This window comes from Oncorhynchus mykiss, chromosome 28, assembly GCF_013265735.2.
Source record: "Oncorhynchus mykiss isolate Arlee chromosome 28, USDA_OmykA_1.1, whole genome shotgun sequence".
NCBI lineage: Eukaryota > Metazoa > Chordata > Actinopteri > Salmoniformes > Salmonidae > Oncorhynchus > Oncorhynchus mykiss.
The window spans coordinates 6,464,471-6,590,000 of NC_048592.1; the positions used below are offsets into that span (position 1 = coordinate 6,464,471).

A 125,530-nucleotide genomic window follows, 5' to 3' on the forward strand; every position below is an offset into this window, starting at 1 on the left:
AAGTGATGGCGGGACCCCCCCGGGACTCTGCCTTTGGCCAGGCACTTCAGGATGGCACCCTGGAAAGTCCACCACCTGTATCACTCCATGGGCTGAAGACCTGGGACCCATTCCCAACGTCTTTGTCGGCGACGAGGTCTTCCCTTTGAAACCCAACCACATGAGGCTGCCATTGGCAAGGTCTGTAAGGATCTTCAACAAACTACTGTCTAGGGCAAGGTTAGTTGTTTAATGTGCCTTTGGAATTCTGGCAGCCCGGTGGAAAATGTATCGGAGAGTGCTTAGTCTCAGCCCCTCAAATGTCGATGTCTGTGTGAAGGTCACGTGTTCTCCACAACTACCTGCAGAGGGCATCTCATAGTCTCTCTTCAATTGGAAGTTATATTAAGTGAAATTTTGGAGTAAAGACCACACCTTAACACCTTCCTTCTCCCATTAACATCCACATTATACACACCTGGCATGGTACATCAGGTGAGCAAGAGCTCTAATTAAGGTTATATGACATACAGTTAGTATGATAACAATGGGAAAAGGTAACCTAGCGTTCATACAAATAGTACAAAATGCAGGTGGAAAAAAAAGAATTAGAACAAGAATGGGTTTTTACTTTCATCTTGTCTTAGATCTGCAATTGTGTAGGGAGGAAATAAGGAGATTAAGTCTAAATGAGACACTAATAAACAAATGAAACAACTGACTATGAAACATTTAATAAGTACTCAAGTACAGGAAAGAACATGACAGGTACTGTATGTGTGTTATAAAAATGTTTTAAAAAATTAAACAAGTATTCAAGAGGTATGTGTGCATGTCCAGTGGGGCAAAAAAGTATTTAGTCAGCCACCAATTGTGCAAGTTCTCCCACTTAAAAAGATGAGAGAGGCCTGTAATTTATCATCATAGGTACTTCAACTATGACAGACAAAATGAGCAAAAAAATCCAGAACATCACATTGTAGGATTTTTAATGAATATATTTGCAAATTATGGTGGAAAATAAGTATTTGGTCACCTACAAACAAGCAAGATTTCTGGCTCTCACAGACCTGTAACTTATTTTTTTAAGAGGCTCCTCTGTCCTCCACTCGTTACCTGTATTAATGGCACCTGTTTGAACTTGTTATCAGTATAAAAGACCCCTGTCCACAACCTCAAACAGTCACACTCAACTCCACTATGGCCAAGACCAAAGAGCTGTTAAAGGACACCAGAAACAAAATTGTAGACCTGCACCAGGCTGGGAAGACTGAATCTGCAATAGGTAAGCAGCTTGGTTTGAAGAAATCAACTGTGGGAGCAATTATTAGGAAATGGAAGGCATACAAGACCACTGATAATTTCCCTCGATCTGGGGCTCCACGCAAGATCTCACCCCGTGGGGTGAAAATGATCACAAGTGAGCAAAAATCCCAGAACCACATGGGGGGACCTAGTGAATGACCTACAGAGAGCTGGGACCAAAGTAACAAAGCCTACCATCAGTAACACACTACGCCGCCAGGGACTCAAATCCTGCAGTGCCAGACGTGTCTCCCTGCTTAAGCCAGTACATGCCCAGGCCCGTCTGAAATTTGCTAGAGAGCATTTGGAAGATCCAGAAGAAGATTGGGAGAATGTCATATGGTCAGATGAAACCAAAATATAACTTTTTGGTAAAAACTCAACTCGTCGTGTTTGGGGGACAAAGAATGCTGAGTTGCATCCAAAGAACATCATGCTTTGGGGCTGTTTTTCTGCAAAGGGACCAGGACAACTGATCCGTGTAAAGGAAAGAATGAATGGGGCCATGTATCATGAGATTTTGAGTGAAAACCTCCTTCCATCTGCAATGGCATTGAAGATGAAACGTGGCTGGGTCTTTCAGCATGACAATGATCCCAAACACACCGCCCGGGTAACGAAGGAGTGGCTTCGTAAGAAGCATTTCAAGGTCCTGGAGTGGCCTAGCCAGTCTCCAGATCTCAACCCCATAGAAAATCTTTTGAGGGAGTTGACAGTCCGTGTTGCCCAGCAACAGCCCCAAAACATCACTGCTCTAGAGGAGATCTGCATGGAGGAATGGGCCAAAATACCAGCAACAGTGTGTGAAAACCTTGTGAAGACTTACAGAAAACGTTTTACCTCTGTCATTGCCAACAAAGGGTATATAACAAAGTATTGATATAAACTTTTGTTGTTGACCAAATACTTATTTTCCACCATAATTTGCAAATAATAATAATAATTCATTAAATTCATACAATGTGATTTTCTGGATTTGTTTTCTTCTCATTTTGTCTGTCATTGTTGAAGTGTACCTATGATGAAAATTACAGGCCTCTCTCATATTTTTAAGTGGGAGAACTTGCACAATTGGTGGCTGACTAAATACTTTTTTGACCCACTGTATGTGCGTGTTAAAAAATGAAAAATATTTGTGTAGCTAAACACACAATTCCACTGTAATCTGTAAGAGAACAACAAGAGCATGTATTTTTGCACAACTGCAGACACATGCAGGGACTCTACTCATAAAGCCTAGACTCAGTAGGAGGACTTCAGCCATGGCCATAAAGAGAGAGAGGGCAGGGCACTGGAGATCTGAGGTGCAGAGAGGAGTGGAGGAGAGGTGTGTGTGTGTGTGTGTGTGTGTGTGTGTGTGCGTGTGATGGTAGAAAAATTACAAGATAATTTTTTCATAGTGTTTATGCATGGAACAAGGTTTCTTAGTACTGTCTCATCTGTGTTTGTGGGACTGAGGGCAATTGATTTACGATGTCTTTGTGATAAAACCTATAGATTGCATTCCATTCCATGATTTGTGCCTGTCTGCTGGTGCCAAGCAGACCCTCCCTCCAGTTTATTTCTCCCAAATGGCAGATGAATACTGGACTCCATCATTTGAGGGAAGGACCTAGTGTCCTATGTTATATTAGTATTTCTGGATAAACAAGCAGTAACTGACCTAGAGACAGAAACCTGGCGCAATGTAAATCTTGCTGTCTGTTCCTTGATATCACAATGTACCTTTGTATAATTCTGCAAATCTGTTGTTTGTCATGAACATCCAAGAGAATGGACTTTGCCATAAAATGCTGTGCTTTAGTTCTGCTCGTGGAGCTCTCGGCAACACACTTCAGAATGTGAGGTTGACCAGCTTCATTTTTGCAAAAATGTATCGATATTAAATAAAGATGATTGTTTGAAGAAATGACAAAGTCTCTCTTACTTGATTAGAATTTCCACCACATTGTGTGTCTGAAAAAACTGACAGTAAATGTGTAGCCACAGGTAAACACAAATTTCAACTTTAGTCTTGTAAAAGAACAGCAAGGGCATCTGAAATCTCCGGTGTGTGAGTTTCAATTCAGTCAATTTTCATGCAATCTATGTACAACTAATAATGAATTATATCCTAAGTAACTATTTACTTTATGAATTCCATACTAACAAGGACATAGTAAGCGGAATAAGGTGTCACACCTTGATCTGTTTCACCTGCTGTCTATATACCACCGCAGACCGATGCTGGCACTAATACCTCACTCAATGAGCTGTATATGCAGGTAAACTCAAATCAGTTTTACTTAATTTCTATCAGCATGTTAAATGTGCAACCAGAGGGGAAAAACTCTAGACAACCTTTACTCCACGTACAAAGCTCTCCCTCGCCATCCATTTGGAAAATCTGATCATAATTCTAACCTGATTCTGGCTTACAAGCAAAAACTAAAGCAGGAAGCACCAGTGACTCTGTCATTAAGAAAGTGATCAGATGCTAAGCTACAGTACTGTTTTGCTAGCACAGACTGGAATATGTTCCGGGATTCTTCCGATGGCATTGAGGAGTACACCACATCAGTCACTGGCTAATTAAGTGCATCGATGACGTCGTCCCCACAGTGACTGTGCGTACATACCACAAGCCATGGATTACAGGCAATATCCACACTGAGTTAAAGGGTAGAGATGCCGCTTTCAAGGAGTAGGACTCTAACCCGGAAGCTTATAAGAAATCCCACTATGCCTTCCACCGAACCATCAAAGAGACCAAGCGTCAATACAGGACTAAGATTGAATCGTACTACAATGACTCCGACGCTCGTCAGTTGTGGCAGGGCTTGCAAATTTTTACAGACTACAAAGGGAAGCACAGCCACGAGCTGCCCAGTGACACGAGCCCACGAGGCCCTACACATTTTCAAAGACTCAAGCCACCCTAGTCATGGACTGTTCTCTCTGCTACCACACGGCAAGAGGTACTGGAGCACCAAATCTAGGTCCAAGAGGCTTCTAAACAGCTTCTACCCCCAAGCCATAAGAGTCCTGACTCCAGAACATCTAATCAACATCTACCCAGACTATTTGCATTGCCCCCCCCCCCCCCCCTTCTACGCTGCTGCTACTCTGTTGTTATCTATGCATAGTCACTTTAATAACTCTACCTACATGTACATAATTACCTCAATTACCTCGACACCGGTGCTCCCACACATTGACTCTGTACCGGTACCCCCTGTATATAGCCCCGCTATTGTTATTTACTGCCGCTCTTAAATTATTTCTTATTCTTATCCCTTACTTTTGGGGGGGTATTTTCTTAAAACTGCATTAAGGGCTTGTAAGTAAGCATTTCACTGTAAGGTGTTGTATCCTGTTGTATTCGGCACGTGACAAATACAATTTTATTTGATTCAATTTGACCAGGATCTCTATTTAATTAAGTGAGTAGATTAGGGCTTTCAGGAGGAATGGAAAATCTACATTTCAAAAATACTGGTAGACTTGGGGATTTTGGTCACGGACAGTGCTATTGGCAAACACTATCATCAGATGCCTGTGTTACGGCAAATGCGAAATCCCAGGTAAATTAACAGGTACAGTAGGCTAGCATACTACAAGTAGGCCTAATAATGCTAAAAATAATGCTTACATAAACCAACTGCTGGTCTTTACTGTATGTTGCACATTTTTACATTGTATTCCATTTCCAGCAAGACTATTCAAGGGATCAACTCACTGACGAATGAAGATGATGAGCGCTCCGCAAAGGCCACCTGTAATCTGCTGGCATCACATCTCAACATCGTTGTAATCACAGTCAAAGGACAGAAGACAGGTGAAGAAACTTGCGTTGATTTACGAGAATGCTCAGTAAGACATTTAATATGTATATATTATTATTTTCAGAACATTAAATTCTCTGGGGTAGGGGGCAGCATTTAGCATTTTGGATGAAAAGCATGCCCAAATTAAACAGCTTTCTACTCAGTCCCAGAAGATAGGATATGCATAGAAAACACTAAGGTTTCAAAAACTGTTAAAATAATGTCTGTGAGTATAACAGAACTGATTTGGCAGACGAAAACGTGAGAAAAATCCATTCATTTTTTTTCTTTTTTTCCGATTCAATGCCATTACAGTATCCGTTGATTTAGGACTCAAATTGCAGTTCCTATGCCTTCCATTAGATGTCAACAGTCTTTAGAATTTGTTTCAGGCTTGTATTCCTATAAATAAGGGAGTAAGAGCAGTCTGAATGAATGGACCCTGCCGTGTCACAGATCTTTTTAATGCACGCCACCAGAGAGAGTGCATTTCTTGTTTACCTTTTATATTGACGACGTTATTGTCCGTTTGAAATATTATAGATTATTTAGGCAAAAAACAACCTGAGGATTGAATACAAACATCGTTTGACATGTTTCTATGAACTTTACAGATACAATTTTTTTTTTTTGTCTGCCTGTTTTGACTGCATTTGTGCCTGTGGATTACTGAAGAAAACGCGCAAACAAAATTGATGTTTTTGGATATAAAGAGAGACTATCGAACAAAAGGAATATTTATTGAATAAATTAATGTCTTCTGAGTGCAACCATATGAAGATCATCAAAGGTAAGGGATTAATTTTCTCTCTATTTCTGACTTGTATAACTTCTACTTGGCTGGTTGCTGTTTGTAATGATTTGTCTGCTGGGCTATGTTCTCAAATAATCGTAAGGTATGCTTTCGCCGTAAAGCTTTCTTGAACTCTGACACAGTGGTTGGATTCACAAGAAGTTCATCTTTAAACCAATGTAAAATAGTTGTATCTTTTCTGAAATTTTATAATGAGTATTTCTGTTTTTGAATTTAGAGCTCTGTAATGTTGTAACCTAGAGAGAGGTTAACCTTGTTTTCCCTTGTTTTGTACTGTTCTGTAGTTTCAACCCAATGATTCAAATGTCAAACAAAGACCTTTGCGTCCTGCAGGCCCGGGCATGGATCAAAGCTGGTGAGACATTAACTTCTTACGGACGTGGTTCCTGCGCAGGAACACATCAGCGGAAATTTCAGAGCGCCACCTATAGTACTATAGTATTGTACTCGATAAATCTCAAACTTTCATTAAAAACACACACGCAAGATACTAAATTAAAGCTACACTCGTTGTGAATCTAGCCAACATGTCAGATTTGTAAAATGCTTTTCGGCGAAAGCATGAGAAGCTATTATCTGAAAGCATGCACCCCCCCAAAATACCTGAACGAGACCTAAACAAAAGATTTTGCGGTAGCCGGCGCTACACAAAACGCAGAAATAAAATATAAAACATTCATTACCTTTGACGAGCTTCTTTGTTGGCACTCCTATATGTCCCATAAATATCACAATTGGGTCTTTTTCCCGATTAAATCCGTCAAAGTATGCCAAAAATGTCCATTTATAAAGGCCGTCTGATCCCAGGTAAAATGCACCTTTACACGACGCAACGTCACTTTTTAAAATTAACAAAGTTGCCTATAGACTTTTACAAATCACTTCAAACTACTTTTGTAAACCAACTTTAGGTATTAATAAATGTTAATAATCGATAAAATTGATCACGGGGCGATCTGTATTCGATAGCAGCAAGTCTTGAAATCATCGTCCATTTTTTTCACTTTCATAATTTCCTGGGTGCACCCCAAGACAGGAAGTGCCTATATGTCATCCCACCAAGGATAAATGTGCAAAGAAATGCCAGCATTGGCGACATCGTGTGGAAGCTGTAGGCGTAAACGGAACCGGATCTATTTCCTATCGCCTTAGACAATTCAAAGACTGGCGGATGAATTTGTTTTGTGTGTTTTCGGTGAACAGTTTTCCCTGGGATTTTTACTCCTAAACACGCTCTGTTATAACCACAGACACGATTTTACCAGTTTTAGAGACTTCAGAGTGTTTTCTATACACACATACTTCATATGCATATACTATATTCCTGGCATGAGTAGCAGGACTTTGAAATGTTGCGCGATTTTTAACAAAAAGCTGCGAAAATTCGCAGCATCCTTAACAGGTTTTAATTGACGTCATCTTCACAGACGAATCAACCATGGCCCTTGAGCAATTTGCTCAAAATTGCTACAGAAAAAAGGAAGAAGATCATGTAAGCCGAGTCCCAAGCATCCCCTCAAAGTCCATGTGTGGGGGGTAATCTGGTCCCCAGTGACCATATTTGATTTTTAATGGTAAGTTTACAAAGGTAGCCTACACCTATGCTATGTGTTCCACAATAATTCACTGTTGCCTCCTTTTTCAGGTATCATGGCTCGATATTTCATTGAGGAAGAAATCATCAAGAGATATGCTGGACCCTATGACAGAGAGGTGTTTCTGGGACCGTTTTTTACAAGGTAGGATTATATCAATATTTTGTTATGTTGAGGCTTATTTACATGTCTATTTCTAGTATTTTTGGCTGTTAGACTTAATGTCTTATTTTCTTCTTCAAATGCAGACAAAGACCCAAAACACACAGCCGCCCGGGTTTGCATTGCAGATGAGGGCATAAACTGGTTTAAGACGCCAGCAGAGTAAGTAGACCTTTATGTAGTAAAAGCAATATCAATAAAAAAAAAGACCTACAACACCTACAGTAGGCCTACAGTGTATCTAAAAATATTTTTTACATCTCTACATGTATATGTCTCCTGATTTAAACACGATTGAACTTGTTTGACATCAACTGAAAACATTCATCCGTAACTCTGCCAAGCCTACAAGCAAAGCTGAACTGGTTAAAAACTTCTTGCGACTACCAAACCCGTATCCAGGAGCGTAATCATAGCCTCAAGCGCATTACCATAACGCAACGTTTCCAATTCATGAAAATCGCAAATGAAATGAAATAAATATATTCAAACACAAGCTTAGCCTTTTGTTAACAACACTGTCATCTCAGATTTTCAAAATATGCTTTTCAACCAAAGCTACACAAGCATTTGTGCAAGAGTATTGATATCCTAGCATAGCATTAAGCCTAGCATTCAGCAGGCAACATTTTCAAGAAAAGCATTCAAATAAAATCATTTACCTTTGAAGAACTTCGGATGTTTTCAATGACGAGACTCTCAGTTAGATAGCAAATGTTCATTTTTTCCAAAAAGATTATTTGTGTAGGAGAAATAGCTCCGTTTTGTTCATCACGTTTGGCTAAGAAAAAGACTGGAAAATGCAGTCACTACAACGGCAAACTTTTTTCCAAATTAGCTCCATAATATAGACAGAAACATGGCAAACGTTGTTTAGAATCAATCCTCAAGGTGTTTTTCACATATCTATTCGATAATATATCAGTCGTGACAGTTGGTTTCTCATCAGAAGCGAACGGAAAAATACTGCAGCTTGAGATTACGCAATAATTGCAACGGAGGACACCAAGCGACCACCTGGTAGATGTAGTCTCTTATGGTCAATCTTCCAATGATATGCCTACAAATACGTCACAATGCTGGCGACACCTTGGGGAAGCGACAGAAAGCCTAAGCTCATTCGTGGCCCATTCACAGCCATATAAGGAGTCATTGGCATGAGGCTGTTTGAATTTTTATCTGGGTTTCGCCTGTAACATCAGTTTTGTGGCACTCACAGACAATATCTTTGCAGTTTTGGAAACGTCAGTGTTTTCTTTCCAAAGCTGTCAATTATATGCATAGTCGAGCATCTTTTCGTGACAAAATATCTTGTTTAAAAGGGGAACGTTTTTCATCCAAAAATTAAAATAGCGCCCCCTATATCGAAGAGGTTGACAACTTCTTAGGGCTGCAATCCCATTAACGGGATGATATAACAACATCCAGTGAAAGTGCAGGGCGCCAACTTCAAAACAACAGAAATCTCATAATTAAAATTCCTCAAACATACATGTATCTTATACCGTTTTAAAGGTAATCTTTTTGTTAATCCCACCTTTTTGTTAATCAGCCTCCAGTATTTATGCTGCAGTAGTTTATGTGTCGGGGGGCTAGGGTCAGTTTGTTATATCTGGAGTACTTCTGTCCTTGTCGGTGTCCTGTGTGAATTTAAGTGTGCTCTCTCTAATTATCTCTCTCTCTCTCTCTCAGAGGACCTGAGCCCTAGGACCATGCCTCAGGACTACCTGACATGATGACTCCTTGCTGTCCCCAGTCCACCTGGCCGTGCTGCTGCTCCAGTTTCAACTGTTCTGCCTTATTATCATTCGACCATGCTGGTCATTTATGAACATTTGAACATCTTGGCCATGTTCTGTTATAATCTCCACCCGGCACAGCCAGAAGAGGACTGGCCCCCCCACATAGCCTGGTTCCTTTCTAGGGAGTTTTTCCTAGCCACCGTGCTTCTACACCTGCATTGCTTGCTGTTTGGGGTTTTAGGCTGGGTTTCTGTACAGCACTTTGAGATATCAGCTGATGTACGAAGGGCTATATAAAGACATTTGATTTGATTTGACCACAGTGTTCGATTTCAAATAGGCTTTACAGCGAAAGCACCACAAATTATTATGTTAGGTCACCACCAAGCCAAAGAAAAACTCAGCCATTTTTCCAGCCAAAGAGAGGAGTCACAAAGAGATAAAATGAATCACTAACCTCACCAGTTGACACTCATAGGACTTCATGTTACACAATACATATATGGTTTGTTTGATAAAGTTCATATTTATATAAAAAAAAACGTTCACTAGTTCCAAAAACATCCAGTGATTTTGCATAGCCACATCGATTCAACAGAAATACTCATCATACATGTAGATGATAATACAATTTATACACATGTAATTATAGATATAACTCTCCTTAATGCAACTGCTGTGTCAGATTTCAAGAAACCTTTACGGAAAAAGCAATCCATGCAATAATCTGAGACGGCGCTCAGAAAATAAATAACATTTTCCACCATGTTGGAGTCAACAGAAACCAGAAATCACATTATAAATATTCCCTTACCTTTGATGATCTTCATCAGAATGCAATCCCAGGACTCCTAGTTACACAATAAATGCTTGATTTGTTCGATAATGTCCATTATTTAAGTAGCTACTTTTGTTACCGCGTTAGGCACACATATCCAAACGCTCGTGCAGGTCCCGCATAATTTTAGACCAAAACTTCAAAAAGTTATATTACAGGTCGAAGAAACAGTTCAAACTAAGTATAGAATCAATCTTTAGGGTGTTGTTATCATAAATCTTAAATACATTTCCAACCGGAGAATTCCTTTGTGTCTAGAGAAGCAATGGAAGCACAGGTCGATATCATGTGGAATGAGCATGACCAGGAAATGGCTCTTTGCCAGTAACCTGACTCATTCAGCTCTTATTCAGGCCCACAACACAGTAGAAGCCTCATTCAAGTTTCTAAAGACGGTTGACATCTGGAAGCCCTAGGAAGTGTGACTTCATCCATATCCCACTGTGAATTCAATAGGGCCTGGGTTGAAAATAGACCAACCTCAGATTTCTCACTTCCTGTTTGGATTTCTTCTCAGGTTTTTGCCTGCCATATGAGTTCTAATATACTCACAGACATCATTCAAACAGTTTTAGAAACTTCAGAGTGTTTTCTAAACAAGACTAATAATAATAGGCATATATTAGCAACTAAGACTGAGGAGCAGACCGTTTAGTCTGGGCACCTTTCATCCAAGCTACTCAATACTGCCCCTGTAGCCATAAGAAGGGAGTAATCAGGGTTTAGAATCTGGAAATACACTTTCAAAATTATTGGAAGAGTCAAGTAAGTGGAAAGGGGGGGGGGGGGGGGGACAGCATTCAGTGGTCAAGACAAGCATGGGGACTGTTCTTGTTTTTCCCCCCACCCACCTTTATTTAAACCAGGTAGGCAAGTTGAGAACAAGTTCTCATTTACAATTGCAACCTGGCCAAGATAGAGCAAAGCAGTTCGACAGGAACAACAACACAGAGTTACACATGGAGTAAAACAAACATACAGTCAATAATACAGTAGAAAACAAGTATATATACACAATATGAGCAAATGAGGTGAGATAAGGGAGGTAAAGGCAAAAAAGGCCATGGATGGTGGCGAAGAAAATACAATATAGCAAGTAAAAAAATAAAATAATAAATAATTTTAAAAAAACACTGGAATGGTAGATTTGCAGTGGAAGAATGTGCAGAGTAAAGAGAAATAATGGGGGTGCAAAGGAGCAAAATAAATAAATAAATAAATACAGTAGGGGGAGAGGTAGTTGTTTGGGCTAAATTATAGATGGGCTATGTACAGGTGCAGTAATCTGTGAGCTGCTCTGACAGCTGATGCTTAAAGCTAGTGAGGAGGATAAGTGTTTCCAGTTTCATAGATTTTTGCAGTTCGTTCAAGTCATTGGCAGCAGAGAACTGGACGGAGAGGCGGCGAAATTAAGAATTGGTTTTGGGGGTGACCAGAGAGATATACATGTTGGAGTGTGTGCTACAGGTGGGTGTGCTACAGGTGGGTGCTGCTATGGTGACCAGCGAGGTGAGATAAGGGGGGACTTTACCTAGCAGGGTCTTGTAGATGACCTGGAGCCAGTGGGTTTGGCGACAAGTATGAAGCGAGGGCCAGCCAACGAGAGCGTAAAGGTCGCAGTGGTGGGTAGTATATGGGGCTTTGGTGACAAAACGGATGGCACTGTGATAGACTGCATCCAATTTATTGAGTAGGGTATTGGAGGCTATTTTGTATATATTTTGCTATATTTTGACGTCGCCGAAGTCGAGGATCGGTAGGATGGTCAGTTTTACAAGGGTATGTTTGGCAGCATGAGTGAAGGAGGCTTTGTTGCAAAATAGGAAGCCAATTCTAGATTTAACTTTGGATTGAAGATGTTTGATGTGAGTCTGGAAGGAGAGTTTACAGTCTAACCAGACATCTCGGTATTTGTAGATGTCCACATATTCTAAGTCAGAACCGTCCAGAGTAGTGTTGGACGGTCGGGCAGGTGCAGGCAGCGATCGGTTGAAGAGCATGCATTTAGTTTTACTTGTATTTAAGAGCAATTGGAGGCCATGCAAGGAGAGTTGTATGGCATTGAAGCTCGACTGGAGGGTTGTTAACACAGAGTCCAAAGAGGGCCAGAAGTATACAGAATGGTGTCATCTGCGTAGAGGTGGATCAGAGACTCACCAGCAGCAAGAGCGACATCATTGATGTATAGAGAGAAGAGAGTCGGTCCAATAATTGAACCCTGTGGTACCCCCATAGAAACTGCCAGAGGCCTGGACAACAGGCCCTCCGATTTGACACACTGAACTCTATCAGAAAAATAGTTGGTGAACCAGGCGAGGCAATCATTTGAGAAACCAAGGCTATCGAGTCTGCCGATGAGGATGTGGTGATTGACAGAGTCGAAAGCCTTGGCCAGGTCAATGAATATGGCTGTACAGTATTGTTTCTTAACGATGGCGGTTAACATATCGTTTAGGACCTTGAGCGTGGCTGAGGTGCACCCATGACCAGCTCTGAACCCAGATTGCATAGCGGAGAAGGTGTGGGATTCGAAATGGTTGGTAATCTGTTTGTTGACTTGGCTTTTGAAGACTTTAGAAAGGCAGGGTAGGATAGATATAGGTTTGTAGCAGTTTGGGTCAAGAGTGTCCCCCCCTTTGAAGAGGGGGATGACCGCAGCTGCTTTCCAATCTTTGGGAATCTCAGATGACACGAAAGAGAGGTTGAACTTGCTAGTAATAGGGGTTGCAACAATTTGGGCAGATAATTTTTAGAAAGAAAGGGTCCAGATTGTCTAGCCCGGATGATTTGTAGGGGTCCATATTTTGCAGCTCTTTCAGAATATCAGCTGACTGGATTTGGGAGAAGGAGACATGGGGAAGGCTTGGGCGAGTTGCTGTGGGGGGTGCAGTGCTGTTGAACGAGGTAGTAGTAGCCAGGTGGAAAGCATGGCCAGCCGTAGAAAAATGCTTATTGAAATTCTCAATTATAGTGGATTTATTGGTGGTGACAGTGTTTCCTATCCTCAGTGCAGTGGGCAGCTGGGAGGAGGTGTTCTTATTCTCCGTGGACTTTACAGTGTCCCAGAACTTTTTTGAGTTTGTGTTGCAGGAAGCAAATTTCTGTTTGAAAAAGCTAGCCTTGGCTTTTCTAACTGCCTGTGTGTATTAGTTTCTAGCTTCCCTGAAAAGTTGCATATCACGGGGGCTGTTCGATGCAAATGCAGAACCCCATAGGTTGTTTTTGTGTTGGTTAAGGGCAGTGAGGTCTGGAGAGAACCAGGGGCTATATCTGTTCCTGGTTCTACATTTCTTGAAAGGGGCATGCTTATTTAAGATGGTGAGGAAGGCATTTAAAAAAAATAACCAGGCATCCTCTACTGACGGGATGAGGTCAATGGCCTTCCAGGATACCCCGGGCCAGGTCGATTAGAAAGGCCTGCTCGCTGAAGTGTTTCAGGGAGCGTTTGACAGTTATGAGTGGAGGTTGTTTGACTGCTGACCCATTACGGATGCAGGCAATGAGGCAGTGATCGCTGAGATCTTGGTTGAAAACAGCAGAGGTGTATTTAGAGGGCAAGTTGCTTAGGATGATATCTATGAGGGTGCCCGTGTTTACAGCTTTGGGGTGGTACCTGGTAGGTTCATTGATCATTTGTGTGAGATTGAGGGCATCAAGCTTAGATTGTAGGATGGCTGGGGTGTTAAGCATGTTCCAGTTTAGGTTGCCTAGCAGCACCAGCTCTGAAGATAGATGGGGGGCAATCAGTTCACATATGGTGTCCAGAGCACAGCTGGGGGCGGAGGGTGGTCTATAGCAGGTGGCAACAGTGAGACACTTGTTTTTAGAGAGGATGATTTTTAAAAGTAGAAGTTCAAATTGTTTGGGTACAGACCTGGATAATAGGACAGAACTTTCAGATTGCAACACCGCCCCCTTTGGCCGTTCTATCTTGTCTGAAAATATTGTAGTTCGGGATGGAGATTTCAGAATTTTTGGTGGTCTTCCTAAGCCAGGATTCAGACACGGCTAGAACATCCGGGTTTGCAGAGTGTGCTAAAGCAGTGAATAAAACGAGCTTAAGGAGGAGGCTTCTAATGTTAACATGCATGAAACCAAGGCTATTACGGTTATTACGGTCATCAAAAGAGAGCGCCTCGGGAATAGGAGTGGAGCTAGGCACTGCAGGGCCTGTATTCACCTCTATATCACCAGAGGAACAGAGAAGGAGTAGGATAAGGGTACGGCTAAAAGCTATGAGAATTGGTCGTTTAGAACGTCCGGAACAGAGAGTAAAAGGAGGTTTCTGGGAGCGATAAAATAGCTTCAAGGTATAATGTACAGACAAAGGTATGGTAGGATGTGAATACAGTGGAGGTAAACCTTGGTATTGAGTGATGATGAGAGAGATATCGTCTCTAGAAACATCATTGAAACCTGGTGATGTCATCGCATGTGTGGGTGGTGGAACTGAAAGGTTGGATAAGGTATAATGAGCAGGGCTAGAGGCTCGACAGTGAAATAAGCCAATAAACACTAACCAGAACAGCAATGGACAAGGCATATTGACATTGAGAAGAGGCATGCTTAGTCGAGTGATCATAAGGGTCCAGTGAGTAGTGAGGTTGGTTGGGGTAACGGAGATTCAGACAGCTAGCCGGGCCATCGGTAGCAAGCTAGCGTAGGACAATGTTCTGTTTTTAGCCACTTCGTGCGTTTCCGTTAGTAGGTTAGTGGGGTTCCATGTGGTAGAGGGGATGAATCCAATTGGCAAAATAGATATAGTTATAGTGACCCAAGAAAAATTGTCAGAAAATGTTCAGATAGCAGCCGATAAGACAGCTAACGATTAGCGGGCCGCAGATGGCCGTTCAGGTAACGTCGCGATGGAGGAGCCAGTTGGATAACTCCCTCGTGCAGATAACGTCGGTAGTACAGTCGTGAAGGCCCGGTGGGGCTCCGCATCGGCAGTAAAACGGGTCCGGATATGTGATTGTAGCCCAGGAGTGGTTGATGGAACTCTTCAGCTTGCTAGCTCCTGAATAATTGAAGTATGCTCCGGGACGAACGTAAGCCAATAGTCACATGGATAGCAACTAGCTAGCTGCGAGATCCAGGTGTAAATGTTCAGAGCTTTCGGTTGAAATACGGGGATATGGAGAGAAAAATAGATCCGGTATATTCTGGTCTGAGTCGCGTTGTTCAAAACTGGCGATAGCTTTTCGAGCTAAAGGATAGCTGATGACCATCAACTGTGGTTAACTGAATATTAACGTTAGCCAGTAAACTGGCTAGGTTCTGGCTAGCTCCTAGTTAGCTTCTGGCTAGCTTCTATTGTGGATTTCAGATTTGAGGTAAATAATACTTTTTTTTCCCAATTGGTGAGGCGGGTTGCAGGAGAGTGTTTTGAAGTTGAGTTTTTGGGAAAAAATATATATAAAAGATATGCGAAGAAAGATGTAAATATATATATATACACCGGACACGACAAGACGAGGACAAAGGACGTCTGACTGCTATGCCATCTTGGACAAAATCAACAAGATGTTCATTTTCACTTAATCTCCGTTTGGGTACTGGTTAGACTACAAATAGGGTATGGAAATGTTAGGACCATTTTGCTCTTACTGTAGTACTGTAGCCTTCTCCCGACCGGTGACATTATGGGCTATTAGCAGGAGAATAGATTCTTGCCAAGAAGGAGGGTTGAAGGAAAATTGTACCGTCAAATGTATTTCTTAGTTAGGTCGGCTGTATCACAACCGGCCGTGATTGGAAGTCCCATAGGTTGGCGCACAATTGGCCCCGCATTGTCCAGGTTTGGCCGGTGTAGGCATCATTGTAAATAAGAATTTGTTCTTAACTGACATCCCATGTTAAATAAAGGTCACATTGTACAACACCATATTTTCCTAACGGAAACCCTGAGGTTTTTTGTTTTTTTCTTGGAATAGAAACACCATAATATTAATCAAATTAATCAAGCTACATTTCTTAAAATCAATCCTATATACTATGTTCTTACAAAAAAGGTTTTAAATTCTCTAGTACAGCCAACAACTTTTGGTTATTTGAAAATGAAGTAATCTCCAAAATATTGTTAATGTTTTCAAACAGTTGTTTGAAGGGCTATTAGGAAGACAAATAACACGATATGGTCCCAAAAACACCTCTCTGTATTTTGATACTTTGTGCAAGGCAATTGATCAGCATAAAACATTTTGTGGAAGAGGCCTCCCGAGTGGCGCAGTGGTCTAAGACACTGCATTGCAGTACAAACTGCGTCGCTACAGACGCTGGTTCGATAACCGTGCCAGCCACTACTTGGAGACCCATGAGGCGACATACAATTGGCCCAGCGTCGTCTGGGTTAGGGGAGAGTTTGGCCGGTCAGGATGTCATTGTCCAAAAAATAGGCATGGTGGGGTTTTGGTTTCTCTCTCTAAAAACAGAAATAAAGAAATCTAAATAACAAACTGGCAAAAATGTCTCACCCCATGTTCAAGAATGGCCTTTTTCCTTTCATTCAAATTACAATCGCTCACTTTCAGTTATTTGAAAATTAAATAATCTCCAAAATACTGTTCTTTTTTTAAGCAAAACGATTATCATCATTATCAACCCTGCATTATAATTATATAAAATCCCCTTAGATGTTCTCACAGATCAGATTTTCCCTAACGAAAAATGCCCGTCACGCTCTGACCTTAGCAAGCTGTTTTATTTCTCTATTTGGTGATGTCAGGGTGTGATGTGGGGTGGGCATTCTATGTTTTGTATTTCTTTGGTTTTGGCTGAGTGTGGTTCCCAATCAGAGGCAGCTGTCTATCGTTGCCTCTGATTGGGAATCATACTTAGGTATCCTGTTTTCCCACCTATATGTTGTGGGATCTTGTTTTTTGTTAGCTCCGTGAAGCAGGCAGAACTTGACGTTTGTTTTTCCTTTTGTTGTTTGGTGTTCTGAGTATTAAAGATCATGAACACTTACCACGCTGCACCTTGGTCTACTTCTTCAGGCGATCGTCACAGCCCCTTAGATATCAATTTAGAATCCTCCAATCCTCTAAATGTAATTATTGGAGGAGAGGCACATAGATTGCAAAATAGTTGGGAAGAGATTTGATGGCACATTATTTATGATGTGACACTCAATTTACATTGTTGCATTGTTGTATCGCCAAAACGTCTTGATGGCCTTAAAACCTCTTGGAAACACCCATCCCGGATCCGGGAGAATTGTCATCAACTACACTAATTAGCAGAGCGCAACGGTCCAAAAATATTACTAGAAAATATTCATATTCATGAAATCACAAGTGAATTATAGTGTTACACAGCTTAGCCTTTTGTTAATTACCCTGTCATCTCAGATTTTGAAATGATGCTTTACAGCTAAACTAAGACAAGCGTTTGTGTAAGTTTATCGATAGCCTAGCATAGCATTATGTCCAGCTAGCAGCAGGACGCTTGGTCACGAAAATCAGAAAAGCAATCAGTATAACTGTTTACCTTTGATGATCTTCGGATGTTGTATTTCATCCAACGATCTGTGCTACAAAGTGATGGCTACGGTATATGCAATTTCTTCCACTTTTTGAGTGACACAAAGATGCTTATCTAAATGATGAACATGCAACATCTGTTAATCAGACTCTGACTTTATATAGTGCACCAAGAGACCATACCAGCCTGAGTGAGCACTTCCTGTTTGGAAAGTGAGACAGGTGTTGGTAATTAAGTCGTGAGTGTTTGCTTGAGAGTGTTTGCTTGAGAGCTTTTTTGGTTATTTTCAAAGTTTTTTGAAGTATAATTTAGATTTTTGTTTGGTTCGTTTTTTTCCCCCTTTGCAGTTTTGCTGCTCGGGGGAGAGTTTTTGGTCTCATTTTTGTTTACTATGACGGACAACATGGCAATGACTAACGGAATGGACAAAGAAAAATGCTCAACGGAAGAAACATGGAGATGAAGGAGGACTGAAAAATGGCAAAGAATTGACGGTGGCAGTGGAGTTGATGGGAGAAGATAAAGTTACAACGATGGAGATATTACGTTCGATTAAAGAGGTGTGTGGGGAGATGGTGGGATGAAAGGAGAAAAAGTACGATATTACAATGCGATATTGAAAAGGAAACGATCGGTTAATGGATGGTTTAATGATTAAAGATACAAGGATCATTGCGAGAGATATGATTGCAAATGAGCTAGTTGTATCTTTCATGAATCTTCCGGTGTACATCGAAGACAAAGTTATACTGGATAAGCTGAGTAGCTGGGGTGTAACTGCTGTCTCAGAAATAAGGAGGAGAGTTGGCCAGGTACGGAGATCGTGGACGGACGAGATTCTGTAAAGTAAAATTCACTGAAACAGTACAATCGTTGCCATATTCAATAAAATTTGAGACACTGGAGGGAGGAGAGTACAGTGGGGCAAAAAAGTATTTATTCAGCCACCAATTGTGCAAGTTCTCCCACTTAAAAAGATGAGGCTTTTAATTTTCATCATAGGTGCACTTCAACTATGACAGACTAAATTAGAAAAGAAATCCAGAAAATCACAATGTAGGATTTTTTATGAATTTACTTGAAATTATGGTGGAAAATAAGTATTTGGTCAATAACAAAAGTTTCTCAATACTTTGTTATATACCCTTTGTTGGCAATGACAGAGGTCAAACGTTTTCTGTAAGTCTTCACAAGGTTTTCACACACTGTTGCTGGTATTTTGGCCCATTCCTCCATGCAGATCTCCTCTAGAGCAGTGATGTTTTGGGGCTGTTGCTGGGCAACCCGGACTGTCAACTCCCTCCAAAGATTTTCTATGGGGTTGAGATCTGGAGACTGGCTAGGCCACTCCAGGACCTTGAAATGCTTCTTACGAAGCCACTCCTTCGTTGCCCGGGCCGTGTGTTTGGGATCATTGTCATGCTGAAAGACCCAGCCACGTTTCATCTTCAATGCCCTTGCTGATGGAAGGAGGTTTTCACTCAAAATCTCACGATACCAGAACCCATTCATTCTTTCCTTTACACGGATCAGTCGTTCTGGGTCCTTTGCAGAAAAACAGCCCCAAAGCATGATGTTTCTACCACTATGCTTCACAGTAGGTATGGTGTTCTTTGGATGCAACTCAGCATTCTTTGTCCTCCAAACACGAGTTGAGTTTTTACCAAAAAGTTATATTTTGGTTTCATCTGACCATATGACATTCTCCCGATCATCCAAATGCTCTCTAGCAAACTTCAGACGGGCCTGGACATGTACTGGCTTAAGCAGGGGGACACGTCTGGCACTGCAGGATTTGAGTCCCTGGCGGCGTAGTGTGTTACTGATGGTAGGCTTTATTACTTTGGTCCCAGCTCTCTGCAGGTCATTCACTAGGTCCCCCCGTGTGGTTCTGGGATTTTTGCTCACCGTTCTTGTGATCATTTTCACCCCATGGGGTGAGATCTTGCGTGGAGCCCCAGATCGAGGGAGATTATCAGTGGTCTTGTATGTCTTCCATTTCCTAATAATTGCTCCCACAGTTGATTTATTCAAACCAAGCTGCTTACCTATTGCAGATTCAGTCTTCCCAGCCTGGTGCAGGTCTACAATTTTGTTCCTGGTGTCCCTTGACAGCTCTTTGGTCTTGGCCATAGTGGAGTTTGGAGTGTGACTGTTTGAGGTTGTGGACAGGTGTCTTTTATACTGATAACAAGTTCAAACAGGTGCCATTAATACAGGTAACGAGTGGAGGACAGAGGAGCCTCTTAAAGAAGAAGTTACAGGTCTGTGAGAACCAGAAATCTTGCTTGTTTGTAGGTGACCAAATACTTAATTTCCACCATGATTTGCAAATATATTCATAAAAAAATTCTACAATGTGATTATCTTGATTTTGTCTGTCATAGTTGAAGTGTACCTATGATGAAAATTACAGGTCTCTCATATTTTTAAGTGGGAGAACTTGCACTATTGGTGGCTGACTATATACTTTTTTGCCCCACTGTATTTCCGAGTAATACACGATAAACAGGTCAGGGTTTGTCGACTCTGTATCCAGCCTGGGTACATAGTCAAGGACTGCCCTGAGTTTAAATGTTTCAAATGTAAACAGGGTCATTATGCGAGGGAATGTGTTGGAGGGAAGGAAAAGTATTTTTGTGGTGGATGCCGAAAGAGACTAGAGGAGTGCGACTGTGAAGAGGTTTGGGCTGAAGAGGGGAGTCAGGAACTTTTCAAGGAAGCAGTTGTATTACCACAGGAAAGAGAAGAAGATGGAGGAGAGGATGTGGTGGAGGGTGGAGAGATGGAGAAAGCAAGAAGGGAGAAGATGGAACAGAAGACAAATGAAATAGGGAGCAGTATGGATTCAGAAATAAGAAGAGGGAGTTTTCAGGAGGAGGGGGGGAGTGGGCTGGGTGGAGGAACTGGGGACTCAGACAAAAGATTGACAGAATAAGGGGAGGCTACAGGAAGAGGAAAGCGGCAGCGGGGGTGAAAACGGACAAAAACATGACAACAGGTAGAGGATAATGAGAAAATACTTATTATTTTTATTATTTATTGGAATGGTCAATCAATGCGAATGGTTTAAGAACAATGGAAACATTTCAAAGAAAAGTAAAAATGAAGAATTCTGATATTTTATATCCGCCCAACCCTGTGTTTAAATTGCTCCCGCTGTCCCGGGTCATGTTGACCCGCCACTGTGATCAACCCTGTGCTGTCCTTGGGTCAAAATGACCCGCCCTGGTGTTTAAAATCCTCCTGCTGTCCTTGGGTCATGTTGACCCACCCCTTGTGTTTAACCCTCCCGCTGTCCTTGGGTCATGTTGACCCGCTAATGGGATCAATCCTCCCGCTGTCCTTGGGTCATTGGTACACGTTCGTACATGTCCAGACATGTGAATCAGTGAAACCAATCCCCTCCATGATATTATTCAACTTGTAATGCTGTCAAACCTGTCAAATGGTCCTAGCATATCACAAACAGGGAAGGATGGCAGAGCATAAGGTCGTGGAAATGACCCCAGGACCCACAAGATATGCCGTTTCCCATGCCCATGACATCGCCTCAACATTATACCTGTTCATCACACCAACAATAGAGACAATCATCCTGGACATGACAAATCTGGAGGGGTTTCAAAAATATGGAGACAGCTGGGAAGGGATGGATGGTGACCTGCATGCCTACATAGGGCTACAAATCTTAGCAGGTGTATACAGGTCCCGAGGTTAGACTGCAGCTAGTCTATGGGATGCAGAGAGTGCAGGACTGCTATGATTTAATGACCTTGAGTCGAGACCCACAAGACGGACAAACTGGCAGCCATAAGAGAGGTCTGGGACAAGTGGGTCGAGCGGCTGCCAGTCCTTTACAACCCAGGGCCTGACGTGAGAGTGGATGAGCAACTGGTTCCATTCAGAGGTAGTATATCTAGGGTTCTTCCTAGGTTCTGTCCTTTCTAGGGTGTTTTCCTAGCCACCGGGCTTCTACGCAAACACTTTGAGACATCAGCTGATGTAATATCAGCCGATGTAAGAAGGGCTTTATAAATGTGATATGGACTACTGACGTCTGTGACTGCTTCTGCCGACACCGATGCTAATTATTACCGATGATGCTAATCTCTTCTTGCCAAAGGTCGTTGTCCTTTCCGGCAGTACATGCCCAGCAAGCCAGCAAAATATGGGATCAAGTCATGAGTGGCCTGCGACGCCAAATCCAGCTACGCTTGGAAGATGCAAGTCTACACCGGGAAGCCGACCAGTGGAGGCCCAGAGAAGAACCAGGGGAGGCGGGTTTGCTTGATGTAACAGAGGGACTGAGTCACATGTAACAATTTCTTCACCTCTTATGAACTCGGACAGCAGCTCCTGAAGAGGAAGGTCACCATGGTTTGCACGGTTCGAAAGAACAAGTCTGAGCTCCCACATGCTCTGCTTGCATCAAAGGAAACCGAGGTCTTCTCATCAAGGTTTGCCTTCACGCCCACCACCACTCTAGTTTCCTACCTCCCAAAGTACGTGTTACTTCTGAGCACACCGCACACAGAGGCTGTAATTAGCGATCGTCAGGACAGGAAGCCAGCCATCATCCTAGACTACAATTGCAACAAAGGAGGTGTGGACAACCTAGATAAGGTGATTGAAACATACAGCTGCAGAAGGATGACTGCCCGCTGGCCCCTGGTCATCTTCCACAATGCCTTTGTGATATGGAGAGAGATCAACCCTAGCTGGATGCCTCGTAAGCGCAACAAGAGGAGGGTGTTCCTGGAGCAGCTGGGAAAGGCACTTGTAACTCCATTCATCGAAAGAAGGGAGCATCTCCCCCGCACAGAAGCATCTGCAGCACTTGTGATCAATCTGAGGAGCCACCTACCAGATCTGCCAGGTGTCAGATCGTCCCACCAAAGAAGGTCTGTAAAACACATACTGTGTGCTGCAGGTGTAAGAAATATATCTGCAAAGGCTGTGCACACGCATACTGTCCCACATATGCTCATTGGGGGTTTAGTGAAGACGGGTCAGTTTGACCCGGAGGACACGGGGTGTATACAGAATATGAGGACAATTGGAGTTAAAAGACCCTGTGCAAGGGTTCACTGTTGAATATTACAGGATGACGATCATCATGGTTCTACTGAGCCCACAGGGATCAGTGAGATCTCTCAGAGAGCTTTTCCAGAGCTTAGCGACATTCAGCGTGACAGACTAGTATACTGCACACCGTATGATGTTCAGTTTTACAAAACCAGTCCTTACCATCACACTACCGAGCCTGCTGGCTGCACTGTTCGAGATCTCTGTCCACCTTCAACCATGCCTGGCTTGATCTATTACGGTACATATTGCAGCATCAACAGCGTTGTCCAAGTGCTGTACAAGACACGCGAGCTCTCATTTGACAAGTCGACGAGCAGGATTGCTGGGCTCCTAATTCAGTGGCCAGGACGCCCATCGCGTCTCATCTACGAGATGACCAAAGACAACCCATTACCATGCGACCCAAGCTTTCTCGTAGACTCGATGAGCACGTACAGCGGAATGTCTTTTCACGATCAGGAGGACTCAGACCTCGTCTTCAAGTGCATCGTCAATGCTCTAGCAGACGGCTGTGGGCCCTCTAAAATGATAGGGAAATTTTGGGACATCGAGAAGGAGTAACGTATGAGATGCCTGAGTTTTGACACAGTCCAGTCTATACTCAATAAGTCCCACACAATCCCTATGTTGATTGAAGAAAATCTCCCCAACGAGCTGCAGGAATTCATCAAACAGTACTCTGACAACACGCTGACGACCTGTGACTACCATTGTACAGATCGAAATCACAAACAAGGTATTGTCATTATCCCCGGTTGTGTGTATAAGGACCGGACGGGTTAAAAACATTGGCAAAGATACCGCACACATAGTCAAGATAGAGAAGCGCTTTAAGGGATTTCTGTTGTTTTGAATTTGGCGCCCTGCAATTTCATTGGCTGTTGTTGAGGTGGGACGCTAGCGTCCCGAATATCCCAGAGAGGTTAATGACCCAAACATGAAGGATGTCACTCTTCTGTCTAGCAGAGTGTTATCCAATCCTAGGAGAGTACAATCACCTTATCTCCTGAGATTATTATCATCGTTCAACCAGGGTTCGCTCATTAGCAGAGTCAACATGTTCTTGATCCATGTCGAAATCAGAATGGATTCCGGTGTGATGATAGAATAAAGACTGTCATTTTTCTCACTGACACCAGCCATAGCCACGTCTTGGCTGTGCTCCTCGACCTCAGCCAGACACTTAGAGGACACATCAGCGTCTTGAACTTCGGGAAAGTGTGGGGAGGATGAACCGCTCTCTGGATCACAACGCTCTCCTTCTCCTACCTTCAGCCCTTTCTTCAATTTGTTGTGATAAGTTTTATAAAGAGCACCATGGCGTTGGCATACATCTGTACCGACTCCTTGTCCTTTATCTTGCCTGTTTCATGTTTGATCAGGGAGTGCCACATATTCTGGGCTTTGGCTATGTTGTCCGGGTTCTGATGTTTGAACAAGACTTCACACGCTGAGACCATTTTGATGTTCCATATCATCACTCTTTCGACTGTAACTGGAGACGATATGGGCCAACGCCACCCAGGCCATTCTCATCTGCTGCTCCACCATACTGATACGCTTCTTTTTTTCCGGTCATGTGAATGATATTGTCAGAGGAATACATAGTCCAAAACTTCAGGTATTATTGCACTTTCTCAGTCAGGCAATATAGCAGCTGTGCCACTGCGAACGCATTGGGAATCTTGCTGTCAATGAATTTATTGTCTGATTCCACCACCTCGACCATGATAGGGTCCATAATCACACTCTCCACGTGCTTTGGTATGTAATTGTGCCAGCTGTTTGGATTCACACGCTTGATGAACGCTGTCAAGGCAGGATTGTGTATCTCCTGATAAATGTTGGTTCCGGTGATAAGTCTCCCTCTCCAATTCCTTTAGAGTGTCATTCCAACAGCTCACTAGCTCCCCGTTGCCCTTGATGCAACATTGCTTCACGGCCCTGCAAAACTTCACAGTGGTAGACACGTACAACTGAGGAGCCTGAGCCTGACCCTTTCTCAAAGCGACAACCGGTACCAGGTTCACCGCTTGCCATCCAGTAACTTACCGCTCCTTCTAAAGTAGACAGTACGAGTGCCACCGTTCTCGTAGTGGAATTGCTTCAGATCATATATCACTTGGTTTTCGGTCAAACAATCGACGCTGGCCTTCTTCAACATGTCTGCCGAAGCCGTGCCTAGCACGCAGCACATGGGGTTTATCTCTTCCATGCGAGAGACCAGAGCCTCATTGTTGTTCTGGGTAGACAGGGTTTTGTCCTCGGTGCGCAACAACTGGACAGGCTGGATTTGTTGAAAGGAAGGAGTGAGAGCTGTGAAGTGCATGGGCACCTCGAGGGTCATGTCCCACAATTCAAACTTATTACCCATGACCTTTTTCAGCAACTCGAGGCTCCGAGTCCCAGGACAAACAGTACCTCTTGCATAAAGTACGTACGGCTTCCTATTGCCTTTCCCGGTTGTCAGGGATGACGATGGTGTAGGTTCCGATCATGGCCCTGCTGCTGTCGTAGTAGATGAAGTTGTGTTTTTCAGAGTAATGCGTGACCACTGGAATCACCTTCTTACCGTTGGTACTTATTAGGTCTTTATTCGGTATATAGAAGGCCATGAGGTTACCGTATACCAGTAGCACGTGATTGAGACCAGCCTTGTCTACACTTGCCATAGACCCAAAGTCGTTCCCACCTTCAATGTCCACTAGGTCCATCAGCGCAAGTAGCAGGGAGCGCGAAGGATGTGGCTGCATAGTGTCAGCGTCCCGGATCACCATACTCCTGATAGTCTTGTATGTTTTTTCTCTTTCAGAAGGTGCCATTTGCTTGCACATCATCAGGTCGACTTTAGCAAACAGTCCTTGTGTACTTTCACAGCTAAAAACAGCTTTGTAATCAGAGGTCAAATACCAAGGAGGGTGGTCTGTCACGATGTATGTCAGTGTTTTATCCTCCATGTTGTTGTATATCAATGAATACAGTCACTCGGTTCCAATGGGACTATAAAGTCTTGTGTTTTAAATCAACCAGGCTGTACACAACACTAAGCGCACTGTAGTCTAGGGTGTAAAATGTGAGCCAGTCACACACCTCTCGAAGCCTCGCAGGCTGTAATGTTGATGTGGCTTGTTTAAGGGCTTTATATGCCAGACTTTAAATGAGATCACCTGCCATTGGTTGGATAAGAGAAAGTTGAACCACCGTAACCTCAACACTGGTTGGACGTCCGACCATGGCTGTATTATCCAACCGTGATCAACCATGGCTCACAAACCCTCAGGAGGCTCCAAGTTGGCATAGGAGAATCTTGTGGGGCTCCAAGTTTTCGACCTCAATCGAAAGAACTTCAAGAGTTGAAAAGAGTCACGGGAGATGTTAGCACGGTCACTGACAGAATGAGAAGATTTTTAGATCCGGGTGTCTAGAGTGGGCGGAGCTACCCTATTTATCCAAACATAGCTAAACATCCAACTACGGCTGCTTTATCCAACCACTTAAGTCAATGGGGTAACTGGCAAAACACTGAATGTTGTGTTGTATACTATAGCCAAAGCGGGATATTGTAGCCACGGCTGGATGTTCTAGCCACGGCTGGATAGTTTAGCCTCGGCTGGATATTCTAGACGGGGTTGGATATTTTAGCCTCGGTTGGAGACCTTTGGTTGTATATGTGGGAGCAAGAGAGCTCACTGGAAACCTAACACGCTGTTAGTTCCTTAGGATCCCATACCAGTGCAGATTGACAACACACAGTCCGCTACAGCCATGAGCAACACCAAGGCAACTCAAGAAGGTGATCCTCCCAAAGTCACTGTCTATGATGACTCAGTGTCCATGGACATGCTGCTCACCAACATGAACAGCAAGGAGGGCTCAGTCGTGTCAGAGGTGTATGAGAATATGAAAATTGAAGGTACTCTCACGAACGTAATCCATCCAAACCTACACAAAACACAAGCCTACCAGTGCGACCAGATGGAATCATCCAGCACGGATGTGGTCACATCCAGAGATGGCACCAGTGTTTGCTTTGGGGAGTATGACCATATATCATCAAAGGGCAGAGTGCTCATTTCCAGGGGAGCCTCGGTTAAATTCGTAGAAGACATCGGAGACGGCCTGGGTTTACACTATGACATTGAGGCTAATGCCAACATGGTCGTCTATCCCGAGAAGGATGACCCCGGCGTCAGCTCGCACAGTGTATTGGTCGTGGCTCCTAACTTTACACTAGCCCAAGACAAAGAAGACACCCCAGTCCTATATATGAACAGAAGCAGTTATACCAAGATCAAACCTAATGACAACGGGGATATACGCAACATACATGTCAAGGGCTCCATGATCATCGACCGCTACATTCGCTTGAACAAATGCATGGCAGGCTCCCCGGGAGGATGGTTCTTTGGGCAACACTCGGATGAGTGGTTCCAACCACCCAAGGAGATAGTGATACCTGAGGATTGTTGAACCTGGTGACTTGGTGATCTCGAGGGGAAATGCCTCGTGTTGTTGCTTCCGGGGCTGAGGCAGTTTTACTGATGCCAATTCCTTAGTCAATCAGGAGATAAGCATGATATCAAGACCAAGAGTGTTGTCATCTTTCAATGAGTGTATGATCTGAATACACTGTACATCACCTGTGACCCACTGTCAGCTTTACAGAAAGTGTATAATTAAAATGCATTGGTATGATTGTATAAACCAAGGTCGAACCTTGAAATATCAATTCGATTAACCTACACACGTTGCAGTTTGTCTATACATTGTGTACGCTGAAATAAACAAAGATGTGTAATTACAGCACCGTGTCCGATATCAGTGTGTTTCTAACTCTAACCCCATTGGCTCTCCCACGATCCTAGTTTCACAATGGCACAAACTCTTTGACATATAGGACATTTATTCAAGCATCCGAAGGCAAAGGGATATACAATTGTACACACATTTACAAGGCTGTGGGATTTTGGGAGGAGTCTATTACATTTTTGACTTTTTGCATAGCGCAACTCCGCCTCCGCCACCACCAACCCCTCCAAAGACAAACATGTACCCGATCCCCACTGATAGTGCGGTGCACCAAGCCATGAGTATAGCTACAGAGGTCCATAGGGCCGCATCACTGGCGAATCCCGAAAGCCACCCTCCGAACGTGGCCCTGCTAGCCGTAATCTCATCATACCACTTGTCAAACTCTTCTAGGCTTCTTGTGATGGTGTTTATGGCCTGCAGCAACTCCTTTTCTGACATTTCCGGGATCTTTCAGTAGATCTGAGAAAGACACAGGACCATCCGATATGTGCCGTCTGGAGAACAGTTTGAGCAGAGGAGACTCGATCTCTACCGAGGCTGAACCTTCCATCCAAGAGACTTTCCAAGAGACTTTCTTATCCTGGTAGCAAATACCTCGGTGACAAGGGGTGCATACTGTCTTGCACTCGCTGGGATCCTTCACGCATCCGAGGTACCTCTCGTGAGGCTCGGGCTTGTGACAGTACTTGCTGTGGATTTTTCAAACAGAAATTTGCGTCCTGTAGCTCTAACTCCAGACACTTAAGTCCATGGAGAACAAGAGCACCTCCTCCCAGCTGCCCACTGCACTGAGGCTAGGTAACATGGTCACCACCGATAAATCCATGATAATAGAAAATGTCAATAAGCATTTCTCTACAGCTGGCCATGCTTTCCTCCTGGCTACCCCAACCCTGGCCAACAGCTCCGCCCCCCCGCAGCTACTTGCCTGAGCTTTTCAACCGTTCGCTGCCCGCATCCGCTCGCTAGACTAGCATCACTAACCTGGACGGTTCTGACCTAGAATATGTGGACAACTACAAATTCCTATGTGTCTGGCTAGACTGTAACCTCTCCTTCCGGACTCATATTAAATATCTCCAATCCTAAATCAAATCTAGAATCGGCTTTCTATTTCGCAACAAAGCCTCCTTCACTCACGCCGCCAAACTTACCCTAGTAAAACTGACTACCCTACCGATCCTCGCCTTCGGCGATGTCATCTACAGGTTTGCTTCCAATACTCTACTCAGCAAACTGGATGCAGTCTATCACAGTGCAACCTGTTTTGTTACCAAAGCCCCTTATAACCACCCACCACTGCGACCAGTATGCTCTCGCCGGCTGGCCCTCTCGCCGGCTACATATTCATCGCCAGATCCATTGTCTCCAGGTCATCTATAAGTCTATGCTAGGTAAAGCTCCGCCTTATCTCAGCTCACTGGTCACGATAACAACACCCACCCGTAGCACGCATTCCAGCAGGTATATCTCACTGGTCATCCCCAAAGCCAACACATCCTTTCACCGCCTTTCCTTCCAGTTTGCTGCTACCAGTGACTGGAACGAATTGCAAAAATCGCCGAAGCTGGAGATTTATATTTCCCTCACTAACTTTAAACATCAGGTATCTGAGCAGCTAACCTATCGGTGCAGCTGTACATAGTCCATCTGTAAATAGCCCACCCAATCTACCTACCTCATCCCCATATTGTTTTTATTTACTTTTCTGCTCTTTTGCACACCAGTATCTCTACATGCATATCATCATCTACTCCTTTATCACTCCAGTGTTAATCTGTTAAATTGTAATTACTTCGCTACTATGGCCTATTTATCGGCCTACCTCCTCACGCCATTTGCACACACTGTATATAGACTTTCTTTTTGTCTATTGTGTTATTGACTATACGCTTGTTTATTCCATGTGTAAGTCTGTGTTGTTGTTTGTGTCGCACTGCTTTGCTTTATCTTGGCCAGGTCGCAGTTGTAAATGAGAACTTGTTCTCAATTAGCTTACCTGGTTAAATAAAGGTGAAATAAAAAAACAAAATAAAAAACAGTCCGACGGTTCGTAATACCTGCCATCTATCAACCACACTTTGTAGTCGGGCCATAAAGGGACTCCGTCCATGCTCATCTTGGGCATGGGTATAATCCCTCTGACTACGGTCTTCTCAACGGTCCCTGGGATAGAATGTACAATGAAAAGCTTTCTGTTTTTGTACAGAGCCGTACCCACGGTCGGAAACTCAGACAGGCTGGGGTGCTCCTGCATGACTGTCATGCCGCTGGGGCAGCTCCCTGAATGCTTTGACGCTATCTGCCTCAGATAGTTTTCCACTCCTCTGGTCATAAACTTGGTGTGCATTGCTTCCTGCATCATCTGATGGGTGACGCTCTGAATTTGAGCATACCACATTTGATAACTGGCCATGACCGAGAACGCGACGTTGGTGTCACATAAAGCCGCCTCCGTGTCCCTCATCATGGCAAAGTTGCTGTTGACGATCTTGTTATTCTTCTGTATCTTCTTCTCATGGTCGTCGATCCTACCATTGACCAGGGCTATGTTGGTGTCGAGCTTGTTGCTCACTTCTACTAGGCTATTCAACACCGAGACGTAGGAGTTCTTAAGGGAGTCCATTTGATCCTCCAAGACGGCCACCCTATTCGGAACGTGCCACGCGAGCCCCAAGGCTGCCACTCCTGTCAACACCCAAAGAAACCTCTTGCGCCTAGTGCGGCCTCCCTGTGGGTTGTCCAGCCAAGGGAAGGGAGCATTGTCAGGCAGCTCGTACATCTAAGCCTTCTTCTCCTGTTCAGCCAACTCCTTGAGACCTTCCCTCATCAGCTCTCCGGCCCTGCGAGCGTCGTTGATGATATCGTGCGCTGAGTTGCAGAGCTTCCCGTAGTCCTTCCTGCAACTGTTGTCACCTCCGCGTATGGCAATCAGACAGGGCCGTAGAGCGCTCACGTCGTAATTGACGCAGATGACGTTCAGGTTGATGTAGTCTATGCCCGGGGTGAAGTTGGAGACTAAATGCAGAGCTTTGACCGGTTTCACTATCACTCCATGTTTGGATTCAACCACTGGGTTGTCGACTGTGTAACCGTCGTCCACAAAGACCACATTTATGCTGTGTGTGATCTCCCCGTAGTTGTAGGCGGTGCTTGTATTTCATCAACGCCTGACATGTAGACGCAAGACCGATGAACTGTTTAATGGCATCATTGTGAACCGTAGCCACATCTTGGTCAGGGACGAAAAGCGGTCTACCCATGTTCATTCTGATGCGGTTCATGATGCAAATAGAAGCGACGTTTGCTAGCGAGTAGGATTGGCTGATCAGGTCCACGGACATGTTCTGTATCATCGCGGTAATATTTTCATCCCTCTTTTTACTTGCTGCTCTGTGAATCTGTGGCTGTATGAGTCGAGGTAGCCCTTCACCTCGTGGACTTCAAAGTGTTCCTGTCTAATTTGCACAAGGGACGGCTGGTACCCTCATTCTCGTACTGCAAGTCTACTATGGAGGGGTGCTCGTTAACGTTCAGGTTCATGAACCGCATCGGGTACTGTTTTTTAAAGAAGCGATCATTCTCTCTGATCTTGTAAAACTCCCGGACCTGTTGTTCCCCGGGCTCGGGGAACATAGCATCTGCTGCGATGGCGGAGGAATATCCTTGCTTTGATGCAGCTCTCGTTCCAGGGCCCGATCTTCTGAGGTACAGGGAGATCCATTGCGGGTCATGTTAGGATTACTAACAGAAACGGCTGCTCCCATCTCTCCCCGCGAAACCTGATCATAACCGCACCTGAAACCGGTTCGGCTCTTACTAGGAGGTTGTTTGTTTACGTCGTCCAGCTCGTTTCTCACCCTTACCCTCTTATTCCGGTATCCTCTCTCAGGGAGGCTGGCTCAAACAACTTCATGCGATGATGAAAGCTGCTGAGAGTAAGACCCAGATGGAGAAAAAGACCAAGAAGATCAAAGGAGAGGCGCATTCACTCATCCTCAGCCGCTGGTAAAAGCTTTTCTAAGGCTGTTGCTGGATTTATCGAGAGTGATAAATTCCCTGTCTGTGGAGGACTTATTGCGTCGGGCTGCGGCTTACTTTGGGGTAGCCACTGCGTATGCCGTATGAGTTCCAAGCACATAACTGCCATAGTAAACAGTGAACATTGTAAATGGTGCAAAGGTCCTTTGTCTACACATGTGAAAGAGAGCAAATTTGATGAAGTCAGGACTAGGGCGTACTTACGGGGGATGTTCCAACTCAAGTTGTCGGACTCTATGAAGCTATCCGAACTGACATCCGAGCTCATGTGCACCCAAACAAACGACGACAGTCGCAGCTTCCGTTCACCTGCACCCCTCCCTAATGCACAGTGGAGAACGTGACACATATCTCTAGTCTCGCACTCCAAAAAGTGATAGTTTGACAAGGAGTTTGTCTGGGGAGACACTGATCTTCAACACCAATGTGGAACATTCCCAGTCGGGTTCGCACTAAAGGATAGGTGACAGAGCCCTAGGTCTTCGCGTCTTCCGCGGGATAAAGGATAGAGTCGCGATGTCCTCCAGCGGCGTAACCCCCTTGGTGAGCCAGGGGTCCAGGGTAGGACCCGTGTTTTGCACAAAAGATCAGTTCGCGTTTGTGAAAGTGTCGAACGAGGACAAGAAGAGAGCCGTCGTAAACATGAGCAATGCAGGGTTGAACGGGTATACGGGTGAATGGAACAACCTAGCCCTGGGTAATCTCGATTTAAAGCACGTACCCTCTCAACTGATCGACTCGACTACCAAACACAGTGCTCGAGTTGGGGATGTGTGTGTCAGACTCATGCCAATCATCAGTCAATACTCATCAAAGGAATACTCATCAATCGTGGACCTGAATAACACGTACATCGTGAAAGGGAGATCTCTGATAGCCAAGAGGTATATAAACAGCTACACCGGCACTGAGGAGCTGTACATCCCCGCGATCCCTATCCACACTGTAGTCTCCGAGTGGAACAAATTGCTCCACCAGTTTCACGATATACGACGGCTTGGGTGGCCGTCAGACCCAGCGTCAGCGTCGCCTGACCGTGGTTTCCAACGTGACAGAGATTGCTCTCAATAATCTACCCATCATTAGTGGCCATTTGTGGTTTGTGCTACACTCTACAGTCCTGTCCAAAAGTTTTGAGAATGACCCAAATATTAATTTCCACATCGTTTGCTATTTCAGTGTCTTTAGACATTTTTGTCAGACGTTTCTATGGAATACTGAAGAATAATTACAAGCATACTATAAGTGTCAAAGGCTTTTATTGACAATTACATGAAGTTGATGCAAAGAGTCAATATTTGCAGAGTTGACCCTTCTTTTTCAAGACCTCTACAATCCGCCCTGGCATGCTGTCAATTAACTTCTGGGCCACATCCTGACTGATGTCAGCCCATTCTTGCATAATCCATGCTTGGAGTTTGTCAGAATTTGTGGGTTTTTGTTTGTCCACCTACCTCTTGAGGATTGACCACAAGTTCTCTGGGGAGTTTCCTGGCCATGGACCCAAAATATTGATGTTTTGTTCCCAGAGCCACTTAGTTATCACTTTTGCCTTATGGCAAGGTGCTCTATCATACTGGAAAAGGCATTGTTCATCCCCAAACTGTTCCTGGATGGTTGGGAGAAGTTGCTCTCGGAGGATGTGTTAGTACCATTCTTTATTCATGGCTGTGTTCTTAGGCAAAATTGTGAGTGAGCCCACTCCCTTGGCAGAGAAGCAGCCCCACACATGAATGGTCTCAGGATGCTTTACTGTTGGCATGACACAGGACTGACGGTAGCGCTCACCTTATCTTCTCCGGACAAGCTTTTTTCCGAATGCCCCAAACAATCGGAAAGAGGATTCATCAGAGAAAAGGACTTTACCCCAGTCCTCAGCAGTCCAATCCCTGTACCTTTGCAGACTATCAGTCTGTCCCTGATGTTTTTCCTGGAGAGAGTGGTTTCTTTGCTGCCCTTCTTGACTCCAGGCCATCCTCCAATAGTCTTCGCCTCACTGTACATGCAGATGCACTCACACCCGCCTGCTGCCATTTCTGAGCAATCTCTGTATTGGTGGTGCCCCGATGCCGCAGCTGAATCAACTTTAGGAGATGGTCCTGGCGCTTGCTGGACTTTCTTGGGCGCCCTGAAGTCATCTTCCAAACAATTGAACCGCTCTCCTTGAAGTTCTTGATGATTGATCCAATAAATAAATGGTCGATTTAGGTGCAATCTTACTGCCAGCAATATCCTTGCCTGTGAAGCCTTTTTTTGTGCAAAGCAATGACGGCTCGTGTATCCTTGCAGTTAACCATATTTGACAGGAAGAACAATGATTCCAAGCACCACCCTCCTTTTTAAGCTTCCAGTTTGTTATTCGAACTCAATCAGCATGACAGAGTGATCTCCAGCCTTGTCCTCGTCAACACTCACACCGGTGTTAACGAGAGATTCACTAACATGATGTCAGCTGGTCCTTTTGTGGCAGGGCTGAAATGCAGTGGAAATGTTTTTGGGGGATTCATTTCATTTGCATGGCAAAGAGGGACTTTGCAATTAATTGCAATTCATCTGATCACTCTTCATAACATTCTGTAGTATATGCAAATGGCCATCATACAAACTGAGGCAGCACACTTTGTGAAAATGTATATTGGTTTCATTCTCAAAACTTTTGGCCATGACTGTATTGTCCCCGTCCCTGGTCTGGCAAGTCGTGCAGCTGGTGGGCTCCATCATGTCGATGTCGGGCACGGTGTACCACACAAGCGAAGTCAGAAACACCACATTTCCGGGTGAGGACGCTATGAAATTTTACCTGATAGGGAAATCCGTCCCCACCACGGGAAACAATGTCACCATTCTGGGAGACATTCTGGGAGCCGGTGTGACACTAGGTCTCATCTGGGTTGCTGACGAAGAGGAACTGCACGACCACCTGCGAAACAGCCAAAAGTGCTCCTATGTGCATATAGGTACGGAGACTGGGAACACCTTCAGGTGCAATGGGTTTTGTGAGTGGCGCTATTATAACCACAGCGTGTTCAATAGGATGACTACAATCAGACAGGAGATGGTGTCGAAGTTTGAGAGCACGAAGCTCGTAACACGGGAGACTCCGCTAGATTGGTAAACCAAGCCTAGCGGCCCAACATTTCGTTTTTGGCACACATTAAAGATAAAGACACCACAGCCTGACGCTTTCGCTATCTCTATCTACGGGACACGTTACCCATAACGTTTTTACCTGATCACGACTTGATCGTGTGCGCCTCTTTGATCAGGACTATGTTGACAACAAACGTTCACCCTTTGTACATGCCTCCCATCGTGTTCTGGCTCAATCGAACATGTGTGCAAGTGCAGCATGTCAAGGGTGTCGTTTTCAACATACTCAAGGTTATCTCGAGGGTGATAGTGCCGAAAACTATCTTTGTGCACATAATCAGATTGTGGAACTTGTTCGCATAGGGTTTGCTGGGAACCCTGTGGTCTCTGATGGGCTGCATCACCTTGATTGGAGGTTCCATTCTTACCATCCTGAGCTCGAAGTAGTTGCAGTGACACCAGCGTGATCGTTGACCCAATGTTGGGTGTATCCGTCTCTCAGAAACTCGTCATGTCCATCTTCTTCTTAGCCACCTACATTTACACCTGGTTATACTACGAATTTTGCGGCGGCAAGGAGGTCATCGTCTAGTGGATCATATTCTCGGGCAGACGAGGTCCTTTTCTGTTCCCAATTCTAAGGTGGACGGCGTTCGTGTTTGTCTTGATTAGCGATCGGTTTCGTCAGACTAGTTCGATCCAATTGAACTCATGTCATCTTACAAAGGGACTCGGTTATACTTTCTGTTCTTTTCTACCTGTCGTACGACCTGGCACGGGGGGATCTGACGGAAAGGAACTCCTTCTGGCTGGTCGGGTACAAGGCGATCTTCTTGGTTGCGGCTGTCAAATCCGTCACATCGTACGTATGCCTGGAACTGAACACCCTACTCAAGAGGACCAGGCAGCTGCATTGCTCGGCCCTCTGTACCAACAAAGGCGAGGTGTTCGCTCTGTACAGGGAGGAGAGACTGTCTGACTCTGACAGCACAGAGGCGCGCTACAGCAAACATGTTTTTGGACATGGTGTGCAGATACCATTTAACCCTCATGACCAATACAACCCGGCTCCGGTCTTCTGGTGCAGTCTCATGGCGTTCTTGGTCCTCTACAACACAGTCCATCTTGCTCACATCGCCTCTATTCTGCGTTGCGCCCGCTTACGTGCTGTACTGGGGAGCTATGGGAATGACCCAAATGATGTTAAAGCCCACAATATCTAGATGTCTAGACGAGGGTCACCGGGACCACATGAGGACCTATATAACGGTTAAGCTCGAGAGCGCGTGTCACTGAGCGCTCCTCTCCCGTCACATCCCAGTATTTACAAACAGCTTCCTCAGCAAACTGTCTCATGGTTTAGTACCAGAAGTCATACTCATGGCAAAATAAGTAAAGAAAGTGATGCTGGGGAAACATTATCTCGGCGCAGCAAACTCTGCCCAGTCAGTCACTCTGACAACAACTCGCTCCCCGTTCTCACCAATCCCCTCGTATAACCGAAGCAGACCTCCTATCCACTCCTCCCTAGTAACCCGCCATCTACCCCAGGATCCCACCGAATCGACTAACGCAATGGCCGCTTGAAGAATTGCCTCCTCCTGAAGAATAGGACCCTTACAGATCACGAGAAGGAAAACCTGGACCTTTTCAATGTGAGATCCGTCATACACAACAGAGTTTATGTAATGATAGGACCCCAGGACAGTCCCTTCACCAGACCCATGTACGTGGAGTTGACGCACTACCACCATCTCGACACCCTATTAGCCATGATCGCGTGCTACGTCTACCCGACAGTGAAAAGCTTGTACGACTATCCTGTGAGACACCTGCAATTTGCAGTATCGCAGCGAGTCGTCCACACATCATGATCAGCTGTCAATTGCAGGGAGGAGAGGACAAGAGTAAGGGAAAGAAAAGACAAGCCAAGAGACATCATGACAAGAGAAGCCTAAAAGTAAAGAAGATGATCGTCATCACAGTACATCCACCAGTACTGACCTGGACCTTGGACCCATAGTCCAAGTGAGCCTTCATGCTGTTACACGGCAAACAGCCATCGTTGGAAACAAGCAATCCCACAAGATTTTTTATTTTATTTTATTTATTTCACCTTTATTTAACCAGGTACGCAAGTTGAGAACAAGTTCTCATTTACAATTGCGACCTGGAGAGATTGAGATTGACTTGACCTTGATCTAGCAACAGCTGAGCCTCATCTCTTGCATCATGACACCATGCCAATGAAAACTAATACATAATAAATAACTGAACAGTCTATTGAACACGGCGGTGTCTCCCATTTTATTGAGTATGTGTATCTATCCCTACGTCTGTCTCTCTGTCATTACAATGCAAGGCATACCGCGCAGTGTTTCTTAATACCACATAGGAGCATAGTTGTTAAACTCGCATGAGTTAAAGAGGAGCAGTAGCAATCTGCGTTAATTACCAAGTGTTAGTGACAGGCTGAAGTTAGTGTTTACACTGGGAGTGAAATATAGAATATGTCTCCCTTGACAGATACACTTTAAATAGTCAGTCTTGCCAAGCAACTTTCCCAATTCACTGGATGAGAGTGACTTGCATGCCTATATAGGGCTGCTAATCTTAGCAGTTGTATACATGTCCCGAAGTGAGGCTGCCGCTAGTCTATGGGATGCAGGGAGTGGAAGGGCCATTTTCCGTGCCAACATGCAACTAAAAGTATTTCACACTTACTCAAGACTGCTACGATTTGATGACCATGAGTCAAGACCTGCAAGATGTGGGACAGACAAACTGACAGCCGTTTGAGAGGTCTGGGAAAAGTTTGTTGAGCGGCTGCCATACCTCTACAACCAAGGGCCTGACGTGACAGTGGATGAGCAACTGGTTCCATTCAGAGGTAGTAAATATATATATATTTAATAAAAGTGATTTTCACCACTGACTTCTGTGACTGTTTCTGTGTGACACCGATACTAATAATTACCGATGATGCTAATCTCTTCTTGCCAAAGGTCATTGTCCTTTCCGGCAGTATATGCCCGGCAAGCCAGAAAAGTATGGGATCAAGTTATGGGTGAGCCTGCGACGCCAAATCCAGCAACACTTGGAAGATGCAAGTCTACACCAGGAAGCCGACCAGTGGAGGCCCAGAGAAGAACCAGGGGATGCGGGTTGTGCTTGATGTGACAGAGGGACTGAGGGGTCGCAATGTCACGTGACAATTTCTTCACTTCTTATGAACTCGGACTCTATTGAACTCTATGAACTCTATTTTGTTAGGTGCACCAGTCCCTCCAGCAGCAAAGCACCCCCACAACATGATAATGCCAACCCCATGCTTCATAGTTGGGATGGTGTTCTTTGGCTTGCAAGCTCACCCTTTTTCTTCCAAACATAATGGTCAATAGGGCCAAAAATTATATTTTTGTTTCATCAGACCAGAGGACAATTCTCCCAAAAGTACGATCTTTGTCCCCATGTGCAGTTGCAAACAGTAGTCTAGCTTTTTATGGCGTTTTTTCAGCGGTGGCTTCTTCATTGCTGAGCGGCCTTTCAAGTTGTGTCGATATAGGACTCGTTTTACTGTGGATATAGATGATTATAAACTGTTTCCTCCAGCATCTTCACAAGGTCCTTTGCTGTTGTTCTGGGATTGATTTCCACTTTTTGCACCAAAGAACGTTCATCTCTAGGAGACAGAAGGCGTCTCCTTCCTTAGTGGTTTGACGGTTGTGTGGTCCCATGGTGTTCATACAGATGAACGTGGTACCTTCAGGCATTTGGAAATTGCTCCCAAGGATGAACCAGACTTGTGGAGATCTACAATTTTGTTTCTGAGGTCTTGGCGGATTTACTTTGATTTACTCATGATGTCAAGCAAAGAGGAACTGAGATTGAAGGTAGGCCTTGAAATACATCCACAGGTACACCACCAATTGACTCAAACAATGTATATTAGCCTGTCAGAAGCTTCTTAAGCCATGACAATTTTCTGGAATTTTCCAAGCCGTTTAAAGCTACAGTCAATGTAGTGTATGTAAAACTTTTGACCCACTGGAATTGTGATAAAGTGAATTAATCTTTCTGTAAACAATTGTTGAAAAAATTACTTGTGTCATGCACAAAGTAGATGTCCTAACCGACTTGCCAAAATGATAGTTTGTTAACAAGACATTTGTGGAGTGGGTTAAAAACGAGATTTAATGACTCTGAACCTAAGTGTATGTAAACTTCCGACTTCAACTGTACGTACTGACCCACAAAGGCAGTTTTGAAGGATCTCGAATGCAAGATTGGGGGCAGAGGAACAGTTCAAGTGGATTTCGGGCAGCAAATTCTTTTGGATCTGGTAATGACACATTTCCATCTACAGTGGGGCAAAAAAGGATTTAGTCAGCCACCAATTGTGCAAGTTCTGCCAGCTGTGCAATCAGAGTCCCTTCGCGCCCAGGCTCTGTCGTAACCGACCGGGAGGTCCGTGGGGCGACGCACAATTGGCCTAGCGTCGTCCGGGTTAGGGAGGGATTGGTCAGTAGGGATGTCCTTGTCTCATCGCGCACCAGCAACTCCTGTGGCGGGCCGGGCGCAGTGCGCGCTAACCACGGGAGCCAGGTGCACGGTGTTTCCTCCGACACATTGGTGCGGCTGGCTTCCTGGTTGGATGCGCGCTGTGTTAAGAAGCAGTGCGGCTTGGATGGGTTGTGTATCGGAGGACGCATGACTTTCAACCTTCGTCTCTCCCGAGCCTGTACGGGAGTTGTAGCGATGAGACAAGATAGTAGCTACTACAACAATTGGATACCACTAAATTGGGGAGAAAAAGGGGTAAAATAAAAAAAAATAATAAAATGAGATTTCCATCATAGGTACACTTCAACTATGACAGACATAATGAGCAGGAAATCACATTGTAGGATTTTTAATGAATTTATTTGCAAATTATGGTGGAAAATAAGTATTTGGTCACATACAAACAAGCACGAATTTTGGCTCTCACAGACCTGTAACTTCTTCTTTAAGAGGCTCCTCTGTCCTCCACTCGTTACCTGTATTAATGGCACCTGTTTGAACTTATCAGTATAAAAGACACCTGTCCACAACCTCAAACAGTCACACTCCACTATGGCCAAGACCAAAGAGTTGTCAAAGGACACCAGAAACAAAATTGTAGACCTGCACCAGGCTGGGAAGACTGAATCTGCAATAGGTAAGCAGCTTGGTTTGAATAAATCAACTGTGGGAGCAATTATTAGGAAATGGAAGACATACAAGACCACTGATAATCCCCCTCGATCTGGGCCTCCACGCAAGATCTCACCCCGTGGGGTCAAAATGATCACAAGCAAAAATCCCAGAACCATACGGGGGGGACCTAGTGAATGACCTGCAGAGAGCTGGGACCAAAGTAACAAAGCCTACCATGAGTAACACACTACGCCGCCAGGGACTCAAATCCTGCAGTGCCAGACTTGTCCCCCTGCTTAAGCCAGTACATGTCCAGGCCCGTCTGAAGTTTGCTAGTGAGCATTTGGATGATCCAGAAGAAGATTGGGAAAATGTCATATGGTCAGATGAAACCAAAATATAACTTTTTGGTAAAAACTCAACTCGTCGTGTTTGGAGGACAAAGAATGCTGAGTTGCATCCAAAGAACACCATACCTACTGTGAAGTATGGGGGTGGAAACATCATGCTTTGGGGCTGTTTTTCTGCAAAGGGACCAGGACGACTGATCCGTGTAAAGGAAAGAATGAATGGGGCCATGTATCGTGAGATTTTGAGTGAAAACCTCCTTCCACCATCAAGGGCATTGAAGATGAAACGTGGCTGGGTCTTTCAGCATGACAATGATCCCAAATACACCGCCCGGGCAACGAAGGAGTGGCTTCGTAAGAAGCATTTCAAGGTCCTGGAGTGGCCTAGCCAGTCTCCAGATCTCAACCCCATAGAACATCTTTGGAGGGAGTTGAAAGTCCGTGTTGCCCAGCAACAGCCCCAAAACATCACTGCTCTAGAGGAGATCTGCATGGAGGAATGGGCCAAAATACCAGCAACAGTGTGTGAAAACCTTGTGAAGACTAACAGAAAACGTTTGACATCTGTCATTGCCAACAAAGGGTATATAACAAAGTATTGAGATAAACTTTTGTTATTGACCAAATACTTTTCCAACATAATTTGCAAATAAATTCATAAAAAATTCTACAATGTAATTTTCTGGATTTTTTTTCTCATTTTGTCTGTCAGAGTTGAAGTGTACCTATGATGAAAATTACAGGTCTCTCATCTTTTTATGTGGGAGAACTTGCACAATTGGTGGCTGACTAAATTATTTTTTGCCCCACTGAAGATCCGAACAAGGTTCATGTGGACATAATGATGTAAGTAAAATCTGTAATGGTAAAGGCCACTGGAAGAATGAATGTCCTGTTCTTGGTAAAAAAAAAAAAGGATCTCCGCATGCACTGTGACTCATGCTATGAGCCGTGCTGACACTAACGTCAAAACGGAATTCACACAACACATAACCGAGCAGTTAGATTATCCATAAAATGATTTACCTTTGCCTATGTCCTGTAGTGATCTTGTGATGGAGCAGTCCGCTGATCCTACCTTAAGGTTTATTTGATCAAGTACTTCCTGTTGAAGTAAGGAGTTCTGCCTAGGTTTACAATGTTCAAGATCAGTTTTTGAGGAAATGGACGCCTCACAGCAAAAGTTGTGCGTGATGCTATTGTTCAGATCGCGGTTCCTTCTAAGCTTTAAATCTAGTTTTGAAAACATCTCATGGCGTTTCTGATCACTCAGGGGTTAGTAAAACCTATCATCGTAAAATGCATCATTTTTATTGGCCTCGTTTAAAGACATTTTCGATTACATCAAAACTTGCCATGTTTGTCAGTTGACTGAGAAACCTAATCTGATGTTAAAGCCCATTCCGCTACAACCGTTCCGCTACGAAATCCTGCAGCCTATCCACTTCGCAACATTACCACTAAATCTGTTGTGAAGGCTTTGTGGGGGAGAAAGAAGCCCTTGCTTTAATCTGGGCATTGAAGCATTTTGAGGTATGTGTGTGGTCCCTATTGTGGTTTACACTGACCACAACCCACTTACTTTCCTGCACACCATGCTTTGCCTAAAAAGCAGGATTATGTGCTGGTGTTTGTTCCTGCAGGCGTTCCATTTGGATGTACGATGTTAAAAGTGTGGATAATGCGGTTAATGCGCTTTAACGTGCACCGATTTCGTCGATCTTCGGACACCTTCGTTGTTGTTTTATTTTCGGTTGGTGGTCTGTACAGGGTTTATTTTGTCCTTCCTGTTGCTCTGGCATCTGCTCTCCTGTCGCTTGGTCTCCATTTCTTTCTCTTAAATTATTGCTTTCAGGTACCATGGTTGCTGATGTTCGATGGGGTCAGGTGATTTGGTTGGGTTGGTATCATGGGCATCCATACCCATGATACCTTTTATGGTTTGTATTGTATTTTGTGTCTGAACATTTATTGGTTATGGTTTTTGATCAGTTGTATTGGTGTGTTTGTGTGGTTGTGGGTTTTGTTTTCAGGTCTTTGTTCGTTCCTGCTTTTCATAGGAGTGGGTGTTATACCCCCCTCGGTTTCCCTGCCTCCTTCTCTGTGTTTATATTTGCAGATTGGGGACAGGTGGAGCTGATTGGGTCGTTAAGGTGACAAGTTGCACCTGGGTTTGGGATCAACTAGGTGATAAAAGGTCCTGGTGCCCAATCCTGCCTCTCTCTCTCGCTCCACAAGCACCATTTTGTTTGTTTTGTGATCTGGTTGATTTGTTTTTGATTAGGTGCACCTTTACCTTTTACACACATTTCACATTCATCCATGCATCTCCATTACATCCCTCACATGCCTACTTTGCACCTACCTGTGCCCGTTCCATGTACACGTCCAACATTAAAGGTGCTAAAATATCCACAAATTGATGATTAAATTCACTTGTCAGCCCATCTGATCCCGGACATTTATTCCTATTACTGGTCAAGATATCCTCCCATATCTCCTTAATCGTCATATCTTTGTAAAACATTTTTCATTCAGCATCAGATAATTTAGCATCAATAAAACCTAAAACCTCCTCCCTACAGCCTTGATCGCCACCCCCTTGATCGCCACCCCCCCATTTCCCCCATACATGCACTCTTTTCAAAGTTATGTACAGCAGCCTGAGCTTCCATAAAGCCTGCCACATCATAACTTTTTCCAGCTCAATGTCAATTTGTTTATTCAAAGCTATCCGCTCCCTCTTTAAAAGAAAATTACTTCGTCTTGCGTCTTCAATACTCAACCCTCTAATCTTCTCTTTTAGACCCTCCCACCACAATCCAATATTAACACATTTAAAACCATTCTGTTTAATACAATCGGCAATCATATCTATATGTTTTTCTTCTTTTAGTAGCTCAGCATTCAAACACCATACACCACCCCCTCGAGTAGGCACACTATGACCCAGCAGGAGCCCAAGAGCGGCATAATCACATTTAATCATACATAATCTTATGAACATATTGCACCACATTTACAGCCGCTGAAAAATTATCAATGCGGCTTTGCCAGAGACCGTTTTAAAACAACCTGCCTCCTTGAGAAAGCTCTCTCACCTGGATGCATACCCCGACATACATCACTCAACGATCCTTCATTACCCCCAGCAAGACTAGCCTAGACAGATCAGAGCACAACAATGCACTCCTTGATGTGTCCAGTTTAGTCAAATGAACGCTAAAATACCCCAACCAATATACCGTTACCCGCACAATGTTTTTTTTTATTTTTTAAATTTATTTTACCTTTATTTAACCAGGTAGGCAAGTTGAGAACAAGTTCTCATTTACAATTGCGACCTGGCCAAGATAAAGCAAAGCAGTTCGACAGATACAACGACACAGAGTTACACATGGAGTAAAACAAACATACAGTCAATAATACAGTATAAACAAGTCTATATACAATGTGAGCAAATGAGGTGAGAAGGGAGGTAAAGGCAAAAAAAGGCCATGGTGGCAAGGTAAATACAATATAGCAAGTAAAACACTGGAATGGTAGTTTTGCAATGGAAGAATGTGCAAAGTAGAAATAAAAATAATGGGGTGCAAAGGAGCAAAATAAATAAATTAAATACACTTGGGAAAGAGGTAGTTGTTTGGGCTAAATTATAGGTGGGCTATGTACAGGTGCAGTAATCTGTGAGCTGCTCTGACAGTTGGTGCTTAAAGCTAGTGAGGGAGATAAGTGTTTCCAGTTTCAGAGATTTTTGTAGCTCGTTCCAGTCATTGGCAGCAGAGAACTGGAAAGAGAGGCGGCCAAAGAAAGAATTGGTTTTGGGGGTGACTAGAGAGATATACCTGCTGGAGCGTGTGCTACAGGTGGGAGATGCTATGGTGACCAGCGAGCTGAGATAAGGGGGGACTTTACCTAGCAGGGTCTTGTAGATGACATGGAGCCAGTGGGTTTGGCGACGAGTATGAAGCGAGGGCCAGCCAACGAGAGCGTACTGGTCGCAATGGTGGGTAGTATATGGGGCTTTGGTGACAAAACGGATTGCACTGTGATAGACTGCATCCAATTTGTTGAGTAGGGTATTGGAGGCTATTTTGTAAATGACATCGCCAAAGTCGAGGATTGGTTTTACAAGGGTATGTTTGGCAGCATGAGTGAAGGATGCTTTGTTGCGAAATAGGAAGCCAATTCTAGATTTAACTTTGGATTGGAGATGTTTGATATGGGTCTGGAAGGAGAGTTTACAGTCTAACCAGACACCTAAGTATTTGTAGTTGTCCACGTATTCTAAGTCAGAGCCGTCCAGAGTAGTGATTTTGGACAGGCGGGTAGGTGCAGGTAGCGATCGGTTGAAGAGCATGCATTTAGTTTTAATGTATTTAAGAGCAATTGGAGGCCACGGAAGGAGAGTTGTATGGCATTGAAGCTTGCCTGGAGGGTTGTTAACACAGTGTCCAAAGAAGGGCCGGAAGTATACAGAATTGTGTCGTCTGCGTAGAAGTGGATCAGAGACTCACCAGCAGCAAGAGCGACCTCATTGATGTATACAGAGAAGAGAGTCGGTCCAAGAATTGAACCCTGTGGCACCCCCATAGAGACTGCCAGAGGTCCGGACAACAGACCCTCCGATTTGACACACTGAACTCTATCAGAGAAGTAGTTGGTGAACCAGGCGAGGCAATCATTTGAGAAACCAAGGCTGTTGAGTCTGCCAATGAGGATGTGGTGATTGACAGAGTCGAAAGCCTTGGCCAGATCAATGAATACGGCTGCACAGTAATGTTTCTTATCGATGGCGGTTAAGATATCGTTTAGGACCTTGAGCGTGGCTGAGGTGCACCCATGACCAGCTCTGAAACCAGATTGCATAGCAGAGAAGGTATGGTGAGATTCGAAATGGTCGGTAATCTGTTTGTTGACTTGGCTTTCGAAGACCTTAGAAAGGCATGGTAGGATAGATATAGGTCTGTAGCAGTTTGGGTCAAGAGTGTCCCCCCCTTTGAAGAGGGGGATGACCGCAGCTGCTTTCCAATCTTTGGGAATCTCAGACGACACGAAAGAGACGTTGAACAGGCTAGTAATAGGGGTGGCAACAATTTCGGCAGATAATTTTTAGAAAGAAAGGGTCCAGATTGTCTAGCCCGGCTGATTTGTAGGGGTCCAGATTTTGCAGCTCTTTCAGAACATCAGCTGAACGGATTTGGGAGAAGGAGAAATGGGGAAGGCTTGGGCGAGTTGCTGTGGGGGGTGCAGTGCTGATGACCGGGGTAGGAGTAGCCAGGTGGAGAGCCGTAGGAGGGCAACAACCCAGCAGCAGGACCGCTACCTCCGCCTTTTTGCAAGGAGGAGCAGGAGGAGCACTGCCAGAGCCCTGCAAAATGACCTCCAGCAGGCCGCAAATGTGCATGTGTCTGCTCAAACAGTCAGAAACAGACTCCATGAGGGTGGTAATGAGGGCCCGATGTCCACAGGTGGGGGTTGTGCTTACAGCCCAACACCTTGCAGGACGTTTGGCATTTGCCAGAGAACACCACGATTGGCAAATTCGCCACTGGCGCCCTGTGCTCTTCACAGATGAAAGCAGGTTCACACTGAGCACGTGATAGAGTCTGGAGACACCATGGAGAACGTTCTGCTGCCTGCAACATTTTCCAGCATGATCGGTTTGGCAGTGGGTCAGTCATGGTGTGGGGTGGCATTTCTTTGGGGGGCTGTGCCAGAGGTAGCCTGACTGCCATTAGGTACCGAGATGAGATCCTCAGACCCCTTGTGAGACCATATGCTGGTGCGGTTGGCCCTGGGTTCCTCCTAATGCAAGACAATGCTAGACCTCATGTGGCTGGAGTGTGTCAGTAGTTTCTGCAAGAGGAAGGCATTGATGCTATGGACTGTCCCGCCCGTTCCCCAGACCTGAATCCAATTGAGCACATCTGGGATATCACGTCTCGCTCCATCCACCAACACCACATTTCACCACAGACTGTCCAGGAGTTGGCGGATGCTTTAGTCCAGGTCTGGGAGGAATCCCTCAGGAGACCATCCGCCACCTCATCAGGAGCATGCCCAGGCGTTGTAGGGAGGTCATACAGGCACGTGGAGGCCACACACACTACTGAGCCTCATTTTGACTTGTTTTAATGACATTACATCAAAGTTGGATTAGCCTGCAGTGTCGTTTTCCACTTTAATTTTGAGTGTGACTCCAAATCCAGACCTCCATGGGTTGATACATTTGATTTCCATTGATAATTTTGTGTGATTTTGTTGTCAGCACATTCAACTATGTAAAGAAAAAAGTATTTAATAATAATATTTCATTCATTCAGATCTAGGATGTGTTATTTTAGTGTTCCCTTTTTTTGAGCAGTGTATATATTAGATAATATATCAACCGAGAGCTGTAGGTTTTTCAATAACAGCGGGAGGAACAATGGCGGCTTTACTCTGTAGCGCAACAACTCACTCTGAGAGCCCCCACCTATCCACTTACGCAATGTGATCTTTCACTCTCATTTTTCAAAATAAAAGCCTAAAACTATGTCTAAAGACTGACACCTTAGGGAAGCCAGAGAAAAAGGAATCTGGTTGATATCCCTTTAAATGGAGGAGAGGCATGCATAGGAACAGAAGGGTTTAAAAATAAGAGGCACTTCCTGATTGGATTTTCCTCAGGGTTTCGCCTGCAATATCAGTTCTGTTATCCTCACAGACAATATTTTGACAGTTTTGGAAAGTTTAGAGTGTTTTCTATCCTAAGCTCTAGCATCTGGTTCTGAGAAATAGGCTGTTTACTTTGGGAACGTTATTTTTCCAAACATAAAATTAGTGCCCCCTACCTTCAAGAGGTTAAAGGTCTTGGGTATTTTACCTGCTAGCAGCCATGCTGAAAAGATGGCTGCTAGCTCCTAACCCTCTGGGTCCCAATCCAAAAATATTTTCCTGCCGATTCTTTCTTAATTGCCTTCAACTTTATCAGCACTTTGACCTAGACCACCGAATTCCACACTCCTCCCCCACCGTTCTGTGGACATTTCTGTTATTTTATCAACAGATATACCACATTCCCTGTTTGCTGTGCCATCAAGGATCAATTCACTCAGCTTTCCCCTGTTCTTTTCAAACAGTTTTTGATACTGCTAAAAAAGTGCTTTCTGGACAGTTTTTCGAAATTCTTAAATTGTTTTGGTCAATTACACATGTATAAGAACTGTATGAACATACTTTGGCAAATTTTATTATCATTATATATATATATATATATATATATATATATATATATATATATATATATATATATATAATGATAATAAAATTTGCCAAAGTATGTTCATACAGTTCTTATACATGTGTAATTGACCAAAACAATTTAAGAATTTCGAAAAATATATATATATATACACAGTGCCTTGCGAAAGTATTCGGCCCCCTTGAACTTTGCGACCTTTTGCCACATTTCAGGCTTCAAACATAAAGATATAAAACTGTATTTTTGTGTGAAGAATCAACAACAAGTGGGACACAATCATGAAGTGGAACGACATTTATTGGATATTTCAAACTTTTTTAACAAATCAAAAACTGAAAAATTGGGCATGCAAAATTATTCAGCCCCCTTAAGTTAATACTTTGTAGCGCCACCTTTTGCTGCGATTACATCTGTAAGTCGCTTGGGGTATGTCTCTATCAGTTTTGCACATTGAGAGACTGACATTTTTTCTCATTCCTCCTTGCAAAACAGCTCGAGCTCAGTGAGGTTGGATGGAGAGCATTTGTGAACAGCAGTTTTCAGTTCTTTCCACAGATTCTCGATTGGATTCAGGTCTGGACTTTGACTTGGCCATTCTAACACCTGGATATGTTTATTTTTGAACCATTCCATTGTAGATGTTGCTTTATGTTTTGGATCATTGTCTTGTTGGAAGACAAATCTCCGTCCCAGTCTCAGGTCTTTTGCAGACTCCATCAGGTTTTCTTCCAGAATGGTCCTGTATTTGGCTCCATCCATCTTCCCATCAATTTTAACCATCTTCCCTGTCCCTGCTGAAGAAAAGCAGGCCCAAACCATGATGCTGCCACCACCATGTTTGACAGTGGGGATGGTGTGTTCAGCTGTGTTGCTTTTACGCCAAACATAACGTTTTGCATTGTTGCCAAAAAGTTCAATTTTGGTTTCATCTGACCAGAGCACCTTCTTCCACATGTTTGGTGTGTCTCCCAGGTGGCTTGTGGCAAACTTTAAACAACACTTTTTATGGATATCTTTAAGAAATGGCTTTCTTCTTGCCACTCTTCCATAAAGGCCAGATTTGTTCAATATACGACTGATTGTTGTCCTATGGACAGAGTCTCCCACCTCAGCTGTAGATCTCTGCAGTTCATCCAGAGTGATCAAGGGCCTCTTGGCTGCATCTCGGATCAGTCTTCTCCTTGTATGAGCTGAACGTTTAGAGGGACGGCCAGGTCTTGGTATATTTGCAGTGGTCTGATACTCCTTCCATTTCAATATTATCGCTTGCACAGTGCTCCTTGGGATGTTTAAAGCTTGGGAAATCTTTTTGTATCCAAATCCGGCTTTAAACTTCTTCACAACAGTATCTCGGACCTGCCTGGTGTGTTCCTTGCTCTTCATGATGCTCTCTGCGCTTTTAACGGACCTCTGAGACTATCACAGTGCAGGTGCATTTATACGGAGACTTGATTACACACAGGTGGATTGTATTTATCATCATTAGTCATTTAGGTCAACATTGGATCATTCAGAGATCCTCACTGAACTTCTGGAGAGAGTTTGCTGCACTGAAAGTAAAGGGGCTGAATAATTTTGCACGCCCAATTTTTCAGTTTTTGATTTGTTAAAAAGTTTGAAATATCCAATAAATGTCGTTCCACTTCATGATTGTGTCCCACTTGTTGTTGATTCTTCACAAAAAAATACAGTTTTATATCTTTATGTTTGAAGCCTGAAATGTGGCAAAAGGTCGCAAAGTTCAAGGGGGCCGAATACTTTCGCAAGGCACTGTAGGCATCCATATCCCCCGACACCACCAATGTTTGAGAGAGGTTGGTGTTGTAGAAATATCGTTTTTATAATGGACAATAACTTTTGGGCACATCCAGTGTGCAAAAACTGTGCAATTACCACATTCTGACATATTGAAAGGACACTTGAATGTTCTCTGGATACCCCATAACACCAACACAATGTTTGAGTGAGTTTGATATGGCAGAATATGTATTTTAATACTGAGCAAATATGCAATAGCGCCGGAATTATCAAATTTACAAACATATGACAATTTTGAGAGGTTTAGGGACACTTGGAAACGTCCCGTGACCACACCTGACACCATTTACTTAAACATCTGCCCATTTCTAGTTGTTAGGTCTATCAATCCAACTTTGTTCTGATATTGTTCACATGTTGTAGAAGACATCTGATGTGTTTCCAGATCTAGTCATCAGTAATTCACTAATAGCTTGTCAATGAAAGATGACTTAAAAAATAAAAAACATTATTTTGTCTGTGCTTGATCTTGTGTATTCTGATAAGTTCTTCGTAATCTCCCAGATTTCTTCTTAACAAAGATAATGCTTTTTTGCATGTCAGATTCATGTAATTACACATGAATAGCAGTTACTTTTGGGTATGTCTATTTAGGCGAAATTTTGCCATTACATTCCATAATTGACCGCATGAAAGCTAGTGCGAGATGGGCGTTAAATGTTAAAATTCCATAAAATTGGCGCTTTAAGTCCTGCTTCGTTAATTAATGCCGTTGCCTGGGGAGGGTGAATCTCACATATGTGACCCAAATCAAATGACTCCAACGCCTCTGCCCGAATTGCAAGAGAGAATTGAAATTGGGGGAAGTTTTGTATACAGACAGCTCTAGCTATATGACCATAGAAGGGAAGAGAGTAACATGTATGCAGTGTGTGATGAAAGGGTGTAGTAAAGGCTGGCCCACTGCCAACCTTTGTCAGCTCAGGGGGCAGAGATATAGGCGCAGCGGTCTACAGCACTGCATCTCAGTGCTAGAGGCGTCACTACAGACACCCTGGTTAGATTCCAGGCTGTTTCACAACCGGCCGTGATTGGGAGTCCCATATGGTGGCATAGGCCGCCATTGTAAATAAGAATTTGTTCTTAACTGAAATGCCTTGAAAAATAAATAAAAATTGCAGAGGCCTGTAGATTTTCGGGAATGGGAGAATATTACAATACACACTGATTCTCAATATGCATTTGGAGAAGTTCATGATTTCGGTACATTGTGGTCACAACATTGTGGTCACAATGGGTCAACATGAAGTAGAAGCATTATTAGAAGTGTGTCATACAGATAGAATAGCCATAGGGAATCGATGCGCAGACGAGAAGGCCAAGCCTTAGTAAGGGAAGGTGTTTATGAAAATACCAAGGCTGGGATTCTAAGTCTAAAAGAGTTACAGCAGCAAACTAACAAGAAAGAAATATGGGAGTGGTTAGAACATGGGTGCCAAATAGACAATGAGTGGTTATGGTGTAATACTACCACTGGATGGTCCGTAGCACCAAGCGGGATACTCTTTCTGAAATGTATCATGGACCAATACATCAATCGGCTGTTAACATGTATTAATGTCAAGACGACGTGGTGGGGAAAGGGAATGTTGAGAACATTTCGGGACTGGGTTAAAAGATGTGTTATATGTGCCCAACACAAAATTGCACCTACAATGTCTACTCCTACCCGATAGCAACCCCTGCTGGATGGACCTTTTACATCATTACAGATAGACTTTATAGGGCCACTTCCTGGAAGCAGGGGGAAGACTCTTGGTGGTGTTGGACAGATTCTCCAGATGGACAGAAGTATTTGCAACTTCTTTAGCTTCAGCGAACTTTGTAGCACAAACTTTAAGGGACGTGGTACCTAGATGGGGCTTATTCTGCACACTTGACACAAGGGACACATTTCACCTCTAAAGTGCTATAGGCTGTGTGTAAGGCTTTGGGAATCGAACATGCCTTTTATTGTCCATATAGGCCGCAAGTGGCAGGTATAACGGAGCGTCAGAATCGTTCGATTTAAGGAGAAATTGGCAAAAACGTTGCGCACCGAAGGGAAACACTGGGTGGCAAATTTACCCGTGGTACTGATGTCAATGAGGGTGTCAACTAACTCCACCACAGGACTCCCGTCACATGAAGTGGTAACGGGGAGACTGATGAGAGTATCGGGAGTTGTTACTCACATTAGTGATCTGGCAATAACAGTTAATACTTGTTCTGTAATACTTGTGTTATCACTCTCTTAGGAACCCGAAGGAAGAAAATTAGAAAGTCAAAAGCTCCAGCTGAAAAGGAGAAAGTCAAAAGCTCCAGCTGAAATGGAGAAAGTCTAAAGCTCCAGCTGAAATGGAGAAAGTCTAAAGCTCCAGCTGAAATGGAGAAAGTCAAAAGCTCCAGCTGAAATGTCATTATCAGTTGTACGACGAGAGGGGGGACTAAGAGTGTGCATAGTGTGATTATAGATCAGAGGCCATAAGTCTTGGAGGTGTAAACATACAAATCAACTGAGAATGTTAACTTCTTCGATATAGGGGGCGCTCTTTAAATTTTTGGATGAAAAAAACGTTCCCGTTTTAAACAAGATATTTTGTCACGAAAAGATGCTCGACTATGCATATAATTGACAGCTTTGGAAAGAAAACACTGATGTTTCCAAAACTGCAAAGATATTATCTGTGAGTGCCACAGAACTGATGAAACCAAGATGAAATTTCAAATAGGAAATGCCCCAGATTTTGAATGCGCTGTGTTCCAATGTCTCCTTATATGGCTGTGATTGCGCAAGGAATGAGCCTACACTTTCTGTCGTTTCCCCAAGGTGTCTGCAGCATTGTGATGTATTTGTAGGCATATCATTGGAAGATTGACCATAAGAGACTACATTTACCAGGTGCTCGCTTGGTGTCCTCCGTTGCAATTATTGCGTAATCTCCAGCTGCGTGCATTTTTCCATTTGCTTCAGAGGAGAAACTCAACTGCCACGAATGACTTATCATCGAAAAGGAAAGTGCAATTGGTGTCATATTAAAATGTTGAGTAACCTTGCTGGAAACCTTTCATTAGCTACTCAAGCTAACATCTTGGCTTAAGCTCAGCAGAGTCTATCAAAGTATTTTAGTGCGCAGAATTAACCTCGTCAGCAACTATCCAATTCAATCCAACCAGATATTTCTACTACAAAATAACTTGTAACACTGTGATGAAAACAGGCCTTTTGTTTAGATTACATGTGATTGATGTTGTATTAATGTGGTATTAGGGTTATTATGAATGATGCAGTATTAAAACATTTATGAAGGGGTTATTCATTATTTAATAAAGGTCTAATGAATGCATTATGTTGTACCCCCTTTTGTGTTGCCAAAATACACATAGTGTACTGCTATATACCCACACATACAGGGTGTGTATGTGTATAATGGAAACATGTATTTTTGTTGTCACGTGCCCAACCCCATGACACACCAAACACAAGAATACAGTTTTCACATGCAATCACTTCCTGGAACTGTGTTTGAACGTACCAGTAGCAGAACAACAATGATCAAATCAAATTTGAAAACATATTTTTTTCCCACTTTAGTGTGTGTGCTGAGTGTATTTAAACTTGGGATATCCCTTTTCAACAGGAAGGGTAAATAAAAATTGTTGTATGCATTTGCAAAATGACTGGTCATTTTCTACAATTTGTACCTGGATTGCAAATCTTAGATCCACTTTTGCAAAACTTTAAATACAATTGCAAAGTGTTTTGTTCACAGAACATTAACACTTTGTTTTCATTAGAAGAGGTTGTGTTCACTGTTTCTGGAAATCAGTCAATACTACTACACAAGATTGTGAATGGCTTCATCAGTAGTCAATCAGGTATAATATAGGGAAAGATCTAGGCAATGGGGACTTTCGATTTCTATGATTTTTTTACAACACTGTGGACATGCAGAGATACATATGAAGTTGGATTACTTCTACGTATCTTTGGGTTACTCCTACATGTACATATGTCTGATCTTAATTTGAGCCAGTTTCACACAGCAGGAAAATATTCCTGCAGCAACAAGAAATGTGAATTTAAAATTAATGAAAAGTTTGTGGTCATACGCACATCCTTAAAAACATACTGTAGATGCTGGGCTAATCAAGAATTCTAGTGTAGAACAAGAGGCCTGCACACTGTTAAAGCTCCCAATTTACCACTTTATTGACCATGTTTTGATCCGAAACGAAGATCCGTTTCAGATGAAAATGTCAATAAAGCAGTGCATTGGGAGCTTTAACAGTGTGTGGGCCTTCTTGTTCTCTACGATTATAAATAATGAACATTTTTGAGGGGTTGATACATTTTTTGTTAAGGCATGTCAAGTCTGACATTTTAAAGTGGGAATGAAATTGTAGATGTATTTTTAAACCATGAATACACTACAAGTTTGCATTTCAAATTCATGCAGGAAGAGAATGATCAAATTAAGAAAGGGCATCTGTAAGTCATCTTCAACATTGTGGCCTTCTATTACAGAGCTTTGCTTTGGTGTGGTTGAGGCAGATACATTCATATCTGTATTCATATTTGTGTTGGGGATTGTGTTTATGCTTGTGTGTTTAGAAACCTTTTTTGATACCTAAATAGGTTAAAAGTGGCAGGCCAGTAACTGGAAGGTTGCCGGATTGAATCCAAGGACTGACAGGAATAATCTGCCAGGTGTGAGCCAATACTAATATACAATACATGATTACAAGAGAATGCCACCATCCTGCGATGTCAATGAGAACCTATGGCCATGAATACACATTAGATATGGCAAAATGTATAGAATTGCAAGAAAATAAGCATTAAACCTGCAACATTCTGTCCACCAACAACAGGTGTGTGGACAGTTTGTGTCATGAACAGTGCTTGTGCCCATAGAAATAGACGTGGCGTGTGCAGATGTTCCCCAATGCTGGAAGGGGTGCCCCGAGTGAAACAGTTTGCTTGCTGTAGCATGTTACACCCAAAGGAACATGTATCAACCATGTTTTACTATTGCATTAACTGGTCGTTACCTAAATGTAGAAGATATGATTATGTTGTGTTTTTATGATTATTTTAGATTAATGGTTGTGTGGTGAAAGATGTCTCCAGACAATATTAATTCACAAGAAAAGGTTCTGAATATATGACTTGCTGTGTTACAAGTGTTAACCGCTTTCACATGCTTGTGAAAATAGTACCAAAGCGATTGAAAAGAAAAGTACTTTGAATGTGATCTTCACAAATGATGTAACTGTCACATTCTGACCTTTATTTAACTAGGCAAATCAGTTAAGAACAAATTCTTATTTTCAATGACGGCCTAGGAACAGAAGAACTGCCTGTTCAGGGGCAGAACGACAGATTTGTACCATGTCAGCTCTGAGATTTGAACTTGCAACCTTCCGGTTGCTAGTCCAATGCTCTAACCACTTGGCAACCCTGCCGCCCTGTCAGGGTTAGGGCGTGAGTTGGGGTGGGCAGTCTGTTTGTTTTTTCTATGTTTGGTTTCTGTTTCGGCCTAGTATGGTTCTCAATCTCAATTTGGTCCTGCCGTACATACCTACACGTACGCTATGGTCACAAGACGCAGGCCTCCTAATTGTCCCTAGAATATCTAAGCAAACAGCTGGAGGCAGGTCTTTCTCCTATTGAGCTCCATTTTTATGGAATGGTCTGGCTAACCATGTGAGAGACGCAAACTCGGTCTAACCTTTAAGTCTTTACTGAAGTCTCATCTCTTCAGTGGGTCATATGATTGAGTGTAGTCTGGCCCAGGACTGTGAAGGTGAACTGAAAGGCTCTGGAGCAACGAACCGCCCTTGCTGTCTCTGCCTGGCCGGGTCCCCTCTTTCCACTGGGATTCTCTGCCTCTAACCCTATTACAGGGGCTGAGTCACTAGCTTACTAGGGCTCTTTCATACGGTCCCTAGGAGGGGTACGTCACCTGAGTGGGTTGAGCCACTGATGTGATCTTCCTGTCTGGGTTGGCCCCCCCCCCCCCACTTGGGTTGTGCCGTGGCAGAGATCTTTGTGGGCTATACTCGGCCTTGTCTCAGGATGGTAAGTTGGTGGTTGAAGATATCCCTCTAGTGGTGTGAGGGCTATGCTTTGGCAAAGTGGGTAGGGTTATATCCTTCCTGTTTGGCACTGTCCGGGGGTGTCATCGGATGGGGCCACAGTGTCTCCTGACCCCTCCTGTCTCAGCCTCCAGTATTTATGCTGCAGTAGTTCATGTGTCGGGGGGCTATGGTCAGTTTGTTATATCTGGAGTACTTCTCCTGTCCTATCCGGTGTATGTATGCTCTCTCTAATTCTCTCCTTCTCTCTTTCTCTCTCTCGGAAGACCTGAGCCCTAGGACCATGCCTCAGGACTACCTGGCATGATTACTCCTTGCTGTCCCAAGTCCACCTGGCAGTGCTGCTGCTCCAGTTAACTGTTCTTCCTGTGATTATTATTATTATTAGACCATGCTGGTCATTTATGAACATTTTAAACATCTTGGCCATGTTCTGTTATAATCTCCACCCGGCACAGCCAGAAAAGGACTGGCCACCCCACATAGCCTGGTTCCTTTCTAGGGAGTTTTTCCTAGCCATCGTGCTTCCACACCTGCATTGCTTGCTGTTTGGGGTTTTAGGCTGGGTTTCTGTACAGCACTTTGAGATATCAGCTGATGTACGAAGGGCTATATAAATACATTTGATTTGATTTGATATTCAGTTTTCAGTGCTTTCTTTGATTAAAGTTATGGACACTTACCACACTGCATCTTGGTCCGATCCTTACTCCTCTTCAGACGAAGAGGAGATCTGCCGTTACAGAAACACCCACCAACAAAGGACCAAGCAGCGTGGTAACAGGCAGCACACAGTGTGTGTTTCTATGACTGTGCATGTGTGTAGCCTACATTTCAATCAGTGCTTGTGAATTTCTTGCGTATTACTACATGATGTGCATGAGTATGCTTTGTCGTGTCTTTGGCAACATTAAAGGTGAAGACTTATTTTATCAAATCAATTCTCTGTAATTATTACGGTATTAAACTACTCGTGTAACTTTAATTAACTAGGAAGTCGGGGCACCATGGAAAATACAAAAATTATACAAAATTATACTTTTCCGAATATAACTCTTCAGATATTTTAATATCTGATCAATTAGTCTTCTATTAATGAACTGCATAAACAAACAGTAGATATTGGTTACTAACAATGGTAGGCAAGATTCCCTAGTGGGCTAAACCGATATGACGGCTTGGTGGACAAAGGGAAGGGGGTGTGGACTGAGAAAGAGCGGGAAAGACAAAATGGATTCATTACACCGTCTATAATTAAATACATTGAGATGCTAATCCTTCGTACATGAATGGCCGCTCATTAGAGAATAATTGCAAGTACATATTTAAGGTGTGTCATTGTTGTCTTCTCTTTTGGAATCCGGTCCATCTGCTGGAGAGTTCATCCGAGTCTCTCTCTCTCTTTCTGTTTCCCTGAAGATCATTCTTTTATGGTTTGAATGGATACTTCAGAGTACCATTCAGAAATGTTCATCCCAGGTTTAACAAATATCTATCTGCAGACTAGTAATTAGTATCTAAGATTTGCTTTTATTCTGTAGGGATCAATAGTCTCAGAGTTTAACGATTTCCAGCCGTGTAGCCAATGGTCCACGTAGTATGGTTTTCTGGTCTTGGTACTCAAACCTGTGCCACCTCAGCATACACCGAGGTATGCGTGGTCTTAACTATTCGCAATCACAGCTCACTCTGTGGGTTTGCTTAGCCCGAAGGGGTTATTCGTAACCCCTTTTATTCGTAACAGTAGAAGAGGCAGGTTCCATGACGCCAGATCATGTCTGTGCTCACGGGGGCATTGTTAAACTTTAAAGGGAATACAGTTCTCAAAAAATTACATTACATCATTTCACAAATAGTTTCATCGTAACTCATTAATTTTATACAATAATTCGACGCAAACCCCATTATTGAGAAATGTACACATTCAGAGATATAGTCATGTGTGTTTCCAGTCCTTAGTGAGGTCACCAAATGAAACACACTCAACAAAGCTCTCCCTTAACTGTCCACGGACCCTTCCCACATTCTCACAAGTGGACATACAGTTTCATTTTCCCATTTTGGGGATTTAGGAGTTCGGCCACGTTAAATCCTTTGTTCACTTTGTGGTCTCTGTCTGCATGAAAAGGGGGAGAGAGTCCCTGCCAGGAATTTACAACCTGAGATAACAAAACCTGGGTGAAGGGGAGAGAGTGAGAGGGGGAAGCCACGATCTACACCCAGAAAGGGCCACGTCATGACAGCTTGTTGGTGGTGTTATGTTTATCAAACTGAGGGAAATAGTACATAAAAACATTGATTTTGGTATTTTATTACACCGGTTGAAGTTATTACATTATTCATCAAACCAGTTGTTACTTAATAACTACTGGTTGATGTAATAACTTATTACATAAAAAAAAGTTGATATATTAACCTTTCAACATTTTGTTTTATTATTAGAGAGAATACAGTAGGCGGGACACGTCAAACGTGTGATTTATGAACCTAATTTATGGTCCGGAAGTTACGCCCATATAAGTACATCCTGTCTGGAAGTTCTCACGGTATAAGTGAGTGCTTATGCCCATATAAGTACATCCGGTCAGGATATTCTCACGCTATAGAGTGAGTGCTTATTTATCCAGATAGTGCATCTGTTCCTTTGAAGTAAAGCTGTCATGATGATTGATGTGTAAGGACCTCGTTGAACTGGGGAATGTGCTTGAACATTTCAAAGACTATGCCCCCCCCCTGTTGAAGTTAATTTAGGCCTGTTGTATATGAAACAGTAATGTCCTGGGGTATTGGGGCAGCCTCAGTATAAGTAAGCGCTGTCAACACTACAAGCGACCACAATAATCCACTAAACAAGAAATTAAAATTAACCCAGATCATTAAATAAAAATTAAACATGTCTCCTATTGTAGGTGTACTTTGTGCCTCGTGTCAAGAACACAATGACAAAAACATGAATAACTACTGGTTGATGTGAGAACTTATTACATTTTTTTACATTAGCCGGCAAGTTATTACATTAACCAGTTTGATTATCAACAAAACTGAAGAACATTTAGAAAAGTTATTACATTAACTGTTATTCATTAGATCACCCTGACATAAAACTTGTGTATTTGAGGTTGACAAAATTATTCTGAAGTTTGTAATTGCCTATGAATTTTCAGACTTGATTTTCCCTTCCCGAAAAATGTATGAACACATTTATTACAATTCACATTTCCTGTTGCTGCAGGATTATTTTCCTGTCTCAAAGTAAGATCCCATACTGTAACTAACTGCAATGTTGTTTTCAGTAATCACAGTGGTAAATCCCAGCAACAAATAAATGTGTATTTGGGTTTATTTGGCTTTACTATAACCAGCTAATTTTCTTGGGAACAGTAATATTTAGACAACATGATGCCATGTTTGTTGTTTGTACATAAACAGCCACTCCTTTCCCTTTTTACAATATATCACACCTGAAGATATTTTAACCACAAATCTCAATGTCCTTATCCGAGACCGAATCAGTCAGCCAAGTCTCTGTTCGAACCAGAATATTAGGGATTGTGTCCTGCACCCAGGTATGAGGAAGGTCCAACTGAGATACAAACAAAGACACAGCCAGGAGTACACTCAGAGTAGCTTTTTTGTACCTCTTATCAGGGTGTTTGACAGTTTGTTGATAATTGTGAGACCTCTGTTGTTTTGGAACAAGACTCTGTACACTGTTTCAGACTAGAAGGACAGACAAAGAGACATAGACAGAAAGAAAAGAGAGAGACACACAAAGCAATAAACACACAGACATTCAGTGTTGGAAGACAGCCATGGGAGTTGAGGAGCAGAGGGCTGGGGAGTTTTACGTGGAGAGGGATGTTATGAACGAGCTTTGCTTGGACAAGTTGGCCAGAAGACGGACTCACTCCACCAGACCTCTCCTGAAGGAGCGGGTGAAAGATTCCCTCAGGTAAGATAGTAACATCCTACTGGGCACAAACTGGTTGAATCAATGTTGTTTCAATGTATTTTGTCAACGTATTGTGATGTGGAATTTAGTAAAATACATTGGATTTGCAAAAATCATCAATGTAGACTGATTTAGAGGGTGCATTTTCAACAACGGGATTATGTCATGGTAAACAATTTTCAACATAGACAAACCTTGCATAAATGTGTCTCCACTTAAAAACTCTACATTCACTACTGCAATCGGAGTCATTTCAAAGGGTAGATTTAACAGAGCAAATGAAAAGTAAATATACTTTATCAATCATATATCAATCATGCTTATTAGGCCTATGTCTTCAATAGCTATCATTTGAATTCAACCCAGGATTCAACAAAAAAATTGAAAATAGGCCTACGGATTCAAGCTTTTGTTGATTTCACATTTATTCTACAAGTTAATAATTAATATGTTGAATTCAAATCAAATCAAAGTTTATTTGTCACATGCTCCAAATACAACATGTGTAGGTAGACCTTACAGTGAAATGCTTACTTACAGTCTCTAACCAATAGTGCAAAAAAGGTGTTAGGTGGGTAAAGAAATAAAACAACAGTAAAAGACAGGCTATATATAGTAGTGAGGCTATAAAAGTATCGAGGCTACATACAGACATCGGTTAGTCATGCTGATTGAGGTAGTATGTACATGTAGATATGGTTAAAGGGACTATGCATATATGATGAACAGAGAGCAGCAGTAGCATAAAAGAGTGGGTGGTGGGTGGCGGGACACAATGCAGATGGCCCGTTAGTCAGGATAGCCAATGTGCTGGGGCACTGGTTGGTCGGCCCGATTGAGGTAGTATGTACCCCGTAAAACTGCTGCCATTTCTTCTGGTGCCATCTAACAAGTAATCTAACATTTTCCCAACTACCTAATACACACAAATCTAAAGGGATGGAATAAGAATATTTACATATAAATATTTGGATCAGCGATGGCTGAGCAGCATAGGCAAGGTGCTATAGATGGTACAAGGTAAAGTATATACATATGAGGATTAATGTAAGATATGTTAACATTATTAAAGTGGCAATGTTTGAAGTGACTAGTGATCCATTTATTAAAGTGGCCAGTGATTTGAGGCAGCAGCCTTTCTGAGTTAGTGATTGCTGTTTAGCAGTCTGATGGCCTTGAGATAGAAGTTGTTTTTCAGTCTCTCGGTCCCAGTTTTAATGCCCCTGTACTGACCTCGCCTTCTGGATGGTAGCAGCGTGAACAGGCAGTGGCTCTGGTGGTTGTTGTCCTTCATGATCTTTTTGGCCTGTGACATCGGGTGCTGTAGATGTCTTGGAGGGCAGGTAGTCTGCCCAAAGTGATGTGTTGTGCAGACAACACCACCCTTTCTGGATGGCCTTGCAATTACCGTATAAGGTGGTGATACAGCCTGACAGGATGCTCTAGATTGTGCATCAGTAAAAGTTTGTCAGGGTTTTAGATAACAAGACAAATTTATTTAGCCTCCTGAGGTTGAAGATGCACTGTTGTTATCATGTGCCTTTTACCTAGGAGTGGCTTCCGTCTAGCCACTCTACCATAAAGGCCCGATTGTGCTACAGAGAGTTGTCCGTCTGGTAGGTTCTCTGTCAGAGTGACCATTGGAATAATTGGTCAAGGGCCCTGACCAAGGCCCTTCTCCCCCGATTGGCCAGGAGGCCAGCTCTATGAAGAGTCTTGGTGGTTCCAAACATCTTTCATTTAAGAATGATGGAGGCTACTGTATTCTTAGGGACCTTCAATGCTGCATCATTTTTTTGGTACCCTTCCCCAGATCTGTGCCTCAACACAATCCTATCTCAGAGTTCTACGGTCAATTGCTTCGACATGCACTGTCAACTGTGGGACGTTATATAGACAGATGTGTGCCTTTCCAAGTCATGTCCAATCAATTGAATTTACCACTCCAATAAAGTTGTACAAACATCTCAAGGATGATCAATGGAAACAGGTGTATCTTAGATGAATCTCATAGCAAAGGGTCTAAATTAAGTAAATACATTTGCAAAATTTGTAAAAACCTGTTTTCGCTTTGTCATTATTGGGTATTGCGTGTAGATTTGAGGAAAAATACATAATTTAATATTTTAAAATAAGGCTGTGACGTATCAAAATGTGAAAAAGTCAAGGGGTCTGAATACTTTCCCGAATGCACTTTATATACTGAACAAAAATATAAATGCAACATTTTCAAGATTTTACTGAGTTAGTTTAAATAAAAGAATTTGGCCCTAATCTATGGGTGCAGCCACGGGTGAGCCTGGGAGGGCATAAGCCCACCCACTTGGGAGCCAGACTCAGTCAATTATAATGAGTTTTTCCCCTACAAAAGGGCTTTATTACATACAGAAAACTCCTCAGTTTCATCAGCTGTCCTGGTGGCTGGTCTCAGATGATCCTTCAGGTAAATAAGCCGGATGTGGAGGTCCTGGGCTGTCATGGTTACATGTGGTCTGCGGTTTTTAGCCTGGTTGGACGTATTGCCAAATTCTCTAAAACGACGTTGGATACACCTTATTGTAGAGAAATGAACATTAAATTCTCTGACATCAGCTCTGTTGGACATTCCTGCAGTGAACATGCCATTTACACGCTCCCTCAAAACTTGAGATATCTGTGCAATTGTGTTGTGTGACAAAATTACACATGTTAGAGTATCTTTGTATTGTCCCCAGCACCTGTGTAATGATCATGATGTTTGTCCAGCTTCTTGAAATGCCACACCTGTCAGGTGGATGGATTACCTTGGCAAAGGATACATTTGTCACTAAAAGGGATGTAAACAAATTTGTGCACAACAACGCATTTTATTGCGTATCTAACATTTCTGGGATCTTTTATTTCAAATCATGAAACATGGGAAGAACACTTTACATGTTGAGTTAATCTTTTTGTATGCTGTACCAATTAAAAGATTGGCCAAATCTACTCATTCAAGGGTTTTTCTTTATTTTTACTATTTTCTACATTGTAGAACAATAGTAAACTATAATAACACATATGGAATCACGTAGTAACTAACCTAAAAAGTGTTTCTCAAATATACTTGAATTTGTGTTTCTTCAAAGAAACCACCCTTTGATTGATGACAGCTTTGCACACTCTTGGCATTCTCTCAACCAGATACATGAAATGCTTACTTACAGTACACGCCCTTAACGAGCAATGCAGTTTTAAGAAAAATATGAGGATCGGACCCTTTTTTTCAATTTTCGCATAAAGTGTCATACCCAAATATAACTGGTCATGAAGCAAGGATATGCAAATCATTTTTTAAATTTGAAAGGAAACACTTTGAAGTTTGGAAATGTGAAATTAATGTAGCTCAAACACGTTAGAGCTGGTAAAAGATAATAAAAAGAAAAAACATGAGGGTTTTTTTCATCTTTGAAATGCACTAAAAAGGTCAAATTGTATTATTCTAGATTAGGCGCAATTTCACTGTAAAGCTACTTCAAATTGGACAGTACAGTTAGATTAACAAGAATTTAAGCTTTTCTGCCCAAATCAGATGTGGAAAATGTGGTTGTTACTTACACTATCTATCTTACTATTGTAACAGTATTTATTCAACCTTAAAATTAGAAAGATATCCATGGACACATTTGTCTTGAAGTTTACTAACTATAAATGTCCTCCTATGTAATCTTAGAAAGCGTGCATGTTCAAGAGAGCATGCAAAGGTTGCAAGTCTGTGGAGATCACATTTGCTTTACTAATCTGCACAGAACTTTGTTGTGCTTTAAAATGGTTAAAAGCGCAGTGACACATTGGGAATTTATCAAACTTTTGGCTGTCTTTTTGAGTGGGTATTGAGCAAAAATATAAACGCAACATGTAAGGTGTTTCATGAGCTAAAATAAAAGATCTCAGAAATGTTCCATAAGCACAAAAAATTATATTTCTCCAAAAATGTTGCACAAAATTGTTTACATTGCTGTTAGTGAGCATTTGTCCAAAATAATCCATCCACCAGGTGTGGCATATCAAGAAGCTGATTAAACAGCATGATCATCACACAGGTGCACCTTATGCTGGGGAAAATAAAGGGCCACTCTAAAATGTCCAGTTTTGTCCCACAACACAATGTTTTGATGGAGCAATATGCATGTTGACTGCTGAAATTTCCACCAAAGCTGTTGCCAGAGATTTTTATGTTAATTTCTCTACTATAAGCCACCTCCAATGTCGTTTTAGAGAATTTGGCTGTACATTCAATAGCAGACAACGTGTAACCACGCCAGCCCAGCACCTCCTAATCCGGCTTCTTTACCTGAAGGATTGTCTGAGACCAACCACCCAGACAGCTGATGAAACTGTGGGTTTGCATAACCAAAGAATTCTGTACAAACTGTCAAACTGTCTCAGGGAAGCTCATCGTCCTCACCAAGGTCTTGACCTGGCTGCAGTTCGGTGTCGTAACTGATGGCCACTGGCACACTGGAGAGGTGTGCTCTTCATGGATGGATCCCGGTTTGAACTGTACCGGGCAGATGGCCGACAGCATGTATGGTGTTGTGTGGGCGAGCGGTTTGCTGATTGTGAACAGAGTGCCGGTGGGGTTATGGTATGGGCAGGCATACGCTATGGACAACAATCACAATTGCATTTTATTCATGTCAATTGTAACGCACAGAGATACTATGATGACATCCTGAGGCCCATTGTCGTGCCATTCATCCGCTGCCATCACCTCATGTTTCAGCATGATAATGGACGGCCCCATGTCGCAAGGATCTGTACACAATTTGTGGAAGGTGTACGTCCCAGTTATTCTATGGCCTGCATACTCACCAGGCATGTCATCCATTGAGCATGTTTAGGATGTTCTTGATCAATGTGTACGAAAGCGTGTTCCACTTCCCGCCAATATCCAGCAACTTCGCACAGCAATTGAAGAGGAGTGGGACAACATTCCACAGGCAACAATCAACAGCCTGATAACTCTATGCAAAGGAGTTATGTCATCGCTGCATGAGCACGTGGGCATCATTTGAAAGCTTATTCTATTGCGGACATGGCTAGCTAAGTTATAAAATACAATCTTACAGTGGTAGGCTTTCACAAGGCAATTCAGAGAAACAGATTGTAATTTTTGTGCACATAGAATGGAGTCATGAGAGCATTCAAGTGACGTTTTCCGCAGCAAATTGTATTCACAATAAGACAAACACATGCTCATTCGGTTCAGGACAACCCAGTGTATAAGATCCTTGCAACTGTGGATTAAGCATAACAATCATAAACGTTGATACTGTAAATTACATGAGTTTTCAAATATGGAAATGTGATGTAGACATTTGCACTCATGGGTGTGTGGTTTGATTGTATGACAACACGGTCTTAATTAGAATCCTCAATGTCTCATCTTTTATAACACATCGACTCTTCTCAATGTACAGCATTTCCCTTACCCAGACAACAACAAATGTGCAAAAGTAGCCCAATTAGTGGGAGGAATAGGGGCATCTTCTTGTTGCACAACAGCTGTCAGTCTAAACTCATACAGAGCTGTGAGGTGGAGAACTTGAATTCCTACGTCATGCATAGGATGTTACTGTACAGCTACTGCGTTCCAATTTAGGCACTAATCAATGAAAAAATTTGCCATTTTCAACCCGAATACAGGATGACAGGGAATGTGAGTGGGAAAGGGCTACTTTCTGCAAATCTTTATTGGTTTTAGATTAAAAAGTATACACAATATAAAAATCTGTATGCAAGCAATCTAACACACAGTTCAGACAGAATTTATGGTGAGTCAAACTGAATAAAATTTAAGAGCGGGTTTGCACGTTTGAGAGCTTTTGTTGGTGTACTGATTGGTTTCATAGAACCGCTCTCAACGCTGCAGACTTCCTCGTTGGTTTTGGGTATGTCGATACAGGCATAACAGCAACTTCTTTAGTGTTTATTGCACTAAAAAGGCAAAGAAAGAGGATTCACACACCTGTGCAGAAGTTAAAGCTGTAATATGTAACATTTCGGGCGACTTGACCAAATCACATAGAAACCTGAGTTATAGATCTGTCTTTCATGTTGAACACAAGTCTAATCTGCGGTCGATCTATTCTATGTGCACTATTTCTATGCTTCCCGTTCTTAAGTTTCGTTTTGACATCTATTACTTTGGGTACAGGAGCTTCAAACAGCTGAAAATACAATGTTTTGGGTTATTGAAAAGGAATATCACAGCAGTTTAGATGATTCTCAACACTATACATGGTTCATTGTGCCACAAACTCAATTTAGGCAAACTATTCGAATTTTAGTAACCAGGGAAATGACAGAGCGATATCTGCAAATTGCACCTTTCCTGTTTGAAAGAGTGAATATGATCAGTTTAATGTGTCTTCAGATTTCATAACTTTCACTAAGGAATCACGAAGAGTCTCCTCATACCTAAAATAAACTATAAGAATGTTAGAAATGGCGATATTACTGTGCAACATAGACATTCTATTTTCTCCTGAAATTGCAAACATTTTCGTGTGTTGAGAAATCCGAGGACATGATTGTGGCAGTATCGCATATTGGAAACCAAGTCTGTTCTCAGGCCAGGTCTGCCAGTTTTTTGACTAGCAGAAGTTACTTTTTGTTTGGAGAACTAACACTGCAGGTTAGAATAATTAACGTGGTTGGTTAGGAGAATAATGTGGCAGGTTAGGAGAATTACAGTATATTCAGGTTAGTAAAAGTTAACCCCGGTTAGGGTTAGCTAAAATTGTCCCAGACGTAACTTGAAAATATCTAGCTACAACCAGGCCTGCCCCGAGAACAGTCTTGGTTTCCACTAATGCGATGCTTCTGTTGTGGTAGCAAAGCAAACTTTATTTAGAATTGTAAGACTAAGATAGAAATCTAAAGTGGTGCTTTTCCTTCAGCAAGCACACCTAATAAAACTATGTAAGATATTGAGCGTGTTCTTGCCTTCAGCATGCACACTAATAAACACAGTTACATTAGTTTAAGATAGTAAATAGCCCAAAGTTACTGCTGTCTTAAAAAAGTAATAGTCTCGTCTACCAGCGGGCACTTCCTGTATCAAGACGTCTGGTTTTACAATGCCTCAGAACGGGACTTGACCAGGAGTCTATGGCAGAAGCGGCAAAAACAGTTGCTGGTTTTAAATGGCTGATCTCTAAGTTCATCACCATGTAGCTCAACCCATAGAATACGTATCAACTAGGCCAGTGGTTCTTAACCTAGGTTTGATCGAACCCCAGGGGTTCGGTGAGTCAGTCTCAGGGGTTCGGCAGAGGTCAAGACACACATCCGACTCATATGATTCGTGATGACACGCCCTGCTTGGCCATCATTGGCTGCAGGTGATCACGCTACATCGCTTGGCCTATCTGTGCTGCAGGGAATTTGGTGCGCTCAGTAGTCGACTTGTGACTGTCGTGATGGTACGTCTTGTGATTTCTTTCTTAATATTTTAATCCCTTCATACTTACTATGTCGAGCAAAAAAAGTAAGTGGTCGGATGAATATGTACAATATGGATTCACATGTATAACGGAAGGTGATGGGAGTTAGCGTCCTAACTGCATGATTTGCAATGTCAAGCAATTCTAGTCTAGCACCGGCAAAACTAAGAGAACACTTCCTTAAGCTGCATGGAGATGGAAAATACAAGAACACAACGCTCGCTGAATTCAAGGTGAAGAGAGCCAGATTAGATGAAAAGGCTACTCTGCCTGTTATCGGCTTTGTACCCATCAACAAACCGATCCTCACAGCATCGTACGAAGTTGCTTTTCGCAAAGCAGGGCAAACCACACACCATTGGTGAAACACTCATAAAACCAGCTGTGTTGAAGATGGCGAATATCATGCTGGGAAAAGAGGCTGAAGTTAAGTTATCCCAAATTCCTCTTTCAAATGGCACCATCAGCGACAGAATAGAGGACATGAGCAAAGACTTCAAGCCCGTCAAAATTCAGCCTTCAACTCGACGAGACCACAGACGTTTCCAATCTAAGCCAGCTTGCTGTATTCGTGTGCTATGTGAAAGACGACGTGATAAAGGAAGATTTTTTATTTTGTAAGCCTCTTACAACAACAACTAAGGCAGCCGATGTGAAGAAACTTGTGGATGACTTCTTCAAAGACAACAATCTTTCATGGGATATGGTTTCTGCAGTTTGTTCGGACGGAGTTCCAGTCATGCTGGGAAGAAAGTCTGGTTTTGGTGCGCTAGTGAAAGCCGATGCACCACACATAATTGTTCCGCATTGTATTCTGCACAGGCATGCGTTGGCAACAAAAACCTTGCCTCCAAAACTGGCAGAAGTATTAAAAATTGTAGTGGAATGCGTGAACTATGAGCGAACTAGTGCTCTGAGGCACCGCATCTTCAGTGAGCTGTGTAAAGAAATGGGCTCTGAATTCGAGGTACTTCTGTACCATTCTAATGTTCGGTGATGAATCGTGTTTTTGCTGTGCGTGTGGAATTTGCCCTGTTTTTGCAAGAGCACCAAAATGTTGAGTTCATTCTCATTTTAGAGTACATGGCTGATATCGTCGCAGCTCTCAATCAAAAGATGCAGGGCGGTGGAGTCAACATCATCGAAGCGGAGGAAAACCTGAAGGCTTTTCAAAAAAAGCTACCATTATGGAAACGACAAACAGAGAACGATAACTTCGCAAACTTTCCCCTGCTGGACAACTGTGTAAGTAAGATCGATGATGTATCTGGAATCGGAGACATTTCTGTATCCGCGGAACTGAAGCAAGCAATTGCCACGCACTTAGATGAGCTTGCAAAGTCTCTCGACGGATACTTCCCTACAAGAGAGTCATATCCAGCATGGGTGAGACAGCCGTTCACGTTTAGTGTTGAGACAACAGATGTCAATGATGAATACCTCGATGAAATCATTGAAATTCAGCTGAGACAGGTTCAACAGCAATTCTTCAGAACAAAAACGCTTTCAATGTTTTGGTGTCAACAAATGGTAACGTACCCTGTTATTGCTAAGAAAGCTCTGGAGATTTTCATGCCGTTTTGTTACAACATATCTTTGCGAGCAATCCTTTTCGAGGATGCTGGACATAAAAACGAAGAAAAGGAACAGACTTTGTTGCGAAAATGACATGAGAGTGGCACTTGCCAAGGTGAAGCTGCGCATTTCTGAACTGGTCTCTGAAAGGCAACAGCAGAAGTCACACTGATTTGCAGTAAATATTCATTATTATGTTTTTGTGTGAAAATCATGTTTTGATGATTTTGTTCTTTGAACACAGTGATGTTGATGCACGGTTAATTTTGTGCACCAGTAAAATATAGACCTATGTTTTGAATTAGAAAAAATAATATTTGATGTTTTCCAATTAAGAAGGGTTCGGTGAATGCGCATATGAAACTGGTGGGGTTCAGTACCTCCAACAAGGTTAAGAACCACTGAACTAGGCGGATGGTCAATTTGACCGCAAGAATCGCAAACAGATATAATATTTGACTAAAGCATAATAATTTCAAAACTTTCTTGCATTTTATACGATCATGTCACTCTTATGAGTGGGAATACTTGAACAGATTTCAAAAATGTAAATCACTGGAGCTTATTTCCTGGTGTTTTTATAGTCTTTTGTGTCTTATTGACATAAGACAAATAAAACCACTCGTGGGCCAAATTCGGCCAGTAGGCCGCCAGTTGGGGAACCCTGCCTTACAACCTCCCACGTACATTGTGGACTTCAAACCATGAGCAGCGTAAGTGATTTATACAAAATCTGAGCGTACACATCTTATTAAATAGTTTGATATGCTCAAACTCAGAATTAATTGTGCTTCCCCAAAAGAATATGGTCAATGTGATAGAACATTGATTTTAATTGTAGATTTTCACCTTTTTTCAAAATCCTATGTAGGCTTACTCCCTTTCCCGCCTCGATTGTAACTACAGCCCTATGACACAGTGTTACCAGGCTCTATATGCCACCAAAGGAGATGAAACCTGGTCCTGAATGGTCACCGTGTGTGCTGGCTCATGTTCCAGCCTAGCTCTAAGACTCCTGTTTAGTTTAATTAGAAGTGTAAGAGATGGAATGGAACAAAACCCTGCACTCACTGTGGCACTCAAGGAGCTGAGTTGCCTGCATGCCCTATTCAACACTCAGCAGAAACACATCCGTTGTCACAAATGGATAACAAAAATGTATTTTTCTTTTCTCCACTTCTCCAACTCTTCTCCCTGGTCGCAGGTGTTCAGTGCCCAAGCTGAAGCGTTCTGTGCTGAGCTTTATACCTATCCTGTCATGGCTGCCTTGTTACTCAGTGAGACAAGACGCACTGGGAGACCTCATATCTGGCATAAGCGTTGGCATCATGCACCTGCCTATGGGTCTGTACCACCTCTACTGTTTGAACAGACATACAGGGCCCAATCCTAACTTGAAATCAACAACACATGGTGGGAAAAGTACTAAATAGTCTTACCTGACCAAAATGTATAGAAAATGACTCAAGTGAAAGTTAACCAGTTACTTGAGTAAAAGTCTAAACTATTTATTTTAAAATGTATTTACTGTAAGTTCAAAAGTACCAATTGTTTTCTTGAGAGTAAGTAAAGTCAAATGCTTATATTAAGCCAACCAGACAGCAGCATAAAAAAACAAACAATCTGACATAATTTACAAATGAAGCATTTGTGTTTAGTGAGTTTGCCAGATCTGAGGCAGTAGGGATGTTATCTTGATAAGTGAATATATTGGACAGTTCATGTCCTGCTAAGCATTAAAAATGTTACCAGTTTTTGGGTGGTGAAGGTAAATGTTTAAAAAGTACATTATTTTCTTTAGGAATGTAGTTGAGTAAAAGATGTGACAAATATAAATATTAAAGCACAGATAGGCCTACCCATATAAATTACTTAAGTGGTACTTTACACCACTGAGTACTTTAAGCCACTGCATGTAACCACATGTAAATCTTTCATTGATACCAATGCCTGAGGTACGTGAAAGCTTGATTTACACAAGTTGATCTCAAGTTAGTGTTGCATCTCTTTGGGCTGAGAATACTATATGATAACTATCTATTTTGTGAAGTCTATGAACACTGACATTTCTTTAATGTTTACTCCAGGTTTGGCCTATGCTCTGCTGGCCTCTGTGCCCCCAGTGTTTGGCCTCTACACTTCCTTCTATCCTGTACTCATGTACTGCATCTTTGGCACCTCCAGACACATCTCCATAGGCAAGACAGAGTGTGGAAGGAGAAAGAGAGAATTTGAAAGTTGTAATATAATTTGGTCAAAGGAATATGCTAATGATTTCCCTACCATGATTTTGTGTGTGTAATGTGTGTGTGTTCCCTCAGGCACATTTGCTGTGACCAGCATCATGATAGGCACCACGACAGAGAGGCTGGCCCCAAACAGTAACTTCATGAGTCTAAATGGAACCAATGGGACTCAAATTCTAGATGTAGTAGCCCGTGATGCCTTAAGAGTACAGATAGCAGCCAGCACCACTTTTCTGAGTGGGATCTTTCTGTTTCTGCTGGGCATGATTCGGTTTGGTTTTGTGGTGACGTTCCTGTCAGATCCCCTGGTACGTGGTTACATGACAGGAGCAGGTATACAGGTGGTACTTTCCCAACTCCCAAGCCTCTTTGGAATCCGCGTTGGACGCTTCTCCGGACCGCTGTCTCAGGTCTATGTGAGTGCACACAACACATCCACACACGGAAACAGATGATTCACACGTACAAAAGTCGTAAATCTTTTCCAACATCTGCATGTATGCAGAAACTCTCTCTCTCTCTCTCTCTAGCTCCTAATAGATATCTGTAGACATCTGCCAGAGACTAACATTGCGGCCGTGGTGGTAACTCTAGTGGCCTTGGCGGTCCTCATAGCGGTCAAAGAACTCAACATTTACTATGAGAAGAAAATGCCTGTGCCCGTTCCAATAGAACTCATAACGGTAAGTCCTCTACACCAGGGTTAACAAACTCGGTTATTTGAGTCAGCTGTGTAGTGCTAGGGAAAAAACAAACACATAGACCAAGTTTGGGAAACCCTGCTCTACATCTAACATCTGTGTGTTTCTGTTTATTTGTCATACAATCATCCTCAAGTCTTTTGCTCCTCATTCCTCTCTTTTGGTCTCTTGAACGACACGTCTAGTGAAAACCACTAGAGGGCAACCTGTCATCTTGGCTGATAGGAGAGTAAATGCCAGAAAGTGGTTCATCCTAATTTTCCATATTTGCACATAATTTTGTAATTTCATCAAGAGAAGTGTGTGTGTCTCTCTGTGTGCATGTGCCCAGTTCATCACATTGATCCAATAAAATATGGTAAAATGATTAGTTGTGTTAAATAATCGGCCTGTTTTTGTGCATGGATTCCGAACACAGCAAAGCCACACAGGGTCTGAAATAATGATTTACTCACAAATACACATGTACACAACAGGACAGGCGATGTTGTGTTTTTGTGAGCATGGTAACTTGTGTGTCCATGTGTGTGTTACAGATCATAGTAGCAACACTTATCTCTTACTACTGCAAACTGCACAGCCTATACAAAGTGGCCGTCATCGGACAGATCCCCAAAGGGTGAGTGTTTATGAGTGTGTGTGTGTGTGTTTTTGCGTTATTGTTTGTGGGTGGGTAGGGGAGATCTAAGGTCAGTTGAGTCCACAGGAGAAGAGGAGAGGAAGAGGGAAGATAGGGGAAGGTGATATGGTGTAGTTCATTGGGAAAGAGTCATCCTATTCGCCTTGTTCTGGAATGTCACAGTGATCATGGCAATTGTATTTCTATTTCCAGCAACATTTGTGCGATGCTAGCGCATGCAAAGTGGTACTTTTAGTTGAGAGTTTGATAGTTTTACACTGACAAAATCCTAAAATTGATCAACTTGACAAGCATTATATGTTCCGTACAAGACTGTCTCAAGAATTGGATGAAGAGGCAATTTTTACAACAGCAATGTTTTGAACACCAACCTCTACGTCGATCTGAATGTACCTGTGGAGCCCCATGCGACCTGCATTCATCTTCTAAAGACGCAGAGTCTTTGCGGCTCTGGTTCAAAGCATTGAACCTAAAGAAATCACCAAAACGTCCCTTTGTGTGCTCCTACAAGAAGCCTACAGTGGAGCATCCTTACCCCAAAAAATGGCTTGGCTACGATGCTCCACTGATGAAGAAGCATCGGGTGTTGGTCAGGCAGTCATCAGTGATAGGTAAGCCAAACGCTTGATCAGTTTGCCTGTGTCACACCCGGACCTTAGTATTCTTTGTTTTCTTTGTTATTTTGGTTAGGTCAGGGTGTGACGTATGTGTTTTGTCTTGTCTAGGGGTTTTGTATGTTTATGGGGGTGTTCCCTATCTAGGTGTTTTTATAAGTCTATGGTTGCCTAGATTGGTTCTTAATTAGAGGCAGCTGTCTATCGTTGTCTCTGATTGGGAACCATATTTAGGCAGCCATATTCTTTGGGTATTTTGTGGGTGATTGTACCTGTTTCAGTGTGCCAGTGTTTAGTGTTCACGTTACGGGACTGCATCGTCTTCGTTCATTTTGTCGGTTTGTTGTTTTTGTTCATTGTTTAAGTATTCCCATTAAATATGGATTATATTCACGCTGCATCTCGGTCCTCCTCTCTTTCACCCGAAGACAGTCGTTACAGCCTGCTTTCATTTTGTGTCTCCCTCTTACATTTCTATCTAAGCAGTCTCATAATATACACATTTCCTCAACAACTCAATATTAAAAGCTCACATTTTATATGTAATTAAAACTTCCTCAGGCTAGGGTCTATTTTTCTCCACTTTCTGTCTGACTGATGTGCCCAGAGTAAACTGCTTGTTACTCAAGCCCAGAAGCCAGGATATGCATATAATTGGTACCGTTGGATAGAAAACACTTTGAAGTTTATGGAAATGTTAAAATAATGTATGAGACTATAACACAATTGATTTGGTAGGAGAAAATCCAAAGAAAAACCAAGCGGAAATGTTTTGTTTTGAGAGCCAATGCTCTTTCAATGGAAAGCTATGGGTCCTATGCAATTCCAGCTCCCAGATTGCAATTCATATGGCTTTCACTAGATGTCAACAGTCTTTGTTCAAGGTTTCAGGCTTGTGTCTTCCCAAACGAGGAAGAATTTTGAGTTTTAGTACCGGGAGTCAGAGTTGGAAATCAGTCTGTGCACTCGCAACGAAGAGTATGCCCACTTGCTAATTTTACTTTTCTCTTGAACATACTTCTTTCCTTATAAAATATTCTAGTTTAATTACGATTTAGTAGAAATGTAGTTTGACTTTTTTTAACAAAGTTTACTGGTAGCTTTTTGGATTCCTTTTACTGCATGTTGATCGAGTGGATAACTCAATTCGATGGCGCCAACTAAACACAAGTTTTGGGATATAAAGAATAATTTTATCTAACAAAACGACTATGCATGTTGTAGCTGGGACCCTTGGGATTGTAAATCAGAGGAAGATGTTCAAAAAGTAAGTGAATATTTAATTGCTATTTGTGATTTTTCAAAGCCTGTGCTGGTTGAAAAATATTTTGATGTGGGGCGCCATCCTCAAACAATCGCATGGCATGCTTTCGCTGTAAAGCCTATTGTAAATCGGACAATGCAGTTAGATTAACAAGAATTTAAGCTTTTAAATGTTTACTATCCATAATTTTACGATTATTTATTTTAATTGCACGCCCTCCAATTTCACCGGAAGATTCGACCTGTGTCTCGCTGGCTAGCACTAGAAGAAGTAGAAGTTTAAATTATTATGATTCTTAAATATTATTAGGAGCATCCATGCAGAATGGTGTTTTATTGGACGGTTTTGTTATTAATCGTCCATTGACTTCTTTAACAAACCATACTGGTTTCTTAACAGATGACACAACAGGCTCAAGTGTTCACCAAATTGAAAATGGGGATTGGCCAACACAGAAGGAATGGATATGCCTTCAGCAAAGGATGACCAAACCCAATTGGAAGACCCGTCTCTAAGTGATCACAACTACAGCTCAGGTGATCATGTAAAGCACACCACCTGTGAGGCAGGGACATAGTGACCAGCAGCACCTCTCTCCAAAACCCTGCTGAGGAACGAAGCACTCTGTCGACTGCATACAGGCGTGTCTCTTGCTGCCTTCTCTACCCTGGAGGAACATCTTCTATCCCTCTACAAAGGCAGCTTTCAGTTGGACTGACTTGACAGACCAACTCCTAATGACACTGATGAAGCTGAAGCTCAACTTGCTGCAGCAGTACCTAGCAGAAAGGTTTGGTGTTTCCCAGAGTATTGTCAGTCGAGTGATTAGTTATTGGATTGACATGATGGAAAAGGAAAAGAGTACATTCCATGGCTACCAAGGGAAACCATTCATGCTACAATGCGACAATGTCTTATCAACCACTACCCAGGAACAACCTGCATTTTTGACTGCTCAGAAACTGCTTTACAGAAGTGAAAGAATCTGGATTCAAGGGGAGAGTCATTCAGCCATTACTACGCCCAGAACACTATCAAGTACCTGGTGGCCATTGACGTTCATCTCCTCAGCATATGGAGGTAAATATATAACATCGGACTCTGGGTTCCCGGAATACCTCTGTCCAGGTGATGAGGTCATGGCTGACCGGGGCTTCACAATCTGGGATCTGATACATGACAGGAAGGTCAAATGAACAATTCCAGCCTTCACAAAAAGAGGCGCACAACTGTCAGAGGATACCACATGTGCACGACGGATAGCTAACGTGAGGGTTCATGTGAAACACGTAATTCAAAGGCTAAAACGGTTTAGATTAATCTCACAGACAGTGCCAATCAACCTCTCATCTAAAATGGACAAAATACTTTGCTGCCCTGTGTAACCTGCGTGGTGAGATCATTCATGAAGATGCTGAATGAACGGACCAGTCAAATGGCATTCACAGGGTCGATATCTGAATATGAATTTAAAGTGGTGTCAAAAATTACGTTTAATACATTTCAATTAATTCTATTACAACTCGACTTAATTATTTGTTTAATAAAACATAAAGCCATAAACATTTTCCACAATAGTGTGACTGTTGATGCATTAAGTCAGGCTTTTGAATTAAACAACTATTTGTTAACAGTAACTGCAAACAGGAGAGACATCTGACTACATATGTCTACAAAGCTGCATATATTTGTCACTGACAATCTGCCTGCCTGATGCTCCTCAACAATAAATGGCAGCATGTGTGTAAAGTAGAATGCCTTCAACCTCAGGACAGCCTCTGCAGAGATCTGTGTATCAAAGCAAATTGTATTTGTCACATACACATGGTTAGCAGATGTTAATGTGAGTGTAGCGAAATGCTTGTGCTTCTAGTTCCGACAATGCAGTAATAACCAACTAGTAATCTAACTTAACAATTTCACAACAGCTACCTTATACACACAAGTGTAAAGGAATGAAGAATATCTACATAAGATATATGAATGAGTGATGGTACAGAACGGCATAGGCAAGATGCAGTAGATGGTATCGAGTACAGTATATACATGTGAGATGAGTAATGTAGGGTATGTAAACATTATATTAAGTGGCATTGTTTAAAGTGGCTAGTGATACATTTTTTACATGTATGGCAGCAGCCACTCAATTTTAGTGGTGGCTGTTAAACAGTCTGATGGCCTTGAGATAGAAGCTGTTTTTCAGTCTCTCGGCCCCTGCTTTGATGCACCTGTACTGACCTCGCCTTCTGGATGATCGCGGGGTGAACAGGCAGTGGCCCGGGTGGTTGTTGTCCTTGATCTTTATGGCCTTCCTGTGACATCGGGTGGTGTAGGTGTCCTGGAGGGCAGATAGTTTGCCCCCGGTGATGCGTTGTGCAGACCTTACTACCCTCTGGAGAGCCCTACGGTTGTGGGCGGAGCAGTTGCTGTACCAGGCAGTGATACAGTCCGACAGGATGCTCTCGATTGTGCATCTGTAAATCTTTGAGTGTTTTTGGTGACAAGCCGAAGTCTTCAGCCTCCTGACATTGAAGAGCGGCTGCTGCGCCTTCTTCACCATGCTGTCTGTGTGGTTGGACCATTTCAGTCCACTCATCTCCTTTGTTTTGTTGAGTGTGAGGTTATTTTCCTGACACCACACTCCGAGGGCCCTCACCTCCTCCCTGTAGGTCATCTCGTCGTTGTTGGTAATCAAGCCTACCACTGTAGTGTCGTCTGCAAACTTGATGATTGAGTTGGAGGCAAGAGCGAGTATAGGAGAGGGCTCAGAACGCACCCTTGTGTAGCCCCTATCATAGGGGACGGGATGACAACTTGCTGTGAGTCCAGATGAACACCTTACTTTCTCTGAGTCCTATGCAAAACATACCAATTACTGGCTGACTGAGCTGGTGCGTGGAGGTGGCACCGGATAGACCGGACCGTGAAGGCACACTGGAGCTCTTGAGCACCGAGCCTGCCCAACCTTACCTGGTTGAATGCTCCCCGTAGCCAGGCCAGTGAGGCGAGGTGGAATAGCCCGCACTGGGCTGTGCTGGCGAACCGGGGACACCATGCGTAAGGCTGGTGCCATGTACACCGGCTCGAGGAGAAGCACTGGAGACCAGATGCGCTGAGCCGGCTTCATGGCACCTGGCTCGATGCCCACTCTAGCCCGGCCGATACGAGGCGCTGCAATGTATCGCACCGGGCTGTGCACACGCACTGGTGACACCATGCGCCTCACGGCATAACACGGTGCCTGCCCGGTCCCTCTCGCTCTCCGGTAAGCATGGGTAGTTGGCGCAGGTCTCCTACCTGACTTCCCCGCGTGCCACCCCCAATACATTTTTGGGGCTGCCTCTCGGGCTTCCAGCCGCGCCGCCGTGCTGCCTTCTCTGCCTCCAGCTCAGCCTTAGGGCGGCGATATTCTCCAGCCTGTGCCCACGGTCCCTTGCCGTCCAGAATCTCCTCCCATGTCCAGGATTCTTGTGATTCCGGCCGCTTCTGCTGCTGCCCGTTACCACGCTGCTTGGTCCTTTCTTGGTGGGTGGTTCTGTAACGCTTGTCGTCTGGGGAAGGAGAGGAGGACCAATGCGCAGCGTGGTAAATGTTCATATTTTAATGAACACTGAAAACAAAACAATAAACAGTCCTGTAAGGTGCAACACAACACTAAACAGAAAATAACCACCCACACAACACAATGGAAAACAGGCTACCTAAATATTGTTCTCAATCAGGGACAACGATTGACAGCTGCCTCTGATTGAGAACCATACCAGGCCAAACACAGAAATAGAAAATCATAGACAAACTAACATACACAACCCACCCAACTCATGCCCTGGCCATACTAAAACAAAACAAAGGAACTAAGGTCAGAATGTGACACTACTCACCTGGATAAACCTCACCTCCATAATCCTACCTTGCTTCACCAACATGAGATTTGACAGGATACTTAGAGATTCCCTCATTAATACAGCAGTTCTGTTGATCCACAAATACATGTTACCATAACCAATCATGACATTCTCAATTCAGCCATCTCTACTGATCCGTTGTTGGATACAAGTACCCAAGCAGAGTGGTAAGAGCTGCTTGATTGTCTGGGCTGAACATCGGCCTTCAAAAATACCAATCCTTTTTCCTCCTCTCGGCCCACCTTACCACTGTGGAGGTCATTTTTCGTAGTGGAACCATCCACTCCCAAGAAGAGCATGAAGTAATGAAAAATGTCCCCATACAAAACTTCAGGCCATTTTATCACGTCATCCGCCCAAATATTAATCATGGACGGATGGGGTACGGTGATACCATCCGACCTCCGAAGAGGTGAAACAATTATCAACAGCCAGTAAATGTCAACCTGTTTCATCAAGATTTTCTGAGGCAGTTTTGGACATGTCAGGGTGGGGTGGCAGGGTAGCCTAGTGGTTAGTAACCAAAAGGTTGCAAGTTCAAATCCCCAAGCTGACAAGGTACAAAGCTGTCATTCTGCCCCTGAACAGGCAGTTAACACACTGTTTCTAGGCCATAATTGAAAAAAAAAATATTTTCTTAACTGACTTGCCTACTTAAATTATGGTAAAAAAAAGTGTTTTAGCTGATTCTGCATGGTCTTGAGATTGCAGGAATGCCAAAGACAAAAAAATGCCAAAGACAAAAGTCTTCCTCAACAACTCAATATTAAAAGCTCACATTTTATATGTAATTAAAACTTCCTCAGGCTAGGGTCTATTTTTCTCCACTTTCTGTCTGACTGATGTGCCCAGAGTAAACTGCTTGTTACTCAAGCCCAGAAGCCAGGATATGCATATAATTGGTACCGTTGGATAGAAAACACTTTGAAGTTTATGGAAATGTTAAAATAATGTATGAGACTATAACACAATTGATTTGGTAGGAGAAAATCCAAAGAAAAACCAAGCGGAAATGTTTTGTTTTGAGAGCCAATGCTCTTTCAATGGAAAGCTATGGGTCCTATGCAATTCCAGCTCCCAGATTGCAATTCATATGGCTTTCACTAGATGTCAACAGTCTTTGTTCAAGGTTTCAGGCTTGTGTCTTCCCAAACGAGGAAGAATTTTGAGTTTTAGTACCGGGAGTCAGAGTTGGAAATCAGTCTGTGCACTCGCAACGAAGAGTATGCCCACTTGCTAATTTTACTTTTCTCTTGAACATACTTCTTTCCTTATAAAATATTCTAGTTTAATTACGATTTAGTAGAAATGTAGTTTGACTTTTTTTAACAAAGTTTACTGGTAGCTTTTTGGATTCCTTTTACTGCATGTTGATCGAGTGGATAACTCAATTCGATGGCGCCAACTAAACACAAGTTTTGGGATATAAAGAATAATTTTATCTAACAAAACGACTATGCATGTTGTAGCTGGGACCCTTGGGATTGTAAATCAGAGGAAGATGTTCAAAAAGTAAGTGAATATTTAATTGCTATTTGTGATTTTTCAAAGCCTGTGCTGGTTGAAAAATATTTTGATGTGGGGCGCCATCCTCAAACAATCGCATGGCATGCTTTCGCTGTAAAGCCTATTGTAAATCGGACAATGCAGTTAGATTAACAAGAATTTAAGCTTTTAAATGTTTACTATCCATAATTTTACGATTATTTATTTTAATTGCACGCCCTCCAATTTCACCGGAAGATTCGACCTGTGTCTCGCTGGCTAGCACTAGAAGAAGTAGAAGTTTAAATTATTATGATTCTTAAATATTATTAGGAGCATCCATGCAGAATGGTGTTTTATTGGACGGTTTTGTTATTAATCGTCCATTGACTTCTTTAACAAACCATACTGGTTTCTTAACAGATGACACAACAGGCTCAAGTGTTCACCAAATTGAAAATGGGGATTGGCCAACACAGAAGGAATGGATATGCCTTCAGCAAAGGATGACCAAACCCAATTGGAAGACCCGTCTCTAAGTGATCACAACTACAGCTCAGGTGATCATGTAAAGCACACCACCTGTGAGGCAGGGACATAGTGACCAGCAGCACCTCTCTCCAAAACCCTGCTGAGGAACGAAGCACTCTGTCGACTGCATACAGGCGTGTCTCTTGCTGCCTTCTCTACCCTGGAGGAACATCTTCTATCCCTCTACAAAGGCAGCTTTCAGTTGGACTGACTTGACAGACCAACTCCTAATGACACTGATGAAGCTGAAGCTCAACTTGCTGCAGCAGTACCTAGCAGAAAGGTTTGGTGTTTCCCAGAGTATTGTCAGTCGAGTGATTAGTTATTGGATTGACATGATGGAAAAGGAAAAGAGTACATTCCATGGCTACCAAGGGAAACCATTCATGCTACAATGCGACAATGTCTTATCAACCACTACCCAGGAACAACCTGCATTTTTGACTGCTCAGAAACTGCTTTACAGAAGTGAAAGAATCTGGATTCAAGGGGAGAGTCATTCAGCCATTACTACGCCCAGAACACTATCAAGTACCTGGTGGCCATTGACGTTCATCTCCTCAGCATATGGAGGTAAATATATAACATCGGACTCTGGGTTCCCGGAATACCTCTGTCCAGGTGATGAGGTCATGGCTGACCGGGGCTTCACAATCTGGGATCTGATACATGACAGGAAGGTCAAATGAACAATTCCAGCCTTCACAAAAAGAGGCGCACAACTGTCAGAGGATACCACATGTGCACGACGGATAGCTAACGTGAGGGTTCATGTGAAACACGTAATTCAAAGGCTAAAACGGTTTAGATTAATCTCACAGACAGTGCCAATCAACCTCTCATCTAAAATGGACAAAATACTTTGCTGCCCTGTGTAACCTGCGTGGTGAGATCATTCATGAAGATGCTGAATGAACGGACCAGTCAAATGGCATTCACAGGGTCGATATCTGAATATGAATTTAAAGTGGTGTCAAAAGTTACGTTTAATACATTTCAATTAATTCTATTACAACTCGACTTAATTATTTGTTTAATAAAACATAAAGCCATAAACATTTTCCACAATAGTGTGACTGTTGATGCATTAAGTCAGGCTTTTGAATTAAACAACTATTTGTTAACAGTAACTGCAAACAGGAGAGACATCTGACTACATATGTCTACAAAGCTGCATATATTTGTCACTGACAATCTGCCTGCCTGATGCTCCTCAACAATAAATGGCAGCATGTGTGTAAAGTAGAATGCCTTCAACCTCAGGACAGCCTCTGCAGAGATCTGTGTATCAAAGCAAATTGTATTTGTCACATACACATGGTTAGCAGATGTTAATGTGAGTGTAGCGAAATGCTTGTGCTTCTAGTTCCGACAATGCAGTAATAACCAACTAGTAATCTAACTTAACAATTTCACAACAGCTACCTTATACACACAAGTGTAAAGGAATGAAGAATATCTACATAAGATATATGAATGAGTGATGGTACAGAACGGCATAGGCAAGATGCAGTAGATGGTATCGAGTACAGTATATACATGTGAGATGAGTAATGTAGGGTATGTAAACATTATATTAAGTGGCATTGTTTAAAGTGGCTAGTGATACATTTTTTACATGTATGGCAGCAGCCACTCAATTTTAGTGGTGGCTGTTAAACAGTCTGATGGCCTTGAGATAGAAGCTGTTTTTCAGTCTCTCGGCCCCTGCTTTGATGCACCTGTACTGACCTCGCCTTCTGGATGATCGCGGGGTGAACAGGCAGTGGCCCGGGTGGTTGTTGTCCTTGATCTTTATGGCCTTCCTGTGACATCGGGTGGTGTAGGTGTCCTGGAGGGCAGATAGTTTGCCCCCGGTGATGCGTTGTGCAGACCTTACTACCCTCTGGAGAGCCCTACGGTTGTGGGCGGAGCAGTTGCTGTACCAGGCAGTGATACAGTCCGACAGGATGCTCTCGATTGTGCATCTGTAAATCTTTGAGTGTTTTTGGTGACAAGCCGAAGTCTTCAGCCTCCTGACATTGAAGAGCGGCTGCTGCGCCTTCTTCACCATGCTGTCTGTGTGGTTGGACCATTTCAGTCCACTCATCTCCTTTGTTTTGTTGAGTGTGAGGTTATTTTCCTGACACCACACTCCGAGGGCCCTCACCTCCTCCCTGTAGGTCATCTCGTCGTTGTTGGTAATCAAGCCTACCACTGTAGTGTCGTCTGCAAACTTGATGATTGAGTTGGAGGCAAGAGCGAGTATAGGAGAGGGCTCAGAACGCACCCTTGTGTAGCCCCTATCATAGGGGACGGGATGACAACTTGCTGTGAGTCCAGATGAACACCTTACTTTCTCTGAGTCCTATGCAAAACATACCAATTACTGGCTGACTGAGCTGGTGCGTGGAGGTGGCACCGGATAGACCGGACCGTGAAGGCACACTGGAGCTCTTGAGCACCGAGCCTGCCCAACCTTACCTGGTTGAATGCTCCCCGTAGCCAGGCCAGTGAGGCGAGGTGGAATAGCCCGCACTGGGCTGTGCTGGCGAACCGGGGACACCATGCGTAAGGCTGGTGCCATGTACACCGGCTCGAGGAGAAGCACTGGAGACCAGATGCGCTGAGCCGGCTTCATGGCACCTGGCTCGATGCCCACTCTAGCCCGGCCGATACGAGGCGCTGCAATGTATCGCACCGGGCTGTGCACACGCACTGGTGACACCATGCGCCTCACGGCATAACACGGTGCCTGCCCGGTCCCTCTCGCTCTCCGGTAAGCATGGGTAGTTGGCGCAGGTCTCCTACCTGACTTCCCCGCGTGCCACCCCCAATACATTTTTGGGGCTGCCTCTCGGGCTTCCAGCCGCGCCGCCGTGCTGCCTTCTCTGCCTCCAGCTCAGCCTTAGGGCGGCGATATTCTCCAGCCTGTGCCCACGGTCCCTTGCCGTCCAGAATCTCCTCCCATGTCCAGGATTCTTGTGATTCCGGCCGCTTCTGCTGCTGCCCGTTACCACGCTGCTTGGTCCTTTCTTGGTGGGTGGTTCTGTAACGCTTGTCGTCTGGGGAAGGAGAGGAGGACCAATGCGCAGCGTGGTAAATGTTCATATTTTAATGAACACTGAAAACAAAACAATAAACAGTCCTGTAAGGTGCAACACAACACTAAACAGAAAATAACCACCCACACAACACAATGGAAAACAGGCTACCTAAATATTGTTCTCAATCAGGGACAACGATTGACAGCTGCCTCTGATTGAGAACCATACCAGGCCAAACACAGAAATAGAAAATCATAGACAAACTAACATACACAACCCACCCAACTCATGCCCTGGCCATACTAAAACAAAACAAAGGAACTAAGGTCAGAATGTGACACTACTCACCTGGATAAACCTCACCTCCATAATCCTACCTTGCTTCACCAACATGAGATTTGACAGGATACTTAGAGATTCCCTCATTAATACAGCAGTTCTGTTGATCCACAAATACATGTTACCATAACCAATCATGACATTCTCAATTCAGCCATCTCTACTGATCCGTTGTTGGATACAAGTACCCAAGCAGAGTGGTAAGAGCTGCTTGATTGTCTGGGCTGAACATCGGCCTTCAAAAATACCAATCCTTTTTCCTCCTCTCGGCCCACCTTACCACTGTGGAGGTCATTTTTCGTAGTGGAACCATCCACTCCCAAGAAGAGCATGAAGTAATGAAAAATGTCCCCATACAAAACTTCAGGCCATTTTATCACGTCATCCGCCCAAATATTAATCATGGACGGATGGGGTACGGTGATACCATCCGACCTCCGAAGAGGTGAAACAATTATCAACAGCCAGTAAATGTCAACCTGTTTCATCAAGATTTTCTGAGGCAGTTTTGGACATGTCAGGGTGGGGTGGCAGGGTAGCCTAGTGGTTAGTAACCAAAAGGTTGCAAGTTCAAATCCCCAAGCTGACAAGGTACAAAGCTGTCATTCTGCCCCTGAACAGGCAGTTAACACACTGTTTCTAGGCCATAATTGAAAAAAAAAATATTTTCTTAACTGACTTGCCTACTTAAATTATGGTAAAAAAAAGTGTTTTAGCTGATTCTGCATGGTCTTGAGATTGCAGGAATGCCAAAGACAAAAGTTACAGTAAGAAGTGGCAACTGCTACTATCAGCTGTTGAATGCAGCTTATCTGAATGGAGGATACAGTATTCATAAGCTTGATCATTGTCACTGGTGTAAATTGATAATTTCATTCTTTCAAGTATCAAATCATTTTCTTCATAACATGGCTTTACCTTAGGTAGCATACAGGTCCTTTATCACTTTGTTTATCATTTAGGTTACTTTGAGCAATCATAACTAAGCCTTTGCATTGATACACAATTAAACACCAATGTCATTATTTGTTTGTGTACATGTTTCAACACTTGTTACCAGCAGCAAGAGTCAAGGGGATGTGTTGGGGAAGGAGGAGGGGTCTGGATGAGGCAGTAATCAATGAGATACATTTTTACAGTGTCTTTGAACCACATAATTCTCCTCTATCCCTTCCTCCCCCTGTCCACTTTAATCTCTCCTTCTCTTCCTCTCCACTCCTGTCTTCTCCCCATCTCCCTTTCCTCTTTATCCTTAGACTAAAGCCTCCCAGTTCACCTGACGTTAGTCTGTGGGGTTCTATAGTTGGTGACGCATTCGCAGTTGGCATAGTGGGATATGCCGTTAACATCTCCTTGGGCAAAATCTTTGGCCAAAAACACGGCTACACTGTGGACAGCAACCAGGTGGGAAATACACACACACACACACACACACACACACACACACACACACACACACACACACACACACTGGCATGCAGGCAGACCAACAGAGGCATGTGCTTGGGGTTGCTTTGCTCTGAAGGAGTGAGACAGGAAGGGAACACACAGTGTCTGTACCAGCTTAAAGCTCTCTGATCCTGAATGTTTAATGGCCGACACGCTGTTCAATCAAGAATGAAGGAGAAGTACACCAGCAGCTATGAAAAAAATACTGAATATATCATTGAATAAGGACTAGGACTTATTTACTGGGGGTGGCCACAAGTAAATAAACCCCAATTTAATTGAGCCTCTCCATTCTTCTAATCTCCCCCCTCTCTTTCAAACTATTTTTCTCTCTTGGTCTTCTTTCTCTCTTTCTAGGAGATGGTGGCTGTTGGTCTCTGTAACATAGTGGGAGGATTCTTTCAATGCCACGTTGTTGCCGCTTCTCCGCCCCGTACCCTCCTCCAGGATAGCACTGGGGGCAAGACACAGGTAACACACAAAGACCTACACTCATGCATGCACATACACGTATCTCCACTTGTTAATATTTACCTACACGTGCACACTAACTGATGTGTGTTTGTACATTTTGTCAGGTTGTGGGGATGATTTCTTCAGTACTTGTGCTGATCTTCATTCTGCAACTGGGGACACTGTTTGAGGAGCTACCCAAGGTATCTATGTCTACATCACCGCCACACCATCCAAACACAGACAACACCACTGATCTGATGAGTGTTTGTGTGTCCCCTAGGCTGTCCTGGCCTGTATAGTGCTTGTGAACCTGAGAGGCCTTTTTATGCAGTTTAAAGACATTCCTGAACTCTGGAAGAGCAATAAGTTTGACCTGGTGAGCAGTTTTATTTGTTTATTTTACCTATATTTAACTATGCAAGTCAGATAACATCAAAATCTTATTTACAATGACGGCTTACCCTGGCCAAACCCCAACGACCCTGGGCCAATTGTGTGCCGCCCTATGGACTCCCAATCCCAGCTGGATGGGATTCAGCCTGGAATCCTTCCCGATACTGTAGTGACGCCTTTTGTTCTGAAATGCAGTGCCTTAGACCGCCGCACCACTCGGGAGTCCGAGTGGTGAATAACACATCTATACACTTCATATTTCTATCCTAAAACATGCATCCTAACTTGAGATTAACGTATATGACTCAAATGGGGTTTGAGAAACCCTGATTCCTGGATATTCCCCATACTGATTACCTGTGTCTCTGCTGTCCCCTAGCTGGTGTGGTTGGTAACGCTGGTGTGTACTATCTTACTGAACCTGGACCTCGGCCTAGCTGCATCCATCGGCTTCTCTATGCTCACTGTCATCTTCAGAACACAACTGTGAGTGTATTTATTATGGATCCCCAAGGCAGCAGCTACTCATTCTGGGGTCCAGCAAAAGGAAGGCAGATTATACAATTTAAAAAATTAGCGCGTTTTATAAAAGAGATTTACCTTCTAAAACAGTGGTATTCAAACTTTTTCAGCGGGGAACCCATTTTTTTCCGCAATAAATTATCACAACCCCCCCCCCCCCCAAATATGATACAACCTTAAAATCGTTACATTTAAATTTTTCCATCAACAAATAACCTACATTACGTTTTAATTTCTTACCGAAATGAAAGGAAACCAGTAAATACATAACCTCTAAATACTTTTTTCTTCTAATTATCTTTCTCCAAAATGTTTTTATGTTGTCCCATACAAAAATCCGTACACGTATTATAATTTTTTGGGCAATCCCACTGGTCGCGACTCGGACTTTGAATACCATTGTTCTAAAGTGAATGTAATGTGTTTCTCTTCTTCTTAAAGAAGATAACATCTATTCTCTCTCTCTCACGTTCGTGCGTGCTCTCTCTCCCAGGCCGAGGTACTCTATCCTGGGGCATGTTCCTGGGACTGAGCTCTACCTGGATACAGACACATATGAGGAGGTGAGACGGAGCTGTTTTACAGGTTTTTTGTGTCGCTTTAGTGTAATTTTCATGTTTCATTTTCACAACTTTTAGTCCAAAACTCAAAACAGATCATCAAAAAGGTAGTTGTTTCAAAACTCTAAGTACATTTAACTGACCAATTTCATACAGTCCTTTTTCACCAAACTTAATCAGTGTTTCATCTAGAAATACATGTTTCACATTGCAACACATGTTCATATAAAGTATTTGCCTTTTACAATGCAATGCAGAGTTCACACTGCTTTACTAAAACTGCGTTGGCGAATATAGTACTGTAATAGAGTCATGCAACGATTTCAGTGGTTATGTGGTGAACAAACCAAATTAATGCACAATGAAAGGTTTTGAATGCAAGACTGTCCATGTTACAAGTGTTACCAGTTTGGAGCTTTGTACTAAGAGTTTTGGAAACTCATCACATACTTTTGAAAATAAGACCAAAGCAATAAAACAAAACTGTAATATGTAATTAGGGGGGTGTGAGTGGGTTATTCAACAGTGGGTTTCAAAACAGTTTTTAGATGACCATCTATTGAAGTCCCTGTTTGTGTGTTGGTTTGTCCCACAGGCTAAAGAGATACCAGGTATCACCATCTTCCGTTCCTCCACCACAATGTACTATACCAACGCTCAGCTATACCTGGACGCACTGCAGGAGAAGGTAGTGTGATTCTTTTATGACCGGTATACGCCCACACCATTCCAACACAGAAAATCTGCATTTTAAAATACTTAAAACAATTCTTAAAGAAAATGATTTCAAATCAAATCAAATCCAATTTTATTTGTCACATACACATGGTTAGCAGATGTTAATGGGAGTGTAGCGAAATGCTTGTGCTTCTAGTTCCGACAATGCAGTAATAACCAACAAGTAATCTAACTAACAATTCCAAAACTACTGTCTTATACACACAAGTGTAAGGGGATAAAGAATATGTAAATAAAGATATATGAATGAGTGATGGTACAGAGCGGCATAGGCAAGATACAGTAGATGGTATCGAGTACAGTATATACATATGAGATGAGTATGTAAACAAAGTGGCATAGTTAAAGTGGCTAGTGATACATGTATTACATAAAGATTCAGTAGATGATATAGAGTACAGTATATACGTATACATATGAGATGAATAATGTAGGGTATGTAAACATTATATTAGGTAGCATTGTTTAAAGTGGCTAGTGATATATTTTACATCAATTCCCATTTTTAAAGTGGCTGGAGTTGAGTCAGTGTGTTGGCAGCAGCCACTCAATGTTAGTGGTGGCTGTTTAACAGTCTGATGGCCTTGAGATAGAAGCTGTTTTTCAGTCTCCTGGTCCCAGCTTTGATGCACCTGTACTGACCTCGCCTTCTGGATGATAGCGGGGTGAACAGGCAGTGGCTCGGGTGGTTGTTGTCCTTGATGATCTTTATGGCCTTCCTGTAACATCGGGTGGTGTAGGTGTCCTGGAGGGCAGGTAGTTTGCCCCCGGTGATGCGTTGTGCAGACCTCACTACCCTCTGGAAAGCCTTACGGTTGTGGGCGGAGCAGTTGCCGTACCAGGCGCTGATACAGCCCGCCAGGATGCTCTCGATTGTGCATCTGTAGAAGTTTGTGAGTGCTTTTGGTGACAAGACGAATTTCTTCAGCCTCCTGAGGTTGAAGAGGCGCTGCTGCGCCTTCTTCATGATGCTGTCTGTGTGGGTGGACCAATTCAGTTTGTCTGTGATGTGTATGCCGAGGAACTTAAAACTTACTACCCTCTCCACTACTGTTCCATCAATGTGGATAGGGGGGTGTTCCCTCTGCTGTTTCCTGAAGTCCACAATCATCTCCTTAGTTTTGTTGACGTTGAGTGTGAGGTTATTTTCCTGACACCACACTCCGAGGGCCCTCACCTCCTCCCTGTAGGCCGTCTCGTCGTTGTTGGTAATCAAGCCTACCACTGTTGTGTCGTCCGCAAACTTGATGATTGAGTTGGAGGCGTGCGTGGCCACGCAGTCGTGGGTGAACAGGGAGTACAGGAGAGGGCTCAGAACGCACCCTTGTGGGGCCCCAGTGTTGAGGATCAGCGGGGTGGAGATGTTGTTGTCTACCCTCACCACCTGGGGGCGGCCCGTCAGGAAGTCCAGTACCCAGTTGCACAGGGCGGGGTCGAGACCCAGGGTCTCGAGCTTGATGACGAGCTTGTAGGGTACTATGGTGTTAAATGCTGAGCTGTAGTCGATGAACAGCATTCTCACATAGGTATTCCTCTTGTCCAGATGGGTTAGGGCAGTGTGCAGCGTGGTTGAGATTGCATCGTCTGTGGACATATTTGGGCGGTAATCAAATTGGAGTGGGTCTAGGGTGTCAGGTAGGGTGGAGGTGATATGGTCCTTGACTAGTCTCTCAAAGCTCTTCATAATGACGGAAGTGAGTGCTACGGGGCAGTAGTCGTTTAGCTCAGTTACCTTAGCTTTCTTGGGAACAGGAACAATGGTGGCCCTCTTGAAGCATGTGGGAACAACAGACTGGGATAGGGATTGATTGAATATGTCCGTAGACACACCAGCCAGCTGGTCTGCGCATAGTCTGAGGGCGCGGCTGGGGATGCCGTCTGGGCCTGCAGCCTTGCGAGGGTTAACACGTTTAAATGTTTTACTCACCTCGGCTGCAGTGAAGGAGAGGTTGCGTCAGTGGCACTGTATTGTCCTCAAAGCGGGCAAAAAGGTTATTTAGTCTGCCTGGGAGCAAGACATCCTGGTCCGTGATGGGGCTGGTTTTCTTTTTGTAATCCGTGATTGACTGTAGACCCTGCCACATACCTCTTGTGTCTGAGCCGTTGAATTTAGATTCTACTTTGTCTCTATACTGACGCTTAGCTTGTTTGATTGCCTTGCGGAGGGAATAGCTACACTGTTTGTATTCGGTCATGTTTCCGGTCACCTTGCCCTGATTAAAAGCAGTGGTTCGCGCTTTCAGTTTCACGCGAATGCTGCCATCAATCTACGGTTTCTGGTTTGGGAATGTTTTAATCGTTGCTATGGAACGACATCTTCAACGCAAGTTCTAATGAACTCGCACACCGAATCAGCATATTTGTCAATGTTGTTGTCTGACGCAATACGAAACATATCCCAGTCCACGTGATGGAAGCAGTCTTGGAGTGTGGAATCGGATTGGTCGGACCAGCGTTGAACAGACCTCAGCGTGGGAGCTTCTTATTTTAGTTTCTGTCTGTAGGCAGGGATCAACTAAATGGAGTCGTGGTCAGCTTTTCTGAAAGGAGGGCGGGGCAGGGCCTTATATGTGTCACGGAAGTTAGAATAGCAGTGATCCAAGGTTTTGCCAGCCCTGGTTGCGCAATCGATATGCTGATACCATTTAGGGAGTCTTGTTTTCAGATTAGCCTTGTTAAAATCCCCAGCTGCAATGAATGCAGCCTCAGGATGTATGGATTCCAGTTTGCAAAGAGTCAAATAAAGTTCGTTCAGAGCCATCGATGTGTCTGCTTGGGGGGGAATATATACGGCTGTGATTATAATCGAAGATAATTCCCTTGGTAGATAATGCGGTCGACATTTGATTGTGAGGAATTCTAAATCAGGTGAACAGAAGGACTTGAGTTCCTGTATGCTTTTGTGACCACACCACGTCTCGTTAGCCATAAGGCATATGCCCCCGCCCCTCTTCTTAGCAGAAAGATGTTTGTTTCTGTCGGTGCGATGCGTGGAGAAACCAGCTGGCTGCACCGACTCCGATAGCGTCTCTCCAGTGAGCCATGTTTCCGTGAAGCAAAGAACGTTAGTCTCTGATGTCCCTCTGGAATGCTACCCTTGCTCGGATTTCATCAACCTTGTTGTCAATAGACTGGACATTGGCGAGATGTCTCCGGAGTCTGACCAGAAGACCGCTACGTTTCCCTCTTTTACGAAGTCGTTTTTTTGGGTCGCCAGCTGGGATCCATTCCGTTGTCCTGGGTGAAAGGCAGAACACAGGATCCGCTTCGCGAAAGTCATATTCTTGGTTGTACTGATGGTGAGTTGACGCTGCTCTTATATTCAGTAGTTCTTCTCGACTGTATGTAATGAAACCTAAGATGACCTGGGGTACTAATGTAAGAAATAACACGTAAAAAAACTAAAAATTGCATAGTTTCCTAGGAACGCGAAGCGAGGCAGCCATCTCTGTCGGCGCCGGAAGTCAACTTGACTCATATTGTAATGAATTATAGGTCATATCTAATTGAAATCTGTAAACACTGGGCAGTTGCTTTAAATACACACATCAGTAGTCATATGATTAGTACAATTGGTCAATTGGAAACTTGCTTGACTACAAGGGCAATATTGGTCACACCTTTTTTTTTACATTTGTTTTTACTCGTAGCCTATACTATTTAAGAAACTGTAGTTTCAATCCACAACCCTAACCCTAACCCTACGTAGATGACAACAGAGAGTGGCATTGGTGGGGACAATGCGAATCGTTTGGGTAGCCATTTGACTAGATGTTCAGGAGTCTTATGGCCTGGGTGTAGAAGCTGTTTAGAAGCCTCTTAGACCTAGACTTGGCACTCCGGTAGCGCTTTCCGTGTGGCCGCAGGTAAAACAGTCTATGGCTATGGTGGCTGGAGTCTTTCACAATGTTTAGGGCCTTCCTCTGACACCGCCTGGTATAGAGGTCTAGGATTGCAAGATAATTGGCCTCAGTGATGGAATGGGCTGGGCCATTAGCCCTACCGTCTGTCGTGCTTTGAGGTCGGAGGCTGAGCAGTTGCTACCGGAGTGCCAAGTCTAGGTCCAAGAGGCTTCTAAACAGCTTCTACACCCAGGGCATAAGACTCCTGAACATCTAGTCAAATGGCTACCCAAACGATTCACATTGCCCCCCCCCCCACCAATGCCACTCTCTGTTGTCATCTATGTCACTTTAATTAACTCTACCTACATTTACATACTACCTCAACTAACTGTATCCCAGCACATTTACTCTGTACCGGCAACCCCCTGTATACAGTTGAAGTTGGAAGTTTACATACACCTTAACAAAATACATTTAAACTCAGTTTCACACAATTCCTGACATTTAATCAGAGTAAAGATTCACTTTCTTAGGTCAGTTAGGATCACCACTTTATTTTAAGAATGTGAAATGGCAGAATAATAGTAGAGAGAATGATTTATTTGAGTTTTTATTTCTTTCATCATATTCCTGGTGGGTCAGAAGTTTACACACAGTCAATTAGTATTTGGTAGCATTGCCTTTAAATTGTTTAACTTGGGTCAAACATTTTGGGTAGCCTTCCACAAGCTTCCCACAATAAGTTGGGTGAATATTGTCCCATTCCTCCTGACAGAGCTGGTGTAACTGAGTAAGGTTTTTAGGGCCTCCTTGCCAGCACACACTTTTACAGTTCTGCTCACAGATTTTCTATTTTACCTTTATTTAACAAGGTAGGCTAGTTGAGAATATGTTCTCATTTACAACTGCGACCTGGCCAAGATAAAGCAAAGCGACACAGAGTTACACATGGAATAAACAAGCGTACAATAACACAATAGAAAAAAAAATGTCTGTTTACAGTGTGTGCAAATGGCGTGAGGAGGTAAGGCAATAAACAGGCCATAGTAGCAAGTAATTACAATTTAGAAAATTAACACTGGAGTGATAGATGTGCAGATGATGATGTGCAAGTAGAAACACTGGTGTGCAAAAGAGCAGAAAAGTAAATAAAAACTATGTGTATGGGCTATTTACAGATGGGCAATGTACAGCTGCAGCGATCGATTAGCTGATGTTTACAGTTAGTGAGGGAAATATAAGTCTCCAGCTTCAGCGATTTTTGCAATTAGTTCCAGTCATTGGCAGAAGAGAACTGGAAGGAAAGGCGGCCAAAGAGGTGTTGGCTTTGGGGATAACCAGTGAGATATACCTGCTGGAACGTGTGCTACAAGTGGGTGTTGTTATGGTGGCCAGTGAGCTGAGATAAGGCGCAGCTTTACCTAGCAAAGACTTATAGATGACCTGGAGCCAGTGGGTCTGGCAACGAATATGTAGCGAGGGCCAGCTGACTAGATCATACAGGTCGCAGTGGTGGGTGGTATATGGGGCTTTGGTGACAAAATGGATGGCACTGTGATAGACTGCATCCAGTTTGCTGAGTAGAGTGTTGGAGGATATTTTGTAAATAACATCGCCAAAGTCGAGGATCGGTAGGATATGTTTGGCGACGTGAGTGAAGGAGGCTTTGTTGCGAAATAGGAAGCTGATTCCAGATTTAATTTTGAATTGGAGATGTTTAATATGAGTCTGGAAGGAGAGTTTACAGTCTAGCCAGACACCTTGACAAGTCAGAACTGTCCAGAGTAGTGATGCAAGTCTACCGGGTGGGTGTGGGCAGCGAACGGTTGAAAAGCATGCATTTAGTTTCACTAGCGTCTAAGAGCAATTGGAGTCCACGGAAGGAGTGTCGTATTGCATTGAAGCTCGTTTGGAGGCTTGCCAACACAGTGTCCAAAGAAGGACCAGATGTATACAGAATGGTGTCGTCTGTGTAGAAGTGGATCAGGGAATCACCCGCAGCAAGAGGGACATCGTTGATATATAGAGAGAATAGAGTTGGCCTGAGAATTGAACCCTGTGGCACCCCATAGAGACTGCCAGAGGTCCGAACAACAGGCCCTCCGTTTTGACACACTGAACTCTGTCTGAGAAGTAGTTGGTGAACCAGGCTGTTGAGTGTGCCGATAAGAATACGGGAGATTGACAGAGTCATAAGCCTTGGCCAGTTCGATGAAGACGGCTACACAGTACAATCTTTTATCGATGGCGGTTATGATATTGTTTAGTACCTTGAGCACTGCTGAGGTGCACCCGTGACCAGCTCAGAAACCGGATTGCACAGCGGAGAAGGTACGGTTTCAAAATGGTCAGTGATCTGTTAATTAACTTTGCTTTCGAAAACTTTGGAAAAGCACGGCAGGATGGATATAGGTCTATAATAGTTTGGGTCTAGAGTGTCACTCCCTTTGAAGAGGGGGGATGACCGCGGCAGATTTCCAATCTTTAGGGATCTCAGACAATACGAAAGAGGTTGACCAGAATGGTAATAGGAGTGCAACAATGGCAGTGGATAATTTTAGAAAGAGAGGGTCCAGATTGACTAGACCAGCTGATTTGTACTGGTCCAGGTTTTGCAGCTCTTTCAGAACATCTGCTATCTGGTTTTGGGTGAAGGAGAAGCTGTATAGGCTTGGGCAAGTAGCTGCGGGGGGTGCAGAGCTGTTGGCTGGTATTGGAGTAGCCAGGAGGAAAGCATTGCCAGCCGTAGAGAAATGCTTATTCTAATTCTTGATTATCGGGGATTTATCGGTGGTGACACTGTTACCGAGCCTCAGTGTAGTGGGCAGCTGGGAGAAGGTGCTCTTGTTCTTCATGGACTTTAGTGTCCCAAAACATTTTGGAGTTTGAGCTACAGGATGCACATTTCTGTTTGAAAAAGCTAGCCTTTGCTTTCCTGACTGACTGCTTGTATTGGTTCCCGACTTCCCTGAACAGTTGCATATCGCAGGGACTATTCGGTGCTATTGCAGTCCGCCACAGGATGTTTTTTTGCTGGTCGAGGGCAGTCAGGTCTGGAGTGAACCAAGGGGTATATCTGTTCTTAGTTCTACATTTTTTGAAAGGGGCATGCTTATTTAAGATGAGGAAATTACTTTAAAAGAACGACCAGGCATCCTCGACTGATGGGATGAGGTCAATATCCTTTCAGGATCGCCGGGCCAGGTCGATTAGAAAGGCCTGCTCGGAGAAGTGTTTTAGGGAGCGTTTGACAATGATGAGAGGTGGTCGTTTGACCGCAGACCCATAGCGGATGCAGGCAATGAGGCAGTGTTCGCTGAGATCCTGGTTGAAGAAGGCAAAGGTGTATTTGGAGGGAAAGTTGGTCAGGATAATATCTATGAGGGTGACCATGTTTATGGATTTAGGGTTGTTCCTGGTGGGTTCCTTGATAATTTGTTTGAGATTGAGGGCATCTCTCTTAGATTGCAGGAAAGCCGGGGTGTTAAGCATATCCCAGGTCACCTTTCTCCTCCAAACATAGCGATGGTCATTATGGCCAAACAGTTCTATTTTTGTTTCATCAGACCAGAGGGCATTTTTCCAAAAAGTACAATCTTTGTCTCCATGTGCAGTTGCAAAATGTAGTCTGGCTTTTTATGGTGGTTTTGGAGCAGTGGCTTCTTCCTTGCTGAGCGGCCTTTCAGGTTATGTTGATATAGGACTCGTTTTACTGTGGATATAGATACGTTTGTACCCGTTCCCTCCAGTATCTTCTTCACAAGGTCCTTTGCTGTTGTTCTGGGATTGATTTGCTCTTTTCACAACTACAGTACGTTCATCATTTTTTTTCTAAGGTTTTGGCTGATTTCTTTTGATTCTCCCATGATGTCAAGCAAAGAGGCACTGAGTTTGAAGGTAGGCGTTGAAATACATCCACAGGTTCATCTCCAATTGACTCAAATTATGTCAATTAGTCTATCAGAAGCTTCTAAAGTCATGACATCATTTTCTGGAATTTTCCAAGCTGTTTAACAAACTATTGTTTTGGCAAGTCAGTTAGGACATCTTCTTTGTGCATGGCAAGTAATATTTCCAACAATTGTTTACAGACAGAATCATTGACTAATAATTCACTGTATCACAATTCCAGTGGGTCAGAAGTTTACATACACTAATTTGACTGTGCCTTTAACAAGAAATTAGTGGAGTGGTTGAAAAACAAGATTTAATGACTCCAACCTAAGTGTATGTAAACTTCCGACTTCATCTGTATATTGTTATTTTTTTCTGCTGCTCTTTAATGACTTATCTTTTATTCTGATCCGTATTTTTTTAAACCGCACTGTCGGTTAGGTGCTCGTAAGTAAGCATGTCACTAAGTTCTACACCTGTTGTATTCGGTGCATGTGACTAATAAAATGTTATTTGATTTGATTGAAATGAACAATATTAATGTCAGTTGAGAACTCTGAACATTCCAGTAATAATAAGAGGCAAAATCAGTACTCATCTGAAAAATAATGTGCATAGGGTTCTTTGGTTGAAGGGTTCTACTAGAAATATTCAGAGTTGATGACAACTCAACGACTATGAATGAACTTGAGACAACGGCATGCCATATTAGGCTGGCTTCACTTGCTTGTGAGAAGTTGTCAGTCTGACGTGGATGTGTTCATGTGCTTTAGTACTCTGAACAATTCTTCAACCAATAAGATTTTAGATAGGTTGATAACATTGCTAATAATGAAGTTAACTAGCTTGCTGAACATTGACAATATGGTCAGACTAGCTTCATTATTCATATTGATAAGGAATTTGTCGTCATCTTTTGGTTGAACGAGTAAAAGGTCAGTGGTGAAACATCACAACTCGGCAACTCGGGTAACAACATTTTCTCAGTTTCCCACTTGTCATTCTGACTTGGATTCGGGGTCATTCAATTGAAATTTCCAACTGGGAACTAGGAGCTTCTGATAACTCCAATAGGACGTGGACACGGCCTTAGGCCATGAAACACGTTGATTGGCCCGTGAGTGGCCATGCCCTCGTCACACCTACAATGTATTTATTAAAACAGTCGTTTTGTGCCATTTCCACTGTGAAAATAGTGCACATTTTTCGGACACACCCCTGTGGTTGAAAATGTGTTATTAGGAATTGTGGTTGGGTGCAGGTGAACAAACAGCTGACCCACGTATGACTAGTGTTTGTGTGTCTTTCTCAGAATTGCTTTCTCTCTCATTCACTCTCTTTATCTCAAGCCCTCCATTTCATTTTCTTACACAGAGTGGAATTGACATTGGAATGCTGCTGATGAAAAAGAAGAAAAGAGACACTGAGGAAAAGAGAAAAGATGAGAAAGAAAAAAACAAAGCCAAAAAACAGGCAAAAAAGGTATAATACATATCCAACACACATATCAGCTGATGTACGAAGGGATATATAAATACAGTTATCTTAACACCACCGTTCAAAAGTTTGGGATCACTTGCTTCTACACCTGCATTGCTTGCTGTTTGGGGTTTTAGGCTGGGTTTCTGTACAGCACTTTGACATATCAGCTGATGTACGAAGGGCTATATAAATACATTTGATTTGACTTAGAAATGTCCTTGTTTTTGAAAGAAGAGGACAAGTGTCTAGTTTGAGAAACAGACGCCTCACAAGTCCTCAACTGGCAGCTTCATTAAATAGTACACGCAAAACACAGGTCTCAACGTCAACAGTGAAGAGGCGACTCCGGGATGCTGACAATGGGACCAACCTGACAGGGTTTTGATATTTAGGCGGAGTTCCACAGAAAAATCCATATCTCAGACAGGTCAATAAAAATAAAAGATTAAGATGGGCAAAAGAACACAGACACTGGACAGAGGAACTCTGCCTAGAAGGTCAGCATCCCGGAGTCACCTCTTCACTGTTGACGTTGAGACTGGTGTTTTGTGGGTACTATTTAATGAAGTTAGTTTCTAGGCTGTTTCTCGCATGGAATAGCCTTCATTTCTCAGAACAGGAATAGACTGACGAGTTTCAGAAGATAAGTCTGTTTCTGGCCATTTTGAGCCTGTAATCAAACTCACAAATGCTGATGCTCCAGATACTCAACTAGTCTAAAGGCCAGTTTTATTGCTTCTTTAATCAGGACAAACAGTTTTCAGCTGTGCTAACATAATTATAAAAGGGTTTTCTAATAATCAATTAGCCTTTTAAAATGATAAACTGGGATTAACTAACACAACGTGCCATTGGAACACAGGAGTGATGGTTGCTGATAAATGTAGATAATCAATAAAAAAATCTGTTGTTTACAGCTACAATAGTCATTTACAACGTTAACAATGCCTACACTGTATTTTTGATCAATTTGATGTTGTTTTTATGGTCCAAAAATGAGCTTATCTTTCAAAAACAAGGACATTTCTAAGTGACCCCAAACTTTTGAACGGTAGTGTAGGACTAAGAACCACACACACAAAAATTGTTAGTGACCTTATTTCTCTTCCCTTCCCAGAATGGTGTGAATAGACGCCTACCCAACAATACAGTCCATCCAGATGACAAGAGGGATGAGGAGAAAGGTTCCCCAGACCTGAAATTGAACCAGACAGCCATTGCCCTAGTTGACCGACCCATCAACGGACAGGTGTGTAGTGTAATGTACTACAGTATAGTGAGGCATTTAAGCAAAACAATTGTGTAGATGTTTGTACCCTGAAAAGATTCAGATATGGAGCCACCTCAGATTTGGCCCCTGGGGCGTGGCAGCCATTTTTAAAAATGGCAGCATATGGCAACAATATTTTAAACAGATTGTTTTGAGCTAAACACACCAAATCTGGCACAGAGGTAGATTTATGTAGCCTGAAAATATTTACATCTGGAGCCACCACACATTTGGCATCTGGGGTCCATGGTGGCCATCTTACAAAATGGCCACTGTCGGTAATAAAATGTTACAATTCTGAGGGCCTTTTTTGAGATACACGCACCACATTTGACACAGAGGTAGATTAATGTGTCCTGGAAAGATTTAGAGATTGAGACATCATATATAAAAAAACAGAGCTAGATTTATGAACCCTGAAAAGACTTAGATATGGATCCAACACATAGTTGTCCCCTGGGGTCGTGGCATGTTACACAATGGCCGCTGTTGGTAATACAATGTTACAGTACTGAAGGGCTTTTTTTTAGATAAACTTTCAAAAGATGGCATATAGGTAGATTCCTAGGGGCATGCAGGTGGGGCAACCGAGCTATATTGTGTACAAGTAAAGAGAGCTCTACATTATTATTATGAGATGAATTCTATGGAGGCTGTGCTGTGTATACGTATGAATATTTGTGTTTTTTGATGTTTCATCTTTGTTTCTAAACCTTTTCCTTGGGAATTTATAAATGTATAAAAACAGATGGGAAAGAAATAGTGTTGGGGAAGAGTTAAATTATTGACAGACTGGCTGTGCAGTCTCGCTGTTCTACTGGTCACTCTTGTGGCGATGGATGGGATTGTCGGCCCGGGTGGCTTGGACTGATGGCAAGTGTCTTGGACCCTCCTATTCCTGACCAGTGTCATATGGTTGGACCCATTTTGGTATGTGTGTGCATGGGGGTGTGTGGGGGCATGGGTACACATGTACGCACGCATAAACATGGATTGAGTATGCTCGAGGGTAATGCCTGCCATTGGTTGATGTGCAGCATACAGTTGAAAACAGGGATTTAGGTCAGGTCCAAGGCCAGGACTTTATTTTGCTTAGAAGCCACTAGTAAATTAGCTGGGTAATGTCAGGGCTTTTGATGCTGTACTCATCTCTTTCTATTCGGTGTATGGCTCCAGAAAATGTATTTATTCTACAATTTGGCCTACTGTAATGTACTGTGTTACTGTTACAGTTTTTGGTTTTCAGGTGATCCAGGGCAAGAAGTATAGACCAAAAATATATCAATCAATCAAAGTAGTATAGGCAATAACTTTTTGTAGATTAAAGGTTTGTAAAGTAGTGGTACAGTCTGCAACCTTTTAGTAAAATGTATGTCACGATCCAGGGGCCAAATCTATGATGGGACTATATCTAAATATTTTCAGGGTACATGCATCTTCCTCTGTGCCAAATTTGGTGTGTTTATCTAACATTGTATTACTGACAGTGGCCTTTTTGTAAGATGGCCCCCACGGCCCCCAGGGTCCCATCAATCAAATGTATTTATAGAGCCCTTCTTACATCAGCTGATGTCATAAAGTGCTGTACAGAAACCCAGCATAAAACCCCAAACAGCAAGCAAATATGTGTAGAAGCACGGTGGCTAAGGAAAAACTCCCTGGAATGGCCTCAAACTAGGAAGAAACCTAAAGAGGAACCAGGCTATGAGGGGTGGCCAGTGGTCTTCTGTCTGTGCCGGGTGGAGATTATAACAGAACATGGCCAAGATGTTCAAATGTTCATAGATGACCAGCAGGGTCAAATAATCACAGAAGGTGCAACAGCTCAGCGCCTCAGGAGTAAATGTCAGTTGGATTTTCATAGCCGATCATTCAGAGTATCTCTACCGCTCTTGCTGTCTCTAGAGTTGAAAACAGCAGGTCTGGGACAAGGTGGCACGTCTGCTGAACAGGCCAGGGTTCAATAGCCGCAGACAGAACAGTTGAAACTGGAACAGCAGCACGACCAGGTGGACTGGTGACAGCAAGGAGTCATCAGGCCAGGTAGTCCTGAGGCATGGTCCTAGGGCTCAGGGCATCAGAAAGAAAGAAAGGAGAGAGAATTAGAGAGAGCATAGTTAAATACACACAGGACACCGGATAAGACAGGAGAAATACTCCAGATATAACAGACTGACCCTTGCCCCCCGACACAAACTTTTGCAGCATAAAAACTGGAGGCTGAGACAGGAAGGGTCGGAAGACACTGTGGCTCCGTCTGACGATACCCCCGGACAGGGCCAAACAAACAGGATATAACCCCACCCACTTTGCCAAAGCACAGCCCCTACACCACTGGAGGGATATCTTCAACCACCAACTTACTATCCTGAGACAAGACCGAGTATAGCCCACGAAGACAGGAACAGGACAGGAAGATCATGTCACTGACTTGACGCACCCCTCCTAGGGATGGCATGGAAGAGCACCAGTATGCCAGTGACTCAGCCCCTGTCACATGGTTTGAGAAGAGAATCCCAGTGGAGAGAGTGGAACCGGCCAAGCAGAGACAGCAAGGGCGGTTTTTGCTCTAGTGCCTTTCCGTTCACCTTCACACTATACCCAATCATAAGACCTACTGAAGAAATGAGTCTTCAATAAAGACCAAAAGGTTGAGACCGAGTCTGCTTCTCTCACGTGGATAGTCAGACCCTTCCGTAAAAATGGAGCTCTATAGGAGAAAGCCCTGCCTCCAGCTGTTTGCTTAGAAATTCTAGGGACAGTAAGGAGGCCTGCGTCTTGTGACCATAGCGTACGTGTAGGTATGTACAGCAGGATCAAATCATAAAGATAGGTAGGAGCAAGCCCAGGTATTGCTTTGTAGGTTAGCAGTAAAACCTTAATCAGCCCTAGCCTTAACAGGAAGCCAGTGTAGAGAGGCTAGCACTGGGGTAAAATGATAAACATATTTTGGGTTCTAGTCTAGATCATTGCAAGTTTATTTAGTGCTTTATCCGGGTAGCCGGAAAGTAGAGCATTGCACTAGTCTAACCTTGAAGTGACAAAAGCATGGATTCATTTTTGGGCAGAAAGTTTCAGATTTTTGCAATGTCACGTAGTCTAAATCTGTGGTGGCTCCATATCTCAATATTTTCATGATAGATGTGTGTGTGTTTCTCAAAATAGAATTGTAAAATGGTGTTATCGTATATGGCTAGCCCATAATGCTTTTGAAATGTGTATTTTATCAGAGCAGAGTAAAGATTGAAACTCTGTCTCTCTGTCAATCTAAGGTGAACTGGGGTTTTGAGCAGCAAGGTAACGGGTTCGACCAGGACTCTAAAACTGATATTCATGGCAATGATCACATAACCCAGATGTCCAGTACCGGAAGAGAAGGGGAGATGGGGAGGAGCTCCGTCAACGACACACACACCATCATCCTGGATCTATCCACAGCCAACTTTGCTGACACGGCCACTGTGAAGACGCTGAAAAATGTATGAGTGTGTGTGTGGTTTTGAACAATGGTGATGAAGGAGTGGGGTTTGAGTGCTAAGGGGAGAAAAGGAAAGAGAGAAAGAGGTTAGGTTCACAGATGTTTTCAGAAATGTGTTATTGTTAGTTTCTTTGTATCCAGTCTTCTTATGTAACATTGTTTGCAGTCGCTCTCCTGTGTGGCCTTGTGCTCAAAAGAAACAAAAGGTCTTGTTTTCTGTGAGTTGGCAGGCCTAAATTATATTTTTATGTACCTTATGTACATAAGAGGCATAGATAGAAAGAGGTGGAAATGAAGAGGGGTGGAAGAGAAAAACAAGATAAATCCAAACTGGTGTAACAAAAACAGTCCGAGAGAAACATGGACTTCTTATTTGACCTTCTCTGTCTCTCACTTTCTCTTTTTTTGCAGATATTCCTAAACTACAGAAAGATTGACATTGACATTTATTTAACTGGATGCCAAGGTGAGTATGTGTCAGTGGAGGCTCCTCAGAGGAGGAAGGGGAGGACCATCCTCTTCATTGAAATTCTGAAAAAAAACAAGTCAAACATATATGTAACATAAAATATACTCACGTCCCCAAATCATTTATTAAACAACACAGTTTAGCAATGAAGGTCTACAGTATATTCAACAGCACTCTGTAGCATAGCACCGTAGTTTCCGTCCTCCTCTGGGTACATTGACTTCAATACAAAACCTAGGAGGCATGTGGTTCTCACCCTTTTCAATAGACTTACACAGTAATTATAACAACTTCCGGAGGACATCCTCCAACCTATCAGAGTTCTTGCAGTCTGACATGTTGTCCAGAGAATGAACGTAGTACTGAAAGCATAAGCTACAGCTAGCTAGCAGTGCATAAAATGTGGTGAGTAGTTGACTCAAAGAGCGAGAAAGACAATAGTTGTACAGTTTTGAACAAATTAATTAACAAGTGAAGGAGAAGCAAGAAATAGAGAGATTTAGATTTTTTTTAATTATTTACTTTCTCTTTCTTAGCTAGCGAATGCAGCTAGCTAGTTTAGCCTACTCAAACACCCGGCTCAATCTCAAACAGAGAGGGATGCTATGTTAGCTAGCTGGCTATCCAACACTGAAACTCTTCCAAGTCAAGATAAGCTTCTGGTTTTATTAATTTATTCCTACCAGGGCCCACCGGTGTAACTGCTCAACTGCACACTATACTGCATAATTGTAGTGGGTTTACTAACGCGTTAGATCTAGTAGCTATGTTGATTATGACGTTAATATGGTGACAACAATGTAGGCTGTGTGTAGAGGTTAGCGGTTATTATATCAAGGTTTGGCTTGGAAAAGTTTTTTTCGCCTGGTCAAATACAGCTGATATTTTGTTAATGAAGTCCACAAGCGAAGGGAAAAGGTGAGGAGGAAAGCGCATAGATGCTAGAAGGAATTATAGGTGGCTGATATGAAAGTTAAATGTGTTTGCGTTTGATCAGGGGTTGTATTCATTCCACCGATTCTGTTGAAAAATGTTTATTTAACGCTAGCAAACGGAGTGAAACAGAGATAAACATGTATTTTATTTTACCAGCTAAGTTGACCGAGAACAAGAGCCGGGATGAATGAGACAATTGTAAACATACCTGAATTTGTCCAATAAAAACTATCATTTGCAACTGTTGGACTAATAATTACACTCTAGATGCTGGCAAGAGTGTGCAAGACAGTATTGAATGTGTCAATATCTGTCACCTTGATTACTAAAATGCATCTTAACCTGTGTACCTACATGGTAAACGTTAATTCATATGCTAGGTTGTAGCAACCTCATGATGGATATAGGAAACATTTTAGTATCATGTAGTAGCCTAAACCTATCATTGTTACGTTGAGCTGGGTGAATGGAAAAGGAATGACAGTCATCCAATATGCTGTAATAGAAACACTGTAAGGCCATGCTCATAAAAAAGAATCGCCATCCCTCATCTTAAAATGGCACCGACCGCCACTGGTATGTGGTAATTCAGGCTCCAGCGCTCTGGCCGTAGCTTGTGTTGTCTGTGTGTGTGTGTTTGGGGTTCACGTGTGTATTGTCTAACCTGGTTTGTCTCTCCTCCAGTCTGTGTGGTGGAGCAGTTATCGAGTGCAGGCTTCTTCTCTGAGTCCATCCCTAAAAGCTGTCTGTTCACTACGATCCACGACGCGGTGCTACACAGCCTCCGACTGCATGGGGCCTCAGACGTACCCATCATCTACGAGTATGCTCTGGTGAGTGGAGGAGACTTTGAGCTACTTTCTTGTTATTATTTCTTAGGCTACCTAGAAATGCATTAATTCATATAGTCACAGAATCATATCTTATGTTCTGACCCTATCTCCTCTTCTGTTAGGACTTGACCTGCACTACCAAGATGTAACCAACAGGGGTCACTTTGTTCCTCTTCCACTCCACCTTCATCTGCCATTGGTTCCCCTCACCTCTTTCCTCTCTGTGAAAGAGAATGCACCACCGTGTGTGTTTTGCCGGTTGTACCAAGGCAGTTCCCCCTTCATGTTATGTTAAATAACTGAACACAAAATACCTCCCCGAAATAAAACTATAAAACTCCCCAATATATTTGTCAGCCACCTAAGATGTGTCGTCTAGTCAGCAGTTCACTTCACCTCCCCATCCCCCCCTCTCCCTATTTAATCCATTCCTCCTAGGGCCAGTGTGTCCCAGACAGTAGTATGTCCTGTTCCTCAGGGGCCTTCTCCAATATATATATATATATATATATATACACACACACATACACATACATACAGACACACACACATATATACACATACACACATAAATATACGCACATACATACACACAGTACCAGTCAAAAGTTGACACACTCATTCAAGGCTTTTCTAAATTTTTACTATTTTCTACATTGTAGAATAATAGTTAAGACATAAAAACTATAGAATCATGTAGTAACCAAAAACATGTTTAACATTTGAATTTCTTCAAAGTAGCCACCCTTTGCCTTCATGGCACACTCTTGGCATTCTCTCAACCAACTTCATGAGGTAGGCACCTAGAATGCATTTCAATTAACAGTTGTGCCTTGTTAAAAGTTCATTTGTGTAATTTATTTCATTCTTCATACATTTGAGCCAATCAGTTGTGTTTTAAAATATAAAGAAAAACCCTTGAATGAGTAAGTGTCCAAACTTTAGACTGGTACTGTATATATAAAAATATAACACCCTTGCCTTTTTTTTCTCTTTTTGCACTGACTTTGCTGATAGCTACTTTGAGGAAAAATGTAATTACTCTCACTGAGATGTGGTTGTCCCACCTAGCTATCTTAAGATGAATGCACTAACGGTCAGTTGCTCTGTATAACATTGTCTGCTAAATAACTAAAATTTAAATTATAATTGCTTTAATAACATTGGCTCTAGCTAACTCCTCTGTCTCTCATAAGCTAGGGTTATACGGTTTCAATACCAAGGGGAAACATACAATGGGTAATTTCTTAAGCCTCATTGCTGATTTTGAAAATTATGTAAATCATCCTAAAACAGAATCATGGTAGTTCAATATCCACTGAATGAGTATGAATAGCAGCTATTCACTCTGCTATCCAAAGGTGTTTCTATCATATCACTGACAACTTTAGCATTTTAGCTAATTAGCAACAACATAGCATCCTTCCCCTAACCCAGCTAACGTTAGCCACAACAATTTGTAACATATCATGCAGTCCAGGTTGGCATCATGTAGCCTTGAGCCACATCTATACATCGTGTATTTCAGGGTCAAATCAATGCCAAAGGGAGTATAGTTCTTCCCTAGTTTGAACACTGTTATAGAGCTAATCTCTTTGTATCTTTCTGTATTTTCCTAAAGAGGATGTGAATAATTCATATTAATGTGCATTTTGAACATTTTACTAAATTGTTCATTTCCTGATCTAAGTTAATCTACTTTGAATACGATTTGTAATTTTCTAGCATTGATCGAACACACACTCCAATATCTTAGTAAAAATTATTGTTTGAGTACATGGCTAAATAAACATCAGTAAAATGAGCAGATCTGTTGTGTGATTTATTGTGTTTATCTGTTTCATATTCAGCACTTGTATGATTGAATACACTTCTGAAGCATAGCTGCACTCTTTATTCTCTCCAAAATAATACCCTACACATTTCATCATTAGTTACACATTGCAGACTAGGTGAAACGTATTGTGTCCTTGAGCGAGGCACTTTGCCCAAATTGCTCCTGCAGTTGCTCTGGATATGAGTGTCTGCTAAATGACTAAAATGTACATGTAAATGTTTTAGCCTGGTCCCAGATCATATCTTTATGTGCTTTAAACATATCTCCTGACTAATCATGGCATGTAGTTGGTTCAAGACCATACCGATCTAAGACCAGGCTATGTGTGACTCTCTGATAGTAACCGTCAGTGATTGAGCTTTGAGTCTATCTGCAAATACATATATTTGTTTCATTTCTTAAGGTATTGGGGGCAGCATTTTCAATTTGGATAAATAGCGTGCCCAATTTCAACTTCCTGCAACTCATGCCAAGAATATAAGATATGTATATTATTAGTATATTTGGATAGAAAACACTCTGAAGTTTCTAAAACTGTATGAATCATGTGTGTGAGTATAACAGATTTTATGTAGCAGGCAAAACCCAGAGGACTAACCGTTCAGTTTTTTTATGTCTCTGTCTGTTCACTGAGTTCTCATTGGCAAACAATATTTTTTAGGAACTTGTTTTCAGTTCCTACCACTTCCACTGGATGTCTCCAGTCTTTGGAATTTGGTTGAGGTTATTCATTTGTGCAATGAAGAAGTAGGGCCATCCTGGAACAGGGTAACACTGTTGAGAGTTGACCAAGACTTGAAAAGTAGTGTTAGTTTCCTCTCGTCCTCTATTGAAAACAGATAGACTTGTCTTCAATTTGATCGATTATTAACGTTTAAAAATACCTAAAGTTGTATTACAAAAGTAGTTTGAAATATTTTAGCATAGTTTATAGGCAACTTTTTAAATATTTTGTAGTGATTTTGTTTGCCCCTAATAAATAGACATTTTCGATATATATGGACGGAATTATTCGAACAAAAGAACCAATTGTGATGTTTATGGGACATATTGGAGTGCCAACAAAAGAAGCTCGTCAAAGGTAAGGCATGTTTTATACTTTATTTCTGCTTTTTGTGTAGCGCCTGCAGGGTTGAAATATGCTACCCTCTTTGTTTACTGTTGTGCTATCATCAGATAATATCTTCTTATGCTTTCGCTGAAAAGCCTTTTTTTAAATCTGACATATTGGTTGGATTCACAATGAGTGTAGCTTTAATTGAGTATCTTACATGTGTGATTTAATGAAAGTTTGATTTTGCCCAAGTGGGACGCAACCGTCCCCTATACCATAAGAAGTTAAAGTGCTTTCTGGACCGTTTTTCAAAATTCTTTCGAATTTTGTGTCAATTACACACGTATAAGAACTGTATCAACATACTTTAGTCGTATTTTACTATCATATTTTTTTAGTTATTTTTTACTTGTGCATAAGGCATATGTTTTGTCCATTTGCAATATGATTTAATAGGAAGTCAAAAGTCGTAGCAATGAGACATGATAGTAGCTACTACAACAATTGGATACCACGAAATTGGGCAGAAAAAGGGGTAACATTTTAAAAAATAAATAAAATAAAAAGTGCTTTCTGGACCGTTTTTCGAAATTGTTTCGATTTTAAGTCAATTAATCATGTGTAAGAACTGTATGAATATACTTTTGTAAAATGTTATTATCATAATTTTTTAAAATTGTTTTATTTTTACTTGTGCATAAGGAATATGATTTGTCCATTTGCAAAACGATTTCATAGGAAGTCAAAAGTCACTTTTTTTCAAATGCACGTGCATTTGCAATATGTTTCAATGGGCATTTACCGTCACGAATTTGGTATGCTCAAAAATCATGCAGAATTGCAAAATTGACTGACCTGATGAACACAGGATGGCCGGGCAGTGATAGTTGTTCCTTTCCATCACTCGTTGTGTTGATTTCATCATGTCCATTTGGCGATGTTTTTTCACTATTGAATCATATTGTAAATGCACGTGCATTGTTGTGCAACTGGTAACCCAAAAATAAAAATATGGTTGTAAATGCATTTACCGGGACTCCTATTGTCCATGCCCGCTATGGGAGTACCCTACTACAGCCCTCTATCCATGGGGGCCGTCCTGAGTACTTTATGGACTGTTTAAAATATTCTGATGAATACGCATTGTTTTCATGATTTCATTATGTCCATTTGTTTATGTTTTCTTACTTTTGCAAAGTCACTGTGCATTTGCAATATGGTTCAATGGGCAGGTACCATCACGAATTTGTCATGCCATAAAAATCCTGCAGGAATGTGAAATTGACTGGCCCGATGAACTCGGGATGGCTTTGCAGTGATTCTGGTTCATCTCAATCGCTCGTTAGGGTTGATTTCAGAATGTCACTTTGGTGATGGTACCTCACTGTTTAAACATATTGCAAATGGACAAGAGTCAACTAGCAAGTCAGTGTCCATCAGTCAATTAGATATTATTCTGACACCAAACTGACACCAAACCCACTTTTTCCAACTCGTTTAGTAGCCAACTATCACATACTTCAGAGCTGGCCCAAAATTCACAACGCCTTCGGTTCAAACCATAAAAAAACCCATAAAACACGTAGTTACGTTCTAGCTGCGGGTTCATTTCTTATGTTATGTGTAGGCCTAGCTGAGGCGACCCCGAATCCCAAGTTTCAATTCAATTGGTCCTTCGGTGCCCAAGTAAAACCCGAATTGTTGCTGAAAATCCACATTTTTCCATGCCTTGCTACGGGGTCCTTGAATGAGCTATCGGACAGAAACGTTGGGGTCCGTCTCTATGGGCCGAGCCAGTTTCAATGCACCTAGCCTTGCGTCTCTGAGACTTTTCTAAATGTCGTCATTTTCGTAATGGTCCAAATTAATTGAAGTCATTGCAAATGTACGAGGCTGTTTCTCGGTCCGAGAAACAGGTTTTTAAGTCACTAGCTCTTTACGCCAAGTATTTGTTCAAAGCCCGAGCCACTACTTTGAGTAAAAAAATAAGCCGGTTAGCCGGAGTGAAGTCAAACGCCTGAGCAAAAAGTCTCGGCGTCATCTCTGTCAATTTCTCTTGAAACAAGATACCTGGCTCTGACAGAAGCAAATCCTCTCCAAAAATACGTTGAACCCGTAAGTGTTCCTCTCCACCGAAGTCTTTAGTAAAAGCCGAAAGGCTTGTGCGTAATGAAGAGAAACCAGAGTCGTATGGAAGCCAGAGGTCGGGGCCCAAGACACACTCTGTGCAATCTAGGCCAGTTTCCCGCGGGTGGTTGCCGAACCCACTCTTCCAAGTTTTCGAGGGCTGTGGGGAAAAAGTCACACACACACTCTCCTGGCCAACGTTTATATATTTTTTTTTAAAGTAAAATGGAGGGAAACGGGGGACCCCATGAAGGGTGCTTCGCCCTTTTTCCAGTTTATTCTTTCCTTCTCTTCTTCTGCTACCTGTTTACATAATTTGGTGTATTTTATTTCCTTGAATGGGCAAAAAGTGTTGCACCGTTTCCGGAGGCACTGAGTCGATGCGTGGAGCGGAAGAACCGGGTTGATGCGTGGAGCAGAAGGAGCAAGCCCCATTTCCGACTCCCTGTTTGAAAAATCAATTTAATATGTAGTCTCCCAATGGGGGATGTATCAGATATTAAACTGATGAGAACAGATGATGATGATTCAAAGTTTTATTCTTCCTTTCATACATCCAAACGGTGAACAATTCACACATTTATAACATATCCAAACAAAACGTTTTCATGACGAAAAAGCCACTGGTTTCAAAACGTTGTACCACCACATCTTAACCAGTTTAGATCCTTGAGGCGATTGTCCAGACCACAGCAGGGGTTCCCACCACCGGGGCCACACAAACGCTCCGTCTAATCTCGTCGTACAGATGTCTGTGATCCCAACCTACTCGGGCGACTTCAACCTCGGGATGCGCACGCAGCCACTTCGCCGCATGGCTGAAGTGCCACGGCAGCTGTTCAGCCCGAGGACCTGTGTTGGACCACACCATTTACACAGTAAACCGCCGCTCCCAGGGACCAGCAAGCCCTCCACCCATGCATCAGCCCTAATGGCTCCATATAGTGCACGAAAAGGAGTGCCGAGAGCAGGCATCCCTGCCTAACCCCTGAAGAGAGGCCAAACACGTCGCCCAGATGGCTGTTTATGCTCACCCGGCACCCCGCTCCCACATACAAAATCTTGATCCACTTTATAAAGCGATCACTAAACCCTAACCTACCTAACACTCTGAAAAGAAAAACCCTACTGACGCGATCAAAAGCCTTGGCCTGATCAATCGCAGCTACCATCAGAGGTAGACTTCTATCCTCGACCCAGGCGATGGAGTCCCTGATCAGTTGGAGGTTCCACCTAATGGAACGGCCTTCCACCCCACACGTTTGATCCTCATGGACAACGTAGGAAAGGGCTGTGCGCAAACGGTCTGCCATGACCTTAGCTAGTATCTTATAATCTACGCACAGCATGGTCAACGGCCGCCATTTGCTAAGATCGGCGGTGTCTCCCTTCTTGTAGAGGGACAGCGCCTACAGCCATTGACCTGCCCAGGACTCCAGTCTCGAGAACGGCCGTCAGGACTTCGAGTACCACCGGTCCAAGCAAACCCCAAAATTTGAGGCAAAACTCAGCCGGCAGTCCAATTTTGCTTTCACCTCTAGAAACCTTTCTATATTATAATTAGGATCGCTGTCACACTTCCCCATTTTTTCATCTAATTTAACTCTCAAATCATTTTCTTTTCTTTTCATCCTACTTCACTTTTTCCTTGCATATCTTATACTAAAAAAAATATTTTTTCCTTAACCTTGTTCCATCATAAACACGTATCATTCTCTTTCTGCTTCTCCTCCATTTCACATGTTATCAAAGATGTAAGTGGTTTACAATAATCCTCATCCCCCAAATAACTCTCATTCATACACCACGTACCACCCCTTGTTCTTTCCTTTTCTAAACCTACCGAGAAAATTAAACATGCATGGTCACTAAAAGTTGTAAAAACATACTTAATAGCTTTCATAAAATCTCTTACACCTTCTTTAACCAAAACCTGATCTATTCTAGTTGTTTTAATTCCCCTAAAACCACCTGCCTTCTAGAAAATTCCCATTTATCAGGATTTTCATCTCTCCATATGTCTAAGTTTTTTCTCAAACATCATCTTCTTTAAAACCGCCCTAGATGCATAATTTCTAAAGATAGCTCCACTTGTCATGTCTAATATGTCCATTTTCACATTAAAATCTCCCACCACAATGCAATTTCCCACACACCATCGTCCCACTTCAATAAATAAAACCTTGCGCTCTATTTCGTTATTTGGCGCATAAACATTTATCATTCTAAAAATCATATCCATATACTCAAAATCTAAAACTAAAATCCTCCCATTGTTATCATCATGCATATGTACCACTTTGTCCACCACATCCTTCCTCAATAAAATAGCAACGCCACTAGAATTCCCCCTACCATTATTCACAAAAATAAAATACCTCCATATTTTTTTTTTACTTTCAATACACAATCATTGTCCCAATAGGTCTCTTGTAAACACAAGATATCCACGTTCTTCATTTGAATTATATTTTGAAATTTGTCCATTGTCCTTAAACGATTTACATTTAGGGACATACAATTAACCATTTCAATAAATAATAAAATAAAAAAATGTACCTTCATTGTCCTTTACTTGTTGTCTTGTTTTTTCCCTTTTCCATCCTTTTTCACGTCCCCTGTTTTCCTCTTATTCTGTCTACCTTTTCAGTGTCGTCTGTATCGAAATCAACTCTAAATCCATCTCATCCAACCAACTCAAATTCTTATTTTCCGTGTCTGTTGTGCTTTCTGTATCCATTTCCGTCTCCTCTATCGTTGTCAGCGTCCCACTCCCCTCCACTTCACCTCCTCCCGAGGCACCCATATGTGCCGAGCCTCCGATAAAAACTGTGCGTCCCCAGTGCCTACACCCAGCACAACCTCCCCCTCCTCCTGAAAAGTCGCTCTTCTCATCTCTGAATCCATGCTGCTCCCTATTTCATCCTCCCTCTGCTTCGCCACCTTCTCGCTCTCCTCCGCTCTTTTCCACATACTCTTCTCTGTCATTTTCTTCTCCAAGCGGTGATACAGCTGCTTCATCGAATAGCTCTTGACTTCTCTCCACACTTGCACTCCTATGTTCTTAACCTGCATCCTCCGCAAACTGCCCTCTCCCTTTCTCTGGCATAGTGTCCCTGGTTTCTGCCCTTAAAACACCTAAAGTCAGGGCAGTCTTTTAAAATATGTCCAGGTTGAATACACAAGCGACACACCCTGACCTGCTTGTCATGAATCACCCTGAAGTATTCGCCCCCCTCCTGTGTCACAAACTTTGTGGAGTACGGAAAAGACTGCACGGTGTCAGTGAACTTCACCTTAGTATGTCGTTCCATCCACGATCTCAGTCCCCAGCCAAACTCTCCTTCGGATATCCGTGAGGGCAGCTACACCCCAGCTGCGCAGTTTTTCCAGTATAGCGCAGTCTTCAATATAAACCGTCAAGTTCATAAACGACACTATTAGTTCGTTTGTCATCTCGTCTCTCACCATTATCTTCGTGTCCTTCATCATGAAACATCCATTAACCTCTCTTTTCCTTTTGCATCCCGCATCGTGACTTCATATTTCCGGTCTCCTTTTATTCTGCACCCCACCACCTTTTTCAACTGCAAAAATCAAAAGTATATTTCAAAAGCTGTTGAAATATAACCAACAAAGCGCTCAAGAAAAAAAAAACCTTGTGCAAACACTCACTCACAGCTCTATCAACCGCACCTGTCTCACTTTCCTCACCGGAAGCGCGTATTCAGGCTGGTATGGCCGTAAGCGAAGGGCAATCTCTTGGAACACTATATAAAGTCAATGTGTCACTCACTCATAGGGGGACAGAGAAATGTCCACCTTGTGACACACACTGAGAAAGCTCAAAACTTGCTCACATTTCCAGCCCATATATTTCACTCTTGTGGGGGAAAAAAAGAGGACATATTGTGAGGGTTGAAAATATGTTTGGCTTGCTATTCAGATTTTGTTTAAGCTGAAGCTATAATAAAAGTGTGCAACATATTGTGTGACTAGCTGAAGGCTGTGGCTAACCTTGGGTGTGGGCAGTTATCACGAGTTGTTGTGGACGCAAACAACAGACTGTCTTTTGTTAGAACTCAAACTTGGCAATAACGGGAAAAAGAGGTGTGGGCTCATAAGATATTCTGCCCAGCAACAACTAGACCTGCCAACGGGAGCGCCTGGGGGCTGGGACCAGCCTCTGCGCCAACGATAGGCTGAGTGAGTCTAAACCACTCTCTGCCTCTACTCTGACAGGCCAGCTCAGAAGCGGGAACTACTTCTGTCAGAGTATATTAGAAGAACTTTGTCAGGAACTAGTTAGTGGTGTTACAGTGAACCCGTATATACGAAAATTGCATTTACCATTCATTGCTTGACTAATAATAAAAAACAGAGAAGATTCTCAGTATCCTCTTTATTGAGGAAGGAAGTGGTAGAGAATGTGAAACATATATATAATGATAATAATGGGAGGATTTTAATTTTAGATTTTGAATATATGAGTATGGTTTTCAAAATTATAAATATTTACGTGCCTAATATTGAAATAGAGTGCAAATATTTATTTTTAGAATTAGGGAAATGGTGTGAGGGGAACTGTATTGTAGTTGGGGATTTTAACTTCTTAGATATAGGGGGCGCTCTTTTAATTTTTGGATGAAAAACGTTCCCGTTTTAAACAAGATATTTTGTCACGAAAAGATGCTTGACTATGCATATAATTGACAGCTTTGGAAAGAAAACACTCTGACGTTTCCAAAACTGCAAAGATATTGTCTGAGTGCCACAGAACTGATGTTACAGAAAAAACCCAGATAAAAATAGAATCAGGAAGTGCCGCATTTTTTGAAACCGCCTCATGGCAATGACTCCTTATATGGCTGTGGAGGAGCTAGGAGTCAGCTTACCTTTTCCACGTTTTCCCCAAGGTGTCTGCAGCATTGTGATGTATTTGTAGGCATATCATTGGAAGATAGATCTTAAGAGACTACATTTACCAGGTGGTCTCTTGGTGTCCTCCGTCGCAATTATTGCGTAATCTCCAGCTGCAGTATTTTTCCGTTTGGCTCTGATGAGAAACCGACTGCCAGGAATGATTTTCATCGAATAGAATTGTGAAAAACACCTTGAGGATTGATTCTAAACAACGTTTGCCATGTTTCTGTCGATATTATGGAGCTAATTTGGAAAGAAGTTTGGCGTTGTAAGTGACTGCATTTTCGTTTTTTTTTTTCTTAGCCAAACGTGATGAACAAAACGGCGCTATTTCTCTTGCACAAATAATCTTTTGCTATCTAACAGAGTCTCGTCATTGAAAACATCCGAAGATCTTCAAAGGTAAATGATTTTATTTGAATGATTTTCTTGTTTTTGTGAAAATGTTGCCTGCTGAATGCTAGGCTTAATGCTATGCTAGGCTATCAATACTCTTACACAAATGCTTGTGTAGCTTTGGTTAAAGCATATTTTGAAAATCTGAGATGACAGTGTTGTTAACAAAAGGCTAAGCTTGTGAGTGAATATATTTCTTTCATTTCATTTGCGATTTTCATGAATAGTTAACGTTGTGTTTTGGTAATGAGCTTGAGGCTATGATTACGCTCCCGGATACGGATTTGCTAGACGCAAGAAGTTAATGTTAAAATGGATATGACAAGAGGAGCTATTTTTAGACGTGATGTATCTAGGGGGGTTTTAAAGAAGATGTTAGAAAAATTAATGATTGATATGTGGAGAGAGGAAAATCCAGACAAAATATAATTTTCTAGAAGGCAGGTGGTTTTAGGGGATTTGAAACAAACAAGGATAGATCTGGTTTTAGTAAAAGAAGGTTTAAGGAATTTTATGAAATATATTAAGTATGTTTTTACAACTTTTAGTGATCATGCAGGTTTATTATTTTCAGTGGGTTTAGATAAGGAAAGAACAGGGGTTGGAAAATGATGTATGAATGCAGGGTATTTAGAAGATGAGGAATATGGGAAACTGTTGGGGAATAATCAGAATTAGTTGGTAACATAGGTAAGATGTTTTATATTCATCATATGTTTGTAAGTTACTTCTCATCCGAATGTGTTTGTATAATACTGTGGCGGGGTTGCAGTATCTGTTCTCTGTCAAGACTAAGTTGTTTGGACCGGAGAGAGGGGAGAGGTCAAGCGTGTATCTCTTGGCTCCACAATGTCTGTGTGCCAGTCAATGTGTCTCTGTGATCTTGTCAAGATAAGATGGATTTGATATATGCCTGTTGATATGGAGGATTGGTTTATGGTTCTGAGTTTGAGAAAAGTACATAGTTTAGGAGACAAAGCTGAACGATAAATGATGCCTATGCTGTCTGGCTATGTGTGTCTTTGCTATAAAGGATCTCAGTTGCAATGTGTAAGGGACTCTCAGAGAATTAATTTATAGACACTGAATTGATCTGTGAGTCACAGGGTTGTGATGAAGCTCATATAATTAAAGATGGACTTTGTGATAACTAACTCTGACTGGTGTGTGGTTTGCTCTCATGATTTGGTAAATACAGGAAATTTCCACGACAAAACAACTTAAAGCTTTGATAGCATGTGAAATGGAGGGACAAGGTTAAGGAAAAAATAAACGTTTTTAGTATAAGATATGCAAGGGAAAAAAGAGGTCGGATGAAAAGAGAAGAAAATGAGTTGAGAGCTAAATTGGATGAAGAAATGGGGAAGTGTGACTAATTATAATATAGAAATGTTTTTGGATTTAAAAGCACAATTGGGTAAATATGAAATAGATAAGTGTAAGGGTGCAATTTTAATTAAGAAGTAAGGCAAAGTATGTTTTGGAGGGGGAAAATTGACTTCATTTTTTATTGGTTCAGAGAAGAATTAACAGAGGAGAACATATATTAGAGAGATTGAAAATGTAAAGGGTGAAGTTGTCAATGATTATGTAGAGATATTAGAAACAGTGCAGAATTTTTATAAGGTTTTATTTAAGAAAGGGGAGGTGGGTGAGTGGTGTGTAAAGGAGATATTGGATAGTGTGGATGTGCAAATTGATGTAGAGGATAAACAAAATGTGTGATGGGAAGATAACAGTGAATGAAGTTAAAGATGCGATTAAGGGGTTACAAGTAAATATGAGTCCTGGAATGAATGCAATAATTGCAGAATTTTATAAAATATATTTACGTTTTTTAGCACCTATTTTATTGGAAGTTTATCAATATATGGAGGATAATAATAGTGTTTCAGAATCTATGGTGACAGGGCTGATAACGATTTTATATAAAAATATGGGGAGCAAATTGAAACTGGAGAATTATAGGCCAATTAGTTTATTAAATTCAGATTATAAGAATGAAGCAAGTTTTAAATGATATTATAGCACCTACACATAATTATAGTGTGCCTGGTAGAGATATTGCTGATAGAATTAGATGTGATAAATAAAATGAATCATGATAAGATGGGGGAATAGTTTTAAGCATAGATTTAAATAAAGCTTTTGATAGGGTGGAACATGATTTTATGTTTAGGGTAATCGAATAATAGGATGGATAAAAGTGAAGTGTAATGGGGTTTTAACTGATTATTTTGTTCTTGAGAGATCTGTGAGACAGGGGTGCCCTTTATCAGTCTTATTATTTGTTTTATCGGTAGAACCTTTAGCAGCATTTCTTAAATGTCATCTTATAAATTGTGTACAGACTCCACAATGAGGTTTTAGTTTGATTCATCAATACACAGATGATACCACTGTAACAGTTAGAGATGAGGGAAGTGTAAAAAGGGTGATGGAGTGTTTTAAAGTATATGGACAAGCATCGGGTGCAAAGGTTAACATGGAGAAGTCAGTATTAATGAGGGGAATTTTACTTTTAAGGTGGTAAAATATTATTTTAAGGTGTTAGGAGTGTTTTTAGGGGTGAAGGAAATGGAAGCTAGGGATTTGACATGGAGTGGTGTAATAAATAAAGTTAGAAAGGTGGTAAATATGTGGAGGGGGAGGTCTTTGAAATAAATTCCTTGTTGATGTCAATTTTTATTTATGTAATGAATGTTTTGGATATGCCAGAATGGGTTTTATCTGAAATGAATAAGATTTTAGTGGATTTTTTATGGGATGGGAAGGGGGTGAAAATAGCTTTTACAACATTGATTGCAGGTCATGAGGAGGGGGGTTTAAAGTTGGTAGATTTAAAGGTAAGGAAAAAAGCTATTAAGAGTTAAAATGGTACGGAAATATTTATTTGGTGAATTGGATTATGGGTGGAAAAGGTTTTTTAAAGAGTTTTTGCAAGAGGTTGGGAGACAATGGTTTATTGATGAGAATGAAGAAGGAAATGTTAGGTAATATACCTTTGTTTTATAGAGAAGTGTTTGAGGTTTGGGGGCAGTTTTTACCAAAGATTTATTATGAATGTACTATTTTAGAAAATATTTTAAATAATCCGAAATGTTTAATTCCAAAGATAAAGTGTAATAATATGACGTTGTTTTGTCAATATTTTATGAGGGCTGGGATGTGACATAGCATATGAGGTAATTCCTGGGTTCCTTCCATTTCAGGCAATATATGATAATGTGGTTGAAATAGATGAAGAGATAAGTAAAACTACTGTGGAGAATACGTACAAGAAAATATTAGGATGTATTCCTGGGGAGTGGGTGATTTTAATAAATAAAGAGGTGGCTTAAAGAGCGAGGGGTTTACCGGTTTTATATTATGAAAGTAACAGGGAGAAACATGATTTATCAGGTTTAAAAGTTAAAATGGTTTATAGTAAATGTATTTTAAAAGAGATAAAAGTTCCTGCTTCGGAATAAGCGTGGTCTAGGGTGTTTGCAAATATGGAAGAATGTAAATATAATTCTATAGAGTGTGAAGACAATGATTTTTTACAAATGTGGTTTTGCATCAAATAAATAGGGATATTAAAAGAGAATGTTATATTTGTGGTACGGAGGTGGAACATTTTATGCACTTTTTTGTTGAATATAGCAGGTTAAAAGATTTATGAGTTTTTAAAGGGGCTTTTAGTAAAACATTGGGGGGAGGAGATTCTTTATTTTTGGTATTAATGGGAAAAGTAAAGATTTGAATTTGGTTAATTATGTTTTAAGTCATGCTAGATATGCTGTAAGATTAAGAAGGAACATGGGTCATTATGAAGGGAAATGTGTGAGTGTGGAAGGTCTTTTTGGGAGGATTTTAGAAAAGGATATAGAGATAATGTATAATTACGGTGGAGGAAATTTAGAAAAACTGTTTGTGTGGGGGATTACTTTTATTGAAATGATGTCAAATGGAAAACTTGTATTTTAGTGAATGATTGTGTTTTAAATTGTTTTAATTCTTTCATTTTTCTGGTTTTGTAAAAGGGTGAATTGTTCATCCTTATTTATTAGTTACTGAATGTTGTGTGTTTTTTCATAATAAAAGAGAAGAAAAAGAAGTATGCCTGATCTTGGCAGCAAAGCAGGGTCGGGCCTGGTTAGCACTTGGATAAGAGACCGCCTGGCAATACCAGGTGCTGTGAGCTTTTTGTCCACTAGGGGGTGGTCTTGCATCATTTCATCAGCATCACTGCCTTGTGGAATTTAAACTCTTTGTCCGTTTTTTCCCACAAGGCTGAAATATGTGCCCTCGCTTTGAAATAAGTAATTTTCATTTGATTTTGGGTGGCAGTGGGAGAACCTTTAGGATGAGAAGCACAATTTGACCTCAGGACCTCCCGATCTGTGCAAGTCTAACCTTGACAGTGTGGCATTAACCCTTAACAGTTAAAAGAAGGTGTTTACATCAAACAGTTTTCAATGACTTCTCTCCCCATAGGAATACATTGCCTGCACCGCTAAATTCAACCTGAAGGTTATGTGGGTTATGATCCTGTCTTCGATAACAATCCATCAGGCCACTATGACATCTACAGTGCCTTGCGAAAGTATTCGGCCCCATTGAACTTTGCGACCTTTTGCCACATTTCAGGCTTCAAACATAAAGATATAAAACTGTATTTTTTTGCGAAGAATCAACAACAAGTGGGACACAATCATGAAGTGGAACAACATTTATTGGATATTTCAAACGTTTTTAACAAATCAAAAACTGAAAAATTGGGCGTGCAAAATTATTCAGCCCCCTTAAGTTAATACTTTGTAGCGCCACCTTTTGCTGCGATTACAACTGTAAGTCGCTTGGGGTATGTCTCTATCAGTTTTGCACATCGAGAGACTGACATTTTTTCCCATTCCTCCTTGCAAAACAGCTCGAGCTCAGTGAGGTTGGATGGAGAGCATTTGTGAACAGCAGTTTTCAGTTCTTTCCACAGATTCTCGATTGGATTCAGGTCTGGACTTTGACTTGGCCATTCTAACACCTGGATATGTTTATTTTTGAACCATTCCATTGTAGATTTTGCTTTATGTTTTGGATCATTGTCTTGTTGGAAGACAAATCTCCGTCCCAGTCTCAGGTCTTTTGCAGACTCCATCAGGTTTTCTTCCAGAATGGTCCTGTATTTGGCTCCATCCATCTTCCCATCAATTTTAACCATCTTCCCTGTCCCTGCTGAAGAAAAGCAGGCCCAAACCATGATGCTGCCACCACCATGTTTGACAGTGGGTATGGTGTGTTCAGGGTGATGAGCTGTGTTGCTTTTACGCCAAACATAACGTTTTGCATTGTTGCCAAAAAGTTCAATTTTGGTTTCATCTGACCAGAGCACCTTCTTCCACATGTTTGGTGTGTCTCCCAGGTGGCTTGTGGCAAACTTTAAAGGACACTTTTTATGGATATCTTTAAGAAATGGCTTTCTTCTTGCCACTCTTCCATAAAGGCCAGATTTGTGCAATATACGACTGATTGTTGTCCTATGGACAGAGTCTCCCACCTCAGCTGTAGATCTCTGCAGTTCATCCAGAGTGATCATGGGCCTCTTGACTGCATCTCTGATCAGTCTTCTCCTTGTATGAGCTGAAAGTTTAGAGTGACGGCCAGGTCTTGGTAGATTTGCAGTGGTCTGATACTCCTTCCATTTCAATATTATCGCTAGCACAGTACTCCTTGGGATGTTTAAAGCTTGGGAAATATTTTTATATCCAAATCCGGCTTTAAACTTCTTCACAACAGTATATCGGACCTGCCTGGTGTGTTCCTTGTTCTTCATGATGCTCTCTGCGCTTTTAACGGACCTCTGAGAATATCACAGTGCAGGTGCATTTATACGGAGACTTGATTACACACAGGTGGATTGTTTTTATCATCATTAGTCATTTAGGTCAACATTGGATCATTCAGAGATCCTCACTGAACTTCTGTAGAGAGTTTGCTGCACTGAAAGTAAAGGGGCTGAATAATTTTGCACGCCCAATTTTTCAGTTTTTGATTTGTTAAAAAAGTTTGAAACATCCAATAAATGTCGTTCCACTTCATGATTGTGTCCCACTTGTTGTTGATTCTTCACAAAAAAATACAGTTTTATATCTTTATGTTTGAAGCCTAAAATGTGGCAAAAGGTCGCAAAGTTCAAGGGGGCCGAATACTTTCGCAAGGCACTGTACCTGTGTTGATTCTAAGCTTCCTGGAGCGGTTAAAATCACCCTAAAAGTGTTTTTCCATACCCAACCAGCAGTTTGTGATAAATAGTGCATTCAACCCTGTGTAAATCGGTCAGTTCTTAATGTAAATACTTAACTCAGGATTCTGTAAAGGCATACCCCAATCAGGATATGTGTTTACTTATTGCTTCCTGTGCCGACCGGAAGTTCCTTAAATGATGTCATAGGGGCTGTTTCGAAGGGTTAAAAAAGTCAGATCTTTCCAAAACTTCATATGTGTGATTAGGCAACCCTCATGAACTGAAAATCAGTCATTTCTCCCATAAAATTTCCAAGAAAAACACACACACACACAGCTTGGACGGAGGGACACAGTGTGGTGCGTAGAGACAGACAGTGCCTGCAATAGTTACCTTTGTTCGAACTAAAAAAGAACCGTCAGACCTAGAGTTCCGAAACCTGTTCTAGACCTCGGGTCGATAGTGTGTGGTGAGTTACGTCGCTCTAGGAGGTTCTCAGACCGAGAAACAGCCTCATACATTTGCAATGACTTCAATTCATTTAGACCATTACGAAAATGACGACATTTAGAAAAGTCCCAGAGTCGCAGACTAGGTGCATTGAAACCGGCTCGGCCCATAGAGACGGACCTCAACGTTTCTGTCAGATAGCTCATTCAAGGACCCCGTAGCAAGGCATGGAAAAAAGTGTTGGATGACTTTTGTCCATTTGCAATATGTTTAAACAGTGAGGTACCATCACCAAAATGACATTCTGATATCAACACCAACGAACGATGAAGAGGAACCAGAAACACTGCCCGGCCATCCCGAGTTCATCGGGCCATGTCATTTTGGAGGTTTTTCAAAAAATCGTTAATAAACAACAGTCCCACTTCTCCCTCATCAGACATGACAAATAGACCATCTAGGTTGATTCATGGCTTAACATAGTGCTACATCATTTTGGCAGTATGAATGCTTTTTGGACATGGTTCACTGACTTTTGGGTTTGTAACCGTCTTCCATTGATCACAAATGGACATAACATCCTGATTTGGCACTTTCAAATCTTTCATATTGCATTTGCCCCCCCCCCAAAAAAAAAAATGACTTGACTTTTGACTTCCTATGAAATCCTATTGCAAATGGACAAAAAATATGCCTTATGGACAAGTAAAAAAAATATATATATATATAATCAAATATGACAAAAGTATGTTCATTATACATGTGTAATTGACAAAAAAAATCGAAAGAATTTCGTAAAACGTTCCAGAAAGCACTTTTTTAACCTCTCTGAGCACGGAACCTGCTAGCGGGCTGAAATTCCACAACATACGGTGATCGCTACATAAATAGTCATATTAAACACACAAGTGTCTCATGTATCGAAATCCTAGAATCTTGCTAATCCAACTGCGTTGTCAGATTTAAAAAAGGATTTACTGCGACAGAACACGAAGCGATTATCTGAGCATAGAGCCCCATAAAAAACAAACATTTCAACGAGCACAGGTGTAACAAAAACACAAACTGCATTAAAATAAATCATTTACCTTTGACGATCGTCGTCTGTTTGCAATCCCAATGATCTTTTGTTTGATAAAATCAGTTTTTATAGCCTAACACAAAAAAATGTTTGAACTGCTTGTGTCGTGAATTCCATCTCATTCCATTTTCGACGACACATTCCAGGTAAATAATCCACACAGAACGTGACTTTTCCAGTCATGTTTGGTTTCACTGCAATCAACTGGTTTGTTTGTAACACAATCAAACCTGATGGGTCATTTCGGGGGACGTATTGACTGAAAGAAACCGATTTGAAGACAACAAGTCATGACATCATTGTGCACCAATGATTTGCCCGCTGTTTCGTTGATTGACTGAATTTTAACCCAATGACCTTGGATTGTCTTGAAATCTAGCTGGGTAGATAGCCAATGAGCTGAGGAACACGGCAATATGCAATGGTTATGTGTTGGAAGACCAACCCATGTAGGAAACTCCTGCGTAAAGACGGCCATTCGCCATTGAACAGTCATACTGGAAGGAGCCAAGCTTGTAACGCGCATCTTCAGTTGTTTATATATCGAACATCATGGCGAATAAATCAGGGAAAGCTAAATCTAAGACTAGATATACGAATGTAGACAAAATTATAGAGGAAATTGATCGTGATAGTGAAACAGATCTTCTTTTGGAAGAAGATTCAGCTAGCGACCATATTTTTGACTCCAAAATGGAAGCATATTTTTTGAACAGTGAGGACATAGTTTTGGACTGGTAAGTTCTTCTCCTGCTAATGCCGTTGTTTGAAATAAATAATATAACACTTAGATTTTTTTTTAACATTTTATTTGCAATATATAAAAATTTCATGAAATCTGTGAAGTACACGTTGTTTGTGGGTGGGGGTATGTATGTGAATGACCCTTAGCCTATGTTTGTATATATTTATATGTGTGTGTGTGTGTGTATATATATATGTGTGTGTGTGTATATATATGTGTGTAGATATAGATATATATATACAGTGCTTTGCGAAAGTATTCGGCCCCCTTGAACTTTGCGACCTTTTGCCACATTTCAGGCTTCAAACATAAATATATAAAACTGTATTTTTTTGTGAAGAATCAACAACAAGTGGGACACAATCATGAAGTGGAACGACATTTATTGGATATTTCAAACTTTTTTAACAAATCAAAAACTGAAAAATTGGGCGTGCAAAATTATTCAGCCCCCTTAAGTTAATACTTTGTAGCGCCACCTTTTGCTGCGATTACAGCTGTAAGTCGCTTGGGGTATGTCTCTATCAGTTTTGCACATCGAGAGACTGAAATGTTTTCCCATTCCTCCTTGCAAAACATCTCGAGCTCAGTGAGGTTGGATGGAGAGCATTTGTGAACAGCAGTTTTCAGTTCTTTCCACAGATTCTCGATTGGATTCAGGTCTGGACTTGGCCATTCTAACACCTGGATATGTTTATTTTTGAACCATTCCATTGTAGATTTAGCTTTATGTTTTGGATCATTGTCTTGTTGGAAGACAAATCTCCGTCCCAGTCTCAGGTCTTTTGCAGACTCCATCAGGTTTTCTTCCAGAATGGTCCTGTATTTGGCTCCATCCATCTTCCCATCAATTTTAACCATCTTCCCTGTCCCTGCTGAAGAAAAGCAGGCCCAAACCATGATGCTGCCACCACCATGTTTGACAGTGGGTATGGTGTGTTCAGGGTGATGAGCTGTGTTGCTTTTACGCCAAACATAACGTTTTGCATTGTTGCCAAAAAGTTCAATTTTGGTTTCATCTGACCAGAGCTCCTTCTTCCACATGTTTGGTGTGTCTCCCAGGTGGCTTGTGGCAAACTTTAAACGACACTTTTTATGGATATCTTTAAGAAATGGCTTTCTTCTTGCGACTCTTCCATAAAGGCCAGATTTGTGCAATATATGACTGATTGTTGTCCTATGGACAGAGTCTCCCACCTCAGCTGTAGATCTCTGCAGTTCATCCAGAGTGATCATGGGCCTCTTGGCATCATCTCTGATCAGTCTTCTCCTTGTATGAGCTGAAAGTTTAGAGGGACGGCCAGGTCTTGGTAGATTTGCAGTGGTCTTATACTCCTTCCGTTTCAATATTATCGCTTGCACAGTGCTCTTTGGGATGTTTAAAGCTTGGGAAATCTTTTTGTATCCAAATCCGGCTTTAAACTTCTTCACAACAGTATCTCGGACCTGCCTGGTGTGTTCCTTGTTCTTCATGATGCTCTCTGCGCTTTTAACGGACCTCTGAGACTATCACAGTGCAGGTGCATTTATACGGAGACTTGATTACACACAGGTGGATTGTATTTATCATCATTAGTCATTTAGGTCAACATTGGATCATTCAGAGATCCTCACTGAACTTCTGGAGAGAGTTTGCTGCACTGAAAGTAAAGGGGTTGAATAATTTTGCACGCCAAATTTTTCAGTTTTTGATTTGTTAAAAAAGTTTGAAATATCCACTAAATGTCGTTCCACTTCATGATTGTGTCCCACTTGTTGTTGATTCTTCACAAAAAAGTACAGTTTTATATCTTTATGTTTGAAGCCTGAAATGTGGCAAAAGGTCGCAAAGTTCAAGGGGGCCGAATTCTTTCGCAAGGCACTGTATGTGTGTGTATATATGTGTGTGTGTGTGTATATATATATATATATATATTGTCACGCCCTGGTCGAAGTATTTTGTGTTTATCTTCATTTATTTGGTCAGGCCAGGGTGTGGCATGGGTTTTTGTATGTGGTGTGTTTTGTTCTGGGGTTTTGTTAGGTATTGGGTTTGTGGCTTAGTAGGGTTATCTAGCATAGTCTATGGCTGTCTAGAGTGGTTCTCAATCAGAGGCAGGTGTTGATCGTTGTCTCTGATTGGGAACGATATTTAGGCAGCCATATTCTTTGAGTGTTTCGTGGGTTATTGTTCCTGTCTCTGTGTTTGTTGTCACCAGATAGGCTGTGTAGGTTTTCATGGTATGATTCTTGTTTTTGTATTATCGTTAATTAAACATGTATCAAAATTACCATGCTGCATTTTGGTCCGACTCTCTTTCAACCGAAGAAAACCGTAACAGAATTACCCACCACAACAGGACCAAGCGGCGTGGTGACAGGCAGCGGCAGCAGGAGCTACAAAGTCTGGAATATACGACTTGGGAGGAAATAGACAGGTGGGCGGTCGACCCAGGGAGAGTGCCGGAGCCCGCCTGGGATTCGATGGAGCAGTGCGCGGAAGGTTATCGGAGAATGGAGTTTGCGAAGCAAGCACGGCGGCGCGGAAGGAAGCCCGAGAGTCAGCCCCAAAAATGTATGGGGTGAGGGGGGGGGCTCAGGGAGAGTGTGGCAGAGTCAGGGTTCAGACCTGAGCCAACTCCTTCTGTTTATCGTGAGGAGCCAAGGAGGAGACCAGAACCAGAGCCTGTGTTGGAGGTGAGCGAAGCAGAGACTGTGAATTAGTTAATGGGGAAATTGGAGGAGAGAGTTATGAGGGAGTTGCTGTGTTGGTGCTTTAGGTACGGAATTCGCCCGACGGAACGTGTCGGGGATTTGATGGCACCTGGGTCAGCGCTTCATACTCGTCCTGAGGTGCGTGTTAGTCGGCTGGTGAAGATGGTGCCAGCCTCACGCACTAGGCATCCTGTGCACCTCCCTAGCCTTGCACGTCCTGTGCCATCTCAGCACTACAGTGCACCTAGCAGTGCTAACCGTGGCGGGTGTGGTACTGGTCAGGCACCGTGCTATGCGTTGGAACGCACGGTGTCCCCAGTACGCGTGCTTAGCCCGGTACGCTACATCTCAGCTCCTCACATCTGCCGGGCTAGACTGAAGATCCAGCCAGGGCGGTTGGTGCCAGCCCTGCTCTCAAGATCTCCAGTACGCCTTCACGGTCCGGTTCATCCTGTGCCACCTCCACACACCAGTCCTCCGGTGGCAGCTCCCCGCACC

At 42.5% G+C, this 125,530-nt stretch overlaps 1 protein-coding gene and 2 non-coding genes across 3 annotated transcripts; 1 reads left to right on the forward strand and 2 right to left on the reverse strand.

Annotated features, from left to right (window-relative positions):
• Positions 1-58,911: 58,911 nt before the first annotated feature.
• Positions 58,912-104,096, forward strand: LOC110508401 (solute carrier family 26 member 6). Its single transcript, XM_036966779.1, has 19 exons — positions 58,912-59,382; positions 69,631-69,770; positions 70,514-70,624; positions 70,748-71,088; positions 71,203-71,355; positions 71,910-71,992; positions 84,434-84,581; positions 84,984-85,097; positions 85,205-85,282; positions 85,363-85,458; positions 85,855-85,961; positions 86,491-86,560; positions 87,153-87,245; positions 96,409-96,516; positions 97,634-97,765; positions 101,059-101,265; positions 101,676-101,730; positions 103,354-103,502; positions 103,625-104,096. The coding sequence occupies exons 1-19, from the start codon at positions 59,243-59,245 to the stop codon at positions 103,649-103,651; spliced, it is 2,352 nt and encodes a 783-aa protein (XP_036822674.1). The 5' UTR covers positions 58,912-59,242; the 3' UTR covers positions 103,652-104,096.
• Positions 104,097-108,465: 4,369 nt separating this feature from the next.
• On the reverse strand, positions 108,466-108,582 carry LOC118944894. Its single transcript, XR_005040299.1, has one exon. It is a non-coding gene; the product is annotated as a U5 spliceosomal RNA (small nuclear RNA).
• A 285-nt stretch (positions 108,583-108,867) lies between these two features.
• LOC118944893 lies at positions 108,868-109,058 on the reverse strand. The gene has a single exon (XR_005040298.1). It is a non-coding gene; the product is annotated as a U2 spliceosomal RNA (small nuclear RNA).
• Between the last annotated feature and the right edge of the window lie 16,472 nt (positions 109,059-125,530).

Excerpts from the sequence above, each read along its gene's own strand:
- LOC110508401 (XM_036966779.1), top strand. The coding sequence starts at position 59,243 with ATGGGAGTTGAGGAGCAGAGGGCTGGGGAGTTTTACGTGGAGAGGGAT. Across the intron at positions 85,283-85,362 it reads TGTTTGAGGAGCTACCCAAG|GCTGTCCTGGCCTGTATAGT; the intron begins GTATCTATGTCT and ends TGTGTCCCCTAG. Across the intron at positions 96,517-97,633 it reads CCAAAAAACAGGCAAAAAAG|AATGGTGTGAATAGACGCCT; the intron begins GTATAATACATA and ends TTCCCTTCCCAG.